The 144,179-nt window shown below is 39.4% G+C and overlaps 3 protein-coding genes, 1 long non-coding RNA gene and 2 other non-coding genes across 6 annotated transcripts; 2 read left to right on the plus strand and 4 right to left on the minus strand.

The window, feature by feature from the left end:
• Positions 1 to 6,093: 6,093 nt before the first annotated feature.
• Positions 6,094 to 6,298, minus strand: LOC120878304. The gene has a single exon (XR_005724510.1). It is a non-coding gene; the product is annotated as a small nucleolar RNA U3 (small nucleolar RNA).
• Positions 6,299 to 38,992: 32,694 nt separating this feature from the next.
• On the plus strand, positions 38,993 to 48,689 carry HYAL4 (hyaluronidase 4). Its single transcript, XM_040259886.1, has 3 exons — positions 38,993 to 39,946; positions 46,079 to 46,168; positions 48,240 to 48,689. Exons 1-3 carry the CDS (start codon positions 38,993 to 38,995, stop codon positions 48,687 to 48,689), a joined length of 1,494 nt encoding a protein of 497 aa, XP_040115820.1.
• A 17,414-nt stretch (positions 48,690 to 66,103) lies between these two features.
• LOC120877305 lies at positions 66,104 to 69,244 on the minus strand. The gene is made up of 2 exons (XR_005724311.1): positions 67,937 to 69,244; positions 66,104 to 66,887 (listed from the first exon to the last, which is right to left on the minus strand). It is a non-coding gene; the product is annotated as an uncharacterized LOC120877305 (long non-coding RNA).
• A 2,037-nt stretch (positions 69,245 to 71,281) lies between these two features.
• Positions 71,282 to 91,477, minus strand: LOC120877538. The gene is made up of 4 exons (XM_040259887.1): positions 91,264 to 91,477; positions 90,484 to 90,855; positions 72,020 to 72,115; positions 71,282 to 71,918 (listed from the first exon to the last, which is right to left on the minus strand). Exons 1-4 carry the CDS (start codon positions 91,475 to 91,477, stop codon positions 71,875 to 71,877), a joined length of 726 nt encoding a protein of 241 aa, XP_040115821.1. The 3' UTR covers positions 71,282 to 71,874.
• On the plus strand, positions 71,678 to 80,273 carry LOC120877304 (hyaluronidase PH-20-like). Its single transcript, XM_040259560.1, has 3 exons — positions 71,678 to 73,709; positions 74,181 to 74,270; positions 79,659 to 80,273. Exons 1-3 carry the CDS (start codon positions 72,753 to 72,755, stop codon positions 80,271 to 80,273), a joined length of 1,662 nt encoding a protein of 553 aa, XP_040115494.1. The 5' UTR covers positions 71,678 to 72,752.
• A 22,721-nt stretch (positions 91,478 to 114,198) lies between the features above and the next one.
• Positions 114,199 to 114,418, minus strand: LOC120878305. Its single transcript, XR_005724511.1, has one exon. It is a non-coding gene; the product is annotated as a small nucleolar RNA U3 (small nucleolar RNA).
• Positions 114,419 to 144,179: the final 29,761 nt, after the last annotated feature.

Consider the following 144,179-nt stretch of genomic DNA (forward strand, 5'->3'; position numbering starts at 1 on the left):
TATATATGCATGTATGTAAAATGTATGTATTGTATACGTGAAATGTATATAATATATATGACATAATATGACTCAAAATTATGAGCTTCCTCTTTATATAAAATAATGAACACAGTACTCAAAATAAGTGCTTAACAAGTTTTCCCTTTTCTTTTATCTCCGCATCTAATCCAGCAGGAAATCTTGTTGGTTTTCTAGTTAAATATGTGTTGAATGTTTTTTTCTCCCTTTCTTCATTGTATAAATTTAATGAAAACCAATTGGATTTCTGCGTTTCCTAATAGTCCCCCATCCATTCTGTAGTTCCTCCAGAAGTCAATGTAATCTTTTAAAAACATAAAAATAACCCTGTCAATTCCTTGCTTAAAACCCTTTGATGACTTTCCATTGATCTTGGAATAAAACCAAAACCCATCATTTCATCAGCAAAGCCCTGCATGGGTTGTTCTCTGCCTGGCTCTCTAACTTCATCTTTCTCCACTCTCCTCCTCCTTCCCACAGCTCAGGCCTTACAGAACTCTGCTATTTCTCAGTCATGTTCTTTGTGTCTGGAATTCTCTTTCTCTAGATCTTTGCAAGACTAGCTGCCTCACAGTCCACAGATCTCACCTCCAATACCTCTTCAGACTTTCCTGACTATCCTTTTCATTCTTTATCAAATGTTTATCTCCATTATAACATTTATCACGATCCATTACTATTTTCATTTTTAAATTCTGCTTGCCTGTTTGTTGTCAGCAGACTATAACCTCTGTGGGGGCAGAAATCCTGTCTATTCACTGTTGTATCTTCATAATCCAGTACCATTAGCTGTACGTAGAAGACGTCAAGAAATATTTCCTGAAAGGAAGAAGAGGGAAGGAAAAAAGAACAGAAGGAAGAAAGAAAGTAAGCGAGGGAACCAGGAAGGAAGGAAGGAACGATGTGGGTAACAAATGAATGCTCCCAAGGCCAAATCATTAATAAAGTTCATTATGATGAATATAATATATATTAACCTATTTTCTGCTATATAATTCAATAACAAACCACTTATTATTTATAACAAAATTAGCATAAATATTTTCTACAATCATTGTGTATTCTGAACCAATTTCACAGGAAATTTTATTAATCTTGGTTATTAAATTGTTTTACCAATTTTGAAATGCAATTCACTGTGTACTATAGTTCTAGTCATGAAATATTTCCAGCTTTTTTCCTTCAGGTAAATGGTAGAAGTCTACTTTCTGGTCCGTGTTTTGGTTGGGTGGGGCCATGTGATTAGTTCTAGCTAATGAGTAATGAGTTGTAATGCAAGTGGAGGGTGTCATTCCCAAACTGGAGCATATAATTCCATATACAAATTCTTTCAAAGATTTCCTTCCCCTCTAGGTGTTACCATGTCCTGGTAGGAGGAGTCAGGGGGTGGGAGCGATATTCAAGTGGGATGGGAAATGGGTAACCTATGGCTGATTCATGTTGATGGTTGATAGAAACCAACACAATACTGTAAAGCAATTATCCTTCTATTACAAAGAAATGAATTAAAAAATAACAGAGGAAATGAGAAAACCTAAGGAAGACTCAGAAGTCTAGGATTTAGAGGAGGTGGTCAAGGTAGGGCTCACTGGGAGAGGGAAGAACAGGCAAAGTTTTGAAGGACATGTGGCACTGATCCCAGAAGATTTGTGAGGGAAGAGCCCTTCAAGCTGGAAAGGGACTCTCAACGTTTTGGTCTTGGGCCTCTTTTACACTCTTCAAGTTTGTTGAGTTTTTGTTCTGTAGTTGACATTTTACATCCCATGAAAGGGTCCTTGAAACTTACAGAGATTCCTGGGGCATCCCTTGAGAATTGCTGCTGGAGTGAAGGCTCTGAGGAAGACACTTGACGGGTCTGTTGTAATGACTCCACGAGTGCCTGTGTGACTAGAGAGTGATCCGGGGGAGAGTCAGGAGAGGAAGTCAGAAAGGTAGGTAACTGTGTCCCAATCATGTAGAGCCTTCCAGGATCAAAAAAAAACCCTTAAGTTTTACACTGAGGCATATGGGGCATCACTGAAGAGCTTTGAGCACTGTAGGGGTATGATCTGACTTAAGGTTGTAAGAGGACACTGTGGTTGCCATGTTGTAACTACACTGGAGAATGCAGAAGTGGAAGTTGGCAGACTTGTAAGAGACTTACAGTCATTAAGAGGTGTCAGTCAGTCAGTTCAGTCACTCAGTCATGTCCGACTCCTTGCAACCCCATGAACTGCAGCACACCAGGCCTCCCTGTCCATCACCAACTTCCCGAGTTCACCAAAACTCATGTCCATTGAGTCGGTGATGCCATCCAGCCATCTCATCCTCTGTCGTCCCCTTCTCCTCCTGCCCCCAATCCCTCCCAGCATCAGAGTCTTTTCCAATGAGTCAACTCTTCGCATGAGGTGGCCAAAGTACTGGAGTTTCAGCTTTAGCATCATTCCTTCCAATGAACACACAGGACTGATCTCCTTTAGGATGGACTGGTTGGATCTCCTTGCAGTCCAAGGGACTCTCAAGAGTCTTCTCCAACACCACAGTTCAAAAGCATCAATTCTTCAGTGCTCAGCTTTCTTTATAGTCCAACTCTCACATCCATACATAACTACTGGAAAAACCATACCCTTGACTAGACGGACCTTTGTTGGCAAAGTAATGTCTCTGCTTTTCAATATGCTATCTAGGTTGGTCATAACTTTCCTTCCAAGGAGTAAGTATCTTTTAATTTCATGGCTGCAATCACCATCTGCAGTGATTTTGGAGCCCCCCAAAATAAAGTCTGACACTGTTTCCACTGTTTCCCCATCTATTTCCCATGAAGTGATGGGACCAGATGCCATGATCTTCGTTTTCTGAATGTTGAGCTTTAAGCCAACTTTATCACTCCCCTCTTTCACTTTCATCAAGAGGCTTTTTAGTTCCTCTTCACTTTCTGCCATAAGGGTGGTGTCATCTGCATATGAAGTATCCACATTTATCAGTTAACTCTAAATACATAAGTAGGCAAATTCCAAACTTCCTTCATATTGTTAAAGTGCTGCCACTTCTCTTTGACTGATTCACTTTCAATGTATTCTCTTCTCTTCGTTTCCCTCACAGCCTTACATAAAGATGTTATTTCTTAATTGCACATTTCCTGTAATCTTTTTATTAAAAGGCAAGAAAAAAATCACTTATTTTCTTAGCTGCATTTTAGCAAATATTTTTAATTCCTTATTCTTTTATCAGCAAACTCTTTTCTCTAGATATTTGGAAAAATACAATACTTTGAAAGGGAATTATGAATCTTTTTGTTAACATTTTTGTTGCCATTTTTTAATTTATTCATTTCAGCTCTATGTTTTCATTCTTTTTGTTATGACACATTTATCTGTAATGAATGTCTTGCATTTTAAACCTGGTTTTCCTTGACTTCAATTTTTTTCTGAACACATTTGTTTGGTACACAAATTCCTTATAAAGTAAAAATAGAAGTTTCTTTTCTTTTGGTACTTAAAAAGTCAAACAATTCTATCATCTGTATGATTTAATTATTTTGAAGTCACTCTGTTTCTCTACATTTAAAAATTTTCTTCCAGTGTAATATGCATCCGTTTGAAATCTCAATGTTATTTTGAAACATGGTTTATTAGCCAGCATTGTTTTTTATGTGTATTTAATCCTCTTGAAGAATAAGTTTCACATTTTCCTTTACCCACCACTCATAACCTGTCCCTTGTTGGCTCATGAGGTGAATTTAGGCATTTATTTCTATTACTTCTCATTCAGTTTTTGTTTTCATATTGAGGTGTTAGAAAAAAAAAATCTTATTATACCTTCAAAAATATTTTAAAACTTAAAACAATTGAGGAATAATTGGCATAGAACATTATATTAGTTTCAGGTGTACAGCATAATGATCTGACATTGGCTGTATTGCCAGATGGTGTCCATCTTAAGTCTAGTTAACTATTTGTCGCCATACGCTGTTTTCAAAAATTTTTCTTGTGATAACTTCTGTGGTTTAATCTCTTAGCAACTTTCAGTTATGCAATACAGTGTTGTTTGGTATGGTCACTGGGTACATTACAGCCCAATGGATTATTTATTTCATGACTGGCAGTTTGTACCTTCTGACTCCCTTTACCCATTTCTCCCACTTCCTCCCTCCAACTGCCCAGTCTGGCAACCACCTATCTGTTCTCTGTGTCTATTCCTCGGTTTTTCTTAGATTCCTCATTCAAGTGAGCTTCTATTGTATTTGACTTTCTCTGTCTGATTTATTTTACTTGATGTAATCCCTTCAAGATCCATCTGTGTTGTTGCAAATGGCAAGATTTCACTTTGTATAGCTAAATAATATTTCATTGTATATACATATGTTTGTGTGTATCACATTACTTGAGCTGTTTATCCATTAATGGGCATTTATGTTGTTTCCATATCTTGGCTATTGCAAATAATACTTCAGTGAACATGGGAGTGCACATATCTTTTCAAGTTAGGTGTTTTTGTTTTCTTTACATAAATACCCAGAAATGGAATTGCTATATCATGTGATAGTCCTATTTTTAATTTTTGAGTAAACTCTATACTGATTTCCATATTGGTTACACCAATTTACACTTCCATATTTAGTATCCAAGCTCCCTTTTGAACATCTCCTCCCTTGCCAACACTTGTTATTTCTTATCTTTTAAATAATAGTCATTCTAACAGGTGTCAGATTTCATTGTTAGTTTGATTTTCATTTCCTAGTGATTTGTGATATTGAGCATCTTTTCATGTACCTAATGGTCTTCTTAATGTCTCCTTCGTAAAATGTTTATTTAGCTCCTGTGCCTATTTTAAAATCAGATTGTTTGTTTTTTTTTGTCACTGAGTTGTGTGAGTTCTTTATATATTTTGAATATTAACCATTGATCCAGAGTCTGATTTGCAAATATTTTCTCCCATTCAGTAGGTTACCTTTTAATTTTGTTGATAGTTTCCTTTGCTGCACAGAAGCTTTAGTTTGATGTAGTTCTACTTGGTTATTTTTGTATTTGTTGCCTTTATTTTTAGTATCAAATCCCACCAAATCATTGCCAAGATAGATGTCACAAAGTTTACCACTTATGTTTTCTTCTAGAAGTTTTATGGTTTCAAGTCTTTAGTCCATTCTGAGATAATTTTTGTGTGTAGTAGAAGATGGTGGTCCAATTTCATTCCTTTGCCTGTGGCTGTTTGGTTTTCCCAACACCATTTATTGAAGAGATTATCCTTCTCCATTGTATATTCTTGACTCCTTTCTTATAAAGTAATTAACTATATGTGTATGGGCTCATTTCTGGGTTCTCTATTCTGTTCCATCAATTTATGTCTCCAAAACAATTACTTCTTAAATTTAATTGAAATTGAGTGGGGTTTGGGATAGTTTGGTAGTTAATCCAGAAAAGGAATTTTAGTGTATTCTATATAAATGGACTTTCAGTCAGTTCAGTCAGTTCAGTCGCTCAGTTGTGTCCAACTCTTTGCAACCTCATGAATCACAGCACGCCAGGCCTTCCTGTCCATCACCAACTCCTGGAGTTCACTCAGACTCACATCTATCGAGTCAGTGATGCTATCCAGCCATCTCATCCTCTGTCGTCCCCTTCTCCTCCTGCCCCCAATCCCTCCCAGTATCAGAGTCTTTTCCAATGAGTCAACTATTCGCATGAGGTGGCCAAAGTACTGGAGTTTCAGCTTTAGCATCAGTCCTTCCAAAGAAATCCCAGTGCTGATCTCAGCATTCTCTTAAAAATAAATGAAATATTTCAGTGTGCTCATTAACTTGAACCAAAGATTATATGAAGCCTTTCCTCTCATGAGGAGAAAGAGTAAAAAAGTACAAATTTGTTTATTGAAGATAACTAACAATTCTCTAATTAAATTTTAAAATATGAAAAACCTTATTCTTATTTCTAAGCTGTTAAATTCTCATAAAGAATAAAGTTAATAAATAAAATTATATCAACTGATGTCACCAGTTTTATTGTTTTGCTTTTACATTTTTTGTAATTTCATATTCTTCCAGTTTGTAGGCTAATTACAAAGTACTTTGAAACTTCTTTTTTTGTTCTTTGTTTTACTCAGGCAATGTCCTCTCCCTCTTGCTCCCCAAAGGAAGAGAAGAATGATCATCAATGGTAAATGGCAGTTGCAGAACCAACACCAAAAAGAAGCTTCACACTCAGGAGGGAACACTAAGCTTGCTAGGGTTTTGGGTGCTCTTCACATTCAGAGAAACTTCTTTCATAATGAGCTTAGAAATGACCCCTGAAAACATAGTCTGAAACTTCTGTTTTCAGTGCAGACATTTCCTGACTTATAGAGGTTCGACGATTTTTCAACTTTATGTGAGGCAAAAGCAGTATTCATCCAATGGAAACCATACTTCAGATTCTAAATTCTGATATTTTCCTGGGGCTAGTGATTTGTCCTACTTTCTCTCTTGTGATGCTGGACAGCTGCAGTGCCACAGCTTGCAGTCAGCCACACAATCACGGGGTAAACGACTCATGCACTTACCACCATTCTGCCCCCATACAAAGAATCTATTTTTTTCTTTTCCTTCCTTCTGAGATGAAATTTATTTATCTCAATAAATTTCATGAGATATTCAGCATTTTATTATAAAATAGTTTGTGTTAGTTGATTTTGCCAAATGTACATGTTTTGAGTATAAGATAGGCTGCACTAAGCTATGATGCTCAGTACAATTCAGTTTCAGTTCAGTCGCTCAGTCATGTCCGACTCTTTGTGACCCCATGAGCTGCAGCACACCAGGCTTCCCTGTCCATCACCAACTCCTGGAACTTGCTCAACTCAAGTCCATCGAGTCAATGATGCCATCCAACCATCTCATCCTCTGTTGTCCCCTTCTCCTCCTGCCTTCAATCTTTCAAGCATCAGGGTCTCTTCCGAAGTCAGCTCTTTGCATCAGGTGGCCAAAGTATTGGAACTTCAGCTTTAGCATCAGTCCTTCCAATGAATAGTCTCCAACACCACAGTTCAAAAACATCAGTTCTTCAGTGTTCAGCTTTCTTTATGGTCCAACTCTCACATCCATACATGACTACTGGAAAAACCATAACTTTGACTAGATGAACCTTTGTCAGCAAAGTAATGCTCTGCTTTTTAATACACTGTCTAGATTGGTCATAGCTTTTCTTCCAAGGAGCAAGCATCTTCTAATTTCATGGCTGCAGTCACCATCTGCAGTGATTTTGGAGCCCCCAAAAGATAAAATCTGTCACTGTTTCCATTGTTTCCTCACCTACTTGCCATGAAGTGATGGGACCAGATACCATGATCTTCATTTTTTGAATAATGAGTTTTAAGCCAACTTTTTCATTCTCCTCTTTCACTTTTATCAAGAGGTTCCTCTTCACTTTCTGCCATAGGGTGGTGTCATCTGCGTATCTGAAGTTATTGATATTTCTCCTGGCAATCTTGATTCCAGTTTGTGCTTCATCCAGCCCATATTTCACATGATGTACTCTGCATATAAGTTAAATAAGCAGGGTGACAATATACAGCCTTGACCTACTCCTTTCCTAATTTGAAACCAGTCCAATGTTCCATGTCCAGTTCTAACTATTGCTTCTTGGCCTGCATACAGATTTCTCAGTAGGCAGGTAAGGTAGTCTGGTATTCCCACCTCTTGAAGAATTTTCCACAGTTTGCTGTGATCCACAGATCCACATGGTCAAAAGCTTTGGTGTAATCAATAAAGCAGAAGTAGATGCTTTTCTGGAACTCTCTTGCTTTTTCTGTGATCCAATGGATGTTGCCAATTTGATCTCTGGTTCCTCTGCCTTTTCTAAATCCAGTTTGAACATCTGGAAGTTCACAGTTCACATACTGTTGAAGCCTGGCTTGGAGAATTTTGAGCATTACTTTGCTAGTGTGTGAGATGAGTGTAACTGTGTAATAGCTTGAGCATTCTCTGGCTTCACTTTTCTTTGTGATTGGGATGAAAACTGACCTTTTCCAGTCCTGTGGCCACTGCTGAGTTTGAGTGCAGCACTTTAACATCAGTTTAGTAGGTTACCTCTATTAAATTTGGTTTCAACTCAACAATATTTTCAACTTATAATGGGCTTATTGAGACTTAATTCCATTGTAAGTTAAGAAAGATCTGTGGCATACTTCTCTTGAATCTATATGGAGGAACTGCTACATATATAAGGTGTACATAAAACTTGTTCTCTAAATTGGAATAAAATTGAGAATTAAAAGTGCACTACAAGGTGTCAATTATGACTGTCCCCAGCACACCAAAACGTCTGCTTACCCTATATACTTGTATTAGAGAAGCACATTTCTTCCTGTGGCTTTTGTGTCCTGAAGGAAAAAAAATTTCCAGAATAGTATGGTAGAAACATTTTTACTTTTCTTTGACTCTTCTTTTATCCTTCCCTCGAAGAGGAGATTGACAAGTTCGGGAGAAAACTGAGCATGAAATCTCCAAGTATAACCACTGCCAAAGCAACCAATGTAATACTTGATACTTCCCAAAATAAAGACTTCCCCAGATGCCTGTTGCAGAAGTTTCTGATATTATATAAAACGATAATTTTTGCTTGATAATTCTAATTTTAAATGTCCATATGGACTTTTGAAAAATTAAGTTTGAAATATCTCTCTCTTTCCTACAGCTCCCTCTACTGTAAATCTTTTCAAAATAGGTAGAAAATTCTTTTCAAAGGAACACTTTCTTTTCAGTTTTACATATTATCAAAAGGTAGCTTCTCTGTTTCTGAGAATCCTCTGTTTAATAAAATTTAAATGTAGCTTTTGTCTTTTTGCACTCATTAAGGGTGCAACCTACTTTATTTTTTTGTGTTCTTGAGCTCCATTTATTACTAACCTAAAATTTAAAATCTAACCCAAAATATACAGTCCAGGTTGGGAAGTTTTTGTTTTTCGTCTTTTAAAAGCTTCTCTGCAAAAGAGTGCCACTCAAGTGTCTGCCACTTCTGAGCAGCCTACAAAAGAAACTAACAATAAACATTAACAAAAGCCTATTTTCAACTACTTGAAAAAAAGAAGATGGTTTAGTAAATAAAGATGCAGTACTGTTCTGAATGTAATCTATCTTTTAGATTATGAAATATCTACAGTTGTACACTACTATATCAGCTCACATTACCCCTATCTCTTGAATCCATCAAAACTGACCATACTAGTATTTCAGAACTAAAAGACATTGAGCTCCACACACCTGATTATTTACTACAACTCTAAATCTAGCATCAGTGTGTTCTTTTAGCTCAACAGGAGCAAATCAGTTGAGTATATCAAAGTTGAACGTGCTGAACCATCCAGGCATCTTTTCTTGAGACGGAAGCCTCCCTTCACCCTGGCTGAAGAGTCCCTAGGGAGAGACATCAAGAGGACACAGAGACTGCATTCAGTCTGAGGAAGAATGCTGCCTTCACTAAACTGATTTACTCATAAAACCCTTCCCTCTCTTGAAACTGCTATGCTGAAGTCATTAGTTCTTGGTTCTCATCTTACGTAGTTCATCACCTGTAAACCCTTGTCCTTGGATACACTGTCCTGTCCTCCCTATTCCCTCATGGGTTTAGTTTTTTCCATCTGTTATTGATTATTTTCTCTCCTTCTTCAATTTTGAGGTGATTTTTAAAACCTTCTGGTATCATCTTTTCTCTGTAGATATTTTCCTCCTTTTTGCCCATCACCTCCCCAACACAGAAGATTCCTAGTTCTACATTTCTATAAAAGTTTCTAACTGCCTGCTGGACTTCTCCATCTCAAGATATCTACACCTCACAAAGCAATGTCTGTTAACTTTTGTGCAGGCCCTTTGTCTCTCTTCCTCTGTACTTTCTTTCTTGCTACTCCCTCCATCTGGAGTCCCTTTGCAGTTTCAGCGTGTTCAAATTCTGTTAAGTTCAAGCCTCAAATACCACTTCTAGCTCAAGCTTATCCAGATTTTTTAACCACATTTGATATTTTCATGTGTTGAACTCAGGCAGTACTCTGGGCTGTCTTATAAAAGTGATTCCACTCCATATATTTTGTAGGTTATTTATATATCCTTATACTGTAGTTCACAACTGACTCTCACTATAATATATATGTGTTAAGAAAATGTAGCTTTTCCCTCTATAACCAGGATGATTATCCTCATAAGCCACCGCACATCTAATGTGACTAAAGCACAGTAGTAAATGGCATATATGACATGACACTTTTTTCCTAAAGAAACATGTGATGACTGGGGTTATTCACGTATTTTTTCTGACTTTACCTACCGCTGAGGATGAATGGTTCACATGTGTGACAATACACAGACTCCAGTGCTCTGAGATCCCTCATATGGATAGATAGTATTTTACTCTGCCCTCCCCCCCCCCCCAATTTTTGACCTGAGGAGTCCTGGAGGCTGGGAGAAGAAAAGTTCTGATTTAATCCACACTTTGAATTCCTTCTGCTCAAATGTCCTTTGCTTTGACTTTGTTACCATTATTACCGTTTACTTAAGGGACTTGTCCTAGCCCATTTCTGTATGACTACCAGTCTACTCCTCTCCTCTAAATATTGATCCTCTTATCTCTCCCCAGATAGCTGAGAAGCTTGCTATTTCAATTCCATGGAGAAATTATAATAGGGCCCTGTAGCAGTAGGAACCACGGCACTTTCATCCATATCATTGCTCTCATTTATCCAGAGCAGGCAAGCTATTGAAGGAAGGAGTTTAGGGAGGAGCCAAGAAGGGTCAGAAGATGGTCAGCCCAGTCTCACACTGTGCTTGGACCTTTTCTTTCCAGTTTTTGGATGCTGGCCCTCCATCTCCCTACCCTTTAAGAATACCACACTCTTCTTGTAGTCCCTTCCAATCAAGTCTCTTTCAGGGAGCCTAGATTCATCTGACAGATCTTACAAATTGGAAAGCTATCTTCAGGAAAGATTTATGCTTTCTCCCACAGTCCTAGACTTCACAAAGACTATAAAATATGTCTGGACTCCTGTTCTAGGGACCCCAAGGCCATTAGACTGAGCTGGCTCTAATGTTGTGCAGTCTATAGAAGTGAGTAAACCAGAGTGTAAGTCTGTAGCTTCATCACCTTTATAAATAATATTTTACTTTATTATTATTTTTGGTAGGAGGATTTAAATAGTTTGAACTGACCTGTCCTGCATTTTATTAGAAATTGGAAATATGGGTAAATTTGAACAAGGGCCCTAATGGAGTCAAATCTGCTTTAATCCTTATTTTTCTTCTTTGCCTTTTTAGGAGAAGGTGAATGGCAACCCACTCTAGTATTCTTGCCTGAAAAATCCCATGGAGAGAGGAGCCTGGAGGGCTACAGTCCATGGGGTCGCAAGCAGAAAGACAAGATTGGATGACTAAGCACGAAGCATGAATTACTCTTTCTGAGAAAATCAAGGCCAACCTGCAGGTAAATAAAAAGCTTATTGATGCCATGTGCCTCTCTCCCTTTTACAAAGCTCTAACTTTCATGCAAACAAGGCCTGCCTTGAGAGAAAACTTCAGCTATGTGTGGAATGCCCCACAGCACATTGTAAGAGGCTCTGTGATGTAATTATAAACCTTTGCTGATTTAAAGTTGTTGTAACCCCCAGTGTGATTTAGTACTGGGTCCTGAGGTAATTGGAGTTCCCTGGTAGTTCAGTTGGTTAAGAATCTGCCTGCAATGCAGGAGACCCTGGTTTGATTCCTGGGTTGGGAAGATCCACTGGAGAAGGGATAGTCTACCCACTGCAGTATTCTTAGGCTTCCCTGGTGCCTCAGAGGGTAAAGAATCTGCCTGCAAACCGGGAGACCTGGGTTTGATCCCTGAGTTGGCAAGATCCTCTGGAGAAGGGAATGGCTACCTACTCCAGTGATCTTGCCTGTAGAATCCCCATGGTCAGAGGAGCCTGGGGGGATACAGTCCATAAGGTTGTACAGAGCTGGATACAACTGCAGTGGCAGCACACCCCCACAGCTGCTTTACAGTGTTCTGTTAGTTCCTGCTGCATAGCAAAGTGAGTCAGCTGTACATATACACATATCCCCTCTGTTTTGGATTTCCATCCCATTTAGGTCACCACAGAGAACTGAGTAGAATTCCCTGTACTATACTGTAGGTTGTCATTAGTTATCTGTGTTGTACATAGCAGTCTATAAACGTAAATTCCGATCTCTCAATTCATCCCACTCTTTCTTTCCCCCTTGGTGTCCATAACGTTTGTTCTCTACATTTGTGTCTTTATTTTTGCTTTGCAAATAGATTCTTCTGTACCATTTTTCTAGATTCCACATATATGTGTTAATATATGATATTTGTTTTTCTGACTACATCACTCTGTATGACGTCCTTGTAAGACTCCATCAGAATACATCCATCATGCCTTTAACACATAAGCCCAAACTCCCAGGTTATTTTTATCACTTGTATTTTCCTCTGTCTATCCTCTCAGGGATCCAGATTCGCATACCTCCCTGACCTGACAAACCTGTCCATTTCATCCTTGTAATTTAAAATCCGCAGTCAAGGAAATCCCTTAGATCATACATCTCTTTCCTGAATGGTCACTGTTCTTTCTTGCTTTCTCTGCAGCATTTTTTTTTGTTTGTTTATTTTTAACTATGGTAAGGTAAACATACCATAAGCTTACCATTTTAATGATTTTTCAAATGTACAGTTCAGTGACTTTGTTGTTCAATCAACCTGCTATCCACCTTGTGGACATTTCCCCTGCAGCCCCTTTGACTGATGGCTATTTCTGTCTCACCTGTCGACTCTCACTGGACAGGGAAGGAGCAGGTGTTTCCTCATTGCTGTTTGGGAACATTGCTCTTCCATTAGTTACTTGTTGGACAACCCCAATTTATTGAAGCATGTGGAATCAGATTCAACTGAACATTAGGCTAAACCTCTCCGAGTTGAATCATCCACAGACCCCTAGTTTCAATGACCAGATTTTAGCACTGTGGCCACTCATTATAGACTTAAAGTTTAATATAAAGTGAATATTTTTCTTTTTTTATTGGCTTAAATTGTTTGGGAACACATTTGCCATAAGAGAAGGAAGGTAGGACTGGCTTCTTCTCCATTGTCTTTCTCCCAAATACCAGGCAGCTGCTGGCTTCTTCAGGATGGAAAAGGGGTGGAGTGGCTTCAGGGAGAAGCAGGAAGTGTTTATTTGACAAGTGTCAATCTGTAATTGAGTCCTTAAAACTGACTCTTGTCTTAGGATGGCAACTTCAAAGAAAGTAATGTTTGACTCTTAAAAAGACATTGAGTTTGATTGCAACAGAGCCAAGTTTGTGGTTCTTTTATTTAAAAGAAAACTGCATGATAAAATAATTATTGATATATAATTTCAACCTGGAATGCATAACAATTAGACTGTCCTTGACAGGGGAGATTCTTTGGCAGGTTTTGGCTTAACTGATTTTATTTTATTTTATTATTATAAGGATTTAGCCAAATTTCATTTGGGAATTATCAGTGAAAATACAGTCCAATTTCTTCATGGGAAAACCCTGGAGTTAAATAATTAATTGGTTCTTAGTTTATTTATGTACCCAGGAGAAGATAGCACTGAAATCTATAAATAACAGCAGATAAATACCATTTCTACCTATTTCCTAATTCTAAAGGTAAATGTTGTATTAAAAAAAATCAAACCAACAAATGAACAAATACACGTTTGGGGCCAATCCATTTCAAATAGCAAGCCAGGTATTACTTACTGTTAGCCATTTGATATATCTTTTTGTCTGTTTTAATGGTTGATTGTAGTTGGAATTACAGGAAATTAAAGTCAGAACATCTAGAAGATAGAGTTTTCATAGCTAAGAATTTGTGTGAAAGTTTTTACTTTGGTTTTTATTCACTGGATTTTTTTCACTTTTCTAGTTAAAAAAAAAAAAAGACCCTCATTTTTCTTCCTCTTTAGGATAAAAGTATAAATTCAGTTTAAACACTATCATGAATTTACTTGGTTTTCTAAAACTAAAGAGACATTTGGCTTCATCATGTCTAATTCTTTTTCCTCTTCTCATTTTTAAGGAGAATGCTGTGATGGTGAAAACTATGAGCCAGTGTAACCCCTGGGTGGCATGGTTAAAAGAGATGCTGCTCTTGATAGTGTTCTCTCATTCAGCCCTCAAGCCAGCAATGTCTCCAGTGATCAAACAATGACTTTTTAACATTTTCTGGGCTGCCCCAACAATGCAGTGTCAGCATTTCTTCAATGTGGATCTGAATCTTTAGTTATTCAATATTATATCAAATCCTTTGGAGACTCAGAGTGGATCAACAATTGCCATAATTTATCCAAATGGATTAGGGTATTATCCTTATTTCTCTCCAGAGGGAAAATCTTCTAATGGAGGGATACCACAGAATATATGCTGGATTGGATGAAGCACATGCTGGAATCAAGACTGGCAGGAGAAACATCAATAACCTCAGATATGCAGATGATATCACACTTATGGCAGAAAGTGAAGAAGAACTAAAGAGCTTCTTGTTGAACATGAAAGAGGAGAGTGCAAAAGTTGGCTTAAAACTCAACATTCAGAAAACTAAGATCATGGCATTCAGTCCCATCACTTCATGGGAAATAGATGGGGAAACAATGGAAACAGTGACAGACTTTATTTTTTTGGGCTCCAAAATCACTGCAGATGGTGACTGCAGTCATGAAATTAAAAGACTCTTAGTCCTTGGAAGACAAATTATGACCAACTTAGACAGCATATTAAAATGCAGAGACATTACTTGGCCAACAAAGGTCCATCTAGTCTAAGCTATGGTTTTTCCAGTAGTCATGTATGGATGTGAGAGTTGGTCCATAAAGAAAGCTGAGCACTGAAGAATTGATGCTTTTGAACTGTGGTGTTCAAAAGAAGACTCTTGAGAGTCCCTTGGAGAGCAAGGAGATGAAACCAGTCCATCCTAAAGGAAATCAGTCCTGAATATTCATTGGAAGGACTGTTGCTAAAGCTGAATCTCTAATACTTTGGCCACCTGATGCAAAGAACTGATTCATTGGAAAAGACCCTGATGCTGGGAAAGACTGAAGGCAGGAGGAGAAGGGGAGGACAGAGGATTAGATGGTTGGATAGCATCACCGATTCAATGGACATGAGTTTGAACAAGCTCCAGGAGTTGGTGATGGACAGGAAGGCCTGGCATGCTGAAGTCCATGGGGTCACAAAGAGTCAGATATGACTGAGTGACTGAACTGAATCGACCACAGAATATGAACCTTCCTACACACCTGAGGAAGACTGCTGACGACATTGTAAAAGTTGTTCCTTGGTGGAGATCAGAAGGTCTTGTTATCATTGACTGGGAAAGCTAGAAGCCACAATGGGACAGAAATTGGGGCAATAGTGTAGTAAAAACGACTCTTTAGACTTTACTAGAAACCACCATCCTGACTGGTCAGAAATGAAAGTAAGAACAGTTGCCCAAAAGGAATTTGAAACTGTTGGAAAGAGTATTATGAATGCTACTCTCACACTGGCTTTAGAAATGAGACCAAAATATTTTTGAGGCTTTTATCTCTATCCAGACTGCTACAATTATGATAATAGGGTAAATCCACAGACCTACACAGGTAAATGCCCGAGTGATCAAATTTTCCACAATGACCAACTTAAATGGCTATGGGAAAAAAGCAGAGTCTTTATATTTCAGTATGTCAAGTTCACATGCTTTGAAATTTGTTCATTATTGAGTTAAAGAAGTTATTGAAATTGCTGAAATGGCTAGATATGGCTATGTTTCACCAGTTTTTATTTTTTTCCAGACCATTTTATTTGTATAGTATTGAAACTTTGTCACAAGTAAGAAAAAATGTTCACATGTTTTAGAAAATAAAATTTAGTAGATTTTAAATTTAGGAAAAACTGTTTTAGAATGCTTATTAAAGTTACCCCTTCAAATGTCAAGCCAATTCTGGAACAGTATCAATGACAAATAGATCTTTACCTAGAATTTTTAGATGATGATTCTTACCAGCTTAACATTTAGAAAGATTTCCTGCAGAACAATTGTTGAGCATAAGCTAAATTATGTAACAGATAGATTAGCTTGAACCAGGGAGAAATTTTATTTAAAAAAAAGCTCTTACTACCAAAGAATAGCAGTAACAAACAAGGAACATAAGAAATAAAGCTTAGGTGAATTACTAACCAACTATATAATCAGTATATTCCATTTTAATGTTTTAATTCATTAGGTTACTTGAAAAATAACATAGACCCTACTGATTTTATTGTTGAGAATCTACAATGTGATCTAGCAGTGTCAAGGCCCTAAAAATGGTTTATATAAATGTAAGCCTTTGACTGTGTGGATCACAGCAAACTGTGGAAAATTCTGAGAGAGATGGGAATACCAGACCACCTGACCTGCCTCTTGAGAAACCTGTATGCAGGTCAAGAAGCAACAGTTAGAACTGGACATGAAACAACAGACTGATTTCAAATAGGAAAAGGAGTACATCAAAGTTATATATTGTCACCCTGCTTATTTAACTTATATGCAGAGTACATCATGAGAAACGCTGGGCTGGAGGAAGCACAAGCTGAAATCAAGATTGCAGGGAGAAATATCAATAACCTCAGATATGCAGATGACACCACCCTCAGTGGCAGAAAATGAAGAAGAACTAAAGAGCCTCTTGATGAAAGTGAAAGAGGAGAGTGAAAAAGTTGGCTTAAAACTCAACATTCAGAAAAGTAAGATCATGGCATCCGGTCCCATCACTTCATGGCAAATAGATGTGGAAACAGTGGCTGACGTTATTTTTCTGGGCTCCAAAATCACTGCAGATGGTGATTGCAGCCATGAAATTAAAAGATGCTTACTCCTTGGAAGGGAAGTTATGACCAACCTAGATAGCATATAAAAAGCAGAGACATTACTTTGCCAACAAAGGTCCATCTTGTCAAAACTATGGTTTTTCCAGTGATCATGTATGGATGTGACAGTTGGACCATAAAGAAAGCTGAATGCTGAAGAACTGATGCTTTTGAGCTGTGGTGTTGGAGAAGACTCTTGAGAGTGCCTTGGACTGCAAGGAGATCCAACCAGTCCATCCTGAAGGAGATCAGTCCTGGGTGTTCATTGGAAGGACTGATGTTGAAGCTGAAACTCTAATACTTTGGCCACTTGATTCAAAGAGCTGACTTATTTGAAAAGCCCCTGATGCTGGGAAAGATTGAGGGCAGGAGGAGAAGTGGACAACAGAGGATGAGATGGTTGGATGGCATCACCAACTCAACAGGCATGGGTTTGGGTGGACTCCGGGAGTTGGTGATGGACAGGGAGGCCTGGCGTGCTGTGGCTCATGGGGTTGCAAAGAGTAAGACATGACTGAGAGACTGAACTGAACTGGTGTGAAGAGCTGACTCGTTAGAAAAGCCCCTGATGCTGGGAAAGATTGAAGGCAGGAGGAGAAGGGAACAATAGAGGATGAGAAAGGTTGGATAGCATCACCAACCTGATGGACGTGAGTTGGAGCAAGCTCTAGGAGTTGGTGATGGACAGGCAGGGCTGGTGTGCTGCAGTCCATGGGGTCACAAAGAGTTGAACACAACTGAACTACTCAACTGAACTGAACTGAATATTATTTTTAGACTTAACACAATGTGGGAAGCACAAAGATGTGGAAGTGAGCTGTTTTGGAAGATAACAAATTTGCAGACACTTGAAAGTGCTCAAATTTTAGCTAGATTGTTATTTAAGTAGGACGTTGTGGTAGGAATGCCATCATTGGATGGGGTAGCTAGGTGAGAAACTCCTTAAATTTCCATTCATACCTGTGAGCTCATTATTTTGCTATTCTAGTACCTAACAGAGAAGTGCTGTGGGTCGCATGGAGTTGGACATGACTGAGCGACGGAACTAACACAAAAGTGGGGCCACTGAACAGACAATAGATAGCTCACCTTCTTGAACCACTTATATTTGAGATAACAACATTTAAATGCAGTATAAATTCTTCCTCAAATATTTTAGAATTAAATCTACTGATCCAAACACTGTTGATTAGTCCTGACATTTCCATCCTTGAAGGATTACTCAGTATTACTCAAAATGCCCTTTTTGATAAGGCTTTCTGTATTCCAGAAGGAAAACTGCTATATGGGAATAACACTAACTCCTGGAAATTGTTGAGTCTGTTGAGTCTATTCTGCCTCTGACTAACTTCATACCACTGCTAGTTCTAACCCTAACTTCTGGTGCAACATTGAAGAAATCAAATCCTTATTTCAAAACTCATTTCTCCAGGTATTTGATGATGTCAGTCATGCCTACCAAAGTTGTCTTAATGAGCTATTTCTCAACTAACAGAGCTCTCAACTCATGTCATATTCTTAGATCCTTTTTGGAAAAAGACTAGATTATATTTATTCATTCAAAAATATACTGAGTGCTTACAATGAGTTAGATATAATATATTATTAGTAACAATGAGTAGCAAATAATAATCCATGCAGTCAGATAGTTTGTCTTGAGATAATGAGATGAGCTACATTTTAATGAAAGTCTTGTTTATAACTTTCCCATTTTTTTTGGTACTTTTTGATTTTTAAAGTAAATTAGGGGCTAAATATCCCCTCTGAGCTCTACTTCAGAAAACCAAAATATAGAATTATCTGAGTAGTTCAGTTCAGTTCAGTTCAGTCATTCAGTCGTGTTCGACTCTTTGCGACTCCATGAATTGCAGCACACCAGGCTTCCCTGTTCATCACCAACTCCCGGAGTTCACTCAGACTCGCGTCCACCGAGTCAGTGATGCTATCCAGCCATCTCATCCTCTGTCATCCCCTTCTTCTCCTGCCCCGAGTCCCTCCCAGCATCAAAGTCTTTTCCAATGAGTCAACTCTTCGCATGAGGTGGCCAAAATACTGGAGTTTCAGCTTTAGCATCATTCCTTCCAAAGAAATCCCAGGGTTGATCTCCTTCAGAAGACTGGTTGGATCTCCTTGCAGTCCAAGGGACTCTCAAGAGTCTTCTCCAACACCGCAGTTCAAAAGCATCAATTCTTCGGCGCTCAGCCTTCTTCACAGTCCAACTCTCACATCAATACATGACTACTGGAAAAACCATAGCCTTGACTAGATGGACCTTAGTTGGCAAAGTAATGTCTCTGCTTTTGAATATGCTAGTAGTATACTGAAATGCCTTAATGCTATCTTATTGCCTTCTATGTATCACATATCAGCAAACAGCATGGATCTTTCTCATTTACTGTCTAAATAACATTTATTATGTCATAATATCATCTTATGTTCTCCATAATATAATTATGAAATCGCTTTAAACCAACTCTGCTGGATATTTTCTTTCCAGTGTCTCAATTTGAAAGAGAGACTTGATTTCATTTAATGAACACAATGCTAGTTACTATAACAGAAGAGTGATTTTCTTTCTCATTTCATTATGTAGACAAATTGTGAAACATAATGCTAGGTTACTGGAGACTTCATATAATGCAGAGGAGCTTAGCTGTAGCATGGCCATTTTCTCATTCTGCCTTTTGAACACTTTTCTTTGTACTGGATCTCTGATTCTGCATACCTTGCAGGGAAGGAAAGAATGCAGACTGTCCATCAATCATTCCTTCTCTCTTTCATCTCTCCCTATTTCCTGCTTCTTTGCTCTTGGTCTATAATCATGAACATGACCTCCTCTGTTTCTCATCCTGGTGAATTATAATCTACTTAGTCATCCCACTTGAAAGTCACTGGGATGCCTCCCTTCTCTCTCCATTATCCAGTAGGTAACTAAATCTTATCCATCTTAATTTCCAAAGAACCATTCAACCTGTCCTCTCTGCTTTACACAGACTGACCTTGTCTTTGTTGAGACCCTTATCATTTCTCACTGAATGGTTTATATCATCTCCTAATTTGGGGTCCCTGCCTGCCATCTTGATTTCTCCCTCTTTATGGGACAGTCAAATACCTATCAAGATTGCAAATGTGTTGTCTTGCAGTACCAAAAGTTTCTTATAGTTAAGCCCTTATACTTTAAAACAGCTTAATAAAGAATAGCATAAAAGACACTGTATTTGGATTCTGTTTACATACAACGATCCAGATGCCTTTACTTCTCCCCAACTCCTCTGTACTTTTTATCATAAGAGTTACTGGCACCTCTCTGGATGTACCAGGCTTATCCCTGTGTATGAGTCTCTGCTATTTTGCTTCATAATGGATATAGAACTCTTATGGGACTTTATAAGTGATTAGTCTATCATTTAAATGATTAATCCTCTTTGTATTTTGGTAAGGCTCTTTCTCTTGCTGCTGCTGCTGCTAAGTTGCTTCAGTCATGTCCAGCTCTGTGTGACCCCCATAGATGGCAGCCCACCAGGCTCTCCTGTCCCTGGGATTCTCCAGGCAAGAACACTGGAGTGGGTTGCCATTTCCTTCTCCAATGCATGAAAGGAAAAGTGAAAGTAAAGTCGCTCAGTCATGTCTGACTCTTTGCGACCCCACGGACTGCAGCCTACCAGGCTCCTCCATCCATGGGATTTTCCAGGCAAGAGTACTGGAGTGGGGTGCCATTGCCTTCTCCTTCTTTCTCCTGAGTCTTACCAAAATACAAAAGTCAGCTATTAGTAATAAGGAGACTTAGATGCACATTCAATCCCTGGATCAGGAAGATCCCCTGGAGAAGGGTATGGCAATCCACTCTAGTATTCTTGCCTGGAGAATCCCATGGACAGAGGAGTCTGGCAGGCTACAGTCTACAGGGTTGCAAAGAGCTGGACACGACTGAAGATACTTAGTATGCACACACATGAATAATGGAATCACATTTTGAAAGTGATCTAATGAGATCTCTGTTTCCCCTATAGGGGACCTGCTTGTCTGTGCAAAATATTATTCAGGGGCCATTGGGCTTATGCTGTTTATGTTAATATGCAAAGTCTATGTAACAATAATAAGGGATGTGTTTGAAAAACAGCTGAATCTTCCACCTGTCTCCATATGCCTGAAACTAGCAGTAAGAAATACATCCTAAATAAGAGCTTGAGGGTCACCATTTCTCTAGTCAACAAGCTGAAGACAATAAAGAGCATGAAGGATGGATTTGTGTGTCACTGCTGTTACTCTCATGGTTGGCTTGGAGACTCTTGCCAGCAACATTCTTCAGACGTCTTGAGAGAGAAGAACAAGGCTCCTATGGCTAACTTTAAATTACCAGTTTTTCTCAACATGACCTTGTCTGTGATTCTGTTAATTGTTTTTCACCCCCCATGGCATGTCAATTTTTCCTTGAAATACTGAAGAGTAGAAGATGCTGATTTTTTTCCTTTAACTTCAATTTACTTCTAAAATATTTGTTACCTTTAAAGTTTAAAAAGTGGGTATTCATTGGCTCCATGCATTGATAGAGTAAGTATTTATTGGGTGCTTACCTCATGTAAGGAGAAGAATGTGAAGTACCAAAGTCTCTGTCCTTGGGGAGCTTAGCTTCTTGTAGGAAAATGAATGATAATAAATGAACAAACACATTTATATCAAACGGTGCTAAGTGCTGTGGAGAATAACAAAGCAGGGTAAAGGGACTGGGGCGAGCACTGGAGAATGTAACCAGGGCCGCCAGACACAGCTCCCTAATGAGAGGACCTGAAGTTAGGAGGACCGGATCACAAGATGTCTGAGAAGAGCATTCTCATATAGGGAAGAACAAAAGCAACAGACGTTATGTGAGAGCAAGTTTGGACGGTTTCAGGTCCTGAAGAAGGCCAGTGTGACTGATGCAGGAGGAAGAGCGAGTCAGGTCATTAATTGACTCTATTTGAACTAGAGTCTGAGTGAAGTTTCAAACTTTAAAAAAATAATTTAAGAGAAATTTCCAGAGGAAAATGAGTCAAAATATATCTATATTTTATTATTATTATTTTTTAAAAGTATCAGCTCAGTTCAGTCGCTCAGTCATGTCAAAGTCTTTGCAACCCCATGAATCACAGCACGCCAGGCCTCCCTGTCCATCACCAACTCCCGGAGTCCACCCAGACCCATGTCCATTGAGTCGGTGACGCCATCCAGCCATCTCATCCTCTGTCGTCCCCTTCACCTCCTGCCTTCAATCTTTCCCAGCATCACAGTCTTTTCAAATGAGTCAGCTCTTCACATCAGGTGGTCAAAGTATTGGAGTTTCAGCTTCAACATCAGTCCCTCCAGTGAACACCCAGGACTGATCTCCTTTAGGATGGACTGGTTGGATCTCCTTGCAGTCCAAGGCACTCTCAAGAGTCTTCCCCAACACCACAGTTCAAAAGCATCAATTCTTCAGTACTCAGCTTTCTTTATAGTCCAACTCTCACATCCACACATGACCACTGGAAAAATCATAGCCTTGACTAGATGGAACTTTGTTGGCAGAGTAATATCTCGGCTTTTTAATATGTTGTCAAGATTGGTCATAACTTTCCTTCCAAGGAGCAAGCATCTTTTAATTTCATGGCTGCAGTCACCATCTGCAGTGATTTTGGAGCACGCCAAAATAAAGTCATCTGAGTTAAATTCACCCATTCCAGTCCATTTTAGTTCACTGATTCCTAGAATGTCGATGTTCACTCTTGCCATCACTTGTTTGACCACTTCCAATTTCCCTAGAGTCATGGACCTGACATTCCAGGTTCCTATGCAATGTTGCTCTTTACAGCATCGGACCTTCCTTCTATCACCAGTCACATTCACAAATGGGTATTATTTTTGCTTTGACTCAATCCCTTCATTCTTTTTTGAGTTATTTCTACACTGATCTCCAGTAGCATATTGGGCACTTACTGACGTGGGGAGTTCCTCTTTCAGTATCCTATCATTTTGCCTTTTCATACTGTTCATGGGGTTCTCAAGGCAAGAATACTGAAGTGCTTTGCCATTCCTTTCTCCAGTGGACCACATTCTGTCAGACCTCTCCACCATGCCCACCCTAGATAGCATATTGAAAAGCAGAGACACTACTTTGCCAACAAAGTTCCGTCTAGTCAAGGCTATGGTTTTTCCAGTGGTCATGTATGGATGTGAGAGTTGGACTGTGAAGAAAGCTGAGTGCCGAAGAATTGATGCTTCTGAACTGTGGTGTAGGAGAAGACTCTTGAGAGTCCCTTGGACTGCAAGGAGATCCAACCAGTCCATTCTGAAGGAGATCAGCCCTGGGATTTCTTTGGAGGGAATGATGCTGAAGCTGAAACTCCAGTACTTAGGCCACCTCATGTGAACAGTTGACTCATTGGGAAAGACTCTGATGCTGGGAGGGACTGGGGGCAGGAGGAGAAGGGGACGACCGAGGATAAGATGGCTGTATGGCATCACTGACTCGATGGACGTGAGTCTGAGTGAACTCCAGGAGTTGGTGATGGACAGGGAGGCCTGGCGTGCTGCAATTCATGGGGTCACAAAGAGTCAGACATGACTGAGCGACTGAACTGAACTGAACTGAAAATAAAGTCAGCCACTGTTTCCACTGTTTCCCCATCTATTTGCCATGAAATGATGGGACCGGATGTCATGATCTTAGTTTACTGAATGTTGAACTTTAAGCCAAACTTTTCACTCTCCTCTTTCACTTTCATCAAGAGGCTTTTGAGTTCCTCTTCACTTTCTGCCATAAGGATGGTGTCATCTGCATATCTGAGGTTATTGATATTTCTCCCAGCAATCTTGAGTCCAGCTTGTGCTTCTTCCAGCCCAGCATTTTTCATGATGTACACTGCATATAAGTTAAATAAGCAGGGTGACAATATACAGCCTTGATGCACTCCTTTTCCTATTTGGAACCAGTCTGTTGTTCCATGTCCAGTTCTAACTGTTGCTTCCTGACCTGCATATAGGTTTCTCAAGAGGCAGGCCAGGTGGTCTGGTATTCCCATCTCTTTCAGAATTTTCCACAGTTTATTGTGATCCACACAGTCAAAGGCTTTGGCATAGTCAATAAAGCAGAAAGAGATGTTTTTCTGGAATTCTCTTGCTTTTTCCATGATCCAGCGGATGTTGGCAATTTAATCTCTGGTTCCTCTGCCTTTTCTTAAACCAGCTTGAAGTTCATGGTTCACATATTGCTGAAGCCTGGCTTGGAGAGTTTTGAGCATTACTTTACTAGCATGTGAGATGAGTGCAATTGTGTGGTAGTTTGAGCATTTCTTGGCATTGCCTTTCTTTGGGATTGGAATGAAAACTGACCTTTTCCAGTCCTGCGGCCACTGCTGAGTTTTCCAAATTTGCTGGCATATTGAGTGCAGCACTTTCACAGCATCATCTTTCAGGATTCGAAACAGCTCAACTGGAATTCCATCACCTCCAGTAGCTTTGTTCATAGTGATGCTTCCTAAGGCCCACTTGACTTCACATTCCAGGATGTCTGTTTCTAGGTGAGCGATCACATAATTGTGATTATCTGGGTCATGAAGATCTTTTTTGTACAATTCTTCTGTGTATTCTTGCCACCTCTTTTTAATATCTTCTGTTTCTGTTAGGTCCCTACCATTTCTCTCCTTTATTGAGCCCATCTTTGCCTGAAATGTTCCCTTGGTATCTCTAATTTTCTTGAAGAGATCTCTAGTCTTTCCCATTTTGTTGTTTTCCTCTATTTCTATGCATTAATCACTGAGAAAGGCTTTCTTATCTCTCTTTGCTATTCTTTGGAACTCTGCATTCAAATGGGAATGTCTTTGCTTTTCTCTTTTGCTTTTCACTTCCCTTCATTTCAGAGCTATTTGTAAGGCCTCCTCAGACAGCCATTTTGCTTTTTGGCATTTCTTTTTCTTGGGGAGGGTCTTGATTCCTGTCTCCTGTACACTGGATGCTGTTGCTACTGCTGCTAAGTTGCTTCAGTCGTGTCCGACTCTGTGCGACCCCAGAGATGGCAGCCCACCAGGCTCCCCTGTCCCTGGGATTCTCCAGGCAAGAACACTGGAGTGGGTTGCCATTTCCTTCTCCAATGCATGAAAGTGAAAAGGGAAAGTGTACATTGCATAGAACATATAATATGATTAGATGTTGCTACAATGGTCTTGAGATTCCAGTTGTTAACCATAAATTGGGAAATTTGTCATAAGTTCATATGAGATATGGAATGCACAACATGGGAGGTAAGGAAGGCAACCATTGTGTTATAGCTGTTTCTCCTCCAGGGATTCTACATGACACAAGAGACCCCAGGTTATCAAATCATGGGTCAAGAGGGAATCTATACTGAATACTGCAGGGCTCAATTTTATTCCAAGTAATTCATTTGGCAATCATCAATATCAGAAGGTAAGTCCTATTAGACTCTCATAAGATGGAATTTAGGACTTCCCTGGGTGGCTCAGACTACCGGTAAAGTGTCTGTCTACAATGTGAGAGACCTAGGTTTTATATAGGAAATTCTTTGATGTGATACTTGCTGGTTTATTAAAATATACTATATCTTGGCAATTGATTTTCTCTTAGTTTTTAATTCATGGCAAACCATTTGAAAATTTCTCAATGCCCTTTGATCTGACCTAGCTGTAATTCAGATCATTTTCTTTCATAAAGACTCGAAAGAATTTATAATCTCAAATATTGTTTTCCTCCTTAATTTAGGGGATGTATTATCTTGCCTGATACTTTCCAAATATTAGATTTTTGTATGTATTTTATCCAGGCATATAGAACATAGATAGGTAGATCTCTTTCAGATTCAAACTTCATTTGTTTGTGTATTCATTCATTTTCAAGAGAAGTAAAAGTTAAAGGGGCAGTGAGCCAGATTGGGGGCTATTTGTAAGTTCACCTATTTTGTTGGTATCCTGCTGTTGCAAAGCTGCAATTGAAGTAATTAGGTTCTTGTGCCCAAGCAAGAATTTTTTTTTTTTAATCACTGTTAATAAGTTGGTGCTATCCAGCCAGTCCATTCTGAAGGAGATCAACCCTGGGATTTCTTTGGAAGGAATGATGCTGAAGCTGAGGCTCCAGTACTTTGGCCACCTCATGCAAAGAATTGACTCATTGGAAAAGACTCTGATGCTGGGAGGGATTGGGGGCAGAAGGAGAAAGGGATGACAGAGGATGAGATGGCTGGATGGCGTCGCTGACTCGATGGACGTGAGTCTGAGTGAACTCTGGGAGTCGGTGATGGACAGGGAGGCCTGGCGTGCTGCAATTCATGGGGTCGCAAAGAGTCGGACATGACTGAGCGACTGAACTGAACTGAAGTCATGATAAGTGAAAAGGAATAGCTCCGTCTATCCTTACAGTGAAAACTTTTCAACAATTATATGAGTCTTGATATGCAGTGAATTCTAATAAGGCAGGCAAATGTATATATTAACATATATTATCAGCATTTTGAAGATAAAGAAAATAAGAAATATGATATGGAGCTATTAGAGGTATAGCAAATTTTACCCACTAATCAGTGAATATGTAGAAGATGTCATACACATCACTGCTCTCCATTGTTTAGTGGTGCCTCCAAAATAGTCAAGGCATAAGAAGAATTAAGGTAGATGAAAAAGGCAAAGCATATGGAAAATACATAGAAATATGACCTTCAATTCTATTACCCACAAATCATCATTTAAGTTTTTCTAAATTCAAAATGTTTTATTTCACTTTAATAGCAAGCCAAAGAAACTAAAACTCAAGGATGGCATATTTCTAACAATCGATACTTCAAAAATTTTTGTTTGTTAAAAATAATCTGCTCAAGTTAAAAATAGATTGTGGAAAACACTGAATTATTGTTATTTATTTTGACTTGTGTAACTTTGGGTTTACAGAGAACTGTCTCACAAAAAGTTTTATCTAAATTATATTATCAGTTATAGCTAACCCCAAAACAAACAGAAACATTTCTATTTTTCTTAAAGATTAGAATTTAAATATCTTTCCTATGGCATAATTCTCCAAGAGACATTAATAAAGGTTACAAATGTAAGCAAAATATCTTATAAATGCTACAAGTCACTTTAGTAAATGAAACGTACCTTCTAAGATGATAGATAATATGTTAGAAACCCTGAGAGTTCCCATCTCCTTCCTGAATTAAACATACTTTGTCTGTTCTCTAATTCAGTGTTGTTTCTTACCTTCTATTAATTGTTAAAATCACAGTACCCTTGATTGAAGACACACGAGATATTTGTTTTCTTCCAGTGTTGTAGTCGTTCTACAACATACATTTTTAAATCAGAAGGAATATATGTCTTCATCTCAGAAGCACTATGTCATAATTATACTTTCTGGTCTTTAGCACATTCGTGTCATTGTGTTTATTTGTATATGGGAGCTATTTTTCACAAAGCCTTCTAGTTTTCTCTTCTAATTTAGACTCTTGTATTCAGCACAGGATAATTTTCTTTCACAGTTTTTCAAATGGTTCCCTTTTTTTCATTCTCTCTGTTCATTTAAGAACTTACTCTCAGATAGGTCTTTGTCCTTTTAGATCTATACTTGGAGTTGCTTTTCTTTCATATATTCTAAGCCTTTGTCTTTTTTTGCTTTGTATCATAGATTTGCCCATTTTTTCTTCTAGAATACTCCTTTAGTCTTCACCATGTTCTGACACTCATGTTTTTAATCCCAAATAATTCTTTTCTTGTGTGTGTAATGTGATCCTTGGCTATCCATTTATAGCTATGAAGAAACAGAGTGATCCTCTGTCATTAAGGATCTCCCTAATCCCCGCTAACCTCCTGCATTTGTTTGGAAATATATGTACGCAACAGGACTCTTATGTTAAAAGGGAGAATGGGCTGTAGCCTGTGAAAGGGGCTGAGGTATGTTGACAAGTAAGATTCCATCTGGAGCAAGTGAGCAGAAAACAGGCAGGTTGCTAGGAACCTTCACAATGATCAAAGTTAAGGAGAAAATTATCTTGGAAGAGCAGTATAATTGCCTCGAGGACTGAGCAGCCTTTCCCTTTTGCTCCCCTCCACGCCTGCTGGGGAGATCCAGCTATATCCAGATTAGCACTGCTCTTGTATTTGGCCCCACAGCCCCTCTGAACCATCCCTGGGAAGATCTTTCTCTGTGTTTAAATGTCATGGGGTCACATGTCTCTTTTGCTTGTCCTTCTACATAGTCTGGGAAGCTGAGTGGTCTGACTGGTTTTGCTCTCCTGGAAGCAGTATTTTAGTTGGTTGCTCAGATGATTGGTCTTCCACGCATTTGTGTTTTGTGGATCTGTTGCCTCTGCTCCTAAGGAGTCTCTCCCCAGTGGAAGTGGCATTCACACCTCTAAAGTAAATTTCTACTGTTAAAAATTTTCTGATTCAATTCCTTCTGTTTTCAATCTTTGAGTTATGTCACCCCTTCTTATTTTCAGCTTTAACTGTACTTTTTCTAAGGACATCTACTGCAGATAACACTGTAAACACATGTTCCCAATTCATCTTGAACCACTGGTCCTGGTAAATTAGTGTATTTACTCAGGATGATAACTAAGACCCCACTAAGAGGTTGTCATTCCATTATCATCAAGGACATTTGGAAATCTTTCCAGCTTACAGCTATTTTTACCTCTTTATTTTCCAACTAAAGTATCAATCAGTTTTCTTTCACCCTCTTCAGTCAGTGAATTTAAATTGGGTACTTTCAGAAAGCAGTGGTCACTTATACCTGTGTGCTTTTAAGAGAGTCTGACTTTGGTTATAAAGAGATGTAATGCCAGCCTCCAGTTTAACTCGGAGGACTGAGTCACCTCTGTAATGACATGTTTCTCTGAACAGCCACAGGGCATCCTTTTGCCACTGAATCTCTGCCCTGCATCAGGTGACTAAAGGACTGGCAGCAAACAAAAGCAAAGGTAAAAATATAGTTTTTTAGTTTGAAAAGTTTTTAGACTGTTTTTAGAAACACGCTCTCTCAGAGGAGTTTAGAAGAAAACTACTTTTGCTTCATTTCTTGGTATACCTCAATTTCTTTTACAGCCTAACTTACTTTTGTTTACTTTCCAAATTCAGTATCTTTCAGAACGTGAACTTGCTATTCTGAACTTAACACTGTAAAAAATACATTTGTCACTGATACATAGAACTTAAACTCCAGTTCATTTTTTATTTACTACAAATTTGTATTTGAGGATTATTTTCACATTAATAACTGTTCAAAACTTGTTTCATTTCTCTTCTACATGCACAATTTCTCTGAAAAGCATCTTTTTGCACTATGTTGGATTATCATAACCTAGTACTTCACTTATAATAGCATCAGTATGTATTTCTCTGAAGCAGGTTAGTAAACTAACTTATATAAGACATAGAACATATGGCTTTATGAGACAGCCACAGTGTTAATACTTTTTATAACAAGTAGCTGTGAAGAATTCCTCAAGCTAACTTTATATACCTAAATGTTTTTCTTTAGAGCATAAGTATATTTCTTTATTTGATAAAGATTTCATTTTTGCATGATTGTTAATAAAAGTGTACTTTAAAAGATATGTTACCTAGTTATCATACTTACTATATTGGATAGTATTAGAGAATTGTTATTTGGAACTTGCAGTTTTTAGGAAACATATGACATTTAAAATGGTTCAGAAGATGGTTATTTTGGAAGAATAAAAATAGGTTTAAAATTTTCTTTTCAAATACTAACAAAGGGACTGAATATTTAGAGATAAAAATCAAGAGGCACTTCATATAAGAAAATCAGTAATTGAGAAGAGGAGGTAAATGTATACATACATAAAGATAGATAGATTTAGAGTTTCCAGGAAAGAAAAAACAAGTACCAAAGCAATATGAGAAAGACAAATGGAGTTAAATATGACCTCTTTAATTCCTTCATTGCCAGCCCCTGAACAATGAACTTCTATCTAGACCCATTAGTAAGATATTCATGTTCCAAGAGTACTGGAGTGGGTTGCCATTTCCTTCTCCAGGGGATCTTCCCGACCCAGGGATTGAACCCACGTCTCTTGCATTGTAGACATATGCTTTACCCTCTGAGCCACCAGGGAAGCCTACTAATAAATACTTATATTGTAAAAATACTTGAGAGTTTAGTCACACGATTTATTTCAGCCTCATCTACAAATTAGAATTCAGTCTGATGACAGAAAGTAGGTTCCTTGTTAAAAAAGAAAGTGAAAAGAGCGTGAAGTCGCTCAGCCATGTCCGACTCTTTGTGACCCCATGGCCTGCAGCCTGCCAGGCTCCTCCGTTCGTGGGATTTTCCAGGCAATAGTACTGGACTGGGCTGCCATTTCCTTCTCCAGGGGATCTTCCCAACCCAGGGATTGAACCCGGGTCTCCTGCATTTCAGGCAGGCATTTCACTCACATATTTTTAATGTTTAAATAGGATCAGGAGCAAAGAGTTGGAAAGATGTTAAGTGGAGAATGTAAAAAATATTTAAAAAACAACAAGCTATAAAAAACTTCATGTTCAGAGATTCAGGGTTAATGTTCTTTATAATGTTTTTGAGAATCATAACATATGCCATGTTTTCTTAGCAATAAACTTCCATGGGAACCTGATTCTTTTTTGTGAAAACCTTTAGCAAATTCAGTAATTAGATTTATAGTTATTATACTTACATAATCGTCTATAATAACTAGTTTGTTGAACTTAGTGTCCTGAAGCACATTCCTTGAATTTTTCTACATATAATAGAATTGCAGATGCTATGAATTTCTAACAGGAACAATTTTCAGTAGTCTTTCTCATAGACTGAAGTTTTTCACCTAAGCATTGGTCCAATGTTCATAATAGATCCAAATCAATAAATCCTTGATTGAGTTCCCTCTCATCAGAGTGAGTGAATTCGCTCAGTTGTGTCCGACTCTTTGTGACCCCATGGACTGTAGTAGTCTACCAGGCTCCTCCATCCATGGGATTTTCCAGGCAAGAATACTGGAGTGGGTTGCCATTTCCTTCTCCAGAAGATCTTCCCTCTCATCAAGCATATTAAAAAGAAAAAAACATTCCAACTTTCAAGGACCACCACTTCCTAGATGCATTATATTGGGTGGTTTAAGAATTGGCTGTTATCCTAGGCTGAAATTACTCTGCCTTTGTCATAGGCATTCCAGAATAAACTTGTTGCAGCCTTAGTGCAACCCAGATCCTAAGACTGGAATATTTCCAAATTTCCTTATAGTATTAGGAAATTCTCTCAAGGTTACATTTGGAAACTAAAATGTATTTCAAAATATTTTCAAGTTATATGGTTTATGTTAAGCACATGTGTGCATGCTGTTACTACAGTCGTGTCAAACTGTTTGTGACCCGAAGGACTATAGCCCACCAGGCTCCTCTGTCCATGGGATTCTTCAGGCAAGAATCCTGGAGTGGGATGCCAATGCCTGCCTCAAGGGGATCTTCCCCACCCAGGATCGAACCCTTATCTCCTACACTGCAGGCAGATTCTTTACCTCTGAGCCACTGGGGAAGCCTCGATGGTAGACAGTAAACCGTCTGCCTGCAATGCGAGAGACCCGGGTTTGATTCCTGGATTGGGAAGATCCGCTGGAGAAGGAAATGGCAATCCACTTCAGCACTCTTGCCTGGAAAATCCCATGGACGGAGGAGCCTGATAGGCTACAGTCCATGGGGTCGCAAAGAGTCAGGCACGACTGAGTGACTTCACTTTCAATGGTCTTGAACAAACACACTTTTTAAGGAACTAAAAATTCATTGTATAAAAAAGCATTTACTTCACATTTATGGTTAGTATATACTACTATAATTAATGTATAAACTCAACTTTCTTTACTAATATTAAAGTGCAACACATTTCTATCATGTTGAATGGGTAACCACAGTAGAGAATTAGTTCTATAATGATCTTTTACAAATTCATACAAATTAATGACTAACTGGTTACTATAGTTGGTGTTTCAACAGTTTATTATAATTTTTTTAAAAAACATAATTTGGGCAATTTCACAATTGTAGATACTATTTCTCATTAAAATCTGATGGAGCTCAGGCTGACTGGCACATTCAGTTGCAATGTTACGAACTTTATCTTTCATCCAGCAGATGTACATGAAGTGGAAGTCTGGAGCCTTAAAAGGAGATATGAGATATCTAGGTAGCTAAGCATGTATGATCCAAACCTGAAAAGTGAAGAATATATGCCAACACAATTTCTCCAATGTTTACTTTTTTATGTACCACAGTCTTTTCAGAAAGCTTAACTGTAATGGGTTTGACAGTTTATAGGCAAGTTTACTGAAGGTTGACAAGGATGTTAGCTGCAATGCTAAGTTCAGTTCAGTTCAGTTCATTTCTGTCACTAAGCCGTGTCCGACTCTTTGCGACCCTATGAATCGCAGCACGCCAGGCCTCCCTGTCCATCACTAACTCCCGGAGTTCGCTCAAACTCACGTCCATCGAGTCAGTGATGTCATCCAGCCATCTCATCTTCTGTCATCCCCTTCTCCTCCTGCCCCCAATCCCTCCCAGCATCAGAGTCTTTTCCAATGAGTCAACTCTTCGCATGAGGTGGCCAAAGTTATCAGCTTTAGCATCAGTCCTTCCAAAGAACACCCAGGACTGATATCCTCTAGAATGGACTGGTTGGATCTCCTTGCAGTCCAAGGGACTCTCAAGTGTCTTCTGCAACATCACAGTTCAAAAGCATCAAGCTTTTAAAAAATTTAAAGTATATTGTGAGACATATACATAAAACAAATATATACCTTAGAGAATAATTATGAAACGTGGTGAATATCCTTATTGATAAGGAGAAGAAACCTCATTCTTTGTTTCAGCTGCATAGTATTTCATTGTGTGGAAAGCCATAGTTTATTTAACCAGTTCCTTGATGATGGACATTTTTTTCCAAATTGCAAACGATGGGCAATGCTGCAGTGAATAACAAAGAAGTGTGATTTCTGGGGGAAAGTTTTTGTGCGTTTGTAATTCAGATAGAAATTTCCAGTCTCCTGTTTCTTCATTACAAACAGTTTGGAGCCAGTGCCTGCACATTTCACCTTGCTCAAATTTCCTACCTTACTAAAATATGTATGCTTGTACAGAGGAATGGGTGCTGTGAGCAAAACCAGGCCAACCCTAGATTCCAAGCAATTCCAAGACAAAGGCAGAAATCGATATTAAGTCATGCTTACCTAAAACAAAACAATATGTCCTGGCCACAACCTTTGCCCTTCCGCATGTCTGCCCTGCCATTCTAGTGTGTAGCCTGACATTCAGATCTGGTATCTGGTATATGACATTCAGAACCTAGATCAAACTCCTATTTAAATATCATCGCAGTCCCTGGACCTGAGGTTTAGCCTCAGGCTCTGGTTCCTTGTTTCTGTTGCTTATTCTGCCTGTATCCCAGCTCTTCTGTTCAATGACTTGCAAAATATTTTGGGGTAATTGGGTGTTTTAAGTTATAATCTTGACCATGGACATTGAAAACAATCTTAGTAAAATTTCATAGGCCACTAAATTGCTTTATAGTTCAAAAACTTTGAGTAGAAAACTGAGGATTTAAATCAACCTAATGTTATTTTAAGGAGCTTAGTTAAAAATAGTTTGACAGAGGGAACGTTTTATTCAAAATGTGGTCCTAAGATTTTGTGTGCTTTTCCAAGAAAGCTGTTGATCTTAACTGTAAGAAATTTCAAGTTCTGAAGGAGAAGTAACACTTTTTGACAATGACTAAGTGTATATGCTTATGTAAAGACAATTACTCTTTCAGGTTGTAAAATGTTCCTGCTTCATAAAAAACATGGCCTTTCACACTGAAGAGTGAATTTCCTGTTAGCACAATAACACTGAAACAGGCATTTTCATATACTTACAAAACTTAAGTTCATTTTTAGGAAGGGAAGCAGTTTTGTACAATCAGGACAGTCCAGTAGTTCTAAAATGTATGCAGATGGAGGAACACTCATGTTCTTCAATCATGATGTAGAGTTATAATAAAATTCAGTACCTAATGATGAATTGTGAAACTTATAGTGATCTTATCATATAGTAGATTATATTATAAACTTATATGCATGAAGTTATTAAGAAAAATGTATGGGAAAATCTCTATCCATTACAATATATATTTTCTTCTGCTGGAACAATTAGGTCTAGCTTTTACAATACTGATATTTCATGAGAGAATAACTTAAGAACCATCAGGATAAGACAGTGATTAACAGACTAAGGCAATAATATCCTTCAGAGGAAAAAAATGGGAGTCTATTATTGGCTTTTCCTCTAATTAGCAGGTTAACAATTATTTCTACAGAGTTGAACTCAGCAGCTCTGCTCTGTTTTCCATTCTGACAAACATTTAGCATATATATATTTATTACTGGCAACAAAATACCACTCGGAAAATACTTTCCTTAAAGGTTTGGAAGTAAAACACTGCATTTTAAAATTTCCGATAAAAATTGGAAACATGACCTTCAGGATATCTGCTTAAACCCTGTGGATTTAGGAGCAGGCACTTGGAGTCTTAAAGGTTTTGAAAACAAATACCAATAGCATGAAAGAAAAAGAAACAGAAGAGTTGTAGATTAGGCAAATTAATTCCTTTCACTAATACATTAATATTGAGATGCATGTGTATGTTTTAGGGGAATACTTTCCAGAGTATTTCCTCTAATCTTACAGATTAGTATGAATCACCATGTTCTATGGAAGAAAAAACTACCCTGAGTGTATAACAGAAATTTAGAGTGGCAATCAAAATTAAAACTAGCAGGATTAATTTATGGATGTAAAATATTATTATTCTTCTGTGTTGGTGATTGTTAAAACTACTGTGAAGTTCTTCCAAATAACTGGATCATGCCACTTTCATCTCTGTCCTGGATTGACAAGAGCTTCCCCCAGGCTTCCTGCCTCTTTCCTGTGCCCTTTCCTTTTCGGGCTAGCCTCAGCACAGCTGCCTGAGGAATCCGGTTAAACCCAAGTCATTCTTCTCTCCAAACTCTGTAATTCCTTCCCATCTCATTTAGACTGATGGCCAAAGCCTCAACAAGGTCTTGCAAGACCCTTCTCTTATCTCTCTGTCCCTTTAGTCAATGGGATCTTTGAAGTCCCTGAAACACAGCAGGCATGTGCCTGCCTCAGGGCCTTTGTATCTGCTTTGCTCCTACAGTTCCCCAGACATCCTCCAAGATTACACTCTATCTTCTTTTCATATCACTTCTTTTCAGATTGCCAAGGCATTCCCATCTAAAAAGAATCCTTCCTTAATTCTTTTCTTTGCTATTAACGCTTTCCAATGAACTCTATATTTATTTGCTCACCTTGTTTATTGTCTGTCTCCCTTGCAAGGATTTAAGCTCTGTGAAGGCAGAGGGCTTTTGTCTGTTTTGCTCACTACTGTATTCCTAGTACTTAGAATGGGAACCTGGTATACAGAAGGTGCTTGATACAAATTTTCTGAACACTAAATACTCTGATTTCACGCAGGTGCCGGGGCCCCAGAGACCACCAGGACACACCTGTCATTCCGTGAGTTGGGTGATGACACGTGTAGCAAAGGAAGATGCACCCATGGGAGCTGGAGTGTCTCAGTGAGAGGGGGTCAGACCGAGTTTAGGTTGGGTTGGGTGATTTGGCAGAGGGTCTGAGAAAACAGGGATTTGCTCTGGATTGGATGTGGCCGGGACACAGGGGCACTTTTATGTTGAATAAAGAACAGAAGTCATTCATTTAGCAAGAGAGGGATGTTTGATGTTCTGAGGGTAGCCCTGGGTTCCTGGTTTTATCTCTGCTTAGACACGATGAAAAAGGGGCCTTGCTTAGTCTCATTTTATTATGATGTGAGAGTAAACATATTTGAAGTTTGCATTCTGTGAGATTGTTTATGACTAGTAGGAGAATAAAAAGGCCTAGTTGTGAGTGTTCAGAACTTCTGAAATCAGCAGTGGTTAGGAGAATGCTTTTTTAAAAATGTATCACAAGCAAGTAAACTTTGGGGGAGGAAGGCGTGAGAAGGGACATAGGGATAAGCAGAGCAGAGAGACTTCTCTTCAAACTCTTGCATCTGTACATGACAGACCTTGGAAAAATCCCTGATGCTGGGAAAGATTGAGGGCAGGAGGAGAAGGGGACGACAGAGGATGAGATGGTTGGATGGCATCACAGACTCAATGGACATGAGTTTGAGCAAATTCCAGGAGTTGGTGATGGACAGCAAAGCCTGGAGTGCTGCAGCCCACGGGTTTGCAAAGAGTTGGACACGACTGAGTGATTGAACTGAACTGATGATGGGCCTTCTCCCCTAGGGGGGCCCCTCTCCCTCCTCACCATCCTTCACGGTCAGGACAGGGTAGGCTTACTCAGGTGAAGTCTGAAGCCTGCTTGATAGTAAACAGTCGCCACCTTCTTGTTGCTGGTGTCACACTCTCCTCTCAGTGGATGAAGAAGGTCAGAACTGTGAAGTGAAGGTCAAAGCAGTGGCAGCTAAGCCTTCATCACTGTGACTTCCTTCTACCAGAGGAGGTTCTGAGGAGAAAACTACTTCTCTTTACCCTGTGGCTTTCCTGTACATGTCACTTTTCTGGGAATCATTTATCCAGGGCCCTTCAAAGTGCCTTCATTGAAGTTTCCCAGTTGGAGGAAAGGAGTTTGTCCTTAATACATGTTCCAGAACAAACCTAAAAAGAGAAAACTGGTTAATAAAATTTAGGGGAAGAATCCAGGTTGAACTACTCTTGCATTCCCACTCCTAATATCCTGCCAGTTCTTCCTAAAATGTCACCACTTAGAGATTTCTTTAAAGGAGTAAAACTTCCTGGACAGATTGTGAGAGGGAGGAAGGGAAAAAAAACAAGGAAGGTGTTCCTGGTGACTCATGGTTAAGTGTGGATAATTCACAGATTGCTATGCTCTGACGACTAGTCAAGATACAGGTAGAACTGGGCAGTTAGGATTCTGACGGCCTGAGTGGGGTGAGGGGAAGTGGTCGAGGGAGATTCTGAAGCAAAGGGCGGGCCTGGAGAGGTTCCCCTGTGAAGGAAGGAGGGTGGGAGAAGCACACCGATAACGATTGCACAATGAGGGGAGGGAATAGCACAAAGTGTCTGGAGGTGCCCAGTGAGGGAGTCTCCTCTCAGGAAACCATGGTTATTAGGAGAGTGACTGAAGGACACCAGTGCCATGACCTGCCTGTGTGGGAAGACAAACAGCGAACAGAAGACACAGGCAGTGAATTTCCCTTATTTATTTTGCCTGTATTCGCTTCCACCTGCACATTTTATCAGGAGGTCTGCCAGCCGACTGCCAGGGACTGTGCACCTCCCATTAACTGGAATAAAAAGATGGACAATGTTCATGAACAGTGAACAAAGGATAGGAGCCAAGAACCACTTGGTAACTTTGTAGTAAACGAATGAAGACCTTAGTGTGACAGTGATGAGGCAGCTGGCCAAAGGGGAAACAATAATCAGTGGAAAGTGATGTTTTGAATAAATGCAAAAGCCAGAAGCATTCTGGGAGGACAGATTTTTTTTTTCTGTATACATATGTAAACTTCTCTAACATAAACTGAGAGAAAAAGTTTTTTTTCTATTAATGTACTACCTTACGTGCATTCATTTTTTGTTATCCTGAGGCAAAACATAATAAAAAAATTCAAAGATAAGGGGCAGTTTTGAAGACTACAATTCTTATTGTACTCATAAAATTATACTCCCTTGAAACTATTGTTCTCTTCCAATCAAAATTTATGCCTTCAGTATATTTCATGTTACTAAGTAATCTCACTCATCTGTGCAGTGAAGAGGAATACAGATATTTATTCAATGCATGGGTGAGGAAAATACCTACCTCTATAGCTCTTAAAAACTGATATTTTGCGCATGTTCATTGACTTGTCCTGTGCTGTGCTTAGTTGCTCAGTCGTGTCCAATTCTTTGCGACCCCATGGACTGTATCCCACCAGGCTCCTCGGTCCATGGGGATTCTCCAGGCAAGAATGCTGGGGTGGGTTGCCATGCCCTCCTCCAGGGGATCTTCCCAACTCAGGGATCAAACCCAGGTCTCTTGCATTGCAGGCGGATTCTTTACCGTCTGAACCACTAGGGAAGCTCACTCATTAACTTAAGACTTTTTAAATGTCTTTGAATAAAGTCTTACTTACAATTATTGTTTACCTCAGTGTCCTAGGTCTGCGAAATCTTATAAGGTTTGGCTGGTGACACCTGGTGGTTAAAAATGATAATTACATATAACATGCAGCCTATGGTGATGAGCTTTCCTGTGAGAAATACATGCCGCGGTTTCCTTGGAAGAATTTCTGTCTGAGTTCCTGCTTGGAAGCAACCAAAACAAAGCCTCTCTGACCTGAGCAGAAAGGCACTGTTCCATGAGCACAGTGCTGCCACCTAACGTCCACACCGTGGATATCAGATTCTGGATGTCCCAAGTGTCCACTCCTGGACACAGAAATTTCTATTATCACTGGCACCATCTTATTATCACTGGCACTGTCTTTTTGCCCCTTTGATATTTCCAAGATCTCAATTCAAAGTCTAAAGTGGGATAAATATAAGTGACCTGGCCACAGTCACATATTAGCACCCTAGCTGCAAGGAAGGCCAGCAAAGCAACCAGACATTTGGCTTATTGAATGAAATAAGGAAAGGTATTATAAGATTAAATAAATATTTATTCAAGACCTAAGAGCAGAACCTGAGATTTGATAGATTTTCCAAAATGGTACTGAATACTATTTTACATCTTTATTTGATCATAAGATTTTTTTGAAGGCAAGGACCAGATCTTAGTCATTTTGTATTCTGGACACAGCATCTGATGCTCCATGAATGTTTGTTGAATTGCATTGCTTGCCCTTGAATAGAAACTGGGTCACTGCAATCACTTTTGTGTCTCAATTTATTTACAAGGATCTTTAAGACCTTTAAATAAAATGCACTTGGATATAAATATAAAAACTATAATAACCAGCTAATGTGTTTAAGTCTTTTTCCTGAAAATTATCACTAACAGAAAATTAAATCTCTCCACAGGTCTTACAGAGTGATATTAAAGTGGAAGATAAGATTTTTATCTCATCATGAAACCATTATCTGAAGGACAGCTAAGGTTTTATGTTGTTCAACCAATACATCTCATATCATGGCTATTCATACTTTTCATTCTGAAGTCTGTCTCTTCCCTGAAACCTGCCCGACTTCCAGTTTATCAAAGAAAACCCTTTATAGCTGCCTGGAATGCTCCAACAGATCAGTGTTTGATAAAATATAATATAAGGCTGAACTTGAAAATGTTTCAGGTAATTGGAAGTCCACTGGCCAGGGCCAGGGGGCAAAACGTCACTATATTTTATGTCAACAGGTTGGGATACTATCCATGGTATACACCCCAGGGAATTCCCATTAATGGAGGTCTCCCCCAGAACATAAGTTTGCAGGTACATCTGGAAAAAGCCGACCAAGATATCAGTTATTACATCCCTTCTGAAGATTTCAGTGGACTTGCTGTTATAGACTGGGAATACTGGCGACCCCAGTGGGCCAGGAACTGGAACACAAAAGACATCTACAGACAGAAGTCAAGAAAGCTTATTTCTGAGATGCAAGAGAATGTATCAGCTGCTGATATTGAATATTTAGCCAAAGCAACCTTTGAAGAAAGTGCAAAAGCTTTCATGAAGGAAACCATTGAACTGGGGATTAAGAGCAGACCCAAAGGCCTTTGGGGATACTATTTATATCCTGATTGTCACAATTATAATGTTTATGGCCCAAACTATACTGGGTCATGCCCAGAAGAAGAAGTTTTGAGGAACAATGAGCTCTCTTGGCTCTGGAACAGCAGTGCTGCTTTATACCCTTCTATTGGTGTCAGGAGATCTCTCGGAGACAGTGAAAACGTTTTGCGTTTCTCGCAATTTCGGGTGCATGAATCTATGAGGATCTCTACCATGACATCCCGTGATTATGCCCTGCCTGTGTTTGTCTACACAAGGCTAGGCTACAGAGACCAGCCTTTACTTTTTCTTTCTAAGGTAAGACGCCTCTTGCCAAAGATAAGATTTCTTCTTATTTCTGAAAGAGACATTGCTTTGTTAATTATGTTCTTATAAGGATTCTCAAATAGTAGTCCATTAGGAGCATAATTCCTCCTTTGAGTAGTCATCCACTCAGATCCTCCATTTATACATACTAAATTTGAATTATCTTATTTATTATTAGTCTTTCAAGGAACAAAGTATGTAGGGAAGGGGGTTAAAGTACAATGTCAGTAACTACTTCTGCTCCCCAACTTTGATTGCTCTCTTGCAAAGGTTACTGAAATGGTTGGGGGTGAACAGTTTGGAAAATCAGAGAGGACACTGTAAAATGGGATAGTTTGCTCATATGTGTGGAAGCAGAATTGTAGGCATTTCTGCTGCTGGCATCACCATTAAAAATCTTAAAAGAAGAAAAGTATTTTCTTTTTAATGCACAATAGCAGGTTTGATAAAAGGCATAAGGGAGGCACAACAATATGAATACACTTAGAAATAACTAAGATAGTAAATTTTATGTTTTTCTCCACAAATAAAAATAATTTTTAAGGGTATAAGGGGAATCATGAATCTGCTAAAAGCAGGTAGCTGTATAGATTTAACCATCTGGTTTATTCTTGAGTCTATGACCACAACTCATGGAAAGTTGGTAAGAGTGGTATGAATTTCTGAGTTCAATAATAAATTCATTACTAGTAGATGGTCTTGTAACTCTAGGTTAAAACTTACAAATAGAAGTTTTGCTCTATTTATTCTACTCAAGTCATATATGTAGCCAAAGATGTCACACAAACTGTGTCACTTTTAAGACAGATGAAGCTAGCTAAACTTAAGTCCCTTCAGTCCTGTCCGACTCTTTGCAACCCTATGGACTGTAGCCTGCCAGGCTACTCTGTCCATGGGATTCTCCAGGCAAAAGAATAAATTTCTCCAGGCATAAACTTTTTATGATGAGGAGGCTTGAGCCTGGTTCACCTTCACGTTTGCAGAATAGAGGTGTCTTTAGATATTGCTGTACCCTAGGGGTGGATCATTTTTCTTTTTTTTCCACTATTACGAGTTTCAATTCACCAGCACGAATTAAACTGTAAAGATGTTCTGGTATTAAGCAGCCAAAGGAAGAGATTCAGAAAACACCCTAGTGAGGGCTCTACCATGACCAGTAGGTATCTATGGAGCAGACAGAGAGTAGAGCTTACTTCTCAGAAAGCAAAATGATACGAATCATCAGGATTTGGTAAACACTATGCTTCTGACACTGTTGATGAGATGAGTAAGGAAAAAAATTCTCTCTTGTAAACTGATCATCGTACTACCTAGAATAATCAGCAACAACTGATTGAGAATGATAGGAAAAGTTCTAGAATTGAAAGTTGAACAACACCTTCTTATCTATGAAACTTCTTTTGCTTTTCAATGTTTGCCTCAAGCAAGTTCCTTTCTTTAGTGATAACACATTAAGTTTTGGAAGAAATAATAAACTTAAAGGACAAAGTGTTCATTTTAAAAGATTAGATTAAACAACTGCTACATTCTGTGCATTCTCCAAGCTGATGGTAAGTTCCTTCTTGAATAACTACAGCCTCAGAGACATACTGTTCTAAGGGAAAAAGGAACAACAGTTAGAGTCTCACCCTGAAACAATTTTCTTTTTGAGTCCCATGGTATCACTCTGTAAACTTTCTGGATGGCAAGGCATTTCCTCATGTTTGAAACCATCAAACCACCACTTTATTCCATCTTCCATAAAAATCTGCCCATAAATTTAAAAAATCTGATAATTCACTTATACCAAATTGTAAATGCTAGTGATGACTTCTATTTCTGACTTTCTGAAGATATCTGCATTTTAGAATGTGTGGTGCATGTATACAGAAATGTAATTAGGATTAGAAAAACAATTTATCAATAAGTGGCAAACCTCTTATATCTCCAGACCTCAGCGCCTCACTGCTTAATCTACAAAATGGCATGATATTATCTGCCTTACCTACCTAGGAGAAACGTTATGAAAAATGAGAAGATTAAAAATGAAAATTTAAAGTGTTAGAAAAATATACATGGTGTAGCTGCTCACTTTCTAATAAGTATCAGAGCCTTGAACTTGAAAGAGGATATGTAAGAATGAAATTTCAGTCAGTAGCCATTATATGGGGGTTGTAAAATCTCATTTTACACAACAGATTGCCTAAACCACATATATAAATGCAATGTTGATATCACTTGAGCTGTGCTTTAAAAAAAAATAACAAAAGGGATTTTCTTGGTTATTGATTTAAAGATGTTTTTCCCAATAATTAATATTCCCTCTGGTAACACACAAAGGGAGCTTATTAGTGATGTTCCAGCTCCGCACAGTGGGCTCCTTACATGCGCTGTGGTAAAACTTGAGGGACTAAAACCCAAGTGTAAAGAATAAATCCTCTGTGGGCCCCTGCTTTCTATTTCCAAAACCTTGATTGAGCAGAGAATCATGGGTAGGGCATGGCAGCCTTGCAGCATGCTGGGACCTGAAAGATGTTGCTATTATGATGCTGTTCATTTACTTCTCCTTTCGTGTGACATCACTCATGTGGCCCAGCTCTCAGGTGGTCCCAACTTACTCCTAGAGGCATCTTATTTGCGACTTCAAGCACTGAGTAGTGTCCTTGCTTTTCTGGTCCCCTAAACATAGCTGTTCTGTGATTATTCAGCACCCTTCTCTCCACTAGGTGACAGTGAGCTAATTTGGTCACTGAGAGGATTTGGCCTAAATATCTACTAATGACTCCTTACCTCCAGTTAACATGCTAGAAGACTTGCCATTTTGAATCATTCCCAATAAACTCTCTTTGATCAAGACTCTCAATGACACATTGGAAAGAAACCAACATTTCCTCCTGATATCAGCCTCAGAATGGGTAGCTTTCACCACGAACACCTGTAGTTTCCCTAGTTACTGCATATGGATCAACAACATATAAAGAAGAATTGTAAATTTTGTGTCTACCCCTCCCTCTGATGACAAAGCCTTAAACTAAAGGAATTCATGGACAATTTCTTGTTTCCAGTTCAGCATGCAAGAAGCTTGAAAGTTGCCACTCAGCCCTAATAAATAAAAGGCTAAACAAACTGAAAAAAATTCAACTTTTCTTAGAATAATAAGAGAAGTGTGGGCACACAGGGAAAATTGGTGCCTTCAAATCTGGAGAGACAGACAGGTGAACACAGAGAAACCCAGCTTACCAGATCAGAAACCCTTGAGCAGAAACCTCTGTGGGAACCACTGACAGAGCATGGAAAGCTGAACTGTAATTAGGAAACTGCTGGTGGTTCAGCAACAACAAGACTGAGAGATTAAAAACTCCAGGGACACCCAGTCATGGGGACTGGGGGAGCACACTTTCCCCTGCAGGAGCTCACTAGGTCCTTCTAGCGAATATTGGAGAAACCTTCCCCTCATGCATCTAATAGGTGAAGGAGAAAAGGAACCATTTTGAGTATTCCAGAGCATTCTGTTCTCTGTACAAGGTCCACCCCCAGGAGAAACTGTTTAACCACAGCCAAATTGCTGAGGTTTTACCAGAACCTAATTGATCTGCAGAAAAGGAAACCCAGCTCCACCTGGTTTTAGATTTCCACTTGGAAGAAGGAACATACCCATCTCTAGCCCCATCTAGCCAGCCTGTCCCACCTAACAGGGAGTGGGGGCAAAAACTGAGAAGCAGTTGTGAAGTTCACAGTCCAGGGGCAAAACCTCACTAAGACTGAGATCTAATCATAGGACTGTAAAGTCTTTCATTACGCCCACATCTTACTGGCATATTACTAAAGGTCTATTTATAGCAGCTACTCTTGTCTCAGAAGGTAAAGGATCTACCTGCAATCAGGAGACCTGGGTTTGATCCCTGGATTGAGAAGATCCCCTGGAGAAGGAAATGGCAACCCACTCCAGTATTCTTGCCTGGAGAACCCCCCTTGGACAGAGGAGCCTGGCGGCTACAGTCCATGGTATCTCAAAGAATCAGACACAACTGAGTGATCACTTTCACTTTTACCTCGTATGAGCTATCTACTTATGGAGAAAAATCAAATCATATCTAGCTATCAAGGAAACAATTACAAGACATAGTAAAAGGCAAAAACACAACTTGCAGAGACAGAACAAACACCAGAGCTTGACTCAGATACAGTGGGGATGTTGGAATTATCAGACCAGGAATTTAAAACAATTGTGATTAATATGCTAAGGACTCTAATGGATGAAGCAGAACAAATACAAAAACAGACAACATAAGCTACATGAGAGAGATGGAAGTTCCAAGAAAGAAGCAGAAAGAAATGCTAGCAATCAAAAACACTGTAACAGAAAGGAAGGATGTCTTTGACAGCTTTATTATTAGACTAGACACAGCTGAAGAAAGAATCTCTGGCCTTGGAGATATCACAGTAGAAGCCTCCAAAACTGAAAAAGCAGAGAGAGCAAAGACAGGAAAAAAAAAAAAAAACAACACAACAGAACAGAACATCTAAGAACTGTGAGAGAGCTAAGGTGTAACATACACATAACAGGAAATCATGGGAGACTGTTAGGGGATTCTGCCCCTCTGATCATGTCGTGTGACTATGACATCTCTGTATTCAGGAAAGTTTCAATGTGAGTGGAGGGAGAAGCTCTGCTCCTTTAGGTCTTTGTTAAAAGAGGCAATGGACCTGGACCCAGCAGAGTCCTCATTCTGAGCTCTGCATCACTTACTCCTCCCTTTCTAGTATTTCTCATATCATAGATAATTCTCAAAACCATTTCACTTACACTATCTCATTTGAGCCTCACAAAAACTCCTCCCCTTCCTGTCACATCATCTCTGATCTGTTCAGCAGACACTGTGGTCCTGGGAAATGGAAAGAGATATGAACCTGAAAACAAATTAAACCAAAATTACCAGAAAATTTCCCAGAAAAAAATTTTTTTTTTGAAAACTGAGATTGTGAAATCTTTCATTTAGTGGACTATAAAAGTGCGGGTGATATGAATATAAAATGTCTAAGATAAAACACCATTTAAAAGTTCTGCTTTTAATTTCTATCAGATTGCCCAATTATATTTCCAGCACATAACTGATGGAAATTAATCCTTGAAGTAAAAGGTTAATGCTTAGCATTCAAAAGAATGAGAGAATATATTATAACATAGCAAACTTATTTAGAAAATCAACTGCAGAAAATTAATTTAGGAAGCCAACTGTACACATTCAAGTTTTAATTTCCCTCTGAAATTACCTAGATTCATGTTAATCTTTAAACACTAAAACAGTAATCCTTTAGGATTACAAAACCAAAACTCTCTCTGCAGAAATTTTGTTTTCGTCTATCTTAACCATATTGAGAAAAATCCCAGTGGCCTTACCCTGACTGGATGAATCATAAATAAACCCATTAATCAGGTACAAATAATTAAATACAAATAATTTCAGGGACCAAATATAAGTGCCAGATCAAATCAGATCCTGCAGATCTATAACACTGTGTTCCTTTGCTTCGACAGGGAATCCAAATGACACAAAACCCCTCCAATAGAAAATAAAAATGAAAAAAAAAAAAATCCCAACGCTCCCCACCCTCCACCCCAAGCCACTGCAGAAGCAAAGTTTTAGGAGAGTTGCAAACTGAAAAGGGAACTTGGCTGAGATAGCTGCAAGACATTCCTCACATTTAGAGAAGGAAAACTTTTGGCTTCTGTTTCCAGGTCATATCCTTATTGTTGATTTGTGTGTGTATGCCCCTGGTCAACTTTGATGGAAAGTACTAGTTGCTCAGTTGTAGTCAAGTTTTTGAGACCCCATGTGCTGTATGTAGCTCTCTAGGTTCCTCTGTTCATATAACTTGATTAAACAACTTTTAATGGCTATTTACAGGCTGTCTTAAAAATAATATCCCGTTTGGCAAAATATGTTTTAAAAACATGTATTTAATATGTTTTCTGTATGATTATAATTTCTGAGCCCTGGTTCATTTATTTATAACATTTGCATTACTCTAAGAAGTTGGAGAATAGGTCATCCTATTTTATTGAATTTAGCTCCCAATCCTAATTCCTGGCATGTTGTTTTATGTTCAAATGAATAATGAACTCTACTGTCTTCAATCTAGCAAGATCTAATCAGTACTATTGGAGAAAGTGCTGCCTTGGGAGCTGCGGGCATTGTTATCTGGGGAGACATGAATTTGACTTCATCTGAGGTAAGACAGTTCCTTAGGGGTGTAGTTACTATTATTTAAATTCTTGCTCTGTTCTCCAATAAAACTTTAATCAGATCTCTCAGGTCTCCCATAGTAAACCTGTTTTATGATTAAAGTCCAATTTACCACCTGATACAGAGAAGGACTTTATTTTGCGGGGCTCCAGAATCACTGCAGATGATGATTGCAGCCATGAAATTAAAAGACGCTTACTCCTTGGAAGGAAAGTTATCACCAACCTAGATAACATATTTAAAAGCAGAGACATTACTTTGCCAACAAAGGTCTGTCTAGTCAAGGCTATGGTTTTTCCTGTGATCATGTATGGATGTGAGAGTTGGACTGTGAAGAAAGCTGAGCGCCGAAGAATTGATGCTTTTGAGCTGTGGTGTTGGAGAAGACTCTTGACAGTCACTTGGACTGCAAGGAGATCCAACCAGTCCATTCTAAAGGAGATCAGTCCTGGGTGTTCTTTGGAAGGAATGATGCTAAAGCTGAAACCCCAGTACTTTGGCCATCTCATGCAAAGAGTTGACTCATTGGAAAAGATTCTGATGCTGGGAGGGATTGGGGGCAGGAGGTGAAGGGGACGACAGAGGATGAGATGGCTGGATGGCATCACCGACTTGATGCACATGAATTTGGGTGAACTCCGGGAGTTGGTGATGGACAGGGAGGCCTGGTGTGCTGCGATTCATGGGGTCGCAAAGAGTTGGACACGACTGAGCGACTGAACTGAACTGAACTGAACTGAAGATTGTACTAAGGGCTTTTTTGTTTTGAATTTGCTCACCGATCATAAAACCCTTATGAGGTAGGGACTAGCATCCTCATTTATAGATGAGGAAATGGAAGGATATCTAACTATAAGAGCTACTTAGGCTTGCTAATGGTGAAGCTGCCACTAACTGCAAATGGTACAACTCTGGAGCCCTTACGTTTAGCCATTATATAAAATGTGTGATAGCATATTTTGAAAAATGGAATCAGTAATTTTTAATATCTACACTGAACTTATTTTTCTTCCTTGGAGAAATTAGCTGAAAATTAATAGTATTTAAAGTAAGGTTTATGTTTTTTTCAAATTTCTTCTGGCTCAAATACTATCTACCCTTTCTAGTTTTCTCCAATCCACATTAATTGCAATCTCTTCTGTATTTCCAGACGCTGTCTGTTCATATCTCTATAGTGTAATACATTTTGCATTGAATTATACTACTTGTTTCCTCAGTGATTTTGTTAAATTGAATTTTTGCAAGTTCATAGTGATTTGATATTTTTTTAATTTCACATGCTCAAGTTGTTGCTACTGAGATGCTGCTCATGAAACTGTTTGTGACAATATAAAGTCTCCTCTGTCCACATATGAGAATTAGGTAGACACTGAGAGGATCAGTACCTGACTCTTCAGCTGTGATATTTCCCTCCAGTCCATGTGGTTCCTGAGAAGATGGTCATCAGGAAGCTGGGTACACAACCAGGTGGCCTCCATTTAGAACACACAATAGGAAGAATACACAAATGACCTGGTCAGCCTTCTAGGCATCCCTGTCTTTGAATTGTGCAGTGGTGGCTAGATCCCAGGGTGGTAGGTATTAGAGCATAACTAACAGGAAAATCTGGAAGGCTCAGGTTGACAGTCAACAATAATTTGGTAGAACAGGAGGATTCAGGTTCTAACACAACCCTGAAAGGTGGCCAGAGGACAGAACTTTGGCATGATTTCTAAATTTCGGCTTGTTCCTCTTTTTTTTTTTTCTTTTTTCACACCAATTAACTTGGGATCTAGAAGGAAGAAGAAACAAGGATGTAAATTGTAAGAAGGCATGGTCACGTATGCTGACACTGGGGCCCATTCCAAGCTCAGTTAGCTTATAGTCTCCATCTCCTGTCACGGCCATCTCTCATTTTTCAGGTCTGGGTCCCCTGTGTTACAGCACCGAGACTTCACAGGCAGGAACCAAGCCATTAAGTTTCAATCCAGTTCAAAGAGCTGCCTTGTGGGTCTAGATACACCGACCCTACCAGTACTAGAAAAAACACTAAATCCCATTTGTTTCTCCATTTCTAGGGCAACTGTACAAAGGTGAAGCAGTTTGTGAGTTCTGATTTAGGGAGCTACATCGTCAATGTGACCAGAGCCGCTGAGGTGTGCAGCCTTCATGTCTGCAGGAATAACGGAAGATGCATAAGGAAGGTGTGGAAAATGCCGGATTACCTTCACCTGAACCCTGCGAATTACCACATAGAGGCCTCCGAGGATGGAGAATTTACTGTGAAAGGCAGAGCGTCTGACACAGACCTGGCAGTGCTGGCGGAGAGATTCTCCTGTCATTGTTATCAGGGATACCAGGGGGCTGACTGCAGAGAAATGCAGACGGCTGACGGCTGCTCGGGGCCTTCTTTTTCGGGCTCACTACTCACACTGTGTCTGCTCGTTTCCACAGGTTATCTAAGAGCAGTCAGTGGTGAGATAATTGAGCTTAAAGGGAATTGTGTGGCCTCTAGAGTCATCACTTAGGGAAGAGATGAAACTTGTGACAGTTTTTTTCTCACATGAAATCCATTGAGAGGCACTATAAGTAGACATGCGTGTCACTTGATATAAACAGGAAACATTGCATTCTTTGGCTCCAGTTTGGCTAAGAAGCTAGAACCAGGAGTAAAATCAATGCACTCTTCTTCCTTATTGGAATGTTTAAGCTGTATTTAACCTAGAACTACTATATTTTAGTCTTCACATGAATATAGATACATAAAAGTATCCACATAAATACGAAATTATTGAGTTTAAAGACTGGTTTTCCAGCTAGCAATTTACTTAAGTATATATTACTAAGAAATTATCTGATTTAACAAATGGGGTCACCTCAGGGTGTGACCTGGTCATCTGGTCCATTGAAGAGGATCAAATGCAGAATTCCCATTCAAGCCTATGTTCAAACTTCTGGCTTCTTCTCCTTGCCTGGGCTCGATGAATGCAGAACCAGTGACTAATGTAACTTCTCACAAGGGCATGAGAACTGAGGCAAGGGGAGCTGTCGTCAACTCCCTGCAAAGACATCCATTCCAATATGACGCCTCTCTCACCCACCATGAGTCTCTCCCGCACAGACGCTGATCATGTAGATACAGTGAAAGATTTCAGGATAGTATTCATGCTTGCGTAGTCTGACATTGCTCTAGATGTAGAAACTGGAGCCATGCTAGTAACCCAAAATCATTAATAAAAAATATTTTAGTAAACAGCATTTAAGGGACACAGAAGTGCAATTGTGAAGGGATCCTACTAAGAAATACTCAATAATTTGGTCCCCACATATAAGTTTAGAGTAGTGGTTTTAGAACCAGTTTAAGTTTAATTTGAATCACTATCCTTCTGGCCTTGTAACTCTGGGCAGGTTACTTATAGTCCTTTTTCACTGAAAATTTGTTAATATAATTCCTAACTCAACGAATTTTTCTGAGGAATAAATGGGATAACACATCCCACGCACACTTCAGCTATTAATACCATGTTGCTGATCTTCAGTTATCTTTCTTGACCACCAAAGTAATGGAAACACATCAGAAAAAGCAGAGTCTTGGGCAATTTTGTCTTTCTGATGCTATGTTCTATATATAATCACTTATGCATGTGTTCTCTTGAAAGGCCTGTTTCAATTGATAGGATTTCCTTCTTTTGGAGACGATCTACTTGGAAGGTAAACTCAAGAAGGTATGATGCTCTTATGGAAGGCGTGAGAGTTGATTTACCCTCCGCCTCTGCCTCTGTTGTCTTTCTGTGAAAGATGATACAGGTGTGCCCTTTCCAACTCTGGGTCCCTGCTTGTCAGGGGCTACTGACATTGTGACACTGTGAAGGTCTAATTTCTAAATGTAAAATACAATCAAATCAAAATAAAAAAAATTATAATACCACTAAAGACAGGTAGCATCATGTAGATTAACTTCTTAAAAATTTTCATTTTTTAATTTTCATATCAAAGATATGAAACCTTATAGAAAATTTGTAACTATAAGAAATGATGGAAATCACCAGTAATCACTATAATATATACTGGTAACTTTTGGTATATTTCCTTCCAACCTTTCTTCTAAAAATGTTTTTTTTTAACATGATTGTAAATAAAAATACATGTGTACCTTTGCATCTTGTGTTTGTCATTTATCCATACATTACAGTTTTCATGCTAATTCATAGTCTTAATAAATATTATTTAAATTATTTTAAGGTCACATCTGGATATAGCAGTTTTCCTTAAATTTTGATTTTTAAATATCAAAGTTTTACTATTTATTCCTTTTATCACTTCATGGCAAATAGATGGGGAAACAATGGAAACAGTGACAGCTTTATTTTCTTGGCTTCAAAATCACTGCAGATGGTGACTGCAGCCATGACATTAAAAGACACTTGCTTCTTGGAAGAAAAGTTATGACAAACCTAGACAGCATATTAAAAAGCAGAGACATTACTTTGTCAACAAAGGTCCATCTAGTCAAAGCTGTGGTTTTTTCAGTAGTCATGTATGGATGTGAGAATTGGATTATAAAGAAAGCTGAGCACCGAAGAACTGATGCTTTTGAACTGTGGTTTTTGGAAAAGACTCCTGAGAGTCCCTTGGACTGCAAGGAGATCAAACCAGTCAATCCTAAAGGAAATCAATCCTGAATATTCATTGGAAAGACTGAAGCTGAAGCTCCAATACTTTGGCCACCTGATGCAAAGAACTGACTCATTAGAAAAGACCCAGGTGCTGGGAAAGATTGAAGGCAGGAGGAGAAGGGGACGACAGAGGATGAGATGGTTGAATGGCATCACTGACTCAAGGGACATGAGTTTGAGCAATCTCTGGGAGTTGGTGAAGGACAGGGAGGCCTGGCGTGCTGCAGTCTGTGGGGTTCCAAAGAGTTGGACAACACTGAGCAACTATACAACAACATCAACCCCTCATTAGAGAAGACAATTTCTGTATCATCTTTGTAATTCATTCACCTATTAATTAATTTGGACATTAATCAACATATTAAACATTACTTCTCATCAGGCTTTGAAATATATCCTGAAAAAACAAAAGGCCTTGCCTTCATAGAGCTCATAGTCTTTCTGGGAAGACAGACTTTCAACACACAAATAAGCAGTTTGCATCAGATGTTAGATCTACGGGAAAAATAGAACAGAGTTGGGGAGCGTGGATTTTCATATGTTGGGTGGCTTTGAGCAGATAATGTTTGAATGATAGAGAGTTGGCTGTGGGGATATTTGGGGGAGGGTATTGCAGGCAAATGTATCAGAAGTGCACATTTGGGGGTGGGCCTGGTATGTTCAAGGAAGAGCCGAGAGTGCACTGTGGTGGGATACTTCCCTTTACCACCAGTTTCCCTTGTTCATTTTCTGGTCTTTAGCATTTACTACCATCTGACATAGTACAGGTCATATATATTTTCTTATTTCCTGTCTTCTCTTACTAGAATGTAAACTAGGAAAATGAGGATTTCATTTTATTCACTGCCAGAACACTACTTGGTACAGTACCTGGCACACAGTAGATGCCCAATAAGTACTTGAGTGAATGAATAAATCAGTGTTTCAGAAACCTGAATCAGTGGAAGTTATGTGTTACAGATTTTTAAAAAAAATTCTGCACATTGATAGTTACTGCAAATCATTCTCCGGCCTTGTTCTCTTCTTATCCTAGTGCCTGAGTCTCTGAAACCACATAGTTCAACTCCCCTGTGAAGAGCTGAGGCTTGAAGAGAATAAATCACTCAGCAAAGTCAAAGAACCAGTTTGCAAAAGAGAGCAATATGAACTCTGAGTTGCCACATTTTCTCTTCACTATAATTCTTGTTGCAACTCAATCCAAATATATCCATTCAGCTTTTGACCATAAACTTAATATGTGTTTATTAATTTGGGCTGTGACTACTGGTTATGTTGTCAGTCTCCAGATCTCCCAGCTGCAGACAGTCTGTTTAATTTGGCTCAATGCTCCTGGACAGGAAGTCTACCTCTAAAAGCTGCTTAATGATGGCCACAGCTTCTTGGGACTGTCCTAACTTCCCTTTATGGAAACAGCAAGGTGTTCAGGCTCTCTGATCTTCAGCGTTCTCCTTGACAGAAGGAAGATCATAATGGTATCTTTTCCCCTTGTATACAGTTTTGATCATATCAAGTAGATAAAATACTTAGCATAATACCCGGCCCATAGAAATCCCCTACCAAATGTATTACAAAGCACTTTCAATAGTACAGTGGGATAGCATTCAGCTTAAAAAGGAATGAGGAAGCTCTCTATCTGCTAATGTCAAAGAAGTCTGAAATACAAGTGTTTTGTTTAGGTTTCATTTTGACTTCTCTCTGATCATATTGAGGGAGACTCAATCTTACTCATGTCCAATTACATTTTAGAAAGAATTCCCAGAGATAGTTAAACTAATCTAAAGTTTCTTAAACATCTGTTGGGGATGGAACTCTAAAGTACACAAATATAAAAGCCATAAGTGACTGGCCAACTAAGTTCAAGGACATAATAATCTCATTAAGAAAAGGGAACCAGAAGAAACCATTACCAAGCCATGTACATCAAATAAAAAGTGATATACAGAGCTATCAATTTTTAAGCTATTTGCTTATTCTAAATGTTGAGCAGCAGCTCTATTGTTATTATAATTTAAAATTACAGAATAAAATCTAATACTGGGAAAATATTTTGTCAAAGTCAGTGCTCATATTAATATTATCCCTTTTGTTTCTATCAGAGGACTAAATATATAAAAAGTTACTTCTTCCTTTGTCTTTATTACTAATCTTAAGAACTTGGAAAATGTTTAATGTTACTGAATGTTCGTTTATGAACTTGACACTTTGTTCCTCTCTGCGAACCCAAGAGCGGTCAGTTTTTCATTTCAAGTTCCACTTTTATTGTGCAGACTTAGAACTCTATTCTGTGTCTGGAAACTAGAAGTCTTAGGTCATTATTGAGACCAGTTACTGCATTTTAAAATATTTATTTATCCTGCTGTATCAGGTCTTAGCTGTGACATATCGGATCTTCGCTGCAGAATGCTGGGCCTTTCATTGCATTGAAACTTCTCTCTACTTGTGTTGGTATGGTCTCCAGAGCGAGTGGGCTCAGTAGTTGCAATGCACAGGCCTAGTTGCCCTGCAGCATGTGGGATCTCAGTTCCCCAACCAGAGATCGAACTCATGTCCCCTGCAATGGAAGGCGAATTCTTAACCACTGGACCACCAGGGACAACCTCCTCCACTTATTACATTTTGTTCTATTCAGATACTGAAAGAAAGGAATTTTCTGCAGTCAAATTTATTGTAACCCCAAAATAACTTAAAATTATTTTGTCAAGATGAAATATATATATAGTAAATGTATTTCTAATCTTCTAATGATTACACTGTGTTTGTACACCTAACTGTAATAGGCTGCTACACTTTTTCACCTAGGAGCATTTGTCAATTTTAATTTGCCTATATTCTAGCAATGCATATTTCCCCCTGGATTTAAGAAATCTGCTCTCATTCCCTTTTTAAAAAATATTAGTTTATTTTTCCCTCTGGAGGCAGATAGTTCAAGGCTCTGCTTTACAAAGAAGAGAGGGATAAGAGTTGTTAGACTCACTGCTTCTAAGATGCTGCATGACTTTGTAGCTATCACATCTTAAATTCTTGCTGACCTCAGTCATGATAGTTTATTTATTTGTGTGTTTGGCTACCTTTGTATTTTCAGTTTCTTCAGTTGTGTCCGACTCTGGGCAACCATATGGACTGTAGTCTGCCAGGCTCTTCCGTCCATGGGATTCTCCAAGGTGAGAATACTGGAGTGAGTTGCCATGCCCTCTTCCAGGGGATCTTCCCAACCCAGGGATCAAACCCATGGCAACTCCTGCATTTTCTGCATTGCAGATGGATTCTTTATTGCTGAGTCATCCAAGAAGACCAACCTTTGATTATCAGTTTGTATTTTGTTAAATTTAGTGTGTGGGAATTCTAAGTGTCAAAATTTGGGTTGCTTTCCTTCAGAAAGAATTTTTAAAGTTATAATATTTTAATGGAGATAAAACTCACGTATTACATCAATTTAAAGTGCGTGATCTAATGGTTTTTAGTTTATTCACAGAGTTATGCTTTCATCACCCCATCATATTTTGGAACATTGGACTGATGCTGAAGCTGAAGCTTCAATACTTTGGCCACCTGATGTGAAGAACTGACTCACTGGAAAAGACCCTGATGCTGGGAAAGATTGAAGGCAGGAGGAGAAGGGGACGACAGAGGATGAGATGGTTGGATGGCATCACCGACTCGATGGACATGAGTTTGAGCTAGCTCCAGGAGTTGGTGATGGACAGGGAAGCCTGGTGTGCTGCAGCCCATGGGATCACAAAGAGTTGAACATGACTGAGCGACTGAACTGATCCTGATATCGCTCCTAGCAAAAAATTCCAAGCCCATTAACAGTCACTATCTATTTGTACCCAACCCCCAGCCTCCTTAGGGAATCACTTATCTGCATAAACACACCTGGGCATATGTGGGAATAACATTTGAGAGAGGCCACCAGGCCTAATTGGGTAATATGTTCTGCTATACAGCTGTTTGTAACTAAAAGAGTTGTAAGTCTTTCAATGCTTTCTACTTAATACCTTACAGATCAAAATTTTCTCCACAAGGAAACGAAGACATTTACTTAGTGGACCCTACACATCCTTCAGAAAGAAAATAATCTGTGATACTAATTAAAGTCAGTATCAGGGAATATTTTCTAGTTACTCCAAAAATATAGTAAGGATGTCTTTTATGAGTGATAGTGCAGGATCAAATTCCATGTACCTTAACCAAGACCAAGCATCTTCTTTTCAATCCAGTACCTCTTTTCGTAAACTTTCAAGATCAACATCTACAGTTACTTATTTGGCCTTCAACTTATTGAGAACTGATTTTCCCAATAACTTTGTCATCATCAGGCCTGACTGTGGAAATCCAAAAAGAGGTGAAGAGGAGGAGAAAATGCATTAGACATGATTAATCATTCGTGGCTAAAGCGGGATGGACTAAACTGTCCTGACTGGGTGGATTCCTTCTGTCATCTCATTTAATAATCACAAGTAAACACTAAGATGTATCCACATTGAAATTAAACAGTGGGCTTGAACTTCTCTAACTCTATCCTTTCACTGACTCTTGACCCACCCAGTGTTAGCAGACGCTGGGCAGACCCCCGCAAGGCCCCTTCTGTTGCCTGTTGTGTATCCCCTCCCCCAGACTCACTGTGCCTCCCTCCTCCCTCTCTCCCATTCAGTGTGGTTTTGCTTCCTGCAGCCCTTGCATGTATCCCTGATATGGTCAGGCTAATGCTGCTTCCTGCAGGACTTTACATGAAGCTGCACCCTTTCTTAGCTTCATGCCCTTTCTTCTGTGGCCTTCATTCTCTAAGAGGTTTTTTCCCTGAAAAACCATCCCTCACAAATCACTTGCACATGAAACCTCATCCTTGGGACTGCTACGGGGAATACCAACTGAATCTCATTTACTCTCCAAATATTTAGGAAAACAATCAAGCAAACAGGAAAAAAGAAGCTAGCCTTTTGCATGGAAACAATACCACAGACAAGTCAAAAGAAATTGGACAAACACATTTGGGACATGTGACAAAACACTCATTTCCCTGATATATAAGAGCTCTTGAAAGTGAAAGTCACTCAGTCCTGTATGACTCTTTGTGACCCCATGGACTGCATAGTCCAAGGAATTCTCCAGGCCAGAATACTGGAGTGAGTGAGTAGCCTTTCCCTTCTCCAGGGGATCTTCCCAACCCAGGGATTGAACCCAGGTTTCCCACACTGCAGGCGGATTCTTTGCCAGCTCAGCCACAAGGGAAGCCCAGGAATACTGGAGTGGGTAGCCTGTTCCTTCTCCAGGGAATCTTCCTGACCCAGGAATTGAACCTGCACTGTGGGCAATAAGAGCTCTTAAGCAAATCAATTCAAAACAACTCAAACCTAACATGGGAAAAGGAGATGAACCAGAAATTAAAGCAAATAAAAGATGCATAGCCCAATTTCTCAAAATAAAATAAATTATTATTAAATGAGATATCATTTTTACATTACTCAGATTGGCAGAGGTTCTGCAAAGCATCATAATACAGTGTAGTTTGGGTGTGGGGAATGAGCACTAATTTTTGGAGGAAGTGTTAACTGGTACAATCTCTGTAGGATTCAGCTTTATATATTATACACTGTAAAATAGATAAGAATTGTCTTTTCAACTCTGACTGCCCTTTCTTATTTTTCTCTTTGAATTTTGTAACAGCATTTGCTACATTCTGAATGTTTGTGCCCATCAATCTTCATATGCTGATCTCCTAATGCCTTTTGTGATGATATTAGGATGTGGGCCTTTTGGAGGTGTTTAGATCATGAAGGATGGGTGCCTTTATAAAGAAGCCTCGAAGAGTTTGCAAGACTCTTTCCTCCAAGTGAGGACTGCAACCTATAAGAGGGCCCTCATCTGATCATGCTGGAACCTTGATCTGAGGCCTCCCAACCTGCAGAACTGTGAGAAATAAACCTGTGTTGTTCATGAGCTACCCAGTCTGTGGTATTTTGTTACAGCAGGTCAAATGGATTAAGTCAGCACCTATCAGTCTGAAAATACTTGTTTGCTGTTTTTCTTATTGCTTGTTTCTTCCTATTAGAATGCAAACTCCAGAAAAACAGATCCTGGTCTATGTGGTATCCTCCATGTCTGTGCTTGGATGTGATGAATGCTCCACTTTAAATAGCTGAATCGTTAAGCAGTTGGCACTTGTAGTGTGGTTTGAAATGGCCCAATGGTTCTAGAACACTTCCTCTATAGCCCCCTGCAGTGTCTGAAATTCTCATTTAGGCAGTCAATGAACACACAGAGAGAGCCTATTAAACTATTCCTTCACGAAAATATAAACAGAAGTAAATTAGCTAAGGAACTGCAGCAAGAAAGGAGTAAACTTTAACTGAGGCTGTGGACAAGTGGAGATCAGAATCATGCAGTAGATTTTAATTGACTGTAAATGAGTAGATGACAGACCTTGGACGGAGGGTGGGGAGCCTCACTTGGGTTGTGGAGATTATCCAACCCAAGTAGGCCAAAAGACGTCTTAAGATAGTACAGAAGAGAAGCCAGATTCCAAACCAAAGCAGATGGAAGACTACAGACAGTGTCCATCAGAATGCTCTGCACAGGGAAGTGAAGGCAAGGGTACAGGCGAAAACTGAACGCATCGGGACAGTTCAAGCAGAGAGAAGCAGCGGATTAGAGCAACAGCCTGGAGAGAACACAGGGCTGAGAGGAGAATCCATTTTCTGGGTGAAGGGGAAGCATTTGAGGTGCCAGTGATTTTAGACTGAAATAAAGGAGCTCCCCAATTTTACCTCTAGTAGGAATATGGAAGGGGCAGGGTTGAGGTGTGGGGCAGTCTCTGTCCTTCCTTGTAGGACCCTCTGTCATCGTCCAGATGCTGCCAGGGCTACACTTGACTGCAGACCAAAGCTACAGGAGACAGAGGGCTCCGGACACAGCCTAGGTTCCACCAAACCACTGGTTTGGCATTTTGGTTTCAGTCACAGCTCTTCAGGCACTTCCTAGAGTTGTCTTCCTCAGATTAAAAAATATATATACATTCTAAGGGAGAGTTCTTTGGTGGTCCAGTGATTGGGATTTGGTGCTTTCACTGCCATGGCCCCAGGTTCAATCCCTGGTCAGGGAACTGAGATCCCACAAGATGAGTGGTGTGGCCAACATTTTTAAAATGATAAAAATTCTATTCTATGTCTTTTAAGATAGCCAGAAACATCTCAGACATCACCCCAACCAGTCTTTTGATAAAATGAATCTCTTGAGCTGAAGAACCCACAGGGCCTCATGCAACTGGTTTCTTTTCTTCACCTGACGTTCTGCACTATGGCTCTCCAGGACTTTCCCAGTGGACTAAGAATGGTTCTGAAATCTGAATCCAAGGGATTCAACTGAAATTTGCTCAGCCTGAGGTAAAAAGAAGTTGAGTGACATCTGTTGAGTGACAACCAACTTCATAAGGTTGTTATTAATATTAAAGGTGTTAATATGTGTAGCATGTCTGAGAGAGAAGGAAGGAAGAAAGAAGGAAGGAGGGAATAAAAAAGAAGAAAAGGTAAAATATTAATGACCCTTCAACTCCTCTCAGGTTTGGGGCTAAGACCAGACTTGAGCTAGTATACTTTTCCCTTCCGCTTGTGGTGCTTTATACCCCAAAGGTGTGTAGGCTCGGTACTGATGGCCCAAACTTGCCCATTCTCCATGGCATTTTTTTCTGATAAAGTTATAGAACAAGGCTTCTGGGATTTGGTGCTTTCACTGCCATGGTCCCAAGTTCAATCCCTGGTCAGGGAACTGAGATCCCACAAAGTGAGTGGTGTGGCCAAAATTTTAAAAATGATAAAAATTTTCTTCTATGTCTTTGAAGATAGAACAAGGCTTCAATATGTAACTTTAATTAATCACTATTGACAAAGTTAGAAGGTCACAACATTAACCAGGAGATGAAAGACCTCCACAAAGATTAATAATTCAACTCACTTCTACTTTAGGTAAAGTGTTGGTCTCTTAGTTTAAAGGACTTTGCGTTTTAACTTCCTGGGTCCCAGGATGTGGAAAGTTAGTAAATATGAATATAGCATTTCCATTTTCTGAATCAAGACTGAGTAAACTAACTTAAAACATAAGACATAACTGCCACACTGACACTCTTAATCATTTGGAGTAAATGCATACACACACACACACATACACACATACACACACACACAAACACAAATAGCTGAATGAAAAAAAAATAAAAGAATTAACAATTCTGTAAAAGTTATCTAAACCAAAAACATGCAGATAATAGTTTAGGGGCAAGAGAACTGTACTAGGGTCTAACTAAATGCATACCTTTGAAGATATTTAGACAGTTTTGATTCCTTTTTCAAGTGAGGTTAATTCTAATAGCCATATGATGGCTAAATATATAAACAGAAAGATGTCCACCATCTACATACTTAGATAATTAAAATATTCAAGCACCCATTCAGGAAAATGTCCTATGTTTGTCTCATATTTTCATCTCTATGATAGTGGCTCATATAATAGAGAGCACTGGGCAGAGCTTGAACACGAGAATTAGCTAGAACTGGGTTTTCTAGTTTTACGATGGGTGGGCCAGTTATTTAATCTTTTTCTAATGCTTATTTCTTCATTTGGGAAATGAGGATAATTCCTATACCAGGGCATTACTAAAATACTTAAATACCACAATTAACTGTTTACTGGAAGTCCTTAGATAATTTCATGATCGACTGTTGATTGTCTGATTTTTAGAGATTTGGTTGAAATCACTTCCCTGTGAACACACTCTCTTTAATTTTGATGAAACTCTTACTATTCTTATGTTAACACTTAAAATCTAATATTTCACACTTGATTGATAGCAGTTTAGGCCATCAATAAATGCTACTTATTTCTTGGGTTTTTTAAAACTATTATAAGTTAAGCATTAAAATCAAGTAAGCCATTAAAATGAATAGAAACAATTTTGTCCAAACTATAAACATTCATTAAGGAGTTAAAGTATTAAACAGATGCAACCTTGGGAGACCCACTGCCTTATGATTAAGCTGACAAGTGAGCATATGCCTTTGGAATTTCTTTTTAAGTCTTTGAAGTTATCTTATTATCCATCTATTCTGGCTTTTTGTTGTTGTGGCAAGAACTGTTGGTCTTATGAAGCTCTTATCCCCATCCCTCAAACTCACAGTTGATCCATCCCCCAATCTCAAACTAGGTTCAAACTCTTCAAAAATTCTAATCCTGCTTTAGAATGGTAGGCGGAACAGCCTACCATCCTAATGACTATTTCTGGATATTTCTATGGCTTATTTCCCCATCTTCTCAGAGTTCTGTCTTCCCTGTGCCTTTTCCCAGTTGGTGAACCTCAAGGACACTCCTATCCTGTCACAAACTGGCCAGATTCTTAGTCACCTGTCACAATAGCTCCGTGTTCCTAATTCTCTGGTCTCCCCTGGGAATCATAGGGGACTCCTGTTTATCTCTGTTCTTGGTGAGGAGACAGACAGAATTGACTGCTGTGCTCATCCACCAGGGTAAATGTGCTCAGCTTTTTATGGAGTAGAGGAGAGGGGCAGAGATGACAAGGACTTTTCATGCACCTTTGTAATGCCACTAGAAGGAGGACATCATAGTTGGTTTTTCTTTTTCATAGCACCTGTCACATATTTTGATATATATGTGATGTGCTAGGTATATTATTTATTTTGATAACAGCAATAATAATGGTTATTAATGATGACTCCTATTGTGTAGATGTAATAAACCTGCTAACAGCCAAAGTAGGTTTGATGCTGAGAAATACTCCTGTTAACTATTGCTGCTTTGGTTTTTGGTAACTACTCTTCCCTCTTTTCTGTGAAATAGAAGCCTCTTTGGCCATACTGACCCATTCCAGTATCCTTGCCTGGAGAATCCCATAGGTGGAGGAGCCTGGTAGGCTACAGCCCACGGGGTCGCAAAGAGTCGGATACGACTGGGCGACTTTTTGCTTACTTTACTTTACTAACATTGTAAAAAGATCTGTAATCTATACTAATAATTTGTTCTGCTACTATTTGTTTTGAAATATTACTTACTTATATGCCACTTGTTTGTTCCATAATCCAATTTAAAAGACTGAAAAGAAGTCATATTTGACAGGTCAGAAAAACATTCCAGTCTTTTCCACCAGTTTCAAAGAGGCCAACAAATGAAAAAGAGAGGAAGACATATTAACACAACACACAGCACACACTAAGGCTTGAGTTAGTCTGATGTGCTGATAAAGCACACGGAGACCTCAGAATCCATGGAGACCTCATGTAGGTTGCCTCTCAGGGCACATGGTGCAGTGATAAACTGAGGCACAGTGCCACCATGAGATCTGGCTTCTCTGTGCCACGACTGTGTTTAGTATTTCACTTCCACCAGGGCAACTGCCTGTGGGTCACACATTTACATTAAAAACTTGGGGGGGAGGAGGGGACAGTGGTTTCCTAGGGAAGTTTTAATGTCAGCAGGTCTGTGAATCATTAAATGGTCTTTGGGTTTCCATTTCCTTCATGTTCTTCTTTCCTTTCATATAGAAGAGGGTGTAGACAAGAGATGATTTTATTAATAATGACAACAGGAACAGTTTCCATGTATTTGGTATGTACTATGTGTCTGGTATAATAGTGGAAAAGGAACTTTATCCTCTTAGGTTCTGTAACTGGGGCCTGCAAATTCAACTGGTGAAAAACCAGATGAACAAGAAAAGCATATAAACTTTATTGAATATTTTTATATGCACATGGAAGCTTCCATAGCAAAAAGGGAGACCCAAAGGAGAAGTTACAATCAAGAGTTTACAGATCTTTTCAATAGAGAATGATAAATTATGAAGGAGTGACAAGACAAAGAGAAAGAGCTTTGATGAGCAGTAATTGTGACTAGGAAATATCTGAGGGAAACTACTGGAAGATAAGGGTCATTTTCATAGGTTTGTGCAGATCCATTTTGGCATCAACTACCTTCCTCTGGTGATAAGATGTTCCCCGCATCCTGGTACAGAGTACACATTTCACGTGGGAAATCTTCAGGAAGAAAGGGGGAAATTAGAGAGACTGTCTGTATTTGCTGTTGCTGTATCACCTTCAGCTCAAAATAATCACAATAATATGGGAAACTGGCACATTTGGGGGTAGCATGCTCTGAACCCTTCACGGGCTTTGTGTTAAGTGTTCAGTGTACTTTACCTAATGAAAATTTCACAACAGACCTGAGAGTGCTGCTATTAATACCCACATTTTTTTAGTTGGAAAAAAAAAATTAAAGACAAGAAAAACTAAAGTGTAGTGAAGTTTAATAGTTTGGGCAAAGTCACATTGCTCCCAAGTTGAGAAGCCAGATTTCAGGCCTGCTGGTCCTCACATAGAAAACTAAGTTGCTTAGTCCAGTAGTTTATTCATTTACAGACATGAAGGAGCCCTGAGACAGCTCAGAATTCTGTTGTGGTTGCCGATGGGATTTTCCAGGCAAGAGTACTGGAGTGGGGTGCCATCGCCTTCTCCTAATAACTTAGCCAAGACCACATAATTAGAAAACAGCTGCACTGAGGATGCAGTATCCAGGTGTGTCAGAGCTTTCCAGTATCAAAGTGGTTTGATCCATTCCACAGTAAAAAATACATCTTACACTGTGACGCAGTGCACACATGTATAATATATATAGAAAAGGTTTGTAAATTCATACTCATGCTTACCGTATGGGGGTGTAGTACTTTCTGTTCTTCCTATTCTGTCCCATTGTATTCTATCTTATTGTATTCCACTCTATTATTGTCTATTTCACTTATTTTCTTTAAATGCTCATTCCAACCAATTAAATCAATTCCGAGGTCCACTGTTAGTTTGTGACCTACAATCTGGGGGGGAAATGTTAGGGATAAGCCTACTCAACATCACTTTCTTAGATAATCATGTTCATAGTTACCCTGCATTTGTGCCTAAAATGCACAGACTACTTAGGTGATTTAGTTTCTGCTCTGATAGATTTTGACCAGTGACGATCTCAGTGCAGAGATTAGCTGTGCTCTTATGGAAGCATTCAGTGAGCTCTCCTATTTCCTTACTTCACTTGGAATACGCTCTAGGTTCATCCACCTCATTGGAACTGACTCAAATTCATTCTTTGTAAGGCTAAGTAATATTTCACTGTATATACGTATCTCCTTTATCCATTCACCTGCTGACGGACACCTAGAGTGCTTCCATGCCCTAGCTATTGTAAACAGTACTGCTGTGAACATTGGGATACACGTATCTTTTTCAATTATGGTTTTCTCAAGCTTATATGCCAAGTAGTGGGATTTCTGTGTCATCAGTTCAGTTCAGTTCAGTCATGTCCGACTCTTTGTGACCCCAGGAACTGCGGCACACCAGACTGCAGTCCATCACCAACTCCTAGAGCTGGCTCAACTCATGTCCATCTGTCAGTGATGCAATTCAACCATCTCATCCTCTGCCTTCCCCTTTTCCTCCTGTCTTCAATCTTTCCCAGTATCAGGGTCTTTTCCAATGAGTCAGCTCTTCACATCAGGTGGCCAAAGTACTGGAGCTTCAACTTCAACATCAGTCCTTCCAATGAAAACCCAGGACTGATTTCCTTTAGGACTGACTGGTTTGATCTCCTTGCAGTCCAAGAGACTCTCAAGAGTCTTTTCCAACACCATAATTCAAAAGTATCAATTCTTTAGCACTCAGCTTTCTTATGGCCCAACTCTCATATCCATATATGACCACTGGAAAAACCACAGCTTTGACTAGACAGACTTTTGTTTGCAAAATAATGTCTCTGCTTCTTAATACGCTGTCTAGGTTTCTCATAGTTTTTCTTCCAAGGAGCAAGTGTCTTTTCATTTCATGGCTGCAGTCACCATCTGCAGTGATTTTGGAGCCCAAGAAAATAAAGTCTGTCACTGTTTCCACTGTTTCCCCATCTATTTCCCATGAAGTGATAGTACCGGATGCCATGATCTTCGTTTTCTGAAAGTTGAGTTTTAAGCCAGCTTTGTCACTCTCCTCTTTCACTTTCATCAAGAGGCTCTTGGTTCCTCTTCGCTTTCAGCCATAAGGGTGGTGTCATCTGCCTATCTGAGGTTATTGATATTCTCCCAGCAATCTCGATTCCAGCTTGTGCTTCATCCAGCCTGGCATTTTGCATGCTGTACTCTGCATAAAAGTTAAATAAGCAAGATGACAATATACAGTCTTGACCTACTCCTTTCCCAGGTAGTTTTTGTAAGGACTCTCCATACTGTTTTCCATAGTGGCTGTAGATAAACTGAATATTACTCAATAGATAACTTGCCTTTGGGAGAAGGTGCTGTGTTGTGCTTGCTTGCTCAGTCATGTCTGACTCTAGGTGACTCCCCTGGCCTATAGCCCATCAGGCTCCTCTGTCCACAAGGATTCTCCAAGTTTGGAGATTACTGGAGTGGATTGCCATGCCTTCCTCCAGGGGATCTTCCCAACCCAAGGATCGAACCTAGGTCTCCTGCATTGCAGGCTAATTCTTTACTGACTGAACCACCAGGGAAGTCAGGGAGAATGGTAGGACAATAAAACTGATGCAGTGAAACTTAGGCAAAGGAAAAAATAATTTGATAAAAGGATTAACGGATAGATAGATTCATTTATTCACCCACTCAATTAAGTACTTAGGGACGTCCTACTACATGACAGGCACAGTACTGGAAATTGGAACATAATAGTGAATTTATAGTCTGTCAGGGAGGCAGGCATTTTGAATTTGAACAGAAATTGTGGCTGGTGCTAAGAAATAAGTACATTTTTTTTCTGACCACTTTGGTACACTTAAAATAGCCTTGGTGACAATCAGAGATTAACACTTCAGTAGTCAGCTCTGTTGATATTTGTAAAGTCTGCACAGTGGGAACAGTCATGTAGAGTTATATCCCTAGGCTTGTAATAGAGATTTTTAAAATCTAAGAAAGATTAACATGAGAGGTACACAGCAGGATCTCACTGGAATAAGACATATAGAATTTCCATATAGAATTAATTCTGTCTGTGAGAACCTGTAACTCCCCAAACTTCTCCTTCAGAGGAATAGGAACTTTCATGGACACTGAAAAATTTGAGTTTTATTTTTGTTTACACGTTGGCTGAAAAGCTGGCCTAGACTGGACTGTCACGCGTTCCTGCTAGGAAATCATCTATTTGCTTGAGACTTCAGCCATGGTTTTGCTTTCACAAAAGCAAAGCATGGTTATGCATTCTTATGGTAGACTGAAGAGCGTGGCCTTTTAGGGTGATAAATGTTAAATCACTTAAAATGCTGACATTTTTGAACCAGTCCTCTATTCTGAGAAAAAAATTCAGTCTGCATCCTGGGTGCTCCATGTAGAAGCCTGATATCTCTGTAGGCTTCAGGTATCTTAAACAGATATGATGAAACATCTGTCTGTTGTATTATCTTCTGAAGCTGAGCTCATCTTTTTCTTTAACAGTATTTATCTTCACCCTTAGTAAATGTGCTCACATATATTTAATGCCATTGGGTCCCTTTTGTCTTTGGAGAAAGGAAATTTATGAATAGACAGATGTTTTCTGTTTATGTTAAGAGTATAGCGACCATTTGGACCTCTGCTATAATCCCATATGTAGAAGATTTAGTAACTGGGACTTTGATGATTCAGAGAAATAAAACCCAAAAGTCATCTGACTCGTCAAGGGAGGAGAAACAATGCTTATGGCTAATAGGAGGCCAAGTGCAAACTCATAGCCCACGTTATTTTACTGTTGTGAATTTCATTGTGCAAGGCACTGGTAAGATTGGAGGTGTTCATTATTCTTCCTGAACTTGAACTTGACTGGTATTGTCCAGAAGGGGAAACTATTCCTTGCTACCCCTCTTGAGTTTTTGTACACAGACAGGTAATAAAATTGACACAAGACAGATTAACAGGAGAAAAATTAATTTCATGTACACCAGAGATCATAAAATGATGCTTAGTGATCAAAAGTGGGCAGCTTTTATATCTTTTATGTAAAGAATAAATTTGTGAGCATTGGATAGGACAAAGAAGTTTAGGTTTGGAGCCGTAATTAATAAGAAAATTAAGGAAAGTTTAGACATGGGTAGTAAATTATTAGAAAAGGAACAGGGTTTGTGTATATGGGCTTCTCAACCCTGAAATGAATTATCTCTGGTGATAAAGATGTCTCTGTTAGCAGCCTTCAGAGGGGAGATTTATCTCCTGTATTCAGGGAGTCAAAGAAGGATCAAAGGGTTCATATATGCACTGCTTTCCAAGTAACTTTAATTAGAAATAATCAATATGCAGTTTTGGCATCTTTGGGGGCAGGTTGTGTGCCCTGAACTCCAACCTGCTAAGCTCCCTTTGTCCATCAGTACCAGGCAACTGAGGCACTGGAACCACAGAAGAACCAGCCCTGGTTCCAGATTTATGTGATGGAATGTTGGTGGGATGACTGCAAGTTAGGCGTCATGGAGCTCAGCCTGGGGTCTGATAGGACCACCCCCAGGGAAGCTGTACTTCTACTTAGCCTCTAGGATTGAGAGACTCTTCATGGCTTTATTCTACTGTTCAATTACTTCATTTCAGTCATATCTGGGTGTGTCAGGAAGTCATGCTTGGCTGTAGAAGACATACTTGTTTTCTGAGTAATGTTTGAATTCTGGCTTATGGATGCCACACTTCTTTTTATTCTATTTGAACGTCTTCATTTTAAAGAGTCACCACAAGCTATGATTTTGAGTTTACTGAAATTCCAGGTACATCAAAGTCATTTATTTCATTAACCGGTTAACTCACTCTGCAGCCACATACAGGGGGCTGACAAAGATTCTCCACTGGACCCTGCGTGTCAGGCTCACTGAGGTATCTTTTCGTCATTGCCTCAAACCCCGGGCTTCTTCTGTAGCCCTCCCTGTAGAGTCCAATTCTAGTAGGAATCTTCTGAAGGCAGTTTACCACGAATCCCCCAGCCTCCTTCTCTGATCCCCTCGACGTGGAGCTTCCGCATCTGCCACCATCCCCCACATGACCTCTGACCGCCTGGCCTGCATTCAGCAAGAATCCTGTCAGGTGATTTTAGCCAGACTCTCCTCTCACCCCTGATGTTTCCTTTAGTAATTTTGTACCCACTGACCACCCTCAGCCCCCTGTTCCTCGGTTACAGATTCTCAGAGTCCTTGCTGTATTCAAAAATGGAGCCCAGTTGTATGCTGAGGTCTCTTTTCCCCTATTGCAGTAGTTTGTCTTCACAAAATTTGTTTTTACTGCTTTAATTACTGTCTTGTTCTGGTTTTTATTTAATAGTTCTGTGGCTTCTGGATGATATATTTTGGTTCTTGTTTAAACATCTTCATTTTAAAGTGTCACCATAAGCCATGATTTTGAGCTTATTGAAATTCAAAGTATGTCGTTCATTCCTTTAATAACTAATTCCTGTGTGTATCTACTGTGTGTCAACTATTGGCTTAGAAAGTTGACAATAACCTAATCCTACAGTTAAAGGTATATTATGTACTTCTTTTACAAGGCCTCTGGATTTTGCAAATGTATTCTGGACACAGAAAGTCCTTATAAGCACATTTATATTCTTTCCAAATGGATTTTTGTCTAAGAATAAGATGAAATTGCTTTCTTATTTTCAATTAAACATTGTCCTAGGTATTGACCTACCAAGCATTTTCCAAAGCTGAAATATTTATATCTTTTACAAAGTAACAATATAACTTTCCTTACAGTTTCAATATTTAGAATTTTCATGTTTAACAATAATACAGTGGTTTTCTAGCTTCTTAGCTATATTACTCCCTGATTTTATCATGGCACAATAGGACAAACTTTTTTTGCATAAAGTGAGCACGTATAGATTACATCTCTGTGTTCCACTACAGCCATTAAATAAAGTTAGAGTTTCAGAACTCCTCTTGAGGAACTTTGTTATTTACTTGGCTCTTCTTTTTCTCCTCTCCCTTCCCATTTTAAGGAGCAGAATTCAGAAAATTAATATTTTCCTTTAGCTAACAAATATCAAGTATAGCTTTACATTTTGAAAATGTGAAATCTAATTCTTTTTACTAATTTTGTAAGGAGAGATTACCTTTGCAGTGAATGCTGTACTTCCTTGAAATGGGTGCCTTGAGTCCATTCTTCATCTATATTACACTACAGAAATTTGTCACTATTTAACAAAACACATCAAAATTACTGCAAATGAGAATTTGTTCTATCATTGCATTCTTAAATTCATTTCAAATGCTAATAGAAAAATTCATAGCATTCTTATGTTAACTTACCATCATTGCTAACCCTCTTAGGAGGCACTTGAGTTTCCAGGATTCAAACACACATATTCAAACATATACACACATGTACAGGCACACACAAAAAAGCCCCTTTCCCCCTATCAAACAATCACATCTCAAAAGATTTAAGTCTTTAACTGACTGGGCAAAGATCTGCCTTTCCTCACCCAGTAGGTTAAACACTTCAGAGCTAATGGATTGAAACAGTTTCTAACCTACTGACTCCTTAGAGGAAAACTTTTATGGGTGCTTCAAAAATAAGTTGTCTTTTTAAATTGTATAAATTTATAGGGAAAATGAGGTATGGTTTTTGGTGAAAAAAATGAGAAGTTCCGTAATGTGCTGTTTTTAAGACTAACACTCTGGGTTTGGAGGTTGTTTGGCATTTAATTGTGCTTGCTAGGGGCTTCACAGGTGGCGCTAGAGGTGAAGAATCTGCCTGCCAATGCAGGAGGCATAAGAGATGTTTGATTCCCTGGGTTGGGAAGATCCCCTGGAGAACAAAATGGTAACCGATTCCAGTATGCTTGTCTGGAGAATCCCGTGGACAGAGGAGCCTGGTGGGCTACATTCCATAGCATTACAAAGAGCTGGACATGACTGAAGCAACTTGTCTTACAGGGGATACACAGATTAAGAATTAGCAGTTTCTTTAGCCTTGAGGGTCTCCAGTCTGTGCAAATTTAATCTGTGGGAGATACTGACAAACCTGAGACAAAGTAGGAGAAGGAACGAATAATAAAGAATACTGGTGATGATAATGATAAAGGGAAAAGGGAAAGGAGTCAGTGGAATGCAGCCACAAATGTCATTAACTTCTCTTATTGAATCAAGTTTATTATCTATTTCTGGCCACATTACTTATAAAACATCATAAATTATTCTTATTAACAAGAATTGCTTATGACAATGAAGATTCCAGCCAGTCCAAATATGCTCTTTGCTACTTATAAAGCTCTGGACTTAGGCTGAAGTGAAGTGAAGTGAAGTAGCTCAGTCGTGTCCAACTCTTTGCGACCCCATGGAGTGTAGCCTACCAGGCTCCTCTGTCCATGGGATTTTCCAGGCAATAGTACTGGAGTGGATTGCCATTTCCTTCTCCAGGGGATCTTCCCAACCCAGGGATCGAACCCAGGTCTCCTGCATTGTAGACAGACACTTTGCCGTCTGAGCCACCAGGGAAGGACTTAGGCTAGTTCCTTTAACTGGGTCTCAGAAGTGAATTTTGAGAACCTCGAAGTTTCTGCTCTAAATGTAATCCATTTAATTCTCTGACTATAGTCAGAAACCTCTATGATTTCTCAATCTTGCCTTCGTATTTTAGACCTAAAAATGTTCCTGTTTCCTTTATTTTCTCTCACCTATGTATTAACACAGCAGTCTCCCAACTATCTGTCTATTTGCTTGGAGAAATTAAATTCCTGTAGATCTCTTCCTCGGGCTTTCCTGGTGGGTCAACAGTAAAGAATCTATCTGCAATTCAGGGGACGTGCGTTCAATCCCTGGGTCGGGAAGATTGCCTGGAGAAGGGAATGGCTACCCACTCCAGTATTCTTGCCTGGAGAATTTCATGGACGGAGGAGTCTGGTGGGCTACAGTCTGAGGGGTAGCAAGAGTCTGACGTAACTGAGAACACACACACACACACACACAGCTATTCTCACTGAAACTCAAACCTGCAATCAATTTCAAGCACATACACACACACACACACACACACAGCTATTCTCACTGAAACTCAAACCTGCAATCAATTTCAAGCACACACACACACACACACACACACAGCTATTCTCACTGAAACTCAAATCTTCAATCACTTACACACACACACACACACACACACACACACATACACACACAGAGCTATTCTCACTGAAACTCAAACCTGCAATCAATTTCAAGCTCAAGTGAGTCTTCCTGGCCTCATGGGCTTTTGCCTCTGGTCATTGCTTTGGCTCACACAGACACCAAACATCTTGCTGTGTATGAAACAGTGACATTTGAGGTTAGGTTGACAATCATCAGGTGGCCCAAAGGATGGAGTTTTACTTAAAAACTCTGAAGACTTCAAGAAGGTTTTATTCCACAGAAATGCAGCTTCTGGTTCTGGCTCTGTCACTGGTTTGTTAAAATTAGGTCAGTTTGAGTAAAAGAGTCACATTATGGTGCATATAAACATGCTAATTTTTAATCTTGAAGATGAAACTGGTTTGAGAAAAGAAACTTCTAGAAACTATAATCCTTTTTACCTTTGCTGATTAGAATGAGTTTTCTAGGGTTGCTGAAACAAACTGCAATTAACTTAGTGGGTTAAAACTAGAGAAATTTATGAGTTAGTTCTGAAGGCCAGAAGTTCTAAATCAGGGTGTCAGCAGGGCTGTGCTCCCTTTCAAGACGCCAGGAAAGTCTTTCCTTGTCTTTACCCAGCTTCTGTTGGCTCAGGGCATCCTTGGCATTCCTTGGCTTGTAGCTGTGTTACTTCAGCCTCTGTCTTCACAGTCACATGGCCTTCTTCCCTACAACTCTGCGTCCTTTACTCTTCTTGTATGGGTACCAGTCACTGAACGGAGGGCCTCCCCTAATTCCAAGATGATATCATCTTTTATCTTTAACTATTTATATTTGCAAAGACTATTTCCAAATAAGGTCATATTCTTATGAGGTTTGAGGTAGAAATGCAATTGTGGGGGGCACACTGTTCAAACCATTCGAGTAACTATCCTTTAAATGTCACAGCTTTGTTACTTTTTAAAATTTAAATTCACAATGAAGGGTGGAAGTGTCCATTCTTTTTTGACAATTTCTGTGAGTAGAGATCTTCCCATTATGCTCATTCTTCCCCAAGCTTTTCTTATATAAAATGATCATGTGGAAATTAGGTATGAACATTATCTCAACAAGTTTAACCTAATCCTTTCTTTATTCCATGTAGTTGTCTCACTAGCTGCCATTCAGGTGTTTGTATTGGTAGTTTAAAGGAGTAAGTGTTTCCTCCAATGCTACTTTAGGTGAAGATTTTCTAGGTCCTAAGTAAGAAAGTTTATAAGGGCTTAAACTGTGAAAATTTTTAGTTCTTTTACATGTTTTAAACATTAGCAGGGAAAATCCATTTTCTTCAAAGCATGAGACTGTAATGGTTCTTAAGATTTTATTTTATTCTGTCTGTGGTGGTCTCGTTAGAGTAATTGCTTTTCAGCAATGGGAATAAATGGATATCTACTGTAAAACCACATGTTCATGGGAAAAACGTTAAATTCTCTTTATACAGTTACATAGCAGTATGCTAGTAATCCAATTCAACATTCTAGTTTCCTCCTAGAATCACAGAACATTTAAATATGTCTTCTTGCAGGTAATTTTTACAAATACCAAATGTCAAATAATACATAGCTTAATTTCTTATCCTTGACTCAGACTGTTTTATTGTACCACAAAATGTGCCCTAACACGTTACACTGTGACAATCAAAATGATATAATACAATCTCAACTATCAGTTCAGTTCAGTTCAGTCGCTCAGTTGTGTCCGACTCTTTGTGACCCCATGAACTGCAGCATGCCAGGCCTCCCTGTCCATCACCAACCCCAGAGTTCACTCAAACTCACGTCCATCGAGTCGGTGATGCCATCCAGCCATCTCATCCTCTGTCGTCTCCTTCTCCTTCTGCCCCCAATCCCTCCCAGCATCAGGGTCTTTTCCAATGAGTCAACTCTTCGCATGAGGCCAAAGTTCATATATTCCTTTTCATGAGGTAGGCCAGAACCAATCCTTTTACTGGAAGATATAGAGTCATAAAATATTTTATTAACTTTAAACACAAATGTACATTACTTTGCTATAGTATGGAGCACTGTTAAAATAGCACTTCAACGTACCCCTCAAAAGGCGATTTTGATTCAATAGTTTCGAGCAAACTTTTGACTTATTTCCTCTGGCAGAAGTGACTTTTACCTCTTCCTCTACCCGCCTTCCTTAAGAAATGGAAAAAAAAAATAATGGTAAAATCTCACCATTCCATGAGAGGTTTTTTCCCACTTTTTGGTAGAACACTAAAAAATGTTCTTTCAAGAAATAAAAAAATGAGAGGTTCAACTTGGAATTTATTTTTATTTAACGGTTTGTTGCTAAGGCATTATTTGGTACAGCATTCTGCACAGCTAGGAAGGCACAAGGTAAAATAGCCGCCTTCACTTCTCTGTAGGTTCAACAGTGATTTGGAAACATGAGACAAGTATTAGTCACTATACAATCTGTATCACACATAAGAGAAAATAATTTTATTAATTCAAGCACAGGAGTCCTTCATCTTCAAACATTGAATTAAACTCCCTGCACTTAAAGTCAAGAACTTGACTGTGAAGCTTACAATCTCTGACATAGAAATGTAATATAATGACACATTCTACACTTTTTTTTTTCAGTTACAGATGAAGCAACTTGCAAAACATTCCTAAATACGAAGGAAGAAGAAGATTTAAATGTAAATCATCATTATTCATTTTTATCCATCAAAGTGGCTTCATTTTGTGTTCCTATCTTGCATCAAATATTAGGTAAACCAAAGTGTGTAGGAGAAAAAAGTGCTTTTCATAGTCATCGCTCTTTGTGATGAGAATGCGAAGGTGCCACCATATCTCCTTTAGCAGTTTTGTTGGGGCCAGTGGAACACCCCACGCAGTGTTCGCCTTCCTTCTGCTTCCATGTTGTTTGGCTCTGGACTTCAGAGCACCCCCTCTTATTTCAAACACTTCTTTCCTCTGGGCCTGGAATGCCCCAGTTGAACGTTGTGTTAAAAAATTTAAACTACCTCCAGATCTGAGACTCTTCTCTGTAAAAGGAAGCCCCCAAAAAAGTGCTACGGGACAATTTATTACATTATTTTATGCTGATAGACTTGGCTACTATCCTCATATAGATGAAAAAACAGGCAACACCGTATATGGAGGAATTCCCCAGTTGGGAAACTTAAAAAATCATTTGGACAAAGCAAAAAAAGACATTGCCTATTACATACCAAATGACAGCGTGGGCTTGGCGGTCATTGACTGGGAAAACTGGAGGCCTACCTGGGCAAGAAACTGGAAACCTAAAGATGTTTACAGGGATGAGTCTGTTGAGTTGGTTCTGCAAAAAAATCCACAACTCAGTTTCCCAGAGGCTTCCAAGATTGCAAAAGTGGATTTTGAGACGGCAGGAAAGAGTTTCATGCAAGAGACTTTAAAAGTGGGAAAATTACTTCGGCCAAATCACTTATGGGGTTATTATCTTTTTCCTGATTGTTACAATCATAATTATAACCATCCTACTTACAATGGAAATTGCTCTGATTTAGAAAAAAGGAGAAATGATGATCTCGACTGGTTGTGGAAGGAAAGCACTGCCCTTTTCCCTTCTGTTTATTTGAATATCAAGTTAAAATCTACTCCAAAAGCTGGCTTCTATGTTCGTAATCGTGTCCAGGAAGCCATTCGGTTGTCTAAAATAGCGAGTGTTGAAAGTCCACTTCCGGTTTTTGTATATCACCGTCCAGTTTTTACTGATGGGTCTTCAACATACCTTTCTCAGGTAAGTAAATAAAGCAAGGTAAGAAGGCTTGTGGAATATTGTCCACAAATGGTGTTTAGTGGAATGGAACATCATTTTTGAAAGGAGTAAAACTTAGCTTTTAATAATCTTTAGGAATATGCACTCAGGTAGTTCTTCATCCTTATATGAATGTAAAATAAGAATATATTTCATTTTTAATGTAATCATACAATGTCTTAGCAACCATAGACAATTGGGTAGTATAGACAATGTATTAATTCAGCTCCTTTCATGGGCCTACTCTCTTGTCAATAAAAGTAATTAAAATAGTAGCAGAAAATTCATGTTTTTGTTATAGTAGGACAGTGGTGGCATAAAAGATAGAAATGAATAGTGGAGAAATACTTTCATAATTATTCTTGGGTCAGCATTCTTGGCTTTGGTGTTACTGTCCTATGTATAACACTTCATTGTATTCCTCCCTGTTAACTCTCCCTATCCCCTTACCAGGGTGACCTTGCGAATTCGGTTGGTGAGATCGTTGCTCTAGGTGCCTCTGGGATTATAATGTGGGGCAGTCTCAATCTAAGCCTAACTATGGTAAGTTGAAATGATGAAAATAGATGTGGAAACAGATGAAAACATTTCTACTTTGAATGTTTATGAGAATTGTTGTGGGATTGAGTAATAAACATGATCTTTGGCACAAAGTAGTTGGTGCTCAATTAATAGTGGTTAAATCAAACTATCAATTGTATGGTTGTGTTGTAAGGCAGTTTTCCAGTGAGGAAACAGAAATTTGTTGAAATTAATTGAAATTCTCTGTGCTATGCTACGAAGTAGCAAAAACAGGACTATAGTCTTGGTGTTGTTTTTTTTTTTTACTCTATTGCGCCGTGTTGCTTCTCAAAAGAAGAGCTCAACTGGTCAGTATTCATTCACTCATTCTTTCATTCACCCAATTACCGTTTTCTCAAGCACTCATTAATTTACTAAGTTAATGACAGTTTACTGTGGGGGGTCAGCAAGTGGGATGCAGAGATGTGGGCAGTTGGCAGTTAGTCTTTGAAAATGTACTAGATTGTTCGAAGCGTCCCTAAGGGAGAGGAAAAGGAACTCTTTATTTTCCACAGGTTGTATTTAATAGTGTCTATTTTAAGGAAAACCTGTTTCATTAGGAAGGAAGGTTTATTTAGCTCTACATACTATGAATTGTATTCCTTTTTTCCTAATGCATTTTCTTTACTTCAAAAAGCCTTAAACCATTCTACGGTGACCTCCTCCTTTTCTCTCTCTCTCTCTCTTTTCTCTCTTTCCTTCTCCGTATCAGCTCTTCATCCTTCACCTCTTCAGTATTCTTGACTCAAAGCATGAACAGAGCTGTCACATGGACACTGCTGAGTTGGAGCTGAACTTTCCTTCTCGGATCGATGTGGAAATACTAGTAACCTAGGTGCCATGGAGTGTGTCTAATGCAGCTCTTGGTCCAGAGGTTTCATCCTAGGACTTAGGAAGAACAGAATTTACACTCTAAGACCAAAAGAGATCTTTTGTATCTTGTCCTTCAGATACACTAGCCGTATTTCTTCATTTATAAAGGTATTTAGCTTTTTGAAATTCTTTTCAAGATTATCTGAGCCCTCCTATCTATTTGGTAGATTCTATTATCTCTGGTTTGATCACCAGTAAAGAGAAATAATATAGACTATAAGTTTAGAGAACGGGATATGTCCCTTTTGTAAAATCTTTTATATGTCAGAAAATTATTTAAGAATTATAATTCTCCTAAGAATATCCCTAATTTTTATCAGTTGTTTTCTCAAATGTATAAACTCTTTTCTCAAGGATCCCATTAATTCTTTGATGGAACCATTTATAAATTCCCCATTTATAATTTTTTTTAAATTGAGACCTTCACACTTACTATGATGAGGAATGAATCAGGCATTCTCCAATTAGTAAGATGACATTAGCAGTATGACATGGCACAGAATTTAACTGCCACACTTTTTTTTTTTTTAATTGGACTTCAATCTTAGATTCGCATTCTTCCACCATGACTCTCAAATCACCTTGAGTATTATTCACATAGAGGCAGTCCTTCAACTTTAATATGAAGACTTCCTAGTTAATGACACTGATTTGAACTTGTTCTCTGTAGACCTTTCCCAATTTACAATCATTCTGAATGCTAATTCTATCATTACTTTGCCTTTTTCCTATGTCATCAATACTGTCATGGATTGCTTGTGTTTTCTCTGATCCACTGACAACTTAAAAAACTGGTAATTGCAAGTTTACTTGCAATGACTGGAATTGACTTAAAACAATGGTTATCAAATGTAGGCAAACCATTTCTTCCATTTCATCTTACTAGGCCCAACTGTGAGGCAGAGTCAGCTTCTACTGGCTTTAGTTCCTGAGACCTCATTGTTAAATATTCAGAAATTTTGTGAACTGTTTGCTAAAAATTAAATTATAAAAACTTAGAATAAGTATGCAAAAACTATGTTAAGTATGCTAAAAACAAAAGTAATAAATACTAAAAATGTATCAATTATTTACTTCATTTTCCTATTATCCATACTTCTTATTTATATCTATCATATCTGTATAAGTGGAAATGGTATTATGCAACGGTGTGTTTCATCCTACCATAATACTGTCCTGTATAATGATGATGTCATGTTGATAGCTTAAAATTGGACATGGTAGGAGTATTTACAGCATGGACTTTGACAAATGCTATAAACTAGACTTTATGTCTTAGAGAAAGGCTTTAAGCCTACAAAGACTGCATCTTTTGTAGGCTACTGACTCTCAAACATTCTCATCCTTTCACTCCTCTTCCTGCCTAGTTCTTGTCTCTGTAGACAACTCTAATGTCATCTGTGCTAAGTCGCTTCAGTGGTGTTCAACTCTTTGCGACCCTATGGACTGTAGTCCATCAGGCTCTACTGTCCATGGGATTTTCTAGGCAAGAATACTGGAGTGGGTTGCCATCTCCTTCTCCAGGGGATCTTCCCGATCCAGGGACTGAACCCTTGTCTCTTATGTCTCTTGCATTTCCACATAGGTTCTTTACCACTAGTGCCACCTGGGCAGCCCAGATCAATGTCTTTTGATCTTGGTATAAATTCTCATATACCCTTGGCACTGGTGATACTGTGTTGAAGAATACTGACAAAGTCCCTGCCTTCATGAAGCTCATACAGTTGGAGGGATAAAGACAATTGTTCTTGTTTAGTTGCTAAGTTGTGTCTGACTCTTTTGAAACCCCATGGACTGTAGGCCACAGGATCCTCTGTCCATGGGATTTCCCAGGCAAGAATACTGGAGTGGGCTGCCGTATTCTACTCCAGGGGATCTTCTCTACCCAGGGATTGAACCCACGTCTCCTGCATTGGCAGGCAGATTCTTTACCACTGTGCTACCAGGTAAGCCCAATAAAGGCAACACAAAACAATAAAATTATTTTATGTGGTAAGTTCTATGCAGAAAATTTAAATAGAGATATTTAAGAAAGTGAACAGGAAAGGTGTCTAAGAAGGGTCTGGTCTAATGAAAACTGCAATCTGAATGACAAGATGGAGTCAGTAATGTTAAAAATGAGACGGAAGAGCATTCTAGGTAGAGGAAACAGTAAATGCAGCTTGAAATGAACCTGCCATGCTTGTGAAACCACTAGTATGTCTACGGCCAAGTGGGCGAGGGTACAAGAGATGGGAGAGGTTACACCTCAGCAGGCTGTATACAAGTTGAACTGTATTCTAAACGCCATGTAAAGCTATTAGAGGGTTAAGAAGAGGTTTTCTACTGCTGCCATAAAAACTGCAACAAACAGTGGTTTAAACATCAGAAAATTATCTTACAATTCAGTGGTTCAGAAGTCCAACATGGACCTTACTGCACTAAGATCAAGATGTCAGCCAGACTGCATTCCTTTCTATGGAAAGACCCTCGTTTGCTCATTTGGGTTGTTGACAGAATTCACTTTCTTGTGTTTGTAGCATCAAGATCTCTATTTCCTGTCTGGCTGTGGTTAGGGCAATTTCATTTCTCATGAGGTCACCATATTCTTTAGCTTTTGGCCTTTTCCTCTACATTCAAAGCCAGCAATGCCGGGTTTAGTCTCCCTTACCTTCGTAGTTGTCTCTTTCTCCCAACTCATTTTTAAAATCCAAATAGAAAAAGTTTCTACATTTTTAAGGACTCGTGGTTAGATTGAGTCCATCAGATGGTTCAGGATATTCTCATCTCCTCCCATCCAAGTACTAACCAGGCCCGACCCTGCTTAGCTTCCAAGATCAAATGAGATCGGGTACATTCAGGGTGGTTTGGCCTTAGACTTTCCCGATCTCAAGATCCACAGCCTTAATAGTATCTAGAGGGTCCCTTTTACCATGTAAAGTAACACAGTCACAGGTTCCCAGGGGCTGGAGTATGAACATCCTTGGAAGGATCTTATTCTGCCTACCATTGATGGCATCATCTCAAGAAGGTAACAAGAAATAGATTCAAGTGGAAGCTGCCAAGGTTCCTCAACTTGCCTGCCAACCTGCCACGAACAAACACTTCCTTTGATCTTAATGAAGGATGAGCACAGCCAACTCACTCAATGGAACTGTTGATCATGAAAGAAAGCAACTACCTTCTATGTTTTGAAAAGGATGGATTCCTACTTTTAAGAAGTATCCATTTTCTATTCATTTCAAGATGAATCATTTTAGTGACTCATCACTCATACTCTGCCAAATAAGTATATCTGCAAAACAGCTGTCATAGTTCAACCATACTTGAATTATATATAACATTTAATATATAGTCGGTTGAATCTGTTTAGGTGTTTTGAGCTAGCAATTTTCTTCCTTTTTTTAACTTAAATATTTAAATTTTTATTTTACAAGGTTGTGTTGGTTTCTGTCATATGACAATGCAAATCAGCCATAATTATATACAGATCCCTTCCCTGAGCTTTCTTCCCCTCCCCACATCCCATCCCTCCAGGTATCATAGTGCGCTAGATCGGGCTCCTTGACCTACACAGCAACTTCTCACCACTTCTAGTGAGGTGGATGAATGTAGAGCCTGTTATACAGACTGAAGAAAGTCAAACAGAAAAAAGAAACAAATATAGTGTATTAACGCATATGTATGGAATCTAAAATGGTATTGACGAACCTATCTGCAGGGAGGGAATGGAGATGCAGATGTAGAGAACAGACTTGTGCACGCGGTGGGGGAGGGAGACAGTGGCATGAAGGGAGAAGGCAGCACCACCAGGTGTTAAGATGGGATAGCTGGTGAGCTATCAAGTCAGAAACTACTCTTTCCAGGGCCTAAAAGTGTCTGAGAAATGTGATGCTTCTTATCTTTATTTGTACTTCATATTATCTATACATTGAGGTAAAAAATGATATGCTGGACCCTGTGCTTAGCCCTTTTATGTACACTGTATCTTTTCATCTTCACAACTACCCTATGAGGTAGGGTCTATAATTATCTTTAGATGATGAAGCTGAAGCATGGTCAGGTTAATTAATTAATTTTCCCAAGGTCACCCAGAAAGGAAACCAAGACTTAGAAAGCTGAAGGGATTCCCAAGCTCACATAGCCATTGATGGAACTGTGACTCCAATCTGGGCAGACGGACTCCAGACTCCATGCTCTAATCCCTCCACCCCCACTCCACTGTACCATTCCACCCCTTCCATCCCTGTTAGTGTAGAAAGTATTGAGGAGACTGTGGCCAGGGTATATTAAACCTCAATTGGTCAACGATTTAGTGACATGAAATGGCATGTGAAACTTACAAATGTCACACAAAAAAAATAGCTGGAATGGTCTTGATAAAGCAAAAAAGATGAAATATTTCCTACCTCTTACTGGTTTTTTGGTACTTCCTTTAAAATTGCTTTATGTGGTGAATTAATTCATATATGAACTAACTTACTTAGATCTTAATAATCTGATCTTATAATTTTACAGCAATCTTGCATGACCCTAGGCAATTACTTGAACACTACACTGAATCCTTACATAATCAACGTCACCCTAGCAGCCAAAATGTGCAGCCAAGTGCTCTGCCACGAGGAAGGAGTGTGTACAAGGAAACACTGGAATTCAAGCGACTATCTTCACCTGAACCCAATGAATTTTGCTATTCAAACCGGGAAAGGTGGAAAATACACAGTACCTGGGAAAGTCACACTTGAAGACCTGCAAACATTTTCTGATAAATTTTATTGCAGTTGTTATGCCAACATCAACTGTAAGAAGAGAGTTGATATAAAAAATGTTCATAGTGTTAATGTATGTATGGCAGAAGACATTTGTATAGATGGCCCTGTGAAGTTACAACCCAGTGATCATTCCTTTAGCCAGAACGAGGCATCTACCACCACTGTCAGCAGTATCTCACCCTCCACTACAGCGGCCACAGTATCTCCATGTACTCCTGAGAAACAGTCCCCTGAGTGCCTCAAACTCAGGTGTTTGGAAGTCATGTCCAACGTCACCCAAAAGGGGTGTCAAAGTGTTAAATGGAAGAACACTTCCAGTCAGTCAAGTATTCAAAATATTAAAAATCAAACAACATATTAAAATATAAATTCAGTGCTTAAGTTTCCTGTCTACATGCTTTGTGCTTTTATATTTTGTACATTTTCATATTTAAATTTAGCCAGATGATTTTTTTTTTAGGCAAGTAATGATACCTATAGAAACTTTTACTTTTGAAATGTGAATCAAAACTCATGGCCAAGAGAGTATTTTAACTTTTTGAGCAAAGATTGTTTTTCATGATCAAATTGAACTTGAAGTTAATTATTAATTGATAAAGAATTGTGACCAGTGCCTTTAATTTTCAAACTCATAGTTGGGGCAGTGTTAATAAATCCACTGATACCACATTTTGCTTTCGAAACTCAAAGTAGACACTTGATAAAGAAGATAGAATTTGCTTTGTAAGATCTCCAATTTTGTATTTTCTAATTGCCATGTGAAAGTTGCTCAGTTGTGTCTGACTCTGCGACCCTACATAACTGTACAGTCCCCGGAATTCTCCAGGCCAGAATATTGGAGTGGGTAGCCCTTCCCTTCTCCAGGGGATCTTCCCAATCCAGGGATTGAACCCAGGTCTCCTGCTTTGCAGGTGGATTCTTTACCAGCTGAGCCACCAGGGAAGCCCAACTGCAATGAGTGTATTGCAAATATTTCACATACTGTGAATGTATATATACTAAGAGGTACCTGTTATATTCTTGATTGTACCAAAGACTGATTATAAGGCCTAGAATACTTAGAGGCCTAATTTTCTTCTGAGAAAAGATGTGAATAATACCAATTTACTGCAAATAAAGGTCTTTACAAGTAGTTTGTAATACGTAATAAAAGTGTCAAGAAAATATTAATTCCAATATCTTATCTTTTAAAATGTAATATCCTAAATGTACTAGTCTGTCTGAAACATGGAATCATGTTTTTTATTTTACCTTGATAATGTGTTCAAGTTCTGCTTTATAAAAAGATAATCTTTAAAAAGTGATTACCCTGTCAACTTTTCTACATGGTTTAATATGTCTTTAGAATCTTATATAAATTATTCTAATTTTTTTATCCTTGATTGTCAAATTTGACAATCTTGTATATCTTATTAAAATGTCTTATTTCATTTAAGCATCTGCATCTTTCATAGAGCATTTATTGAGTATTTATTCTCTGCCAGGCATAATATTAAGAGTCCCAGATTTAAGGTGAAATAGTATGCTTCTTGTCCTATATTTGAAGATAGACACTGAAAGTGGAAAATTACAACACAATGTGTGGGAAGTGCTATGATATAGTTCAGTATGCTCTGGCATACAAACAAGAATCTGAGGGTGTCAGAGAAGGATTTCAGAGACATCACGAAAGAGATGATGTGTCCTTTGCGTAGGCTGAACAGCGGTTAGCTCATGTGAAGACATGAGAAAAATGGAATTTCAGTAGAACAGAATACTGAATATGGTGATTACAGTGGTATTCAGTAAAGGTAGATGGTAGCCACCTGGTGAGGGCTGCTGTAAATATACTAAGATGTACAGACTTTACAAGGAAGATGCTCCCAAACTTCTTGACCTACCTCATTTTTTCCCCATGCACATATATCACAGCATGACATATTCCTCCATTTTTACTTCCCATCACCTTCCTATAACGGAAATATCTTGCTGCTCTAATCCACAGTGTAATGAATAGCATCTGAAACTTAGACATCATTGTTTCATCGCTAAGTCATGTTGGACTCTCTTTTGTGACCTCATTGACTGTAGACCACCAGGCTCCTCTGTCTGTGGGACTTCCCAGGCAAGAATATTGGAGTGGGTTGCCATTTCCTTCTCCAGGGCTTAGCAGATGTCCACTAAATATTTGTTGAACATATCAAAGCCAATGGGGAATCACTGAAGAATTTTAAGTGTGGGAGTTGTCATGGTCACTTGAATCCCCTTGAACTGATGCTGCCCTTTTCCTTAGTTCTGTCCTTCAGTTTTTGCTCCAATTAGGATTTTACTGTGAAAGCCATGTTTTCACAAGTAAGCCACAAAAACAGACAATTTGATAATGCTCTGGAAAGGATGCTATATATGGACTAGGTTCCTTAGAATACATAAATGGCTGTCAGGTAATAGAATGGAGACAGCAGATTAATTGAAAAAGGTATGAATTTTGGAGATGGACAGTTACAGGGGCAAATCCCAACTTTCAACACTGACTAGCTATATGAACCTGATGTTAACTTGGATCAGTTCCTATTATATTTTGTTGTTGTTCAGTTGCTCAGTCATGTCCAGCTCTTTGAGACCCCATGGACTGCAGCATGTCAGGCTTCTCTGTCCTTCACTCTCTCCTGAGTTTGCTCAAACTCATGTTCATTGAGTCAGTGATGCCATCCAACCATCTCATCCTCTGTTGTCCCCTTCTCCTCCTGTCTTTAATCTCTGCAAGCATCAGGGTCTTTTCCAATGAGTTGGTCCTTCGCATCAAGTGGCTGAAATAGTGAAGCTTCAGCTTCATCATCAGTCCTTCCAATGAATATTCAGGATTGATTTCCTTTAGGATTGACTGGTCTGATCTCTCTGCTGTCCAAGAGATTCTCAAGAGTCTTCTCCAATAAAACAGTTTGAAAGCATCAATTCTTCGGTGCTTAGCCTTCTTTATGGTCCCAACTCTCACATCTGTACACTACTACTTTAATCATAGTTTTAACTACACAGACCTTTGTTGGCAAAGTGATGTCTCTGCTTTTAAATATGCTCTCTAGGTTTTAACAGCAATAATTATACCTTTTAGGGTTTCTTGAGATTTTTGAATAGCACATGAAAAGCATTTGGCCTTAGAAATAACACAGTAAATGTCTGTGGGAGGGATGGATATTCTCAATAAGTACGGAAGATGCTTATATTACTATTGTTGGGGGAATGTCAAAACAGTAAACTTCCATCATGGCAGACCTAGCCATGAACCCCATGAGAAAAGAGGCCATTAAACAGAGACTTGGCAGGAATATTCTATATAATATATAACGTTGTATATGGTTAGGTTCATAGAGGCAAAGGTGCATTTCCATTTCAGTTCAGTTCAGTCGCTCAGTCGTGTCCCGACTCTTTGTGACCCCATGAATCGCAGCACGCCAGGCCTTCCTGTCCATCACCATCTCCCAGAGTTCACTCAGACTCATGTCCATCGAGTCCGTGAGGCCATCCAGCCATTTCACCCTGGGTCGTCCCCTTCTCCTATTGCCCCCAAACCCTCCCAGCATCCGAGTATTTTCCAATAAGTCAACTCTTCACATGAGGTGGCCAAAGTACTGGACCTTCAGCTTTAGCATCATTCCTTCCGAAGAAATCCCAGGGTTGATCTCCCTCAGAATGGACTGGTCAGATCTCCTTGCAGCCCAAGGGACTCTCAAGAGTCTTCTCCAACACCACAGTTCAAACGCATCAATTCTTCAGCGCTCAGCCTTCTTCACAGTCCAACTCTCACATCCATACATGACCACAGGAAAAACCATAGCCTTGACTAGACGGACCTTAGTCGGCAAAGTTATGTCTCTGCTTTTGAATATACTATCTAGGTTGGTCATAACTTTTCTTCCAAGGAGTAAGCGTCTTTTAATTTCATGGCTGCAATCACCATCTGCAGTGATTTTGGAGCCCCCCAAAATAAAGTCTGACACTGTTTCCACTGTTTCCCCATCTATTTCCCATGAAGTGATGGGACCAGATGCCATGATCTTAGTTATCTGAATGTTGAGCTTTAAGGCAACTTTTTCACTCTCCTCTTTCATCAAGAGGCTTTTTAGTTTCTCTTCACTTTCTGCCATAAGGGTGGTGTCATCTGCATATCTGAGGTTATTCATATGTCTCCCGGCCATCTTGATTCCAGCTTGTGTTTCTTCCAGTCCAGCATTTCTCATGATGTACTCTGCATATAAGTTAAATAAGTACGGTGACAACATACAACCTTGAAGTACTCCTTTTCCTATTTGGAACCAGTCTGTTGTTCCATGTCCAGTTCTAACTATTGCTTCCTGACCTGCATACAGATTTCTCAAGAGGCAGGTTAGGTGGTCTGGTATTCCCATCTCTTTCAGAATTTTTCAGTTTATTGTGATCCACACAGTCCAAGGCTTTGGCATAGTCAATAAGGCAGAAATCGATGTTTTTCTGGAACTCCCTTGCTTTTTCCATAATCCAGCGGATGATGGCAATTTGATCTCTGGCTCCTCTGCCTTTTCTAAAACCAGCTTGAACATCAGGGAGTTCACGGTTCACGTATTGCTGAAGTCTGGCTTGGAGAATTTTGAGCATTACTTTACTAGCGTGTGATATGAGTGCAATTCTGTGGTAGTTTGAGCATTCTTTTGCCTTGCCTTTCTTTGGAATTGGAATGAAAACTGACCTTTAGATCCAGGATTTTTGCAGGAATCATCCTTGTATCTGAGATACAAAGAGAATAGTAGAAGAGTACCCCTGCTCTTCATGAACTTGCACAATGATAGAGATGCTAGGTGTATAAACAGAACTTGTCCATAGAATGTGGCATAATTTTGAAGTATAAAAAATGTGCTATGAGAACACAGATTCATCTAATTAACAGAGTACAAAGGAATTGTGTAATTTCATTTCAAAAGATAGGGAATTAATTTGTTAGATGTAGACGGCATCTCTGAACTTTCAACTATCATACAACACCTGTCTCCTTTCCAGCAGAGGGCTCGGTCCCAAAGTTAATACAGAGAATATATGCTTTTATTTCTGCAAGTGAATTTGAAAGGAGAATAATATATAATAGATCTCTGGATTTACTGCATAGATATAATCCAATATTGTGGGAAGTAAACAGACATTCACTAATTAAGTAGTAATGAGATATAGTGTTAGAAACCTCTAAGAGTGAACTTTGGATAAATATACTCATTTAGGAAAATTAGTTGTTGGATTATGCTAACACAAAAATGACTAACAGGAAAATGATAGCCCACAGGAGTAGATATGATAAAAGGAATAGTAGAAGGCCATGAAACAAGAAGTATTTTTCAAAGTTCTGAGCTTTATTTGGTAACGTAGAGGCAATAAAAGAAATTTTTCAATTTTTAAAAATAAATTGGCTGCTGGCAAATTTATTGATCTTTAAAGAGAAAGGCTACCCCAGTATCCTTAGCCTGGAGAATTCCATGAGCTTGCAAAGAGTCTGACAGGACTGAGCGACTTTCACTTTCACTTTTCACATTAGAAGGTGCATAACTGGCCACTGAGGAGGAGGACAGTTAGGCACATGTTATTGTTGTGTGACTAGATGTTTGAGGATGGTGAGGACATTTACTTGCCATGTATCTTCGCACTGCACTGCTCTAGGGATTTCTGACCTGTATTCTCTCCACCCCACTCCCAGATAAGCTTAGTGAAGGTACAACCAAGTGCTGAGATTCTATGACACAGCACAGTTCCTGGCACAGAATAGGTGCTCAATAAAAAGTTGAAAAAAATGTTGCAATGATTACTGAATATAATTACTACGGATTGAGAGCCAATTTGATATGTTTCTAATTTAGTTGTTTAGCTACCATGTGATGAATGCATTTTTTTCTTTGCTAGAAAGGTATTTATTTTGAAACATTTCATTTAAAATTATGTTTTACTTCATTTAAAAATAGTTTTTCGACTTTGGAAATGTTCCTCACCACTCTCCTCTTTCTTTGGGCACATGCTGAAAATAATCTCCCTCCTAAATTCCTGTTTAATAAAAACAGATTAATTGTATTTTTAATTTTCTGCATACTTGGATGTTCTGACATCTTAAAACACCTTTCTTGCAGGGAAGGGACTGCCTCTTCCAAAACTAGTCAGTCTTGAGAGGTAGCAAAAAACATGCTATTTGATATGAAAACTAACCAATCCAGAGTCCTACCTCCTCTCTGCAGCCTGCACAGAAAAGTGAAAGTGAAAGTCACTCAGTCCTGTCCAACTCTTCGTGACCCCATGCACTATAGTCCATGGAATTCTCCAGGCCAGACTACTGGAATGGGAAGCCTTTCCCTTATCCAGGGGATCTTTTCCAACCCAGGGATCAAACCCAGGTCTCCTTCATTGCAGGCAGATTCTTTACCAGCTGAGCCACAAGGGAAGCCCAAGAGTAATCGGGTGGGTAGCCTTTCCCTTCTCCAGGGGATCTTCCTGACCCAGGAATTAAACCGGGGTCTCCTGCAATGCAGGCAGATTCTTTACCAACCGAGCTATCAGGGAAGCCCCAGGAGGCAATACTCCTCTGCCTTCCTTATCTCAGGGCCAGGTACCAGGCAACGAGAGAGCACCTCAATAGCCCTGATGTGGTTCAGAACATACTTCCCTAAATACGTCACTTTTGCATACTGAAAATTTTAAGCTGAAGTTTTGAGAAAACAGCAGAAGCAGGGAGATCACTTTAAGAACCTCCCTACCTCACCCTTCTTCCCCAAAACAGACACTAGAATCCTCATGTGAAAGTTGTCCCCTGTGGACCTGGAGGAAAGTAGCAGCTTTTTCATTGAAGACAAAGGGATGTCAAGAAGAACCTAACCAACAGGCCTTGCTGTTTCCCCTGGTTTGCTACAATTACCTTATACTCCTTAACCTATATTTCTCTCCCACTGCCCTTCTTAATGCAGCCTAGAATAAAAACACACAGATTTAACTTTCTTGGGGCCTTCATATTTTTATTGAAGGCTCTGATGTCCTATAAAACTTACATTAAATAAATCTGTATGCTTTTCTTCTGGTAATCTGCCTTCATCAGTTTAATTTTCAGACCTAACCAAGGACCGTCAGAGGGTCAAATAGACTGTTTTCCTCCCTGCAGCCCAAAGCCAGCTGTTGTTATTCAAATGAGCCTGTACTAAACTGTTCACCCTGGTGTAAGTTCTCCCCGCTCCTGCTTCTGTGTTTTGTCCAAAATCTGATGTTTCTCATGTGGTCTTCTGTGTAGCCACTCAGTCACCTTTATAAATGAAGACTCACAGAACAAACGGGAAAGCAGAAATTCTTTTCCCTTTGTTACTATTTTGTTCCTCTGTAATAAGTTCATAAGCCTATTTGGTAGCTGAAATGAACAATATGCCCATTTTAAGGTGTGCTTTGTATACTAATTGGGTCCCAAAGGAGCATTTCTCATAGAGCACTCATTTTGGAAAGACCTTTTTGAATGACTATACCTGGTGAATGGCAGTTTCCTTTGAACCTGACAAACTGCAATCTCAACCCTGGGTCTAGGACTGATATTTCAGGACTCGGCAGTTTGCCCACCAGTGGCCCCAGCTTAGAGGACACTCAGCAGTTTGCCCACCAGCGGCCCCAGCTTAGAGGACTGAGACTCACATGATCTGTTTCACAGGCAAAACTGCCAGGATTGTGTCAACACAGTCATCTTGCACAAGATACTGACATCTTGACGACACTGAAATTTCATATGGAGTGGTTAAACTTCGGAAATTGAAAACCCATCGACAAAACCCATCAATAAAATTCAGTATTTTCTTTTCTCCTCTGCTTGCAGTCAGATGGCGAAGGAAGAAAGGAGGCGTGGGAGAAAAGAAAAGGAAAGGAGAGAAGAGACCATGAAAAAGAAATAGAACGCTTTCTGATTCCACTGAGGACTTAATTTGCACAGGGTTGAAAAGAACTTCAGATGTAGCCACAGGTAGCCTTCGTTCCCTGTAAAACAGAAGAGTGCTTGTGCTCGAATGCCGTACTTGGGCTCCTCTGCACAATGTCACTGCCACCTCCTTCTACTTGGGCCCCAGATTTAAGAAGCAAACACGAAGGCACACAGCCGTGGCACTGTTTGGTATGTGCCAAATCCACAGGGGGCTACAGACTTGCAGGTTGTGATACAAAGTCACTAACACCTTAAAAGTAAACTGTCTGAGGCATTCTATTACCTGTGAGGAAAAAAGAACATGTTCTACTTGTTACAGACTTTTTCTCTTTATGTCTAAACTTTGATGGAGTTGCAAAAGCAATTAAGATGATTCAGAGTGTTACTGTATATTTTTAAGCTCCAATAATTTTTTATACACGTGTCAACATGTATAAGTCTTTTATATTGTTTTGGTTTAAAATCTTTTTTTATTCTTTTAAAGTTATTACTGCTCACAGTAGAATATAACATTACACAGTGGAAAATCAAAAGTCCTCTTTCCTCTTCCCTCTACCAGTGATAACTTCTGGTTATAGTTTCTTGTATTTAATTCCAGAAATTCCCTAGGAATAAGGAAGTGAATTTGTGTGCTTGTTTCTAAAAGGTAAAATGAGGCAAATGAACAATTTTAAGAGTTTATCTGAGCAAAAATCAAAGAGAATTCAGTAGCACCACACCAGAAGTGGTTAGGGGCACTCTGAGGTCAGGCGCCAGGGGCGAGACTTATACAGAGAAAGTGCAGAAACAAAGAAAGGAAATTATGGTGGCTCTGCTGGTAAAGAATCTGCCTGTAATGTGGGACACCTGGGTTCAGTTCCTGGGTTGGGAAGATCCCCTGGAGAAGGGAATGGTTATCCACTCTAGAATTCTGGCCTGGTAAATCCATGGGGTTGCAAACAGTTTAACACCTAGTGGGCTATTTGTGAATAGTTGTCCTTGGTGTCTTGATTTCACAACATTGAGGCCCTTAAATGACGAAAATTCATTCTCTAACTCTCTTGTATTCTTCTATACTTGTAATTTTTTTCTAAACCAGTAAACATTACAGGTAAACACAAAGGATTAGACAATATACTTGTGCATAAATGTAATATCCTTTCTGCCTTAACTTATTGTGTCTGGTATGTAACACATGGGCTTCCCACATTGCACTAGTGGTAAAGAACCTGCTTGTTAATGCATGAGATTTAAGAGACACAGATTTGATCCCTGGTTCAGGAAGATCCACTGGAGGAGGGCATGGCAACCCATTCCAGTATTCTTGCCCAGAGAATCCCATGGACAGAGGAGCCTGGTAGGCTACAGTCCACAGGGTCACACACGACTGAAGCAACTTAGCATGTTCACCCACTGTTGACATTTCCCTTGACGGTTCCCTGGGGCCAGTGGCACAGACTCTGCAGGTGTTAACCAGTTAAGTGGGGAGAAACGGACCTGAACTGCGTTTCAACAATCTCAACCACAGCTCAACTCGGCCACCCCAGTAAGATGCAGGCTGACATCTTACTGGTTGTGCCCACAGAGCACAACCTCCCCATCCCCAGAAGCACCAGCAGCCAATGTAATGAATACTTCCATCAACAACACATTCCCCTTCCCACAGAAGAGCTGCTGGCTCCAACCGGCCATCTGGAGTTGGAACAGGCCGCACAGCACCGACCTAAGACCCATTCTCAGACCCCCAAAGGCCAAGAACTGCTGGAGATCGCGGTTCCCCTGAGCTTGATTCTGGGAGAGCAGCATCTCCCACCAATGCAGACAAACAAACCAACAACAACAAAAAGACTGGAGAGGAGAGAAACCAGGCCTGGGCAAGACTACTGTAGAAATAAACGTCGTTTCTCTGCAGTGGGGAGCAATAGCATTTCCTGCCCCCTGTTCTGAACCGAGGCACTGGACTCCATTCTCTCCTGAGATCTTAAAGGGAGATTAAAAAAGCGCCTTTGGTCCGATTCATTCATATTTGGGTTTCAGTACCCGATCTACCCACTCCTGAAACCTCTGGCATTGTGAAGATCACAACACTACACGTGCTCAGTCCATTCCAGCAATCTATGGACTGCAGATCGCCAGGAGCCTCTGCCCATGAGACTTGTCCTCTAAGAAGATTGGAGTGGGTTCTTTCCCACCCCTTCCCTACCTCCTGGGTCTTCCGCATTGGCAGGCTGATTCTTTACCAAGGCGCCGCCTGGGAAGCCCAGGTGAAGGAAAGTGTCCCCTACATCGAGGTTGTAGGAGAAGAAACGAGGGCCAGTCCAGGAGCCCAGTTACTACGATCAAGCAGCTCCTGCAAGAAGATCCCCGTGAGACCTGAGAGTAAAGTCTGAACCTGCAGGAGAGGCACGGACCCGGGTCCGAGCGAGCAGGGCTCCAGGACAGGCCTGCGGACCTGACACTTCCCTGCTCCCCGGGCGGGTCCGGGAGGCGGCCTCCGGCCCGCACTGCCCGCACCCATGGAGCGGGGTCAGAGAGAGGCCTGGCCGGCAGCCCGACCCTCCCCGCGCCGCCCCCGCCTCCTTCCCCACTCCCACCTCCCGGCGCTCTCTTCCGGGCCCCGGAGGCTAAGGTCGGGGCGGCGATGCGGGTCTCAGCCACTGACCACACATTTCTTGCCGAGGAAGGTGAAGAGGGACTCGTTTTCCTGCGGGGTGAGCAGCAGGGACCCCACGTTGGTGACTCTCCGCGGTGGCGGCGGCGGCTGCTGGCCGGAGCTCATGTTTCGCCGGCGGGGTAGGAAGGCCAGCGTCGTCTCCTCCTGTGAGTGGGATAAACTCCCAACTCCAACCCTCCTTTGACAGCAGCTGCGCGGGCTGCAGCACAGTCCAACCCCGCAGAGCGTACTCCGTACAATCCAACCAGGCGGGGACTGGTAAAACCACAAGACGCAGGACGTGGGGAAGACACGCCCCCACCAACGTCGAGTCTGGCACCGCCCGAGGCCACGCCCCTTCCGGCCGAGACTCGGGCTGCGCTGTCCAAGGCGGGGCTACGGGTCGGTTGTCGGCTCTGGGGTCTTAGGCTCTCTCCTCCGGTGTTCTCGGTTAGCAGAGTCCTGGAGACAGGAGGTCTCTGCGGCCAAGCTGCCCGCCTCTCTTCTGCGACGCACACCTTTGCGGTGCATCAGCGAAGACTCTGTTCTCCCTTCCTGAAATAGCTCTTCTTTCTGAGGAGTGACATTGGGACATTTGCACCTCCTATCAGAAAGGAAGCTGGAGACGAAGATGGGAGAACGGACGCACTCCTCCGTGCTCTGCCGATTTCCTTAGCAGTTGCCCGCGGTTTCTCAAACCTTGTCCAAACTTTTGGGAATGGACGAACAGGCCTCTCCAAGGCTTGTGAAAGAGTTCTTGCTGATGGATGTTTCAAAAAAGCAACGTACATAGAAAGGTTTCTACTGCCTGCTGGTGTCGGAGAAGGCAGTGGGTGTGTCTCGTAGGATAAATGTAACATTGCAATTCAGGCTTCTGTCTCTGAGAGTCCTCCACACATCTCGCATCCCCTAGTTCTGTGAATTGAAAAATATTCCCCCCTCGCCTTTTTCTCTCAGACCCCAAAGGACTTGTTTTCCTTTTATCGAAAATGAATGTACCCATTTAGGGATGTCACTCAGGAAAAATATATCATCCTATCTAACCCTTAGACTAAATTTCAGGAGGTTTTTTTAAGTTTGTATGCCTCAGAATATTGAAAACTGCCTAGGATAACCGCCTCTGTTCAGTTAATTAAACACTAGACAACTGCCTTAAAATGAAGTTTTGGAGTATGGAAATAATATAATAACCACGGCTGTGAATTACAGAGTAAGCATCTCCACTTTAAACAAGTTAGCGTTTGTTGCATAAACTTTATTATGCTTGACGATGATTTCATTTCAATAAACAAGTTCCCTATATTAAACTTAAGACATCTATGCCAAATAAAATTTGGTAGAACGATTTGATTTTAACATTTCTGAAAGCTCATAGTATAAATTATGAATGTACTAAAGAGATTGCTAAACCACTCTAAAAATATGAGATTTCCTTCATAGCTCAGTTGGTAAAGAATCTGCCTGCAATGCAGGAGACCTGGGTTCAATCCCTGGGTCCGGAAGATCCCCTGGAGAAGAGATAGGCTACCGACTCCAGTTTTCTTGGGCTTCCCTTGTGGCTCAGCTAGTAAAGAATCCACCTGCGATGTCGGAGATCCACCGGCGATATGGGAGACCTGGGTTCCATCCCTGGGTTGGGAAGATCCCCTGGAGAAGAGAAAGGCTACCCACTCCAGTATTCTGGCCTGGAGAATTACACGGACTGTATAGTCCATGGGGTCTCAAAGAGTGGGACACAACTGAGGACTTTCACTTTCACTTTCTTTAAAAATATCGTTAAAAATCTGGAGTTCCCTGGTGGCCTACTGGTTAGGATTCTGACTTTCACTATGTAGGCCTGGGTTCAGTTTCTGGTGGGGGAACTGAGATCCCACACAGCCTGAAAGTCTGGCCACAAGCAAAAAGAAATGTTACAAAAAATTAAAGCTGCTCATAATGATATTAGCTAAGCAGTAATAAATCTACAAAAGAAAACGAGATCATATAGTCTTAGGAATTTTCACATGAAATTTGGGTTAAACTTCATTAATAATGTTAGGTTAAAAAGTGATTTTTTAAAAGCAAGCAAGTCGTGTCCGACTCTTTGCGACCCTGTGGACTGTAGCCCACCAGGCTCCTCCATCCATGGGATTCTCCAGGCAAGAATACTGGAGTGGGTTGTCATTTCCTTCTCCAGGGGATCTTCCCAACCCAGGGATTGAACCCAGGTCTCCTGCATTGCAGGCAGACGCTTTAACCTCTGAGCCACCAGAATATCAAAAGCAAGCAAACTTTTTATAAAATAATCAGGTTTAGAAGGGAAATATTAGAAATATAAACCAGGAGTTGACCCTGAATTTCAGAACTAACAAGATAAACTTAGAAGCTGAATCAGTTTGCCTCTAGTATCAAAAGTGAGGTTCCTGTGAATTAAAGCCACATTGAGAGTGGAAAGCATTGTAAATTCCTGAGAAGTAGAGATTAGAGCTCTAATAGTTTCAAACCTGTGAACCAGGATAGTGACAAAAACATAGATTTCAGATAGTCCTAAATGGGAGTTCTGGTTCTTCCACTTTAACCTTATGGGTTTGGCCAAGTTGCTTTTCTAAGTTTGCTTCCTTATCCATAACATGAAAATAATTTTTATTTAATAAAGAAATAGAAATCATTAATCCTACTTGAAAGTTAGAAAATTCACCAAGGTTGCATGTGTAAATTACCAGTGCAGAGTTGTTACTCAAATACTATTTGTTTTGTCATTGACCATCATTTCCTGTGGTCTGCTCTGCCTTCACTTAGCTAAGGGAATAAGCTGTTGAGTTGAAGTGTTATTTTTACTTTGTTGCATCTAAGCCTGCTACTTTGAAACTGTCCTTCATTTTTGGCATCCTATGTAATTCTTCAAGTACTTCCCTTACATAGCTCAGTCCATAAAGAATCTGCATTGTAATTCTTCAAATATATAGTGGTGGATTTGGGGCATAATTTCTTTGTTAGCAGAATTTCTAATTAGGCTATTAAGTTATACCCTGTAGGCTGTATGTATCCCAGAAATGTTTTGGGAGAAATTCCAAAATTTTTTAAACTTACAAGTCTAGAGAAAGAATCATATTAGTTTCTAATTATTAAAATATGAAAGATAGTAATTTTTATGCTAGAATGCCAGTTTTTAAACTTGTAGACTACCAAACTGTTTTGAAGATGGGAGAGAGAGATGTGGAAAAGCATTGTGAAAAAAAGAAGCTATATAGGAGGACAGATGAGTGAACAGTAGCTACGAGTTGAAGAATCTATCCCATGCTGAGAACTGCTGGGTTCCAGTCCTTTTACAATCTCTTGTTAGCCTCGACAATATATGTCTTAATTGATTTTTTTCTGTCAGAAAATTTTCAACATCTTATCTGTATCTGTTGACTTGGTTTATGGGCATGTCTAGGATGGAGTTTAGACATCGGTTTACATCCTTTTTGGCTAGGCCTTGTTACTCATGCCTAATTTCCTACCTAACATTTCTAAATGCAATTTGTTGACTACTTGCCCTTCTTTTTTCTCTATAAATCAAGGTGAAAAATTATAATAACCATAAGTTTTGGCTCAAGCTCAAAATATTTCTTTAACTTTTCCTCCAAATTGTAAGTGTGGTTTTGTCCACAATATTGCAAATTAAGTTCTTATTTGATTCCCTTTCATTGTTATTTTTGCTTTTCTCTAGGGTTCTCCCAACTCTTTTTTCTTAAAATATGGAAAATGTAAGTGGGAAATTACACTGCAAATAGAATTCCTTACTCTTATGAACATGTGGGCAAGTGATATTTGAATGTGCATACAATCTATCCCATATATCTCAATTTTTCAGTTACATGATTCCCCATTGCCTAGCACAGATTCTCAATAAAATATTTGTTGTCTAAATTTTGGAAAAAAACATAGAGGGGAAGGGAAGAGAGAAAGGAAGGGAGGGAAAATCTAAAATAAGACTGTTCAGAGTTCTAAGAAACTACTTTATATTGTGTAGTTATCTATCTCCTTTTCTTCTAAATAATCTTGGCTTTCCCAATGCAAAATTTTTAAATCCTGGCTGAGACTTCTATTTTGATCCATCAAGATATCAATGGTAAAGCTCTCCTCTAGAGTCCCTTGGACTGCAAGGAGATCCAACCAGTCCATCCTAAAGGAGATCAGTCCTGGGTGTTCTTTGGAAAGATTGATGCTAAAGCTGAAACTCCAATACTTTGGCCACATCATGCGAAGAGTTGACTCATTGGAAAAGACTCTGATTCTGGGAGGGATTGGGGGCAGGAGGAGAAGGGGACGACAGAGGATGAGATGGCTGGATGGCATCACTGACTCGATGGACATGAGTCTGAGTGAACTCCAGGAGTTGGTGATGGACAGGGAGGCCTGGTGTGCTGCAATTCATGGGGTCACAAAGAGACATGACTGAGTGACTGAAAAATGAAAAAAAAAAAAAAAAGCCAGGTAAGTTCCTTCAAAATTTTCCCATTTTCATTGGGAAAGCTTTTGCCAAGTACCAGCTCCCTGTCCCATCTTACTTGCCTTTCTTGACACTCCTGATACATAATAGTTTTATAAGCAAAGAAAACAAGTTTATCTTGAAGGTGGCAATGACAGTGAGTGATAGAAATGCATGCAATAATAGTATAATAGAATACACTTCCACTGCAAAAATGCAACATTAAAGGCAGAAGCTGATCATTGGAATGCATGTACACCCGTGGTGGATTCATGTCAATGTATGGCAAAACCAAATAAAAACAAACAAACAAACAAACAAAAAAAGAGCATTTATTTACCATTCAAAGTATATATTAACCAGAAAACTTGTAAATTTTTCACGGAAAAATGAACATACTTTTGTCTGGAAGCTCTTGTCTTTTATTTCTTTTGAATTAACAAAGCTACAAGTGATAAAGAAAATGAATTGTTACACTGAGAATGAAGAAAGAGAATAATCAAGTGGTGATATTGCCTGTATTTAACAATCTTGTTTTCTAAGCTAGTTGGGCAGGAATAGGAAAGAGAGACCAAGCCTGTAAGTAAAGAGAGAAATTAACAGTATACAATTGTTGGGGCTATAATATGTTATGGATTTATGCCAGTCAAGGTTTTAAAATGTAATCACTCATTGGAGAAACAACTTCAATTAAGACAGTTTAAGCCAAGGCCAAGACTAAAACTCTATTTCATACCAAAGAATAGGAAGCAAAGCATGGTCACAAGGAGCTTTATTCTCTGGATATGTTCTATCACTCTCTTTTGTTAGCTCAGGTTTCATTTTTTATCACTTTCCTCTTCCTAAAGCTGTCTTTACTTCCTTCCAAAGATATGCTTTCCAAGGCCAATTCCAGATGTTTCTCTCATTTGCCTATTGTTATTATATTATTATAATGCATATTCTCTCTTTGAGGCTTCCTTGGTGGCTCAGTGGTAAAGAATTTGCCTGCAGTGCAGGAGATCTGGGTTTGATCCCTGGGTTGGGAAGATCCCCTGGAGGAGGAGGGCATGGCAACCCACTCCAGTAATCTTGCCTGGAGAATTGCACGGACAGAGGAACCTGGCTGGCTACAGTCCATAGCGTTGCACAAAGTTGGACATGATTGAAGCAACTAAGCAGCAGCAGCATTCTTTCTTCAACAAATACTTTGTTGGGTTTCCCACTCGCCAACTTCTAATCCTATAGCTCTTAGCTGAAAAGTTCTACTAAATTTGGATTTCTAATAGCTTATATTCTGTTCTGAAAGCAAGGGAATTCCAGAAAAACAACTACTACTGCTTCATTGACTAGGCTAAAGCCTTAGACTGTGAGGATCACAACAAACTGTGCAAAATTCTTAAAGAGATGGGAATACCAGATCACCTTACTGGTCTCCTGAAAAACTTGTATGCAGGTCAAGAAGCAACAGTTAGACTGGACATGGAACAACAGACTGGTTCAAAATTAGGAAAGGAGTATGTCAAAGCTGTACATTGTCACCTTGCCTATGCAGAGTACATCATGCGAAACCGGGCTGGATGAATCACAAGCGATTGGAATCAAGATTGTGGGGAGAAATATCAGTAATGTCAGATATGCAGATAACACCAGCCTTATGGCAGAAAACAAAGAGGAACTAAAGATCTTCTTGGTGAGGGTGAAAGAGGAGAGTGAAAAAGCTGGCTTAAAATTCAACATTCAAAAAACTAAGATCATGGGATTTGGTCCCATTACTTTATGGCAAATAATTAGGGGAAAATATGGAAACAGTGACAAACGTTATTTTCTTGGGCTTCAAAACCACTGCAAACAGTGTCTGTAGCCATGAAATTAAAAGATGCTTGTTCTTTGGAAGAAAAGCTATGACCAACATAGACAATGTATTAAAAAGCAGAGACATCACTTTGCCAACAAAGGTCCATATAGTCTAAGCTATGGTTTTTCCAGTAGTCCTATATGGATGTGATAGTTGGACTATAAAGAAGTCTGAGTGCCAGAGAATTGATGCTTTTGACCTGTGATGCTGGGGAAGACTCTTGAGAGTCCCTTGGACTGCAAGGAGATCAGACAAGTCAATCCTAAAAGAAATCAACCCTAAATATTCATTGAAAGAACCGATGCTGAAACTGAAGCTGCAATACTTTGGCCACCTGGTGTGAAAAACTGACTCATTGGAAAAGACCCTGATGCTGGGAAAGTTTGAGGGCAGGAGCAGAAGGGGACAACAGAGGATGAGATAGTTGGAAAGCATCATCTACTCAATGGGCATGAGTTTGAGCCAACTCTGGGAGATAGTGAAGGACAGGGAAGCCTGGCGTGCTACGGTCCATGGGGTCACAGAGTTAGAGATGACTGAGCAACTGAACAACAAATTCATCGGAGGGACTGATGCTGAAGCTCATGTACTTTGACCACCTGATGCAAAGAGCTGACTCATTGGAAAAGACCCAGATGCTGGGAAAGATCAAAAGCAAAATGAGAACAGAGCAGCAGAAGATGAGATGGTTAGATAGCATCACTGATTCAATGGACATGGATCTGAGCAAACTCCAGGAAATAGTGCAGTTCAGGGAAACTTGCATGATGAAGTCCATGGGGTCATGAAGAGTCAAACACAACTTAGCCACTGAACAACAACAAATTCATTGGAAGGACTGATGCTGAGCTATAATACTTTGGCCACCTGAGGCAAAGAATCAACTCATTAGAAAAGACCCTGATGCTGGGAAAAACTGAGAGCAGGAGGAGAAGGAGTTAACAGAGAATGAGATAGTTGGATGGACATTGAGTTGGCTCCATTGACTCAATGGACATGAGTTGGAGCAAACTCCAGGGGATAGTGAAGGACAGGGAAGCCTGGTAGGCTGCAGTCCATGGGGTCTAAAGAGTGACTGAGTGACAACAATGAGAAAAGTTAATAAAGAGTTCTAAATTCAGATAGAAAATACACACTGTTCATTGAGGACACAGAAATATCTTTGAAAGTGAAATATTTGACGTATACATGGATACTTGTGGTTTGCTTTTGTTACCTATTTAGCAGTGAGTTTATATCACTGATGAATATCAAAAACATGGGACAACAAGGAAGTACCTTGGTTATTGTGAAGTCACCAGAGTTCACTTCAAAGCCTGTGTGCTTTCAGCTACCTCTGTTCATAAAATTCCCTCATTTAAAATGTCATTTAAGTTAACTTTCAACCTTGCATCTAAAGCCCCATGATGCTGCTTTTCATTCTTTCACTACCTAATAAATAAATACTCACCACTGGAGCTCTGCCACATATGAGTGATCACAGTCACTCTGATGGAAACTCCTTATGCCACTTGTTATAGACAAATTAGAGAAAAGAGCTTATCGAGAGACCAAAATGACCCATGAAGGTTAATTTATGCAGTATGTATTTATCAGGATATCTTAGGCAAGGAGCTGCTGCAGGCCCGGATGACAACTATGATTTATCAGTGACTACTGTCCTCAAGAAAATTGCTATTTACAGAGGTGGAAAAAACACAAACACAAATAACTGTACTTCAGAACATAAAGTGATGAATACTGTAAGAGGAACAGGGTCAAAGAGGTAGTGCCAACTTTCAGCTAAAGCAATTGGGCATTTCCCCTTAGAGGAGTCATTAAACTGTGCCTTAGAAAAATGGGTTGCATACTATTTACATAGAGGATTGACTAGGAGGGAGGGTATTTCAAATGCAAGGAGTGCCTTGAGCAACGGCACACATTCAGGCCACAACAGGCGAATCAGCTCCCCCAACAGCAAACATTTGTATTTCATCATACGTCCTACTCGGATATATTAAATGTGTGTAAATATTTCATTAAATAATGAAAGGCATTATCATGAAATATACTCATTAATTACTATTTCATATATATTTAAAAATCGACCAACAGAAAATATGTTAAGAATAAAATAGTATTTTCTGAATTTTCTTTGATTGCTTTACACGTTTTTCTTGCCAAAGTAAGTTCTTCATTCAGAACAGTTATTATATTAGTCAATATTCTCCAGAGAAGCAGAACCAAGAGGATGCGTGTGTGTGTACATGTGTGCATATTCAATGATGTACATATACTCATATGGCGAGGTCTCCATATCTGCAGATAAGGAGCACCAACAGTATTCACTGTATTAATACTATGTCATTTTACATAAGGGACTTGAGTATCCATGGATTTGGTATCAATGGTGGCTTCTGGAACCAATCTCCCATGGACACCATTGGAAGACTGTTTATTTATGTATACTCACACACATATATACATATGTACATATACATATATATATTCATTTCATATTGATTTGGGAGAGAGCTTTTTTAAGACTTGTCTCATACAATTGCAGGGGGTGGCAAGTCTGATATTTAGAGAGCTGGCCAATAAGCTGGATATTTCAGTAGGAGTTGCTGTTGTAGCCTTGAGTCTGAAGTCAGCCTGGAAGCAAACTTCCTTCTTTTTTCAGGGAACTTCAGTTTTTCTCCTGAGTTCTTCTACTGATTGGATGAAGCCTGGCAACATTGTGCAGAGTAATCTGCTTTACTTAAAGTCTACTGATTTAAATAATAACGTAAAAAATTTAAACAAAATAATTAATAGCAACATCTAAACTGATATTTGATAAAACAGCTGGGCATTATAGCCAAGTTGACACATGAAAGTATCTTCATATGAATAGTTACCACGAATCATGAAAACCTGTCAGTAATAAAAAGAGAGAAATAGTATCTTTATAGTTCATCATAGTTTTGTAAGCATTTTTTCACATATGATGTTAAAAACCCTATGAGGAAATCATGGAACATGTTGCTATCAACAATTTCTAAATGACAAATCTGAGGCCCGGAGAAATTCAGAATCTTGAAGGTTAAGGAGCTAAAAGTGGCACAGTTGGTGTCAGAAGGGAACTGATACCTTCAGTTCCAGTTCAGTCGCTCAGTCGTGTCCCACTCTTTGAGACCCCATGAATCGCAGCACACCAAGCCTCCCTGTCCCTCACCAACTCCCGGAGTTCACTCAGACTCACATCCATCGAGTCAGTGATGCCATCCAGCCATCTCATCCTTGGTCGTCCAGCATCAGAGACTTTTCCAATGAGTCAACTCTTCGCATGAGGTGGCCAAAGTATTTGAATTTCAGCTTTAGCATCATTCCTTCCAAAGAAATCCCAGGGCTCAGAATGGACTGGTTGGATCTCCTTGCAGTCCAAGGGACTCTCAAGAGTCTTCTCCAACACCACAGTTCCAAAGCATCAATTCTTCGGCACTCAGCCTTCTTCACAGTCCAACTCTCACATCCATACGTGACTACTGGAAAAACCATAGCCTTGACTAGACAGACCTTAGCCAGCAAAGTAATGTCTCTGCTTTTGAATATGCTATCTAGGTTGGTCATAACTTTTCTTCCAAGGAGTAAGCGTCTTTTAATTTCATGGCTACAATCACCATCTGCAGTGATTTTGGAGCCCCCCCAAAATAAAGTCTGACACTGTTTCCACTGTTTCCCCATCTATTTCCCATGAAGTGATGGGACCGGATGCCATGATCTTCGTTTTCTGAATGTTGAGCTTTAAGCCAACTTTTTCACTCCCCTCTTTCACTTTCATCAAGAGGCTTTTTAGTTCCTCTTCACTTTCTGCCATGAGGCTGGTGTCATCTGCATATCTGAGGTTATTCATATTTCTCCCTGCAGTCTTGATTCCAGCTTGTGTTTCTTCCAGTCCAGCGTTTCTCATGATGTACTCTGCATATAAGTTAAATAAGCAGGGTGACAATATACAGCCTTGACATACTCCTTTTCCTATTTGGAACCATTCTGTTGTTCCATCTCCAGTTCTAACTGTTGCTTCCTGACCTGCATACAGATTTCTCAAGAGGCAGGTCAGGCAGTCTGGTATTCCCATCTCTTTCAGAATTTTCCACAGTTGATTGTGATCCACACAGTCAAAGGCTTTGGCATAGTCAATAAAGCAGAAATAGATGTTTTTCTGGAACTCTGGCTTCTTCCATGATCCAGCGGATGTTGGCAATTTGATTTCTGATTCCTCTGCCTTTTCTAAAACCAGCTTGAACATCAGGAAGTTCACAGTTCACTTATTGCTGAAGCCTGGCTTGGAGAATTTTGAGCATGACTTTACTAGCATGTGAGATGAGTGCAACTGTGTGGTAGTTTGAGCATTCTTTGGCATTGCCTTTCTTTGGAATTGGAATGAAAACTGACCTTTTCCAGTCCTGTGGCCATTGCTGAGTTTTCCAAATTTGCTGGCATATTGAGTGTGGCACTTTCACAGCATCATCTTTTAGGATTTGAAACAGCTCTACTGTAATTCCATCACCTCCACTAGCTTTGTTTGTAGTGATGCTTTCTAAGGCCCACTGGGCTTCACATTCCAAGATGTCTGGCTCTAGATTAGTGATCATACCGTCATGATTATCTGGGTCATGAGGATCTTTTTTGTACAGTTCTTCTGTGTATTCTTGCCACCTCTTCTTAATATCTTCTCCTTCTGTTAGGTCCATACCATTTCTGTCCTTTATCGAGCCCATCTTTGCATGAAATGTTCCCTTGGTATCTCTAATTTTCTTGAAGAGATCTCTGGTCTTTCCCATTCTGTTGTTTTCCTCTATTTCTTTGCATTGATCGCTGAAGAAGGCTTTCTTATCTCTTCTTGCTATTCTTTGGAACTCTGCATTCATATGCTTATATCTTTCCTTTTCTCCTTTGCTTTTCACCTCTCTTCTTTTCACAGCTATTAGTGAGGCCTCCCCAGAGAGCCATTTTGCCTTTTTGCATTTCTTTTCCATGGGGATGGTCTTGATCCCTGTCTCCTGTACAATGTCACGAACCTCATTCCATAGTTCATCAGGCACTCTATCTATCAGATCTAGGCCCTTAATTCTATTTCTCACTTCCACTGTATAATCATAAGGGATTGATTTGGGTCATACCTGAATGGTCTAGTGGTTTTCCCTACTTTCTTCAATTTGAGTCTGAATTTGGTAATAAGGAGTTCATGATCTGAGCCACAGTCAGCTCCTGGTCTTGTTTTTGTTGACTCATCTAATCTTTTCATTGCACCATCTATTACTTTTCCAATCCAAATTCCTATAGTACTTATTATCTGTAACACTTCATACACTTAGTTAACTGTACTTTTATTGATATGTATTCTGTCTCCAACTAAATTCTAAGACTTGCCTTATTACAGATAACCCTGTTACGCCCTGTTATATATAATTGACTATCAATAAACATTTTTAAAGAATTAATTCTTCTACAAATCCTATTAATGCTGTATAACCATTTGTTTATATAGCTTGCGGTGACTGACTCCTTGATTAAAATTTTCAAGGCATGTGGAAGAAGCTGTATTGCAGTGCCTTTTATAAGGCTGGCAAGTCAAAAAAAAAGCCTAAATTATCTATATTAAGAAAGGCTCAAGAGTTGTGTGAACAAGGGCAAGTTGCTCAACTTCTTTAAGGTCTAATTTATCTTTAAAAAGGAGGAAGATACTAGAACCTTAAGAATGTGTTGTGTGAATAGAAAGTGAGTTACTATATGTATCAGTTCAGTTCAGTCGCTCACTCATGTCTGACCCTTTGTGACCTCATGGACTATAGCACGTCAAGCTTCCCTGTCTATCACCAAGTCCCAGAGCTTGCTCAAACTCATGTCCATTGAGTCGGTGATGCCATCCAACCGTCTCAACCTCTGTTGTCCCTTTCTCCTCCTGCCTTCAATCTTTCCTGGCATCAGGGTCTTTTCCAATGAGTCAGTTCTTCGCATCAAGTGGCCAGAGTATTGGAGCTTCAGCTTCAGCATCAGTCCTTCCAATGATGTTCCAGGACCAGGGATCAAACCCACATCTCTTACATCTCCTGCATTGGCCGGAAGGTTCTTTACCACTAGTTCTACCTGGGAAGCCTACCATATGTATAGTGGATATGACTAGTTCCATAACAATCAAGGTGCAAGAGACGTCATGATTCTCTTTTTGTAAATAAAGCCTTCTCCAAATCACAATTTATCAAGATCAACTTACTGAATCCAATTTAAGTGATTAGATGAGGTTATCTTCACTGATGCTTACAAAATCCCTGGGGCTTAAATATTCCTAGGAAAATGGGGAAGGGTCTGGCTCTGGGTCAATAGGGATGACTATTTTCCCCATTGGCTCCATCTGCTTGCTATACACTGGGGTACAATCTTCAAAGAAATGGATAGCAGCTCAGTCTTTTAAATGCTCCACAATAGTTGGGCACTGCTTCTATGCCATAAACTGAAAGGGGCCTCCTTGGGTGAGCTAACCAATATATACTAATACTTGCAAGTATTCCTTTCTGCTGACTTCCTTGCCAAAAATGTCCTACTGGAGGTACTCAAGATGCAACATTTAAAGATAATTCTCACAGGTATTCAAACATCCATTCTCATACAAGGGCTTGTTGTCTCTAGAATGCTGAGTCTAGGCACTTGAAGAAATCTACAATCCTCCCCATGTTTCAGGAACCACTTCCAGAGTTGAACCACTCTCCCAAAGCCTCCATTTTCATCTCCTTTGGGACAGTCCAGTTTAATCCCTATTTTGGCTGAGGACTTTGGAATGAGTCCTATACTCTCACTCTGAGGCTAAAAGAAATCTGAATTTCAGAGGCATAGAGCCTTGGCATTGTTCTTTGGTGAAAACCCAGTAAAGTCAATATATTAATTATTCAGTAATCACATTGCTGCACAGGCATTGAGTAGTTGCTCAACATACGTTGCTTTTTGTCAGTGTTATTTGGAAGACTATAATGCATGTTGATTATGCTCCACCAAACCTTCTGTGTCTCATGAAGCAAAGGATATAAGGAACGATCCTGGTTTTTGCAGTCACACAGCTCAGGTGTTGATCCTGGCTCTGCTTCTTACTATCTCTGTGTACTTAGATGACTTATTTCATGCAGCCTCATTTTTTTTAATGTAAAATTAATTATATTGGTTAAATGAACCTAATCTATAGCCTTAGACTTCAGCTGACAGGACATATAAGTATTTCACATTTCTGATAATATCCCAAATCTCAAGGCTTCGAGTCTATAGCTGCTAAACTAATAAAAAAGTTAGGTTTTTGGTGACAGCTCTTCCCATTAACTTAATTTTGTATGGGGCCCTGTGGGTAAGGTTTGCCTGCAGTCACTTTGTCCTCACATCCTCTGTTTAGTCCCAGGCTGCTGTTTTCATGTTTCCCTCTCTGAACAGTAGAAAAATTCCTGTCGGTTCTCATGATGAAAGATATTTCAAGGAAGTTCCCTCGAACCAGGTCTTCAGGTAGGTCCCAGCCATAGCACACTCACACTTGATGAGGAGCAATATCAGGGAAGGTCATGTGCAGCCTCCTGCTGCCACATCCTGCCTCCCTTTGACATTCAGACAAGTTACCAGCTTAGAGTTGCTCTTCCATATCTTCTTATAGCTTCTGAGGTCCCTTTCTCCAGGCCAGCCTTCTTCAAGTAGTCCCAGCCCCTTAGGCTGGTTTGGATGCCCGAGCACAATATGTGGACCAGGTTTAAGTTCTCACCTATAGATATCCTGGACCCGTGCAAAACAAAATGTGTCTCAGGGCATCTGTATCAGTCCTTAAGAGCATTCTGCAATGGTCACAACCCCCCTGGGACATTTTCTGAGAAGTTTTGCTACCAGCCACACATAGAGGACCTTATGACATGCTGAACCTTGACCTGGTCCAAAATATTCCTTATAGCAACTAGCATGTGCAACATAGTAAGCTCTCAGCAAATAGAAGTCCCCTTCTGTATTCTTCGCTTAAGAACAATTTGATGTATTTGCTAGACAGATGACTATAAAGCATATTTATCTTTATGCCAAGCAAACTGATTTTACAGTGATAAAATCTGAGATCCAAATATCTCTTGGTCACTATTGTTAAATAGAGCTCCTCAGGACTTGAGAGCTTACTATTAATGTAGTCTACATGATTATCAGCTCGCCTGGCTTAATCAGAAATAGAATTAGGGGAATGTACAATAATTACCAAGGAGAGTCATGGTATTGCACTATGGTGGGAGCCATTTCAGCTTGTACTACAACGAGAGAAGACTCCTCTTCTTTCCTGGCAAGGACTCAGCCAATGAAAAGTCATGGACTCTTTGTTTACTAGAGCCCTCCCAGCTTCCTTTGCCCCTCTAGTGGCTTGACCTGGTTGCAGACCCTGAATTGGGATTCTTTACTGATCCCAAACAAATCTATCTTTGCTGGAGAAATATCTGGCAGAAATATTTGTTTCAGGTTAAAAACGCAATCTTCACACTGTGAGAAAATGTCAGCTAAATAAATGGGGCACAGATACTTGAACACTGAAAACTTTTATTGTTCTTGCCTTTGTCAAAAAAATCTCACTATTAATTTCCGATACTGACCAATAAACAGATGTGAAGACGGACCTCCTGCTGACTCAGGTACTAGGTGAGTTGGAGCCCGTGGGCAGTGCCTTGGTCTAGCATGTGTAAACTTTCTAAGCTTTCCAAGACACTCAGCTCTTTGCTGATAATAGTGTCGGGTTAGTTGTAAACCACCCTTTCATCATTACCATAGGGCACTTTCATTGACCTGGGTTTCCCCAGGTCCACTGAGTAGCTGTCAGTCAGAAATGAAAAGGTGAGATATTTTTTTTTAAAGTCATATACTCTCTATTTGTCTGTTTCCTAAGAAGAGAATTTCATTCCTCAAGTCTCAATTCCAGAGCTCTCTAAAGGCTTTTATTTGAGAACATGATTATATTTATAGCAATTATCATTTCTTCCTAACAAATTTCCAGATTCTTCTGTCATTCTTACCCACCAGGTGGTGCTACTTCCTTACATTTCCTAAAACCTCAACTTCTTTTTTTTTTTTTTTTAAACCTCAACTTCTGAAGAAACTTTTTTCAGGAGGTTTAATTCCATGTGTTAATATTCAAATTCTCAAACTTCTGTTATTAGAGACTCATAATGTAATAAGGAATTTTGTAAATAGAACCCAGTCAGTTGTAGTTGAAAAGCCGATTGAAACACATTCAGATGTTTAACTCTGAAGTCACTGTTGTGTGTTTAAAGTTAAGGGCAAGCTATGGGGATAGAAACCATGCAATCAGCAGACTCCAGCCTTCTACTTGTGTGGCGCCTTACCACTGACATGTATAAGAATAGACGTCTTCTCATTCCATAAACACTGCTTCATTATAAAACACTCACACGATATTACCTACAATGATTTTAGAACTTAGCCTTTAATAAAGATTTGTAAAGATTTTGCAGTATTCTTCCTTGACCATGATATGTAAAGCAGTCTCTAAAACAAGGATGATAATATTTATCCTGAATGTAAAAGCAACCTTGGAAATGAAAGAGCTGAAGTCAGGAGGGGGCAGGAGGCTGGATACGCGGATTACGTTCAGGGCGCCGCGGCAGAGCAGCTCAAACATTCCGTTTGCTCTCCTGCCTTTTCTCCTCACCTCGCAATTAGATGGGTCCGAGGGACTACTTCTGACCAGCGAAATCCTAATGGGTGTAACTGTATTATTTGAAACACCTCGCAAGTGGCCCTTTCCCCTAACAGAACACCCGAGGAAGCTGCATGCTCAGGCTGGCGCAGCTCCAATACGGCGGCAGCTCCGCTGGCCTGGGTCTCCGAATGACTGTGTGGTGCAGAAAGCTGGCCAGCTCATAGTGCGAGATGTAATGTGGACGAAAAATAAACTTCTTATGTTAAGCTACTCAGATTTTTGGGTTGATCGTAACCCTTGAGCACATGCCCAGAATAACGCCAGCTTTCTCTCAGCAAATATGTTCTACTTTCTTACATCATTCCTAACCAATACATGACTTGAATCCATTTCAGATTATTTAGCTTTGGGGATCTGGTTAATGTATAGATTTTAAATCGATCTATATTCATCTGGATTACATATTGTGTTGGAATCCTTGACTTTCGTTTTCTTCTCTTTGTAAGGATTAACCACAAAAATTTCGAGAAAAAGCATTTTAGCAGGAACTTGGTAGATAGAATTGGCTGAAATCCCAATAAAGTCATTTTATAACTTGTGCTACAGAAACTTCATATCATTCATCTCCTTTCTAAAACAGGATTAATAAAAACACTGATCTTATAAGTTTGATGTGAGAGTTGGTTAAATTAGATAAATATATTTTTAATAATTTTTAAATAATTTTCTTTTAGGCTTCTCTGAACTCACGACTTTTATCTTGGTCTTAAGAAAGTTTCTATCTGTGCAGGATAAATCTAAAATTTGTTATATGAGGAATACAAATAGAACATATTAATAAATTCTGATTCTAACTTATACTTTTGGATTGTGTAGTAAGCCTTATAAGCTTGGAGGATTTAGCTTAGCAGTTCACCAGTGATGGAGAGATCTTACCCCTTCTACCTGTGACAGCAGCCAGGCCCTCTCTGCGGTAAAACTCACCGCTTTCAAACAAAAGGTAATTATGGGAAGAAGAGAACAGTAACAGAGTGAAGAGAGCACATGTCTCTCCACATTTTCCCCTCTCTGGGTTGTGGCTCCATCTAGATCTGGGCATTCTTTAAGTGAGAGGAACACCAAGAGTGGGGAGGTTCACTTTCACCCTCTACTCTCCATCTGAGGCTCTGGGAGGAAGCACACATGTGGGCAGTCATATCCCAACCTGAGAATGAACCAAGGTCAAGAGGAGTAAGTCGTAGAGCTGCGTTGCCTTTGAGCCTATATAGGATAAGCTGACCTCAAGAAGTTGAACATTAGGGTAGAGAGCTTTCAGCAGCATCCTGATGGATAAAGAAATTCCACTGAAACCAGAAGGGGCAGAGGACATGATACTCGAGACCCCTGATGGCTCCCTGCTGCCGTGAGGTTGTGGGAGTTGCCCCCAGGTACCTCTGTGTGAAAGGACACCATCTCTAGGGGAGAGGCAAAATTGAGGAGACCAGGTGAGACTTTTATACTATAGAAACAAACATTATACTTTTAAAGACGTTGGATTGGATTAAATTTAAATGGAATTGGACAGTTAAAATTTTTCTTATTCAGATGTAGAGGATTGAAAACCAAAGTAGTTGTAGACAAAGCAGTTGCATTTTATGTAATTTTTTAAGATGATAAGTACATTCATAAATAAACATATATGTGTGAAATGTATGTATGACACAATATAACTTAAAATTATGACCATGCTATATACATTAAATAATGCATCCAATGCTCATAATAAGTGTGTGTGTGTGCATGCTAAATTGCTTCAATTATGTCTGACTGTGATCCCATGGACCGTAGTCTGCCAGGCTCCCCTGTCCATGGGATTCTCCAGGCAAGAATACAGCAGTGGATTGCTATGCTCTCCTCCAGGGGATCGTTCCAACCAGGGATTGAACCTGTGTCTCTTGTGTCTCCTGCATTGGGAAGCAGATTCTTCACCACTAGCACTACCTAGGATGCTTTAAGCTAAGCTAAGCTAAGTTGTTTCAGTCGTGTCTGACTCTGTGCGACCCCATAGATGCAAGCCCACCAGGGTCCCCCGTCCCTGGAATTCTCCAGGCAAGAATACTGGAGTGGGTTGCCATTTCCTTCTCCAATGCATGAAAGTGAAAAGTGAAAGTGAAGTTGCTCAGTCGTGTCCGACTCTTAGCGACCCCATGGACAGCAGCCCACCAGGCTCCTCCGTCCATGGGATTTTCCAGGCAAGAGTGCCGGAGTGGGTTGCCTTTGCCTTATAGGACTCTTTAATAAATGTTAAATCAAGATGAAAACTTCTAGCATACATGGCATCTCTTCTTGGATATTTGAGAAGCCTTTATAATTTTGGGTGTTAAATAAGAATTCTTGACTGTCCTCAATTCCGATTTATTTCTTCTCTGTCTTTTCCATTTCAGTAAATGGCCTCACTATTCAGTCAGTTTCCTCAGTCTTTGAGTTTTCCCTTTTATCTCCACAACTAATCCAATAGGAAATCTTGTTGACTTTCTTATTAAATATGTTTGATTCCTTTCCTTTCTTCCCATTTTCATTTCTAAAATTAATCAAAACCTACTCTATTTCTGCATCTGACTTCCTAATAGTCTCCCATCCATTCTGTATTTCTCTTAGAAGTCAATATAATCTTTTAAAAACATAAAAGAAATCATATTAATCCTGCTTAAAACCATTTGATTACTTTCCATTGATCTTGGAATAAAATCGAAACCCATCATCTTCATCAACAAGGCTCTGCATGTGTAAAGCTCTGCATGGGTTGGTTTCTGCTTGCTTCTCTAACTTCATTCCTCATCACTTTTTCTCCCTCTCACAGTTTAGACCATACAGGACTCTATTATTTCTCAATCATGTGCCTTATGTCTGGAATTCTCTTCAGAATTCAACTGGGTCTTTGCAATCCTAGCTGCCTCAGAGTCCCCAGATCTCATCTCCAATATCTCTTCAGATTTTCCTGACTGCCCTGCTCATTCTTTATCAAGTGTTTATCTCCATTATAACATTTACCACAATCCATGACTATTTACATTTTAAAATTCTGCTCACCTGTTTACTGTTGGTAGGCTATAAGCTCTGTGGGGGTAGGACTCTTGTTACGAACTGTTGTGTCTTCATAGTCCAGTACCATTAGCTGCGCATAGAAGGGTTCACCAAATATTTGCTGAAGGGAGGAAGAGGGAAGGAAAAAAGGAAGAAATAAAGAAGGAAGGAAGGAAAGATGTGGGTAACAAATTAATGCCCTCAAGTCCAAATCATTAATGAAATTCGTTATGGTGACTGTAACATATCTTAGGGCTTCCCTGGTAGCTCAGATGGTAAAGAATCCACCTGCAATGCAGGAGACCTGGGTTTGATACTTAATCATGAACACTTAACTCATCAAGTGTTTCTAGCTTCCTGCCTTCAGATAAATGGTAGGAATGTACTTTCTGGTCCCCGTTTTTGTTGGGTGGGGCCACGTGTCTATTTCTAGTTAATGGGTAATGAGTTGTAATGGAAGTGTTATATGTAATTTCCAGACAAGAGCATATAATTACTGATGCAAGGTCTTTCAAAGATTTTTTTCCTCTGCCATAGTTTCACCAAATAAAGATGTAGCCTTTATGTTGCTTTTTATTATTGTTTGTTGTTTATGTGTTTACAGGCTTCCCTGGTGGCTCAGACAGTAAAGAATCTACCTGCAATGTGGAAGACTCGATTTGATCCCTGGGTGGAGAAGGTCCTCTGGAGAAGGGAATGGCTACCCACTCTAGTATTCTTGCCTGGAGAATCCTCACGGACAGAGGAGCCTGGTGGGCTACAGTCTGTGGGGTTGAAAAGAGTCAGCTATGACTGAGCAACTAAGCACAGTGCAAACATTTCCCCAGTTATTAAATTCTGATGAATTTGTGTAGCATTTACTTTATTTTATAAACCTATTACTTCAACATATCTTGGAAATCTATTTTTATTAACTCTTCATCATTCATTTATTCACTTGGCAAGCATCTACTATATATCAGAGACTCTACCACGTTCTTGGGATGGATCAGTGAACGAAAGAAACCATGGTGTTCACCCTTTCAAAGCTTGCATTCTAGAGTTGTAGAGATAGACAATAGATATAATATTTATTGTGCAAAGGCTCTGAGGAAGATACCTCACTGGTCTGTTGTCATGACTCCAAGGGTGCCCGTGTGACTACAGAGAGTGATCCTGGGGAGAGTAAGGAGAGGAAGTCAGAGAGGTAGGTAACTGTGTCCCAGTCATGCAGGGCCTTCCAGGATCATATAAAACCTTGTTTATGCTGAGGCACATGGGGCATCATTGAAGAGCTTTGAGCACAGAAGGGGTATTGTCTGGCTTAAGGTTTTAAGAGGACTCTGTGGTTGCCATGTTGCAACTAGATTGGAGGATGCAGGAGTATAAGTTGGGAGACATGTGTGTGTGTGTGTGTGTGTGTGTGTTTGTGCATGCATGCCCTCTGTTGCATTTGACTCTTTGTGACCCCAGGGACTGTAGGCTCCTCTGTCCATGGAATTTTCCGGGCAAGAATACTGCAGTACTTGCCTTTTCCTGTTCCAGGGGATCTTCCAGACCCAGGGATCAAACCTACATCTCTTGGGCCTCCTGCATTGACAGGCATATTCTTTACCACTGCACCACCTGAGAAGCTCATGGAAGACTTGTGAGAGGGTATTACAGTCATTCAGGTGAGGCACCCATATTTATCAGTTAACTCTAAATACATCAGTAGACTTATTCCAAACTCCTTTCATATTGTTAAATAGTAGTGCCACTTCTCTCTGACTGATTCACATTCAAAGTATTCTCTTCTCTTCCTTCCCCTCATGGCCTTACAGAAAGATGTGTTATCTCTTAATTGTACATTGCCTGTAATTTTCTTGTTATGAGGCAAGAAAAAAATCACTTATAACTCCTTTTTAGGTAATATTTTCAATTCCTTACTCTTTCATGAGCAGTTCATTTTCCTAGATCTTTTCAAATATATACTACTTTGAAAGGCAATTATGAATTCTTTTGTTAACATTTTTGTTAAACACTTTTTATTTATTCATTTTGGCTCCATATTTTTTGTTCTTTTTGTTCTTTTTAGCAGACATATTTTTCTACAATGAATGTCTTGCATTTTAAACTAGGTTTCTTTGACTTTAATCCCAATATGAATTTTTTTCTGAATATTTTTTTTGGTACATGAATTCATTATAAAGTAAAAATAGATGTTTCTTTTGGTACTTAAAAAGTCAAAAAAGTCTATCATCTGTTATGATTTAATTAGAATGCAGTCACTGTTTCTCTGCATTTAAAAATTCTTTCTAGTATAATACTCATCCATTTCAAATCTCAATGTTATTTTGAAACATAATTTATTATTTTGTATTTCTATTTCATTCCCTTGAAGCCTCATTAATTTTTCTTTATCAACTGCTCATTTCTTGTCTCTGTTGACTCATGTGGATGTGATCAATTTTGATGTTTACTTATATATTTGTCATTAATTTTTGGTTTATACTGAAACACTTGAAAAAAATCTTATTAAACTAAAACATTTAAAAACTAAAACAAAAAAGAAATTGAGATATAACTTATGAAGTGAAGTGTTAGTCGCTAAGTCATGTCTGACTCTTTTGCAACTGCATGGACTGAGGAGCAGGCTCTTCTGTCCATGGCATTCTCCAGCAAGAAAACTGAGTGGGCAGCCATCTCCTTCTCCAGGGGATCTTCCCAACCTAGGGATCGAACCCAGGTCTTCTGCTTTGCAGGGGGATCCTTTACAGTCTGAGCCACTGGGGAAGCCCCATGACTTACATACAACATTATATTAATGTCAGGTGTAGAACATAATGATTTGATATCTGAATATACTGCTAGATGGTATCCATCATAAGTCTAGTTAACTATCTGTCACCATACAAAATTTTTTCTTGTTATGAGAATTTTTAATGTTTATTCTCTTAGCAACTTCCAAATATGAAATATAGTATTATTAATGATGATCACTCTGCTGTACATTACATCCTCATGGATTATTTCTTTTATAACTGCAAGCTTTTGCCTTCTGACTCACTTTACCCATTTCTCCCATCTCCTCCTTCCCACTCCCCAATCTGGCAACCAGCTGTCTGTTCTCTGTATCTATGAGCTTGGTTTTAGATTCCTCATATAAGTGAGCTCCTATTGTATTTGTCTTTCTGTCTGATTTGTTTTACCTAATGTAATCCCCACAAGATCCATCTATGTTGTTGAAAATAGCAAGATATCACTTTTTATGTCTAAATAACATTTCATTGTATATACATATGTGTGTGTCACATTTTTTAATCCATTGATCCATGAACACAGATTGTTTCCATATCTTGGCTATTGTAAATAATGCTTCATTGAACATGGGGGTGCATTTATCTTTTCTAGTTAGATATTTTTGTTTTCTTTAGATAAATACCCAGAAGTAGAATTGCTGTATCATGTGATAGCAGCACATTTAATTTTTGAGGAAGCTCTATACTGTTTTCCCATTGGCTACACCAATTTACTTTACTGTCATTAGTGTACAAGGGTTCTCTTTCTCCACATCCTTCCTCACCAGCATTTGCTCTTTCTAGCTTTTTTAGTAATATTCACTCTAATAGTGTCAGGTGGTATTTCACTGTGATTTTGATCTGCATTTCCTAATGATTTGTGATGTTGAGCACCTTTTCATGTACCTGTTGGCCTTCTCTATGTCTTCTTTGGAAATATTAATATTCAGATCTTCTGCCCATTTAAAATCATTGTTTTTTTTTCCATTGAGTTGTTCTGATTCTTTGTATATTTTGAATATTAACCCTTGATCCTATATGTTTTGCAAATATTTTCTCCCATTCAGTAGGTTGCCTTTTAATTTTGCTGATGGTTTCCTTTGCTGTGTAGAAATTTTACTTTGATGTAATCCAGCTTGTTTATTTTCAACATCATTGCCTTTATTTCTAGTATCAAATTAAAAAAAATTATTGCCACGGTAATTCAAGAAATTTGTGACTTGTGCTTTCTTCTAGGAGTTTTATGGTTTCAGGTCTTACATTTAAGACTTTAATCCACTTTGAGTTAATTTTCGCATATGGTATAAGTTAGTGGTCCCATTTCATTCTTTTGCATGTGGCTTTTTGGTTTTCCCAACACCATTTATTGAAGAGGCTTCCTTTCCCCATTGTATATTCTTGGCTCCCTTCTCATAATTTAATTGACTATATATATAAGTGGGTTTATTTCTGAACTCTCTATTCTGTTCCATCAATTTATGTGTCCAAAACTATTATATCTTAAATTTAAGTGATATTGAGTGGGGTTGGGGGTAGCATTGTAGTTATGAATCCAGAAAATAAATTTTTGTTTATTCTGTATGAATGGATGTTAACATTCTCTTGCAAATATATAAAATATTTCAATGTGTTCATTAACTTGAACCAAAGATTATATGAAGACTTTCCTCTCATGAGAAGAAAGAGGGGAAAAAGTATAAATTGGCTTAACAAAGATTACTAATAATTCTCTAGTTAAATTTTAAAATAAAAAAACCTCATTTCTAAGCTGTTAAATTCCCATAAATAAAGAATAAAGTTAATAAAATTATCATATGAACTGATGTCACCAATTTATTGTTTTGATTTTACATTTTTTTGCAATTTCATATATTCCTCCAGTTTGTAGGCAAATTAGAAAGTACTTTAAAGATTATTTTTTGTCCTTTGTTTTACTCAGGCAGTGTTCTCTCCCTCTTGCTCCCCAAAGGAAAAGAAGAATGATCATCAGTGGCAAATGGCAGTTGCAGAACCAACACCAAAAAGCAGCTTCACACTCACGAGGGAACACTAAGCTTCTTACTTAGGGTTTCAGGTGCTCTACACATTCAGGGAAACTTCTTTCATAATGAACTAAGGATTGAACCCGGGTCTCCAGCATTGCAAGCAGATGATTTTACTGTCTGAGCCATGAGGGAAGCTCATAGAAATGATCCTTGAGATTTGAAATTTCTATTTTTGGTGCAGATGGTTCCTGACTTAGGGTGGTTCCATGATTTTTCTGCTTTACAGTGATGCAAAAGCAATGTTCATCCAGTGAAAACCATACTTCAAGTCTTGAATTCTGATCTTTTCCAGGGGCTAGTGATTTGCCCTGCTTACTCTCTTGTGATGCTGGGCAGCTGCAGTGCCACAGCTTCCAGCTGGCCACATGATCATGGGGGTAAATACTCGTACACTTATAACCATTCTGCTCCCACTCAACCATTCTGTTTTTTTTTTTTTTTCTTTTTCTTAGAGTAGTCAATAAATTTCATGAGATATTCAACATTGTATTATAAAATAGACTTTTGTTAGTTGATTTTGCCCAACAGGAGGTTAATGTATGTGTTCTGAGTATGTTTAAGGTAGGCTGCACACAGCTATGATGTTCTATAGGTTAGGTTTACTAAATGGAGTTTCAACTTATAATGGCCTTATTGAGACTTAAGAAAGTGAAAGTGAAAGTTGCTCAGTCGTATCCAACTCTGTGACTCCATGGACTGTACAGTCCATGGAATTCTCCAGGCCAGAATACTGGAGAGGATAGCCTTTCCCTTCTCCAGAGGATCTTCCCAACCCGGGGATCAAACCCAGGTCTCCCGCATTGCAGGTAGATTCTTTACCAGCTGAGCCACAAAGACTTAATCCCATGGTAAATTGAGAAAGATCTGTGTTATTCTTCTCCTCAGTCTATATAGGGCACTTACTACATATGCTAGATGTACATATTTATTGTCTGAATTGTAGCTAAATTAAGAATTAAAAGGTGCACTACTAATAATCGCCTGGGGTAATGGGTGTAATTGTGACATTCCCTAGCACACAAAGCATTTGCCTGAAATATGGGAGACCCAAGTTTGATCCCTTGGTTGGGAAGATCCCCTGGAGAAGGAAATAGCAACCCACTCCAGTTTTCTTGCCTGGAGAATTCCATGGACAGAGGAGCCTGCCAGGCTATAGTCCATGGGGTAACAAAGAGTCAGATACAGCTGAACGACTAAGCCAGCACATCAGAACATCTGCTCACCCTATAGACATGTATTAGAAATTTGTTCCCACCATTTTCGTGTACTGAAGAGAAACAAATTTCCAGAATAGTATAGTAGGAACACTTCTATCTTTCCTCTGCCTCATCTCTTATCCATCCCTTGAAGAAGAAGATTGATGAGTTTGGGAGAAAGCTGAGCATGAAATCTCTAAGTATAACTACTGCCAAAGGAAACAACGTAATACTTGATACCTCCCAAAATAAAGATTTCCCCAGATGCCTGTTGCAGAAGTTTCTGATATTTTATAAAATAAATTTTCTTGATAATTCTAAATTTAAATATCCATATGGAGTTCTGAAAAATTAAATTTAAAAATATCTCTCTCTTCCCTACAGCCGTCTCTATTATAAACCTTTTCATAATCTTCAGGTAGAGAGTTTTTAAATGAACACTTTCTTCTCATTTTTCCATATTATCAAAAAATGGCTTCTCTGTTTCTGAGAATCCTGTTTAATAAAATTTAAATTTATCCTTTGCATTTTTGTACCCATTAAGGGTGCAAATCAAGCTCAAACTACTTTATTTTGTGTATTCTAGAGCTACATTTATTATTAATCTAAAGTTTAAAACCTAACCCAATGTTGGGGAGCCCAAGTTGGGAAGTTTTTATTTTGTTTTTTTCATCTTTTAAAGACTTCCCTACAAAAGTTTGCAGCTTGAATATATGTCACTGTTGAGCAGCTTATAGCTCTTTCCCTGTTATTGACTCTTTAATTGTAAAATCAGAAACAAAAGGTGCTAAAGGCAAAGCTAACCATTAAAAAATACCTATTTTAAACTGTTTGAAAAAAATAAGATGACTTAATAAATTAAAAAGGAAGATACAATGCTATTCAAATGTAATGTATTTTTTAGATTATGAAATATCTACAGTAGCATACTATTGTAAAAGCTAGCATTACCATTATCTCTTAAATCTGTCAAAACTGACCCTGCTAGCATTTCAAAACTAAAAGACCTCAAGCTCCACACACCTGATTATTTTGCTATGACTTTTTTAGTTTGATCTTTTAGTTCATCAGGAGTAAATCAGTTGAGTATAGTGAATTCGTCTAGTCAAGGCTATGGTATTTCCAGTGGTCATGTATGGATGTGAGAGTTGGACTATAAAGAAAGCTGAGCACTGAAGAATTGATGCTTTTGAACTATGGTGCTGGAGAAGACTCTTGAGAGTCCCTTGGACTGCAAGGAGATCCAACCAGTCCATCATAAAGGAGATCAGTTCTGAGTGTTCATTGATAGGACTGATGATGAAGCTGAAACTCCAATATTTTTGGCACCTGGTGCAAAGAGCTGACTCATTTGAAAAGACCCTGATGCTAGGAAAGGTTGAGGGCAGGAAGAGAAGGGGACGACAGAGGATGAGATGGTTGGATAGCATCACTGACTCAATGGACATGGTTTGGGTGGACTCCGGGAGTTGGTGATGGACAGGGAAGGCTGGCGTGCTGCAGTTCATGGGGTCACAAAGAGTTGGACACGACTGAGTGACTGAACTGAACTGATAGTGAATCCAAGAGTCCTGAACCACTCAGGAAAAAACCCAAGATGGCAGAGTAGAAGGATGTATGCTCATCTTCTCCTGTGAGAACTCCAAAATTGTAACTCGCTGCTGAACAACCATTGACAGGAGAATGTTGGATCCCACCAAAAAAAAAAAAAAAAAAAAACAAACCCACATCCAAGGGCAAAGCAGAAGCCCCAGCAAGATGGTAAGAAGGGCGAAATTGTGTTTAGAATCAAACCCCATACCCACCAGAGACACTCAGAAGACTCAAACAAAACCTTGTGCGTACCAGGAGACCCCACAGAGACTGAGCCAGACTACCTGCCTTTGAGTGTTTGAGTGTCTCCTGCAGAGGTCCGGGTCAGCAGTGGCCTGCCACAGGGGCAGGGGCTCTGGGTGCCGCAGACCTGGGTGTGGCATAAGCCCTCTTGGGAGAGGTCAGCGTTAACCCCAGCATAGAGCCACCAGTAAAGTAATACTCAAAATTCCCCAAGCTAGGCTTCAACAGTACATGAACTATGAATTTCCAGATATTCAAGTTGAGTTTAGAAAAGGCAGAGGAACCAGAGATCAAATTGCCAACATCCATTTGATCATTGAAAAAGCAAGAGTTCCAGAAAAACATCTATTTCTGCTGTATTGACTATGCCAAAGCCTTTGACTGTTTAAAATTCTGAAAGAAATGGGAATACCAGACCATCTGACCTGCCTCTTGAGAAACCTATATGCAGGTCAGGAAGCAACACTTAGAACTGAACATGGAACAAAAGACTGGTTCCAAATAGGGAAAGGAGAACATCAAGATTGTATATTATCACCCTGCTTATTTAACTTATATGGAGAGTACAGCATGAGAAATGTTGGGCTGGATGAAGCACAAGCTGGAATCAAGATTGCCAAGAGAAATATCAATAACCTTACAGATATGCAGATGACACCACCCTTATGGCAGAAAGTGAAGAAGAACTAACAGCCTCTTGATGAAAGTGAAAGAGGAGAGCAAAAAAGTTGGCTTAAAGCTCAACATTCAAAAAATTAATATCATGGCATCCAGTCTCATCACTTCATGGCAAATAGATGGAGAAAAGTGGAAACAGTGGCTGACTTTATATTTTGGGGCTTCAAAATAACTGCATGTGGTGATTGCAGCCATGAAATTAAAAGATGCTCACTTCTTGGAAGGAAAGTTATGACCAACCTAGATAGCATATTAAAAAGCAGAGACATTACTTTGTCAACAAAGGTCTGTCTAGTCAAGGCTATGGTTTTTCCAGTAGTCATGTAGGAATATGAGAGTTGGACTATAAAGAAATCTGAGCACTGAAGAATTGATGCTTTTGAACTGTGGTGTGGGAGAAGACTCTTGAGAGTCCCTTGGACTGCAAGGAGATCCAATAAGTCCATCCTAAAGGAGATCAGCCCTGGCTGTTCATTGGAAGGACTGATGTTGAAGCTGAAACTCCAATACTTTGGCCACCTGATGTGCAGAGCTGACTCTTGTGAAAAGACTCTGATGCTGGGCAAGATTGAGGGAGGGAGGATAAGGAGACAATAAAGGAGGAGATGGTTGGTTGGCATCACAGACTCAGTGGAAATGGACATGAGTTTGAGTAAACTCTGGGAGTTGGTGATGGACAGGGAGGCCTGGCATCCTGCGATTCATGGGGTCGCAAAGAGTCGGACACGACTGAGTGACTGAACTGAACTTATCTGATGAGGTTGGAAGGAGTCGAACATGACTTAGCGCCTGAACAACATATATCTGTAGACATATATGTTCACATACCTATACACATGGGCTTTTAGAGCCATGTTTATTGGTTCACATTTTTGCTTGGTTCACATTATTATTTAGCATAACAAATAACTTGGTAAAAGCTCATCTTTTTCACCTTTGACGCTTCCTTGACAGAATTGAATGTGAGACCCACAGGGCTCTGAATGCTGTTGGCAAAATGATGTCCCTTTCCCAATACTTCTTGGTACACAATATCTAATATACCATAGACAGTGGAGGTTATCATTGGAACTGACAATTTACATCACTTTCTAAAAAATAAGTTTCATTGGCATATAGTTTCTTTATAAGGTTGTATTAGTTTCTGTTGTATACCAAAGTGAGTCAGCTATACAAACACATATATCCCCTCTTTTTGGATTTCCTTCCCATTTAGGTCACCATAGAGCACTGAGTAGAGTTCCCTGTGCTATACAGTTGTCATTAGTTATCTATTTTGTGCATAGTAATGTATGTATGTCAATCCCAATCTCCCAGTTAATCCAACTCCCTCCTCCCCGATTGGTGTCCATCCATTTATTCTCTACGTCTGTGTCTGTATTTCTGCTTTACAAATAGGTTCTGAAACATTTTTCTAGATTCCACATATGTGCATTAATATATGATACTGGTTTTTCTGACTTAACACCACTCCGTATGACTTTCCTGTAAGACTCCATCAGAATGCATCCATCACATCTTTAACATATAAAGCCAAAACACCCAGGTTATTTTTATCATTTGTATTTTCCTCTCTCTATCTTCTCAGGGAGCCAAATTCGCATCCTTCCCTGACCTGACAAATCTGTCCATTTTATCCCTGTAATTTAAATCTGCAGTCAAGAAAATCCCCTAGATCAAACATCTCTTTTCTGAATGGTCACTTAACTTTCTTCATATAACAGAAAACTGGCTGTCCTCTGCTTCCCCTGCAGATTTGTTTTTAAGAATTTTTTAACTATGGTAAAGTAAACATACCATAAAATTACCATTTTAATGGTTGCTTAAATGTACAGCTCAGTGACCTTAAGTACATTCACACTGTTTTGCAATCAAACCTCTATCCACCTCCTGGATATTTTCCCCTGCAGCCTTCTTGACTGATGGTTATTTTGTCTTTCACCTGTCACCTCCCATTGCCGTGGAAAGAGTAGGTATCTCCTCATTGCTGTTTGGGAATATCGCCCTTCCATTTGCTACTTATTGGACAACCCCAATTTATTGAAACACCTGGTATGAGATTGAACATCAGGCTAAACATCTCAGAGTTGCATCTTTCACAGGCCCCTAGTTACAATGACCAGATTTTAGCACTCTGGTCAGTCATTATAGAGTTAAATTCAAAGTTTAATAGAAAGTCAATATTTTTCTTTTTTCTTTGGCTTAAATCTGTCAGGAACACATCTGCCATGAGAGAAGTGAGGTGTGTTTGGCTTCTTATCTGTTGTCTTTCTCCCAAATACTAGGCTGCTGCTGGCTTCTTCAGGATGGAAAAGAGGTGGAATGGCTTCAGAGAGAAGCAGGAAGTGTTTATTTGACAGGTATCAATCTGTAACTGAGTCCTTAAAAATGACTTTTGTCTTGTGAGGGCTTTCATGGCAAAACAAGAGAAAAAGTTAAAAGACAATGAAAAACTAGGGAATACTTCACACTGTTTAATGGAATTATATATTCATAATATACTTAACAAACTCTTTACTGATCACACATACATGTTTCTAGGTTTTCTGTATTGAAAATATAGCTCCCATGAACACAGTTTTATCAATAATGCTCTGCTACTTAAATTGATTTTATTTTTCAAAGAATTTTTAAGGGACTTCTCTGATGGTCCACTGTTTCAGAATCTGCCTTCCAGTGCTGGGGATGTGGGTTTGATCCCTGGTCAGAGAGCTAAGGTCCCTCTTGCCACAGGTCAGTAAGCTCATGTGCAGCAACTAGAGAAAGACCAAGCACCCACAATGAAGACCCAGTACAGCAAACAATTAAAAAAAAAAGAATTTTTAAGTTCACAGCAAACTTGAGCAGAGAGTACAGAATTTTCTCACACCTCTGTCTTCACATATGCACAGCCTCCCCCACCATCAATAAAATCAGTGAACTTAGAGTGACACATCATTATCACTCAAAGTCTGCAGTTTATGGTTTACTCTTGACATTGTATGTCTACAGGTTTTGAAAAATGTATAGGGACATGAATCCATGATTATTGCATTATAAAGAAGTGTTCCATGGCCCTGGAAGTCGTCTATGCTCTTCCTGCTTATCCCTTCCTCCCTCTTAACTCGTAGAAAACACTGTATTTTACCATCTCCATTGCCTGTTCCAGAATGTTGTATGCTTGGAATACTTTTCAGACTGATTTCTTTCACTTAGTAATATGCACTTAAGTTTCCTCTATGTCTTTTCACACCTTGATAGTTCATTTCTTTTCAAGGCTGAATAATATGCCATTGTCCAAATGTGTCATAGTTTATCCATCCATTCATCTATTGAAAGTCCTCTTTGTGGCTTCCAACTTTTGGCAATTAGGAATGAAGCTTCTATAAGCATCTTTGTGCAGATTTTTGTGTGACTATAAGTTTTTAAGCAATTTGGATAAATGTCAAGGAGCACAATTTCTGTATCATGTTGTAAGAGTGTGTTTAATTTTGTAAGAATTGGACAAAGTGGCTCCCAAAGTAGCTGTTGCATTTTGGATTCCCATCAGCAGTGGATGAGAGTTCCTCTTGCTCCATGTCCTGACCACATTTGGTGTTACAAGTGTCCCAGATTTCGGCCATTCTAATAGATGTGTAGTGGAATATCACCATTGTTTTCATTTGTATTTCCCTGATGACATATGATGTGAAGCCTCTTTTTATATGCTAACTTGTCATCTCTATATCTTCTTTGGTAATGTTCAGATCTTTTGCCCACTGTAAAGTTGGGTTGTTCATTTTCTTATTGCTGAGTATCAAAAGTTTTGTTTTGGTAGACTTTGGATAGCAATCCTTTGTCATATGTGTCTGTTGAAAATATTTTCTCCCAGTATTTAGCTTGTTTTCTCATTTTTTAGATATTGCCTTTCACAGAGCAGATGTATTTATTTTAATAAAGTTCAGCTTATTAAATCTATCTTTCATGGACTGTGTCTTTGGCATTGTATCTAAAAAGTCATTGTCATGACCGTGGTCATCTAGATTTTCTTCTATGTTATATACTGGGAGTTTTATAATATTGCATCTTACATTTGCTGCTGCTGCTGCTAAGTCATGTCAGTCATGTCTGACTCTGTGCGACCCCATAGATGGAAGCCCACCAGGCTCCTCTGTCCCTGGGATTCTCCAGGCAAGACGACTGGAGTGGGTTGCCATTTCCTTCCTCAATGCATGAAAGTGAAAAGTGAAAGTGAAGTCGCTCAGTCGTGTCCGACTCTTAGCGACCCCATGGACTGTAGCCTACGAGGCTCCTCCATCCATGGGATTTCCCAGGCAAGTACTGGAGTGGGGTGCCATTACCTTCTCTGCATCTTACATTTAGGCATCTACAAATTTTTGCAATGTGTAGAATTATGTTGGTTTTGCCACTGCATCCCTAGACTGGCTCTCTTCCTGAAACATATCTGATACTCAATCAAGAGTTTTTGATCAAAAAGATCAGGTGTACATATGTATGTGTGAATGTGTGTGTGTGTATATACATATATATAATGTCAGAAAATTGCAATCAAGTTTTATATTCTAAGTAATAAAAATGGCTAGAACATAGAATAAAATTTCACTAAACAGCATGTGGAAATAATTATATTTACAATTCATACAATTCATAAAGAATGAAAGGATGGAGCCAAAGCAAAAACAACACCCAGTTGTGGATGTGACTGGTGATAGAAGCAAGGTCTGATGCTGTAAAGAGCAATACTGCATAGGAACCTGGAATGTCAGGTCCATGAATCAAGGCAAATTGGAAGTGGTCAAACAGGAGATGGCAATGTTGATGAACATTGACATTCTAGGAATCGATGAACTAAGAAGGACTGGGATGGGTGAGTTTAACTTAGATGACCATTGTATCTACTACTGTGGGCACAAATTCCTTAGAAGAAATGGAGTAGCCATCATAGTCAACAAAAGAGTCCAAAACGCAGTACTTGGATGCAATCTAAAAAATAACAAAATGATCTCTGTTCGTTTTCAAGGCAAACCATTCGATATCATGGTAATCCAAGTCTTTGCCCAGATCAGTAATGCTGAAGAAGCTGAAGTTGAAAGGTTCTATGAAGACCTACAAGACCTTTTAGAACTAACACCCAAAAAAGGTGTCCTTTTCATTATAGGGGACTGGAATGCAAAAGTAAGAAGTCAAGAAACACCTGGAGTAACAGGTAAATTTGGCCTTGGAATACAGAATTAAGCAGGGCAAAGGCTAATAGAGTTTTGCCAGGAGAATGCACTGGTCATAGCAAACACCCTCTTTCAACAACACGAGAGAAGACTCTATCTGTACATCACCAGATGGTCAACACCAAAATTAGGCTGGTTACATTCTTTGCAGCCAAAAATGGAGAAGTTCTATACAGTCACCAAAAACAAGACTGGGAGCTGACTGTGGCTCGGATCATGAACTCCTTATTGCCAAATTCAGATTTAAATAGAAGAAAGTAGGGAAAACCACTAGACCATTCAGGTATAACCTAAATAAAATCTCTTATGATTATACAGTGGAAGTAAGAAATAGATTTAAGGGACTATATCTGATTTAAGGGACTAGAGTACCTGATGAACTATGGATGGAGGTTCATAACATTGTATAGGAGACAGGGATCAAGGCCATCCCCATGGAAAGGAAATGCAAAAAAGCAAAATGGCTGTCTGAGGAGGCCTTACAAATAGCTGTGAAAAGAAGAGAAGCCAAACGCAAAGAAGAAAAGGAAGGATATACCTATTTGAATGAAGAGTTCCAAAGAATGATGAGGAGAGATAAGAAAGCCTTCCTCAGCAATCAATGTAAAGAAATAGAGGAAAACAATAGAATGGGAAAGACTAGAGATCTCTTCAAGACAGTTAGAGATACCAACAGAACATTTCATGCAAAGATGGGCTCGATAAAGGACAGAAATTGTATGGACCTAATAGAAATAGAAGATATTAAGAAGAGGTGGCAAGAATACATGGAAGAACTGTAGAAAAAAGACCTTCACAATCCAGATAATCATGACGGTTTGATCCCTCACCTAGATCCAGACATCCTGGAATGTGAAGTCAAGTGGGCCTTAGGAAGCATCATTACGAACAAAGCTAGTGGAGGTGATGGAATTCCAGTTGAGCTATTTCAAATCTTAAAAGATGATGCTGTGAAAGTGCTGCACTCAAAATGTCAGCACATTTGGAAAACTCAGCAGTGGCCACAGGACTGGAAAAGGTCAGTTTTCATTCCAATCCCAAAGAAAGGCAATGCCAAAGAATGCTCAAACTACCACACAATTGCACTCATCTCACATGCTAGTAAAGTAATGCTCAAATTCTCCAAGCCAGGCTTCAGCAATATGTGAACCATGAACTCCCTGATGTTCAAGCTGGACATAGAAAAGCCAGAGGAACCAGAGATCAAATTGCCAACATCTGATAGATCATTGAAAAAGCAAGAGAGTTCCAGAAAAACACCTATTTCTGCTTATTGACTATGCCAAAGCCTTTGGCTATGTGGATCACAACAAACTGTGGACAATTCTGAAAGAGATGGGAATACCAGACCACCTAACCTGCCTCTTGAGAAATCTGTATGCAGGTCAGGAAGCAATAGTTAGAATTGGACATGGAACAACAGACCGGTTCCAAATAGGAAAAGGAGTATGTCAAGGCTGTATATTGTCACCCTGCTTATTTAACTTATATGCAGAGTACATCATGAGAAATGCTGGGCTGGAAGAAGCACAAGCTGGAATCAAGATTGCTTGGAGAAATATGAATAACCTCAGACATGCAGATGACATCACCCTTATGGCAGAAAGTGAAGAAGAACTAAGAGCCTTTGGTGAAAGTGAAAGAGGAGAGTGAAAACGTTGGCTTAAAGCTCAACATTTAAACTAAGATTATGGCATCCAGTATCATCACTTCATGGCAAATAGATGGGAAAACAGTGGAAATAGTAACTGACTCTATTTTTGGGGCTCCAAAATCACTGCAGATGGTGATTGCAGCCATGAAATTAAAAGATGCTTACTCCTTGGAAGGAAAGTTATGACCAACCTAGAGAACATATTAAAAAGCAGAGACATTACTTTGTCAATAAAGGTCTGTCTAGTCAAGGCTATGGTTTTTCCAGTAGTCATGTATGGATGTGAGAGCCGGACTGTAAAGAAAGCTGAGCACAAAATAATTGATGCTTTTGAACTGTGGTGTTGGAGAAGACTCTTGTGAGTCCCTTGGACTGTGAGGAGATCCAACCAGTCCATCCTAAAGGAGATCAGTCCTGGATGTTCATTGGTAGGGCTGAAGTTGAAGCTGAAACTCCAGTACTTTGGCTACCTGATGTGAAGAGCTGACTCATTTGAAAAGACCCTGATGCTGGGAATGATTGAGGGCAGGAGGAGACGGGGACAATAGAAAATGAGTTGGTTGGATGGCATCACCGACTCAATGGACATGTGTTTGGGTAAACACCAAGAGCTGGTGATGGACAGAGAGGCCTGGCGTGCTGCAGTTCATGGGGTCGCAAAGAGTTGGACATGACTGAGGGACTGAACTGAACTGAACAATTCATAATGCTTAATCTGTTACTGTAGCAGTAGTATGTTACAAAATGTATACTAGTGAAGAAGACAATGCTAAACCAATAAGTTTTCTATAGACTAGTGACACAGAGACAGGGTATAACTTTTATATAAATAGAATGCATGATTAAAATACTTTAGAAAAGAAAATTTATAATTGCATTTTATTAAAGCATATTATTTTTGATTTATAGCCCTTTTTTCTTTAATAAATTTAACATAATATGACATTTAACTAAATATTTATACCCATTTATACCATACATGCTGTCATGAGAAGAGGGAGATATAGAGTAATATTTATAGATAGTGGGTTCTCTTTCATTTTCCCTGGATGACAAAGATAAGAAAAAGATTGGCTCTTCTTTTTTTCAGGGGAGGAGTCACCTTAAGATCCCTGGCTAGAGAAGAGTGAAGAGAATAGAGTATCTCTGGTGACTGAGGGATTCATCTGATGCCATGATACAAATTCCTCATGAAGTTAATTTTATTTTATTTTTTTTGTTTTTATTTATTTATTTATTTATTTTTACTTTATTTTACTTTACAATACTGTATAGGTTTTGCCATACATCAACATGAATCTGCCACGGGTGTACACATGTTCCCAATCCTGAACCCCTCTCCCACCTCCCTCCTCATACCATCTCTCTGGGTCATCCCAGTGCACCAGCCCCAAGCATCCAGTATCCTGCATTGAACCTAGACTGGTGATTCATTTCTTATATGATATTATACATGTTTCAATGCCATTCTCCCAAATCATCCCACCCTCTCTCTCCCCCACAGAGTCCTAAAGACTGTTCTATACATCTGTGTCTCTTTTGCTGTCTCACATACAGGGTTATCATTGCCATCTTTCTAAATTCCATATATATGCATTAGTATACTGTATTGGTGTTTTTCTTTCTGGCTTTCTTCACTCTGTATAATCGGCTCCAGTTTCATCCACCTCATTAGAACTGGTTCAAATGTATTCTTTTTAATGGCTGAGTAATACTCCATTGTGTATATGTACCACAGCTTTCTTATCCATTCATCTGCTGATGGACATCTAGGTTGTTTCCATGTCCTGGCTATTCTAAACAGTGCTGCGATGAACATTGGGGTACAAATGTCTCTTTCAATTCTGTTTTCTTCTGTGTGTATGCCCAGCAGTGGGATTGCTGGGTCATAATGCAGTTCTATTTCCAGTTTTTTAAGGAATCTCCACACTGTTCTCGATAGTGGCTGTACTAGTTTGCATTTGCACCAACAGTGTAAGAGGGTTCCCTTTTCTCCACACCCTCTCCAGCATTTATTGCTTGTAGACTTTTGGATCGCAGACATTCTGACTGGTGTAAAACGGTACTTCATTGTGGTTTTGATTTGCATTTCTCTGATAATGAGTGACGTCGAGCATCTTTTCATGTGTTTGTTAGACATCTGCATGTCTTCTTTGGAGAAATGTCTATTTAGTTCTTTGGTCCATGTTTTGATTGGGTCGTTTATTTTTCTGGAATTGAGCTGCAGGAGTTGCTTGTATATTTTGGAGATTAGTTATTTGTCAGTTGTTTCATTTGCTATTATTTTCTCCCATTCTGAAGGCTGTCTTTTCACCTTGCTTATAGTTTCCTTTGTTGTGCAGAAGCTTTTCATTTTAATTAGATCCCATTTGTTTATTTTTGCTTTTATTTCCAATATTCTGGGAGGTGGATCATAGAGGATCCTGCTGTGATTTATGTCGGAGAGTGTTTTGCTTATGTTCTCCCCTAGAAGTTTTATAGTTTCTGGTCTTATGTTTAGATCTTTAATCCATTTTGAGTTTATTTTTGTGTGTGGTGTTAAAAAGTGTTCTAGTTTTATTCTTTTACAAGTGGTTGACCAATTTTCCCAGCACCACTTGTTAAAGAGATTGTCTTTAATCCATTGTATATTCTCACCTCCTTTGTTTAAGATAAGGTGTCCATAGGTGTGCGGATTTATCTCTGGGCTTTCTATTTTGTTCCATTGATCTATATATCTGTCTTTGTGCCAGTACCATGCTGTCTTAATTTTAAAAATAATAACTACTTTAAAAAGAGTAAATTATCATTCATAGCTATGAGTAAATCTTCAATGTACAGAGAGGCAATAGGCAAATTCTATTTATTTATTTATTTTTTCTTTTATGGTTTCAGTTTTGTTCTGTTTTAAATATAAATTTATTTATTTAAGTTGGAGGTTAATTACTTTACAATATTGTATTGGTTTTGCTATACATCAACATGAATCTGCCACAGGTATACACGTGTTCCCCATCCTGAACCACCCCCCTCCCTGTACCATCCCTCTGGGTCATCTCAGTGCACCAGCCCCAAGCATCCAGTATCATGCATCAAACCTGGACTGGCGATTCATTTCATATATGATATTATACATGTTTCAATGCCATTCTCCCAAACCATCCCACCCTCTCCCTCTCTCACAGAGTCTAAAAGACTGTTCTATACATCTGTGTCTCTTTTGCTGTCTCACATACAGGGTTATCATTACCATCTTTCTAAATTCCATATATATGTGTTAGTATACTTTATTGGTGTTTTTCTTTCTGGCTTACTTCACTCTGTATAATCGGCTCCAGTTTCATCCACCTCATTAGAACTGACTCAAATGTATTCAAGTTTCTTTATAAACTTGGGACGCTGTGTTGCAAGAGTTAAAATATGACTTTGGTCAGTACCTCTTCCTGAATTTAATATATTAATATATTAGATAGATCAGCAAGAACTACCAAAAAAAAAAAAAAACCAACAAGGTTTGACTCTTAAAAAGACACTGAGTTTAATTACACCATAGACAAGTTTGTGATTCATTTATTTAAAGAAAAATCTTCATGATAAAATCATTTTGATACATAACTTCAACCATACTGCTTTCATGGTGAGATCTCATTGGCCGGAATGCATAACTATTAGACCATCCTTGTTTGGGAAGATTCTTTGGCAGTTTTTGGCTCAACTGTCTTTTTAGAAGGGATTTAGCCAAGTTTCACTTGGGAATTGAGTGGTGAAAATACAGACCAACTTCTTCATGGGAAAACCAGGGAATTAAACAATCAGTTGGTTTCTAAATTTATGTACCAAGAGAAGATAGCAACAAAATCCATAATCAACAGCAGGTAAATGCCTTTTCTACCTGTTTCTATTTTAGCCTGTATTAATTCCAAATATAACTACCATCTTTTAAAAACAAACAAACCAAATAATGAATAAGCCCATTTTTTAGTCCAGTGACTTCAAAATAGCAGGCAAGGTTTTATTTACTGTTTGTACCATTAGATATTTCTTTTTGTTCCATTTAATTTTTGTTAAAAATACCAGATGGTTATGTAGTCAGAATTATGGGAAATTAGAACAACTAGCAGACAGAGTTTTCATGACTGAGGAGTTGTGTGAAAATTTTTACTTTGGTTTCTATTCACTGGATTTTTTTTTTTCTGGTTTTAAAAAAAAGCACCTCATTTTTCTTCCCTATTAGAAGTATAAATTATGCCTAAATATCAATAAATCTCATAAATCTTTTAAAAAGTCAGTCTACAACTCAAAGAGTAGCTTTAAACACTACCATGAGTTTACTTGATTTAAGGAACATTTGACTCCATCGTGTTTAATTTTTCTTCCTCTTCTTATTTTTAAGGAGATTGCCTAACGTGATGATGAAAACTATGAGCCATGTGTAACCGCTGGGTGGCATGGCTAGGAGTCCTGCAGCTCTTGGCAATGTTCACTCATTCAGTCCTCAAGCCAGCAATGGCTCCAGTGATCACAAAAAGACCTTTCAACATTTTCTGGGCTGCCCCAACAATGCAGTGTCAGCATTTCTTCAATGTGGATCTGAATCTTCAGTTATTTAATATTATATCAAATCCTTTGGAGACTCAGAGTGGACCGACAATTGCCATAATTTATCCAAATGAATTAGGGTATTACCCTTATTTCTCTCCAGAGGGAAAATCCTTTAATGGAGGGATACCACAGAATATGAGCCTTCCTACACACCTGAGGAAGACCGCTGGTGACATTGCAAAAGTTTTTCCTTGGTGGAGATCAGAAGGTCTTGCTATCATTGACTGGGAAAGCTGGAAGCCACAATGGGACAGAAATTGGGGCAATAGAGTAATATATAAAAACCACTCTTTAGACTTTACTAGAAACCACCATCCTGATTGGTCAGAAATGAATGTGAGGACAGTTGCCCAAAAGGAATTTGAAGCTGCTGGAAAGAGTATTATGAATGCTACTCTCACACTGGCTTTAGAAATGAGACCAAAATGTTTATGGGGCTTTTATCTCTATCCAGACTGCTACAATTATGATTATAGGATAAATCCACAGACCTACACAGGTAAATGCCCGAGTGATGAAATTTTCCGCAATGACCAACTCCAGTGGCTATGGGGAAAAAGCAGAGCACTTTATACCTCAGTGTATTTGGATAAAATATTGAAGTCAAGTTTAAATGCTTTGAAATTTGTTCATTATCGAGTTAGAGAAGCTATGAGAATCGCTGAAATGGCTAAAGATGACTATGTTTTACCGGTTTTTATTTTTTCCAGACCATTTTATTTGCATAGTATTGAAGCTTTGTCACAGGTAAGAAAAAAAAAATACAGTCACACATTAAAAAATGGAAATTTAGTAGAATATGAAATTTAGGGAATAATGTTTTAGGATGCTTATATCCCCTTAATAATAGAATGATATTCTATTACTAAAACCTTCAAATGTAGTCCTTCAAATGTCAAGCCAATTCTGAAATAATGTCATTGACAATTAGATGTTTGCTTAAGAGTTTGTAAGTGATGATTCTTACTACTTTAGCATTTACAAGGGTTTCCTGCAGAACTGTAGTTAAATTTAAGTTTAATCATGCAACAGATTAAATTTAACTAGGGAGAAAATTCATATTAAAGAAGCTCTTAACACGAAACAGTAGCAGAAATTTTCCAAATCAAAACTGTACAAAGGAGAGCTTGGGTAAATTATTTACTAACTATATTTTCAATATATTGCATTTTAATGTTTTAATTGATTATGTTGCTTAAAAAGTAATAAAGATTGTTGATTTTATCTTTAAAAATCTAAAATCTAACCTAGTGATGAGTGTCAAGGCAATGAAAGTGGTTTATATAGAAGTATTCTAGGAAATGGCAACCTACTCCAGTCCTCTTGCCTAGAGAATCCTGTGGACAGAGGAGCCTGGTGGGCTGCTGTCCATGGGGTCGCACAGAGTCGGACACGACTGAAGCGACTTAGCATGCATGCATGCATCGGAGAAGGAAATGGCAACCCACTCTAGAGTTCTTGCCTGGAGAATCCCAGGGACAGAGGAGTCTGGTTGGCTGCCGTCTGTGGGGTTGCACAGAGTTGGACATGACTGAAACGACTTAGCAGCAGAAGCAGCAGCAGCATTCTTAGACTTACACAGGGTTCAGTTCAGTTCAGTCACTCAGTTGTGTCCGACTCTGTGTGACCCCATGAATCACAGCATGCCAGGCCTCCCTGTCCATCACCAACTCCTGGAGTTCACTCAGACTCACCTCCATCGAGTCAGTGATGCCATCCAGCCATCTCATCCTTGGTCGTCCCCTTCTCTTCCTGCCCCCAATCCCTCCCAGCATCAGAGTCTTTTCCAATGAGTCAACTCTTCACATGAGGTGGCCAAAGTATTGGAGTTTCAGCCTCAGCATTAGTCCTTCCAATGAACACCCAGGACTGATCTCCTTCAGAATGGACTGGTTGGATCTCCTTGCAGTCTAAGGGACTCTCAAGAGTCTTCTCCAACATCACAGTTCAAAAGCATCAATTCTTCGGTGCTCAGCTTTCTTCACTGTCCAACTCACATCCATACAAGACCACAGGAAAAACCATTGCCTTAAGACGGACCTTTGTTGGCAAAGGAATGTCTCTGCTTTTAATGTGCTATCTGGGTTGGTCATAACTTTCCTTCCAAGGAGTAAGCATCTTTTAATTTCATGGCTGCAGTTACCATATGCAGTGATTTTGGAGCCCCCCAAAATAAAGTCTGACACTGTTTCCACTGTTTCCCCATCTATTTCCCATGAAGTGATGGGACCAGATACCATGATCTTCGTTTTCTGAATGTTGACCTTTAAGCCAACTTTTTCACTCCTCTTTCACTTTCATCAAGAGGCTTTTGAGTTCCTCTTCACTTTGTGCCATAAGGGTGGTGTCATCTGCATATCTGAGGTTATTCATATTTCTCCCGGCAATCTTGATTCCAGCTTGTGTTTCTTCCAGTCCAGCATTTCTCATGATGTACTCTGCATAGAAGCTAAATAAGCAGGGTGACAATATACAGCCTTGATGTACTCCTTTTCCTATTTGGAACCAGTCTGTTGTTCCATGTCCAGTTCTAACTGTTGCTTCCTGACCTGCATACAGATTTCTCAAGAGGCAGGTCAGGTGGTCTGGTATTCCCATCTCTCTCAGAATTTTCCACAGTTTGTTGTGATCCACATAGTCAAAGGCTTTGGCATAGTCAATAAAGCAGAAATAGATATTTTTCTGGAACTCTCTTGCTTTTTCCATGATCCAGCAGATGTTGGCAATTTGATCTCTGGTTCCTCTGCCTTTTCTAAAACCAGCTTGAACATCTGGAAGTTCACGGTTCACATATTGCTGAAGCCTGGCTTGGAGAATTTTGAGCATTACTTTACTAGTGTGTGAGATGAGTGCAATTGTGTGGTAGTTTGAACATTCTTTGACATTGCCTTTCTTTCGGATTGGAATGAAATCTGACCTTTTCCAGTCCTGTGGCCACTCTTGAGTTATCCAAATTTGCTGGCATATTGAGTGCAGCACTTTCACAGCATCATCTTTCAGGATTTGAAACAGCTCAACTGGAATTCCATCACCTCCACTAGCTTTGTTTGTAGTGATGCTTTCTAAGGCCCACTTGACTTCACATTCCAGGATGTCGGGCTCTCAGTGAGTGATCACACCATGGTGATTATCTGGGTCGTGAAGGTCTTTTTTGTCCGGTTCTTCTGTGTATTCTTGCCACCTCTTCTTAATATCTTCTGCTTCTGTTAGGTCCATACAATTTCTGTCCTTTATTGAGCCCATCTTTGCATGAATTGTTCCCTTGGTATCTCTAATTTTCTTGAAGAGATCTCTGGTCTTTCCCATTCTGTTGTTTTCCTCTATTTCTTTGCATTGATCGCTGAAGAAGGCTTCCTTATCTCTTCTTGCTATTCTTTGGATCTCTGCATTCAGATGCTTATATCTTTCCTTTTCTCCTTTGCTTTTCACTTCTCTTCTTTTCACAGCTATTTGTAAGGCCTCCCCAGACAGCCATTTTGCTTTTTTGCATTTCTTTTCCATGGGGATGGTTTTGATCCCTGTCTCCTGTACAATGTCACAAACCTCATTCCATAGTTCATCGGGCACTTTATCTATCAGATCTAGGCCCTTAAATCTATTTCTCACTTCCACTGGATAATCATAAGGGATTTGATTTAGGTCATACCTGAATGGTCTAGTGGTTTTCCCTACTTTCTTCAATTTCAGTCTGAATTTAGTAATAAGGAGTTCATGATCTGAGCCACAGTCAGCTCCTGGTCTTGTTTTTGCTGACTGTATAGAGCTTCTCCATCTTTGGCTGCAAAGAATATAATCAATCTGATTTTGGTGTTGACCATCTGGTGATGTCCATGTGTAGTCTTCTCTTGTGTTGTTGGAAGAGGGTGTTTTCTATGACCAGTGCATTTTCTTGGCAAAACTCTATTAGTCTTTGCCCTGCTTCATTCCGCATTCGAAGGCCAAATTTGCCGGTTACTCTAGGTGTTTCTTAACTTCCTACTTTTGCATTCCAGTCCCCTATAATGAAAAAGACATCTTTTTTAGGTGTTAGTTCTAAACGGTCTTGGTCTTCATAGAACCGTTCAACATCAGCTTCTTCAGCATTACTGGTTGGGGCATAGACTTGGATTACCATGATATTGAATGGTTTGCCTTGGAGACGAACAGAGATCATTCTCTTATTTTTGAGATTGCATCCAAGTACTGCATTTCAGACTCTTGTTGACCATGATGGCTACTCCATTTCTTCTGAGGGATTCCTGCCCGCAGTAGTAGATATAACGGTCATCTGAGTTAAATTCACCCATTCCAGTCCATTTTAGTTCGCTGATTCCTAGAATGTCGACATTCACTCTTGCCATCTCTTGTTTGACCACTTCCAATTTGCCTTGATTCATGGACCTGACATTCCAGGTTCCTATGCAATATTGCTCTTTATAGCATCAGACCTTGCTTCTATCACCAGTCACATCCACAGCTGGGTTTTGTTTTTGCTTTGGCCCCATCCCTTCATTCTTTCTGGAGTTATTTATCCACTGATCCCCAGTAGCATATTGGGTATCTACTGACCTGGGGAGTTCCTCTTTTGGTATCCTATCATTTTGCCTTTTCATACTGTTCATGGGGTTCTCAAGGCAAGAATACTGAAGTGGCTTGCCATTCCCTTCTCCAGTGGACCACATTCTGGCAGACCTCTCCACTATGTCCCGCCCATCTTGGGTTGCCCCGCAGGCATGCTTGGTTTCATTGAGTTAGACAAGGCTGTGGTCCTAGTGTGATTAGATTGACTAGTTTTCTGTGAGTATGGTTTCAGTGTGTCTGCCCTCTGATGCCCTCTTGCAACACCTACCATCTTACTTGGGTTTCTCTTACCTTGGGCATGGGGTATCTCTTCACAGCTGCTCCAGCAAAGCACAGCCACTGCTCCTTACCTTGGATGAGGGGTATCTCCTCACCACCACCCTTCCTGACCTTGAACATGGGATGGCTCCTCTAGGCCCTCCTGCGCCTGCGCAGCCACCACTCCTTGGACGTGGGGTTGCTCCTCCCAGCTGCCTTCCTGACCTCGGACACAGGGTAGCTCCTCTCAGCCGAGGTCCCTGGCCTCAGACATGGGGTAGCTCCTCTCGGCCGTGCTTAGTGAGTGTCTACAGTATGTCACAATATATTATGAATAATGATTAGAAAATAATAATCCATGCAGTCAGATATTATGCCTTGATAGAAAAGGATAGAATGAGATAAGCCATATTTTAATGAAATTTTTGTTTGTAACATCCCCGTTTGGGGGTAATATTTGATTTTCAAAGTCAATTATGGGCTAAGTATCACCTCTGAGCTCTATTTCAGAAAACCAAAATTATAGCGTTATCTGAGTAATAGTATACTGAAGTGTTTTAATATTATGTAATTGCCTTTCCCTTTTCACACGAATCTTTCCCTTTTCACATGAACAAACAGCATGAATCTCATTTATTGTTTAAATAGCATTATTATGTTATAGCATCTTTTATTCCCTGGAGAAGGAAATGACAACCCACTCCAGTATTCTTGCTTGAAAAATCCCATGGACAGAGGAGCCTGGTGGGCTGCAGTCCAATGGGTCACAAAGAATCGGACATGACTGAGTGACTAAGCACAACACCATTTATTATGTTCTTCATATTGTAATTATGAAATCACTTAAAGCTAACTCTGCTGGATATTTTCTTTCCAGTGTCTCAATTTAAATGAGACACTTGATTTTCTTTTAATGAAGGCAATGCTAGTTAGTATAATGGAAGAATGATTTTTTTTTTGTTTCGTTATTTAGACAAATTGTGAAACAAAGTGCTAGGTTACTGCAAACTTCATATAATGCAGAGGAGCTTTGCTGAAGCATGGCCATTTTCTCATTCTGGCTTTTGAATATTTTACCTTTATACTGGATCTTTGATTCTCCACACTTTGCAGGGAAGGAAAGAATTCAGACTGTCCATCTATCTCATTCCTTCTCTCTTTCATCTCTTCCTATTTCTTGCTTCTTTGCTCTTGGTCTGTAATCATGAATATGACCTCCTCTGTTTCTCATCCTGGTGAATTATAATCTACTTAGTCATCCCACTTGAGAATCACTTGGATGTCTCCCTTCTCTTTCTATTATCCAGTAGGTAACTAAATCTTATTCATCTTAATTTCCAAAGAACTGTTCAATCTGTCCTCTCTGCTTTACAAGGACTGACCTTGCCTTTGTTGAAGCTCTCATCATTTCTCACTGAACAGTTTTCATCATCTCCTAATTGGGGTCCCTGACTGTCATCTTGACTTCCTTCTCCAATATGTTTTTATGACAGCTGAAAATATCTTAGTTGCAAATGTGTGGCCTTCCAGTGTCAAAATTTTCTTGTAGCTAAGCCCTAACACTTTAAAATTGTGTAATAAAATATACACAAAAGACACTTGTATTTGGGTGTTAGTTATCTATTGGGTTGGCTAGAAAGTTCTTTTGTGTTTTTCTATACGATACTTCTGGTAGCACTTAGTTGTCTTTAACTTCATTCAAAACAGTTTTGTTAGATTGAATTGTGACAGCTGTCATATCAGAGTGCAAACAAACCAAAAACATAAACAGACTCATAGATACAGATAACAAACTGATCGTGTCCCATGGAAGGAGGTAGAGGGTTGGAAATTATAAAATAAATAAGACCTAGAGATATAATGTCGGAGAAGGCAGTGGCACCCCCTTCCAGTACTCTTGCCTGGAAAATCCTATGGACGGAGGAGCCTGGTAGGCTGCAGTCCATGGAGTCGCTAAGAGTCGGATACGACTGAGCGAGTTCACTTTCACTTTTCACTTTCATGCATTGGAGAAGGAAATGGCAACCCACTCCAGTGTTCTTGCCTGGAGAATCTCAGGGACGGCAGAGCCTGGTGGCTGCCGTCTATGGGGTTGCACAGAGTCGGACACAACTGAAGCGACTTAGCCACACCAGCAGAGATAAAATGTACAGCATAGGGAATACAGTCAATAATACTGTAGTAATTATGTATGATGACAGATGTTAACTAAGCTTATGGTGATCATTTTGTAATACATAAAAAATTAAATCATTATGCCATATACTTGAAACTAGCATAATATTTGTATATCATTTATACTTCATTAAAAATATAAAAAATTAAAAGTTAAAAATGTCATACAAATGAGTGAATTTTTATGTAGCCATTTTAATACTGAAGATGGAAGCAAAACATTTTCTGCATATTATGCTTATTATTTTAAGAAAGGTAAAAACAATAGAAATGCATAAAAAGATTTGTGCAGTGTATGGAGAAGGTGCTGTGACCGATCAAACATGTCAAAAGTGGTTTGCAGATTTTCATGCTGGAGATTTCTCACTGGACATTGCTCCAGGGTGAAGTAAACAAGTTGAAGTTGATAGTGATCATATCAAACCATTAATTGAGAACAATCAACATTATACCACTTGGGAGATAGCCAACATACTCAATATATCCAAATCTTGAATATCATTTGCACTAACTTGGTTGTTTTCATTGTTTTGATATCTGCATTCCACTTAAATTAAGCAGAAAAAATCCTTCTTAACCAAATTTCCACATGTGATTCTCTACTTAAACATAATGAAAATGTTCCATTTTTTACAACAAATTGTGATAGACAATGATATATTGTACAATAATGTGGAATGGAAGAGATCATGGGGCAAGTGAAATAAACCACCACCAACCACACCAAAGGCGTATCTTCATCTAAAGAAGGGGATGTTGTGTATATGGTGGGATTAGAAACGGTGGCTTTTATTATGAGCTCCTTCTGGAGACCAAACAATTCCAACAGCTACTGTTCCAATTAGACCACTGAAAACAGCACTCAAACAAAAAAGGCCTCTAGAATTAGTCAACATAAAATGCATTATCATCCATTAGGATAGCTTGAGACTCTATCTTTCTTTGATGACCAGGCAAAACTGTTATAGCTTGGCTGGGAAGTTCTGATTCACATGCCGTATTCATCAGACACTACACATTTGGATGTCCATTTATTTCAGTCTTTACAAAATTCTCTTAATGGAAAAAAATTCAACTCCCTGGAAAGGAGTTGTTTGCTCAAAAAGATAAAAAGTTTTGGGAAGATGAAATTATGAAGTTGCCTGAAAAATAGCAGAAGGCAGTGGAGCAAAACAGTAAATATTTTGTTCAGTAAAATTATTCGTGAAAATGAAAAATGTTTCTTTTATTTTTACTTGAACTCCAAAGAACTTTTTGGCTAACATAACACAACAATTCAGATACATTTACTTCTCCCCAGATCCCCAGTGCTTTTTACTTAATATAAGAGTTACTGACACTTCTCAAGGAATAGTGCTTTTTCCTACATATGACTCTGCCTTTTCTTTTTTTTCCTATTGGATAAAAAACTCTGCTCTCTTAAGTCTATTTTATCAATTTATACTCTTTTCCAAAGACCACTCTGAAATTTCACCTCTTAAAGGAAATCTTCCAATACACTTCCATGCAGCATTAACCACTTTCTCTACTCTATGTATGTCTTGTGGGTGCTAATATATAATTTAATTATTTACCCTGCAATTTATGTATGTCTGTCATAATCATCACACTAAAACACACCCTCAAGAACAATAAATGGAATCTACTTCATTTTTATATTCTTAGTGTCTAGAATATTGCTTGGAACATCATACATACTTATCAGGTAAGTATCCCAGGCAGAACTACCTTTTCTGATTCTGCTCTATAGAACTTTGTTTTAGAAACAAAGATAACGTTATCGGTATGTTCTTTACCACAGTTGATGGACTGAGAAATTATTGAATTGTCAGTGATTAAATATGGTTGGCAGAATCTACTTGTGACCCTTCTCTTTTTTTAGGAGGACTTAGTGCATACAATTGGTGAGAGTGCAGCACTGGGGGCATCAGGAGTGATATTGTGGGGAGGATATGACTATTCTGATTCAAAGGTAAGCAGTGGTTTCCCCACCAGCATCTTAGAGATATTTCAGATATTGTTTTTAATTTAATTTTATTTTTAAATATAAATTCATTTTAATTGGAGGCTAATTACTTTACAATATTGTATTGGTTTTGCCATACATTGACATGAATCCACCACAGGTGTACATGTGTTCCCCATCCTGATCCCCCCTCCCACCTCCCTCCCCATCCCATCCCTCTGGGTCATCCCAGTGCACAAGCCCCGAGCATCCTGTATCATGCATCAAACCTGGACTGGCAATTCATTTCACATATGATAATATACATGTTTCAAAGCCATTCTCCCAAATCATCCCATCCTTGCCCACTCCCACAGAGTCCAAAAGACTGTTCTATACATCTGTGTCTCTTTTGCTGTCTTGCATACAAGGTTATTGTTACCATCTTTCTAAATTCCATATATATGCATTAATATACTGTATTGGTGTTTTTCTTTCTGGCTTACTTCACTCTGTATAATAGGCTCCAGTTTCATCCACCTCATTAGAACTGATTCAAATGTATTCTTTTTAATGGCTGAGTAATACTCCATTGTGTATATGTACCACAGCTTTCTTATCCATTTGTCTGCTGATGGACATCTAGGTTGCTTCCATGTCCTGGCTTTTACAAACAGTGCTGCGATGAACATTGGGGTACACGTGTCTCTTTCAATTCTGGTTTCCTTGGTGTGTATGCTCAGGAGTGGGATTGCTGGGTCGTATGGCAGTTCTATTTCCAGTTTTTTAAGGACCCTCCACACTGTTCTCCATAGTGGCTATACTAGTTTGCATTCCCACCAACAGTGTAAGAGGGTTCCCTTTTCTCCACACCCTCTCCAGCATTTATTGCTTGTAGACTTTTGGATCGTAGTCATTGTGACTGGCGTGAAATGGTACCTCATTATGGTTTTGGTTTGCATTTCTCTGATAATGAGTGACTGATAATGAGTGATGTTGAGCATCTTTTCATGTGTTTGTTAGCCATCTGCATGTCTTCTTTGGAGAAATGTCTGTTTAGGTCTTTGGCCCATTTTTTGATTGGGTCGTTTATTTTTCTGGAATTGAGCTGCAGGAGTTGCTTGTATACTTTGGAGATTAATTCTTTGTCAGTTGCTTCATTTGCTATTATTTTCTCCCATTCTGAAGGCTGTCTTTTCACCTTGCTTATAGTTTCCTTTGTTGTGCAGAAGCTTTTCATTTTAATTAGATCCCATTTGTTTATTTTTGCTTTTATTTCCAATATTCTGGGAGGTGGGTCATAGAGGATCCTGCTGTGATTTATGTCAGAGAGTGTTTTGCCTATGTTCTCCTCTAGGAGTTTTATAGTTTCTAGTCTTACATTTAGATCTTTAATCCATTTTGATTTTATTTTTGTGTATGGTGTTAGAAAGTGTTCTAGTTTTATTCTTTTACAAGTGGTTGACCAATTTTCCCAGCACCAGTTGTTAAAGAGATTGACTTTTCTCCATTGTATATTTTTGCCTCTTTTGTCAAAGAGAAGGTGTCCATAGGTGCGTGGATTTATCTCTGGGCTTTCTATTTTGTTCCATTGATCTATACATCTGTCTTTGTGCCAGTACCATACTCTCTTGACGACTGTGGCTTTGTAGTAGAGCCTTAAGTCAGGCAGGTTGATTTCTTCTCCCTGGAGTGCAATGAAGTGTCCAGTAATGAGTTGTGAGATGTAAGTGTGTTCGGAGTGACTTTGGGCAGCCTGTATATTGAAGTTTAGAGCTATGTTCCTGTGTTGCTGGAGAATTTGTGTGGTATGTCTTGCTCTGGAACTTGTTGGCCCTTGGGTGGTGCTTGGTTTCAGTGTAGGTATGGAGGCATTTGATGAGCTCCTATCGATTAATGTTCCTTGGAGTCAGGAGTTCTCTGATGTTCTCAGGATTTGGACTTAAACCTCCTGCCTCTGGTTTTCAGTTTTATTTTTACAGTAGGCTCAAGACTTCTCCATCTATATAGCACCTATGATAAAACATCTAGGTTAGAGATGAAAAGTTTATCCACATTGAGGGACACCCAGAGAGGTTCACTGAGTTACATGGAGAAGAGAAGAGGGAGAGGGGCATTAGAGGTGACTGGAATGAGATGAGGTGGGATCAGAAGAGGAGAGAGCAAGCTAGCCAGTAATCACTTCCTTACGTGAGCTCCACTGTCTGGACCGCTCAGAGATGTTCACGGAGTTATACAGAGAAGAGGAGAGGGAGGAAGGAGACAGAGGTGGCCAGGAGTATAAAAGAGGGGAATCAAAAGGATAGAGACAGATCCAGCCAGTAAACAGTTCCCTAAGTGTTCTCCACCGTCTGGAACACACAGAGATTCACAGAGTTGGGTAGAGAAGAGAAGGGGGAGGGAGGAGATAGAGGCGACCTGGTGGAGGAAAAGGAGAGTCCAAAGGGGGAGAGAGCAGTCAAGCCAGTAATCTCGCTCCCAAGTAAAAATGGGTACTGAAGATTGGGTTCTTAAAAGTACAAAATTGATAACAAATGCCAAAAAGCAAAGATTAAAAATCTAGTGTAGATTCTCAAAAATACAATATTAAAAAAAAACACAAAGTCACAAAAATGATTATATATATATATGAAGTTTGCTTTAAAAATAGGGTCTTTTTTTTTGCAAAGTTATAGTAGGTTATAAAAATGAAAATTAAAGGAGTAATAGAGGACTTAAAAGTAAAAAAAAAATAAAAAAAATGTAAAGAATGATAGTAGTAAAAATAAATCTAGGACTTTCTCTGGTGTTGTTGTGGACAGTGTGGGGTCAGTCCATTTTCAGATAGTTCCTTGATCCAGCTTATACTTCTCAAGACCTATAGGCCCCTTTCTGTGTAGTCGGTGCTGACTCAGGGTTTTAATCTATTGCACCTGTCACTTCTAAGGGCGTTCCCTCTGTTTTACCTTCTTCTGTTTGCTGGTCTCTTCAGTGTCTAATTTCTGCCCTGACACAAGGGGGCGGTGGTGGACAACTTTTTAGGCTCACGTGTACAGTCGTTCTACTGGTGTGTGTGGGGAGTGCTCGCAGTGTCTCAGCCACACTGGGTCTGCCCCGGCTCACGGCATGTGTGCTTTCCCTGTCTACACTGCTTAGGCTCTAGGCTGCTCTGCCAGGAACTGTCTGAGGCCGGCCCTGGGTTGCATGCACTTCCCAGGTCTAAGCCGCTCAGGTTCAGGTACTCGGGTACTCCTCAAAGGCGCGGACTCGGTTGGGCCTGCGTTTTGTGCCCTTCCCAGGTCGGAGCAGCTCAGGTGACCAGGTGCTTGGTGAATGCAGTCGCTGTGACTTATCGCCTCCCCTGTCCCTGCTGCTCAGTTTTCTGGGTGTACAACCAGCGCACCTTCTCAGGCGGATGGCGACCGTCTAGAATCCCAAGAAGCCTTGGTTAGCAACAAAGCCTGCTTGCAGTTTGGTAAATGATGCCTCTCTGGGGCCGCGATTGCCTCCCTCTGGCTCTGGCAGCCCTCGCCTGCCTGTCTCCGGTGGGGTATGGGCCGGTCCGCAGCCGGCTAGCTCTAGTCAGTCCTTTGTTCTGTGAGCGGGCCTGGCAGTGTCTTAGGTTAGGGCTTTTCACGGGGTAGTTATCCCACAGTCTGGTTTGCTATTTCAAGTTAGTTCCCTCAGATTGCCCTCGGGGCATTGAGGCCCTGTCCTTACTCTAAGCAATGCAACCCGCGCCTCTGCTTGCTAGTGGCGGATGCGGGCGTCTGCGTTGCTTCTCTGCTGGGGGAGTTACCGTTGGGCATGTAATCTGTGGGTTTTAATTATTTATTTATTTTTCCTCCCAGTTATGTTGCCCTCTGAGGTTCCAAGGCTTGCCACAGACTCACCAGTGAGTGTTTCCTGGTATTTGGAAACTTCTCTCTTTTTTAAGACTCCCTTCCTGTGATGGATCTCTGTCCCTACCTCTTTTGTCTCTCTTTTTATCTTTTATATTTTTTCCTACCTCCTTTCGAAGACAATGGCCTGCTTTTCTGGGGGCCTGATGTCCTTTGCCGGCATTCAGAAGTTATTTTATGGAATTTACTTAGTGTTCAAATGTTCTTTTGATGAATTTATGGGGGAGAAAGTGGTCTCCCTGTCCCATTCCTCTGCCATCTTCTGGTTTTTGTTTTAATTTTTCATGTCAGAGACAAACGGTTGCTAATTATCTGCTCAGTTGACTTTAACTAAACTCAGAGCACAGGGACTCACATTTAGCAATTTGTCTGTACCAGCCACAGTGTTGTAAAAAGAGCACACGTTTTCCAATCAGACAATCCTAAATAAGAATACAAAGTTCACATTCTAGGGGTGTAATCTTGGGCAAGTTAATTAACCTCTCTGAGTATCCATGTCTTCATCTAAAAAAAAAAACTACTGAAAGAAATTCTACTTTGTAAGAATTTTGGTAGATGGTGGATCAATGGCAAAGAATCCACCTGCCAATGCAGGAGATGTGGATTCAATCTCTGGGTCGAGAAGACCTCCTGGAGAAGGAAATGGCAACCCATTCCACTGTTCTTGCCTGGAAAAATCCCATGGACAGAGGAACCTGGTGGGGCTATATCCATGGGAGTTGCAAAAGAGTCCAACACAACTTAGCAACTAAACAACAGCAAGAATGATATAGTAATTTGGTCTCTCAGAAAGCTGAGTCTGATTAAGTAAATAGGCAGTGATAGAAAAAAAAAAAAGAATGATATAGTATGTATGAAAAAAAGAGAATACCAAATTTTAAAAATAAATATATTCCAACCACACAAAGGATGGATTCTCCAAAACTGATTCTTTATTTTCTGATTGTCTGTGATAGAAATGCTCATGGGAGAAAAAAAGAAAAAAAATATGTATATATAAAAGCTTATTAACATTCTACTCTTGATAGCAATTCTCACATGGAATAATTCTATTATTTTCCACAACTGACTTTGAACATGTTCAGTTGGTGGCCTGTTGTACTACCTAAGTGAAAATGCAGAAACCACAGTTTTCCTCATTTTTAGGTATTAATGAATTGGCTTCCCAGGTGGCTCATTAGGTAAAGAATCTGCCTGCAACGCAGGAGATGTGGGTTTGATACCTGAGTGGGGAAAATCCCACTCCAGTATTTTTGCCTGCAGAATCCCATAGACAGAGGAGCCTGGTGGGCTACAGTCCATGGGGTCGCAAAGAGTTGGAACACGACTGAAGTGACTAAGCACACACTTATCCACAGGTATTAACAAATAGTTCACTTTTCAAGTATTAAAACATTCAGTCTCATAAAATATAAAAACAGTCAGCTCTTTCTCATTTGGCATTCTACAAATCAGCAAGCTGGTATTGGTAAGAGGAAGCCTAAGGTTGAACGACTTGGAATCCAGTGTTCACTTTTTGTCTCCTCCTAGCCAACGACCTTGAACAAATCTCTACAGTTTCTTTTATCTGTTAAATGGTGAGAATAATAGTATCTATCTCATAGGGCTGTTATGAGAATTACATTATTAATACATGTAAAGCACTTAAACAATACCTGGCACATGCCAAGTGCCATGTAAGTGGTGGTTGTTATTATCCAGGTTGAAACTTCTTGCTTCTTCTCCCCACACCCCAAGCTTGGGTCTCAGTTATGGGGAAGAGGAGTACCATTCATTTCTTTGCTCATTTGCTTCAAGGATGAGTACAGGAGACTGGGATAGTGAGGAGGCAAAGTGGGCAAAGTAATTTTTATTTATATGCTGGCTTTTAAAATTATGGTGGTCTCTTGAAGACCATCCCA

Source organism: Oryx dammah, unplaced genomic scaffold (genome assembly GCF_014754425.2).
Source record: "Oryx dammah isolate SB20612 unplaced genomic scaffold, SCBI_Odam_1.1 HiC_scaffold_18, whole genome shotgun sequence".
NCBI lineage: Eukaryota > Metazoa > Chordata > Mammalia > Artiodactyla > Bovidae > Oryx > Oryx dammah.

What these genes read in the sequence shown, in the direction of transcription:
- HYAL4 (XM_040259886.1), top strand. Translation starts at nt 38,993, where the DNA reads ATGAAACCATTATCTGAAGGACAGCTAAGGTTTTATGTTGTTCAACCA. An exon ending in CTTTACTTTTTCTTTCTAAG is followed by an intron (nt 39,947 to 46,078) that starts GTAAGACGCCTC and finishes TCTTCAATCTAG; the next exon opens with CAAGATCTAATCAGTACTAT. An exon ending in TGAATTTGACTTCATCTGAG is followed by an intron (nt 46,169 to 48,239) that starts GTAAGACAGTTC and finishes CTCCATTTCTAG; the next exon opens with GGCAACTGTACAAAGGTGAA.
- LOC120877304 (XM_040259560.1), top strand. Translation starts at nt 72,753, where the DNA reads ATGAGAATGCGAAGGTGCCACCATATCTCCTTTAGCAGTTTTGTTGGG. An exon ending in CTTCAACATACCTTTCTCAG is followed by an intron (nt 73,710 to 74,180) that starts GTAAGTAAATAA and finishes TCCCCTTACCAG; the next exon opens with GGTGACCTTGCGAATTCGGT. An exon ending in TCAATCTAAGCCTAACTATG is followed by an intron (nt 74,271 to 79,658) that starts GTAAGTTGAAAT and finishes ATAATTTTACAG; the next exon opens with CAATCTTGCATGACCCTAGG.
- LOC120877538 (XM_040259887.1), bottom strand. Translation starts at nt 91,477, where the DNA reads ATGGGTACATTCATTTTCGATAAAAGGAAAACAAGTCCTTTGGGGTCT. An exon ending in TCCTCGGCAAGAAATGTGTG is followed by an intron (nt 72,116 to 90,483) that starts GTCAGTGGCTGA and finishes CCATTTCTTAAG; the next exon opens with GAAGGCGGGTAGAGGAAGAG. An exon ending in TCAAAATCGCCTTTTGAGGG is followed by an intron (nt 71,919 to 72,019) that starts GTACGTTGAAGT and finishes TATATCTTCCAG; the next exon opens with TAAAAGGATTGGTTCTGGCC.